The sequence below is a fragment of the Trichosurus vulpecula genome, chromosome 1, assembly GCF_011100635.1.
Source record: "Trichosurus vulpecula isolate mTriVul1 chromosome 1, mTriVul1.pri, whole genome shotgun sequence".
NCBI classification, from domain to species: Eukaryota; Metazoa; Chordata; class Mammalia; order Diprotodontia; family Phalangeridae; genus Trichosurus; species Trichosurus vulpecula.
Genome location: NC_050573.1, coordinates 406843566 through 406987744, shown reverse-complemented (window position 1 = coordinate 406987744; position 144179 = coordinate 406843566). Strand labels below are relative to the sequence as shown.

The 144179-nt window shown below is 38.6% G+C and overlaps 1 protein-coding gene across 1 annotated transcript; it reads left to right on the top strand.

Annotated features, from left to right (window-relative positions):
• Positions 1-33573: 33573 nt before the first annotated feature.
• On the top strand, positions 33574-123849 carry C6 (complement C6). Its single transcript, XM_036759354.1, has 18 exons — positions 33574-34097; positions 45303-45465; positions 49523-49679; positions 54184-54328; positions 67421-67562; positions 77246-77384; positions 86725-86925; positions 88943-89183; positions 90868-90990; positions 93936-94102; positions 97502-97727; positions 99792-99963; positions 100153-100264; positions 103319-103451; positions 105021-105209; positions 110567-110654; positions 114338-114579; positions 123518-123849. The coding sequence occupies exons 2-18, from the start codon at positions 45323-45325 to the stop codon at positions 123697-123699; spliced, it is 2802 nt and encodes a 933-aa protein (XP_036615249.1). The 5' UTR covers positions 33574-34097; positions 45303-45322; the 3' UTR covers positions 123700-123849.
• The last annotated feature ends 20330 nt before the right edge of the window (positions 123850-144179 follow it).

Here is a 144179-nt window from a genome sequence, read left to right as displayed (position 1 = left end):
ATGTGGCAGAGGTAACTAAATGACATAGAAAGTCCCCAACTTATTATTGTACCTCCAGATCATTCTCTTTTTCCAACATGAGCAAGTGACCATCTTAAAACCACTTAGTCAACAGAGGTGCCCCAATCTTGGCCCAACCTGAGACCCCGCCGGCTGACATGCCATTTTTAGCTGATGCATCATTTTTGGCTCGTGAAGCAATATCTATCAACCAATGGGATTCTGTACTTTGTAGAGCCTCTTTAGAATGTTCAGATATCAAATCTGGTATCAAGCTTTATAAAAATAAGGCCCTGAAAGAAGGAGGCATCTCAGATCTGAGGAAGATGTAAGGTCCACTTCATCAGAGGGGACAATGGATCCCTTAATAAAGTTACACTGGCTCAGAGCTCTGCCTCAGTCTCTTATTATAGGTTGGACAATTTTAATCCTTCCCCCCCCCCACACACACACACACATACACACAAACACATTTAATAGTTTTGATCTACTTGACCTATTTGTGCAAATGAACTGTTTCAATGGAGATGAGTCAATTGCAAAATCATCCAGGACGGTGAAAGCCAGGGTTGATTGAATGCTTCCATGAACAACCAGTTTTTGACTGACTCTACTCCCTTCATCATAGGTTTGGAGTTGGAAAGGATCTTTTAGAAGAGGAGGTTGTTTATTTTACAGATCTAGAAGGGGAAGGGGTCTCAGAGGTCAACTAGTCAAACCCCTTCTGTTTATAGTTAAGGAAACTGAGGGCCAGAGAGGTTATATGGAAAGAAAGTAAATGGGAGATCTGGGATTTGAACTTGGCTTGTCTAACTTCCAAATCCAAGGCTCTTTCCAATACACCTCACTGTCTCTCCGGACAGAATTTGCCATTTGAGAGGCACAGATGGGTTATGTTCTCAACCACTAGAGGGAGTTCCATAAATCAAACAAATGACAAATCCACACAATGCCCAACAGTTTGTATGAGGAAATACATCCTTCATACATGCCAGTCTGTCAGAGATAGAACCTGGGGCACACAATTAAGCAGTTATATTGGCCAGGCACTCTGTCATAACAGCTGCATCCTGTTTTGCATTCTCTGAACTTTCTAGATCCCCTGGAGTGCATTTATATTCAAATTATTCCAAAGGGAGACATTTGAGCAAGCACTATTCATCAGATGCCCTTCTCCAAGAAAACTATTCTATAAGAAATACCAAGGAATTTATCTTCCTTACAAAGCAGTGGAAGAGAGAGGACTGTGAAAATTAGTCATACAGAATGTCTATGCCTTCTGACCCAGAGATTCCAGTAACTAAGCATATACCTTAGGGGAGTCAAAGATGGAAAGCCCCCCATAATGCACTGATATATTTATAACAATACTTTGTACTAGCAAAAGACTGAAAACAAAGTAGATGCCAATCGATTTGGGAATGACTAAACTAATTTTGGCATATAAATATAATAGAATATTATAGTGCTATGAGAAATAATGAATATGAAGAAGACAGAGAAACATGAAAAAAACTTATGTGAAATGTTGCATAACATAAACATAACCAGAAAATATACACACAATGATTACAACAAACTAAATGGAAAGAACAAAGGAAAAAATGATAAGTACTTATAATGACCAGTCTTGACTCTAAAGGAGAGATGATAAAATGTACATCCTGCCACTTTTTACAGATGTGGGAGACTATGGGATTGGAAGATGGCTTAGACCAGAGATGGGGAACCTGCAGCCTCGAGGCCACATATGGTCCTCTAGGTCCTCAGGTGTGGCCCTTTGACTGAATCCAAACTTCATACAACAAATCCCCTTATTAAAAAGATTTGTTCCATAAAACTTGCACTCAGTTAAAAGGCTGTACCCAAGGACCTAGAAGGCCACTTATAGCCTTGAGGACACAGGTTCCCCACCCTTGGCACAGACTCAATATTTTGGTAAGTTTTTTTAACTCTTTTTATTCTTTTTAAAAAATTATCAATTACAGGAGATGCTTCTCCAGGTAGGGGTAAAGAGGAATATATTTAGAAATAAAAGTAATATAAAAACAAAAGATATCAATAATACATTTCTTTAAAGTTATAAGTATATTTTTCTTCTTTTGAGAAACCAAACAATTGTGATTTTCTCCCTTTTCCTTTTATGCATTTCTTACCATGCCATGGTATTATGCACGAAAATGGCCGCATAATGATTGAATTTTCTCTGCTCAGAGCCATGAAAGGCAGTCAGACCCAGAGATAGTGAGCCCTTGTGTCAGAGCCAACTAAGTGGCTTGTAGTGTTTTGTTGCATTATGAACTCATTATGATAATAAGAATGGCTCACACTAAATTTCAGACTCACAGGCAGTTGAGGATAATATCACCCACAAATTCTACTGTGACTGAAGCTCCCTCCTTTTGACAATTCACAGAATGTCTGTTTAACATTAAAATTTCATTTGCTTCCATTAAATACATTTTGGCAAGGATTCCTCAATAGGCAGTAATTCCACATCCAGCCTATGTAGATGGGTAAACAGTTGAGTCTTATGAGGGCTTACATATACAAGGGCTATGTTGTTGATATTTCACCAACAGTTTTGTTCTGAGGCAACCCTGAATTCAGTTCAGCTTGTCATGAAAAAAGAAAATCATAAGTTTTCATCAACCAAGTCATAAGGGACAATGAAAGGAAGGAAGAAAGGAAAGAAGGAAGAAAAGAAAGAAGAAAGAAAGAAGATAAAAAAGAAAGGAAGGAAGAGAGAAGGAAAGAGAGAGAGAAAGAAAGGAAGGAAGGAAGAAAGAAAGACAGACAGACAGAAAGAAAGAAAGAAAGAAAGAAAGAAAGAAAGAAAGAAAGAAAGAAAGAAAGAAAGAAAGAAAGAAAGAAAGACAGGAAGGAAGGAAGGAAAGAAGGAAGGAAGTAGGGAGGGAAGGGAGGAAGGAGGGAGGGAAGGAAGGAAGGAGGGAAAGAAGGAAGAAAGACTATATTAAATGCTTACTATGTGCCAGGTACTGTACTATGTATTGGGTATACAAATGCAAAAGTGAAAAAGTCCCAACACTCAGGGAACTTATACTTTATTTGGGGGAGAAGTAGATATAAGGTAATGGGGGCAGGGAGAGAGGGAAAGGAATTTAATTCTGAAGAGTCATGGGGATTGTAAGTACAACCATAGAACAGTCAATGATCACACTCTTTCTAGGAGCAATGGTAGCATTGATCTGATTAATACTCCTAGGTAGAAAGCAGAATAGGGGATGTGTTCATGCAGAATAGCAGAGCAGATGGCAAGAAGCCCAGGTAGACCAAGGTTTCCTGGTGGATAACTAGACAGGATGTGAAGCATAGTATGGGGTTGGCTAATAGAGCAGGGTTGGGGGGGTTTACACTCACTGATCAGGATAAACTGCCTTCTCAGTACTTAATGAGATTCATCAAGCATTTTTTAATTGTTTACTACATGCTAGACAAAGGTCTATGCAGCAAAGACACAAAAACAACAAAGAATTTTCTAACATCAAGGAAATTATATTCTAATGGGGAGATGCAACATATGTACATATAAGGGAGGCAGAAAGTACAATAGAAGAGAATGCTGAACTTGGAGTTGCCAGACCTGAGTTCAGGTCCCAGCTCTCTGTATGACCTTGGGTAAGGCACTTCGCTCACTGAGCCTCAGTCTGTAAGATGAAGTAGTGAGACTAGATGACCACTATTGGTATCTTCCTTCTGTCTATGATCTTATATAAATTCAAAATATATGAAAAATAATTATGAAGTAATTTCATGCAGCAATGAGGGCACTAACAGAATCAGAAAAGCCCTCATCGCCTCTCACCCTGACTACTACAATAGCCTTCTATTTAGGTACCCTGTCTCAAGTTTCTTACTCCTCAAAGCCATCCTCCACATAGTCACCGAAGTGATTTTCCAAAATAACAAGTTATGCCATCCTCCCTTTTTCAATAAACTCCAGTGGCCCCCCATTACCACTAGGATCAATTATCAATTCTTCTCTTTGGCTTTTGAAATCCTTCACAACCTGGTGCCTCTCTCTCTCTGTCTGTGTGTCTCTATCTGTCTCTCTCTCTCTCTCTCTCTCTCTCTCTCTCTCTCTCTCTCTCTCTCTCTCTGTCTCTCTCTCTCTCTCTCTCTCTCTCTCTCTCTCTCTCTCTCCTCTCTCTCTCTCTCTCCCCCTCCCTCCTTTCAGAGGCAGTTGGGATTAAATGACTTGCCCAGGATCACACAACTAGTAGGTATCTGAGGCCAGATTTGAGCTCAGGTGCTCCTGACTTCAGAATCAGTGCTTTATCCACTGTGTCACCTAACTGCTTTCCACCCCACCCCTTTATATTTTATTCCTCTCCTTACTTTTTTATGGTCTAGTCATACTGAGCCATGTGCTTTTCTTCACAGATGAGTCCCCATTTCCCAGTTCCATGCCTTTGTGCTGGCTCTCCCTCACTCCTGGAATGGCCCTTCACCTTTCTCACCTCAACTTCTTAGAATTCCAGATTTCCTTCCAGAATCAGCTTAAGTGCTGCTTTCTACAGGTGGCTGGTGACCTTTCCTGGTCCCCACCATCACTGGTAGGTTCTGGTGCCTTCTCATCCAAGGTTACCTTTTACCTGCTTTGTACATATGTTATTAATGTACAAGTCATCATCCCTGATAGAATGTAAACTTCTTGAGGGCAGGGTCTGTTTCTCTTTTGTCTGCCTTATGCAGAACAGTTGCTTAATACATGCTTGCTGATTGACTCCTTCATTGACTGGCTCATTTCTAGGTGGTTTTGTGATCTTAGCTTTGGAGGGAGTGAGGGCTTCGGAGGCTCATGCAACAATCTGTATGAAATCATACCTAGTAGAGTCAGGTAAACATTGACGAATGATTTAGTGTTGGAGAATCTGTGTCACATTCTGACAGATTGAAACATGTGCATTATGCAGATGAATGAAAAGAAACCCAAGGATTTAGACGGGTCCTAATGGTCATGTCACGTCTAGGACCTTTCCAGCACCAGCATGCAGTCTGCATCTGCTTAGGGGGAGCCTGCTGTACCAGTCCTTACATACAAGCAACATGCTGCTTCTCCTGTATACTCACCATTTTAAAGAACAATCTCCTAACTAAACAAGGCAAAGTATGGGGATTTTCTTTTAAGATCCAGGTGCAAACCCTCTGGAAATATTCAAGTCTACTTGGTATCCCTTCATAGCACAAAAGTCTGGCAATAATAATGAATATATGCAGTATACTGAACTACTCTAATTCATATAGCAACTTTTTGAGTCCCTACTATGTGCTTTAGCATCCTATTCAAAGTGCTCTGAAGAGGTTCTTAAGGAATCATATTCCATGTTCAAGAGAGAGACAGAGACGGAGACGGAGAGAGACAGAGAGAGAGAGACAGAGAGACAGAGAGAGAGACAGAGAGTCCAAGTCCACCAAGAGACACGATCTCCTTGCCAAGCACAAAGACATGGCAGCAGCTGCCAGTTTAGAATGTAAATTTATTCACAAAACCTTACAGATGACTGGAGGATGATAGTAGATGGTGAGATGAGCACTAGTACCTTATAAAACAGAGGTGCGGTGAAGGGAAAAAAGGCATTAAGACACAGTTAAACTAAACCTAAGTATTTAAAGATGAAATCATAAGAAAGGGAGCACAAAATTTTTTAAAGGAATATATCAGTCAACATTTCTATAATAAACTTTTTTTCCCATTGATGACTGTGGAACAACTACAGTTAGATTCCTCAGTTCCTAATTTTCTATGCAAGGAAATGGTAATGATAGTTTAAAAAATAGCTGAAAATAGGTAAGGAACTGAACCAGATCAAGTATATAAATAGGGATCTTTTGATGGAAGGCAGTATACAATTCTCAAAATCTCTGAAAGAGGGAGAAATAGTAAATGATCAGTAAAAATAACAGATGATATCAGTACTGAAAAAAGACAATGGAGAGATAGGATGAATGACCAGCCAATATGCCCAATTTCTTATTTTTATTAAACCTTTATGAATTCTCATGTTTATATACATATTAAACAATTTTTGGTGAAAATACTAGAAGGAAACAGGCAGAATTTCAAAACAACAACAATGGATTATATCTTATAGTCACAGAATTGACAGTAAAGTGCTGATGAGTCAAGAATCTATTGTGTTTATTATAAACATATCCTATAAAGCCATTTGAATCAGTCAAACAATTCAGCCTTAAAGTCTTTACATGCACACATTAAGATCATAGTAGATTCACTGGTAGAGGCAGCCATGGAGACAGCACCACAATGTCACAATAATGAATTGCAAGTTCACAATAATGAAATTTGCAGGCATAAAAGAGAAATGATATTTAATGAATGTAAATGTTACAATATATTGCCAATGAACTTGCACACAAGAAGTGGCATAAAAGATATCATCAGGGAGATGAGCTAGTCATGTAGCAAGGTGATAACTGATATCTCTCTATCATACTTTGTTCAGTGTTTTCTTGAAAATTTTCCATCCTTCATAAAGCCTTAACCTTTTACCCCAAATTCTCAGCAGAGGATCCATTCTACTCCTCTTTTATTCCACACTACAACTCACAACCTTTGCTAATTTCCCCCCATTGTTCCAGTCCCTTAGTGAAAGGTGATCTTTTTCCTTTGACAAAATCAATGGTTTTACTTATGAATTTATCCTTGAATTTATCCCAGACTTTTAGTCTGTTCATCTCCTGTCATCAGTTACCCCCATTTAGCTTTTGATACTGTCAACTGTCCCCTCTTCCTGGATACTCTCTCTGCTCTTGTCTTTAGTGATGCTGTTTTCTCTAGACTCTTCTCTGTTCTTCCTGACCAATATTTCTGTTTCTTTGATGGCTCATCATTCACCTGCTAAGCAGAGGCATCCCTGAGGATTTTCTCCTGGATCCTTTTCTCTTTTTTCTCTACAGTCCCTTGGGAATCTCATCTGGTACAAGGGGTACAAATATTATCTCTAAGCAGATGACTCCCAAATCAATAAACATAGCCCCAATTTCTCCCACAAGTTAGAGTCCCACATTGTTTACTGCCTGATTGACAAGTATACCTGGATGTCCCATCAGCATCTCAAGCTCAGTATTTCCAAAAAAGACCTCATCGTCTTCCACCTGTCTTTTGAATTTTCTGTTTCTAGTGATGGTAGTATCAAAAAACACCATCATCCTTCTAGTCACCCAAGTTCCCAACCTCAGAGTCATCCTTCACTCTCCCTCATCCTCTCCCCACTACCCATATCCAACTAGTCAGTAGGTCTTGAGAATTCTAATTCTTCTACAGCTCTCCTCCTTTCTTGACTCATGTGGTCACAACCCTACATCAGGCCCTCATCACTGCTCGCCTCTACTAGAACAATAGCTGCTTGATTGGTTGTTTAGTTTCCAATCTCTCCCCCTTCAATTTAGCTCCTAAATAATCTTCATAAGACATAGTCTGATCATGTCACTGCCCCACACAAATATCCTTTTATCCTGTTTCTTTGAGATAAAATCCAAAATGGATGACAACAAAAGTATCAACCTGGTATTTTAAGCTCTCCCCATCTGAATTCCATTACCTTTCCATATTTGTTTCCTATTACTCCCCTTTATGCATTCCACTTTCTGGTCAAATTAGCCTAAACATCATTTTCTAAACTAAATCCTGTCTTCCATCCCTGTATGTGGGCTATACCCCATATCTGGAATATGCTTCTTCCTGATAGTGGTCTGTTAGAATCCTTATCTCCCCTCAAGGCTCAGGACAGGTACTACATTATGCATGAACTTTTTCCTGGTCCCCTTGGTTGTTTGTGTTCTTTTTCTTCTCCAATTATCTTGTATTTACTATCTGACTGCATGTTGTATCTCTTCAAAACAAAACAAAACAAAACTCTTTGAGGGCAGACATCATTTTTGTTTGTCTCTGTATCTGCAAGACCAACTACAGTGCCTTATATATAGTAAATGCTTAGTGAATACTGAGTTGAATTGAAACATAAGAGATTGTCTGTTCATGCAGCAAGAGGTAGGAAAAAAAGATGGGCAACCCTTATGCATATTGTCCATGGCATATTAAAAGACCAAAAGGAAGGCCTCCTGCATATTTGAGTGGACCCACTATGGAGGATCTATGGGAAGAAATGACTAAGAGCTGAACAGGATGGAAAGATGTGGGTGTGTTGTAATCTATATTTTGTCCACATCAATGAGCAATGAGGTCATTGATTCATTGTGGTAAATAGTAGAGAAAGAACCCTAAGATCAAAGTTAGGAGGCCTTATCCTAGATCTGCCCCTCACCTGAGCAAGCCACTCAACAGCTCAGACCCTTAGCTTTCTTGTCTGTAAAAGAAGGCTGTATTCAATGAACTATAATGTCTCTTTCAGTTTTAAAATTCTATGAGTCTTCAATTTGTAATTAACATATCAATTATTTATGTGTAAATAGGTCTTAAGTGCTTAAAATAGTTTGTTCTCTTAAATATTCCCTTTGGAATATTTTTACATTATTCATTCACCCTTAAAGGACTCTAAGATTGGAAAGGATCTTAAATAATAATAGCTGACATTTATGTAGCACTCTGTGATCTATGAAGTACTTTACATATCTTGTCTCATTTGGTCTTCACAACCACCCTGTGAGGTAGTTAGTACAAGTATTATTGTTCCCACTTTGCAGATGGGTGAACTGAGGCTCAGGGCTTATAGGTGACTTTGGTAAAATCCCACAATTATTACATAGCAGAGTCAGGCCTCTACCCTGGGTGTTTCAATTTCACCAGGAGTGTATTTTGTACTCTACCAAACTGCCTCCTCCATTCTAATCTCCCCCTTTTGTATATGAAGACAATGACATCAAGGGAAGCAATGTAACCACAAGGTTATTCATATAATTAATGAAGAATCAAGACTTGAACCTAGTTTTCTTGACTCTCTATCTAACAACACGTGTTAACTATTTCAGTGTCTCACTTAAGGATGTTGATGTCTTGGAAATAGTCTAGAGGCCATCTGAATCAAAGAGAAAGGACTTCAGGTTGTATAGTCAAGAACAGTCTCTTGAGAGGATAGAAAGGATGTCACATGATATGCCCTGGAATAGAGCTTTCAAGATTCTACTTTTGCGCTCCTACACAGATTAACAATACTAGCTTAAGTGTATCAAGGGTACTGGTAGTAGTACTTTGGATAACAGATAACCATTTAATTTGTCCCTGTTTACTTGTCTTAGTGGTATAAAAAAGAAAATGACGTTTTTTTAATGTGTGTCTCAAAAATTTTGTAGCTGATGTCAGAAGGGGACTCTGAAAATTCCTTGAGCCATTTTTCTTCCAAGAAGTTTAATTTAATTTTGGGTCATTAAAAAGTTGTTAAGATGGTCTTCTGCAAGCAAATATTTGGACTGCATTCAACAAGCATTTACAAAGCGCCTGCCACGTACTAGGCACTATGCTAGACACTCGAGGACACAAAACCCCAAAACAGTTGCTTGCCTTATTCTATTGAGGCAAATAACATGTACACCTATGACCAGAATCATCCCTAATATAGACTGGAATGGAAACTATTACAGAATGGCTACTCCAAGCATCAGTTTTAGGTTGTATTTGTGAGCTGCTGGCATTCCAGCTGTACTCTACCATTTCACTAATTTTCTCATCCTTGACCTAGTGTGCAAGCAGTTCTAATTCAGTCTAGGGAAAAACCTTTGAATGACTGACTAAATATTTTTCACTTTTCATCTAGATATTTCTCACAATAGTCTCTATTGAATCTCTTGTCACTGGGGACATAACAGGGGCTCAGGTTATGGATGTTTGCAAGAAGAGCTCCTTGTAATAACTTCTTTTCATCTTTATGTTCAGCTGTAAGCTCCTAGGATACAGGGGAACATGTCTTGTTAGACTAACTCTATTAGTCTAGACCCCTCAAAAGTATTCTCATTCAGATTCACGCAAGTAGGTGATATAGTAGATGGTAGCATGATGTCTTCGAGTCAGGTTAGATTTTACTTTGAATCCTGCCTCAGAGTCTTATCAACTCTGTGACCCTGGACAAATCATTTAAATTGTCTGCCTCAGTTTCTTTTCATGGGTAAAATGGGGATAATAATAGTTCCCATCTCACATGGTTGTTGTGATGCTCAAGGGAAGTTTTATAGATAGATGGATAGATGTAGACATAAATACACACATATGTGCATATTCATATCTATCTAGATATATAGATATCTATATCTTTTCATAAACCATAAAGTTGCAAAAATTCTAGCTTTATTATTCACAGACTAATAAACTGGATATGGTTTTAATTAGTTGTTAAGTTGTGCTGGCTGAGTTAACCTGATTCACAGTGTAGCCAGCCAGTGACAAGGGATGCAAGAATACTGGAGAATTTAGGGCATATCTTTGTCCTCCCTCTCTCTTCCAGATTCATTTCCCAAAGGTGATCCACAGCCGTAGGTTCAGAACGCATAGTTTGGGCTACTGGTCCAGAAATGCTAGGGCAATGATGGAAAATCCAGTTCCTCAGATTTCTCCTTTATGAATAACTGGGGGTGGGGGAGTAGGAGGGAGTGAGTAAAAGGGTAGGAACAGGTTTCCCCAGCAGGTGTTGTTGTTCAGGCCTCTGTGTCCGAATACTCATGACCCCATTTGGGGTTTTCCTGGCAAATATACTAGAGTGATTTGCCATATCCTTCTCTAGCTCATTGTACAGATGAAGTAATTGAGGCAAACAGGGTTAAGTGACTTGCCCAGGGTCACACAGCTAGGAAGTGTCTGAGGCTAAACTTAAGCTTAGAAAGATGAGTCTTCCTGACTCCATACCTGGCATTCTATGCACTGTGCCACCTAGTTGCCCAACCCAGTGGTGCAATACTCTTCAATGTTCCAGTGTAGTTATGGCCTTGATCATATTACTTCAGTTATAATCATGATCTAGCCAGCTCCTAACACTGCTGCTGCTATCTTGTTTGGATTTTGCACCTCAGAGAACAATTTGCTTCACATAATGCACTTATATAATGTTATGCTTTGTGAATTGTAATCTCCTTAAGGTCAGGAATCAGGTCTAATCTTAATTTATCATCTGAAATGTTTTGCAACTACAAAGTTGCCCATAAGTTGCTTAATAAGTGTTTGGTGAGTGTATTATTTCATGTATCTAGGTTAAGACTAAAGCAACATAAACATTCAAATAGAAAATTAAGGGGACACATCAAACCATATCTGTACCTGGTGCACAATTGGCTTCCAACAACTCTGTTCTATTTTATATTATAATGTTGAAGTTAAATAAATATGCTGCTCTTTGTTTATATTTTGCTTTGCTTTTGAGACCGTATCTCCCCCTTTCTCCCATCGACCATTCCCAATCTGATCCCATAGTGAGTCACATGGAAACCTTGACCTGTACACTTTCCAACCTGATTCACTTTGCCACTCCTTAAGCAGCCCGGTGGCCCTGTTCCCAGGGGCTCACCATCTTGTTGTAGATTAGTGGCATCTTAGTTCTGTGGAGTATGTGGCTGTTGAAACAGAGTTTTTCTCTGTGCGGAATGAACTGATCTATATGGGTATTCAACCTTTAATCTTATTTTCATTGACCCCATATTCTAACCCACAGAGCTCACTATACCACACATCAGAAAGTACTTCATAAGCACAAAATAAATGTGAGCTATTATTATTCCTACAATAAGTCAATGGACCCATGCTCTTATTGATATGGTTGCAAACTTGAAGGGTTAAGATCACAGAGTAACCATGCTGTGCCATCCTATGCAACTTCCATAGATCTTCCCTAGGCCCAGTCAATGGGCTACTGGCTATATGATCTTAGATCAGGGTTTCCTTACATCGGGGATTCTTACTCAAGATCAAGGATTTTGCTTTTTAAAAGAATATTTTGATATCTATACTTCAGCATAAGGGCATTTGCCAGAGACTCCACCAGATTGCTAAGGGTCCTTGCTACAACAAAGGTGAAGAATCCCTGCCCTAGACCTTTAGATGTCACGTGTTGACTCACAAGCACTCAAGCTATCCATTTGTTATCCCTTTCTCTTGCTATATGACTGGTCTACCACCTTTTCCCATAACGCATTTTTTCTGACTTTTTTTACACCACTTCTATGCATAACTTCTGCCACCTTGTACCAGCCATACATCTTTCCATTCCCCTGGGAGTGACCCATAGCTTTAATTCTTTGGCAATTTCAGTATGTTAGGGTTTGGTAGGCAGACAGATATTGCAGCCTACTCCTGCCTGCCACACTTCTTTCCATTCCTTTTTAGGCAAAGATGAACAGACGTGTTACTTCAATTTTTCAGGGATTTTAATGTTCTGTACTGCATTCATAAACCATCGCTGGAAGGATATTGTTATGAAAAAGATGGACTTTTCTTTTGTGGGACCTTAAACCCATGATCTGATGTTGGAATCACACAGGTTACTGACAAAGCTATAGTTTATTCTCAGCTGTGCTGATGAGTGTTCATTCAACTGCTTTATTTTCTTTTTCTAGCATGTGACTTTGTACAAAGGTATGTTGTGGCACCCAGATTACAGCACCCCCTCGACTTCCAAAAACTCTTAGAATGTCTTGGAGCAATTGCTGAATCCCATCCACACTTACAACAAGGGGGAGGCGGAATGCAGAGTTAACATTTTGCCTTAATAGGTGCTAATTATAGGTACAAATGATCAAAACAGAAATAAGCTATAATAAAATAGCTCATTGGGATAAAGGGATAAGTCAATTTTGCTAGACATATGATGGAATTCTAACCATCCAGGTTCATTTCTGATAGGATCGTGGGTAAGGTCATGAAATTATGACTTAGACTCATACTCATTAGTGTCCATTTCAGGGGAGGAGTCAAAAAGTGTAGTCTGCCCCAGAGAATCTCTTCCACACCAGCATCGTTCATGTTCTATGAAAATCACACAATAAAATCACTCCTTGGGTTCAGTCATTATCTCCAGAAGTTGACTCTTAAAATCTGTACATTACCTAGAAGAGTCCTACCCAAAATCCTCGTCATGGAATGAAAGCTATTCACAGAATCACAGAATCTCAGAGCTCCAGAGGACACAGCTAACTCATGCCTGGCTTAGAATTCTTTTTGCTAAATACATACACACACACACACACACACACACACACACACACAGACACACACACATATAGTATTTGGTGAAAAGAATGCTCAGCCAGGCAAGAGTATGTGTGTGTTTGAAAAAATGTATATATGTGTATATATTGTATATTTATAAATATATATATACACTCATAGAACATATGAGTATATATATATACATAATATTATATATGAATATATGTATATATAATCTAGCCTTTAACATATAATAAAAATGTGAAAATACCATACGGTATATTCTATATGTTTATACATGTGTGTCTACGTATTATCTATATCTATCTACATATATATTATGCACATAATATATATATATACATATATATGTACACACAGAGAGAGAAAAGAGAGTGATTAGAGAAGAGAGAGAATCTACTTGGATAGTTCTAATTGCTGAGAAGTTTTTCCTGAAACAACACCTAAATCTCCCTCTTTGCAACTTCCACCCATGCATGTTCCTAGTTCTGCCATTCAATTCTAATTCCTCCCCCATGTCACAAATTTTAAACAGATTTCATTTCTTGCCCTAAGTCATCGCTCCTTTTCCTTTAACAGATTGTATAGCGTGACATGAAGTCCACTCACCACTGTGGTTACCCTCTTCCGAATATTATACCACTTATACACATCCTTCCTAAATATGGCAACCAGAACTGAATGGGATAATCAGGATGCGGTATGACTAGAGAAGTACGGTATTACACTAACTAGTACAGGGCTACTATCACATCCCTACATCAGGAAAGTATGCTTCGAATAATGTAGACAAAGACTGTGATCAATATTTTTGGCTACCTTATCACACTGTTGACTGGTGTTGACCTTGCCATACATACTCAGCTGGATATAGAAATCTATCTTCTTCAAACGGGAAATAGGATGGAAAGGGGATAAGAGATGGGGAAGGGGAAGGGTGGGAGAGATAAAAGAGAGGGTGGATTAAAAGAGACAATGGTCAGAAGTGAAACAGACTTCTGAAGAGGAGGAAGATATAACAAGTCCATAGTGGTTGTTGAGTTGTTTCACTTGTGTCCAACTCTTCATGACCCCATTGAGGGTTTTCTTGACAAAGATACTGGATTAGTTTGACATTTCCTTCTCTAGCTCATTTTACAGATGAGAAAACTGAGACAAACAGCGTTAAGCAACTTGTCTGAGGGTGACACAGCTCGTAAGTATCTGAGACCAGATTTGAACATAGGAAGATGCGTCTTCCTGACTCCAAGCCTGGCACTCTATCCACTGTGCCACCTAGCTTTCCCTCCTTGGCTCATTCACCTTTTGAAGGATGAAATTAACATTAAGATAAGTCGAGTAATTGTTATTTTCTCTGCATTGGGTAGACAGAGAGCACCAGGAGATGCCCAAGTAAGTGAACTCCCTTATCATTACTCTATCACGGCTCTCTGCAAAGTTTGTGATGTGTTTCCCAAACTCCTCATCTAATTCTTTTTTATATCCAAATGATCCAGGTGTCTCCAATAACAATATCATTTCTCTTTCTGCTTGTGTTGATTTTCATCCAAATGCTCTAGCTCCTCTGGTTCCTAGATTTCATTTTATATTCATATTTTATTATATTTATTTATATTATTTTTATATGTATTCATATTTAGATTTCATACGGCTTCTTAATATACAGTACTAATCCTACCATCCTCTTATCTACACTGTATGAATAAATTCTCCCTCTCCAAGTTGCAGTGACACCAATGAGTTCGAATATCCTTTCTTTCATCAGGATTTCTAGTTTACCCTGCTTGTTCTACATGCTTTGTGCATTCATAATTCAGTTCTGAGGCTTATTGTGGGTTCTTTTCTTGAATTTTATCTCTTATGAATTTATGAATGTCTCAACTGCTATCTTTCTTCATACATTATAACAGCCACCTATTATATTCAATTCAAGTCAACATACATTTTCTAAGTATCTGATATGTAGAAGATACTATGCTAGGAATTATGGACACAACAGCAAGACTGAAAATTTGTCCTTGTCCTCAAAGAGTTTACGTCCTACTAAAGTTCACCAAGGGAAAGCTCTGATAGGTTCTTCAAGCCAGAAAAGCACTTTAAGTATGTACCCATTGATAGTGACTGGAGAAATTCATCTGCAAGTCCAGTCTCAAGACTTCTTAAATGTCTACTGTTATAAAGTGACTGAAGAAAGCATTGACAAAGAAAGCAAACACACAATAGAAATCATATTGACCGAGAGAAGGAGCAATACAGGAAGAAAATAAGCATTTATTAAGTACCTACAATATTTTAGCCATTTTGCTAAGTCCTGTACAAATATTAGTATATATAAATGCATTAACATTAGTTAACTATATGTATCATGGACATTTTTCTCAGATTATCTAGCTAGAAAGCAGGGCCTTAAAATGATAGGACCTAGAAAAGAACCAGAAAATTTTCAGTGGGAGGGGTAGAAGCTTGGAAAGACCTGAAACAGTACACAATACAAAAGGAGGCAGGCCTGGATAGGTCACCAGGTAGGAGGCTCTGGAAGACTAGCAAGTAATATGAGGGCACCAGATTTCTGATGAGGGTAAAGAGAGAAATGATAAGAAATTCAAAGGTGGATTACAAAGAAAAAGTATGGAATTCCAGCCAGCCAGGATGATATAAAATACAGTGCCCTGGGACCACTGTAGTTGCTATCAAAGTCTGAGAGGAATCCTAAATTACTGGCCATTTGTGGTCTGGTGATACCACTAATTGGATGATCATACTAACCAATGTAATACGTATGATGTAACTGCTCTTAGGAATCTAAGATATATACATGTCAGCATAGGGTTGTAGGTTGACCCTACTTGAAAAGATCAGCTTGGAAGATGGTAGAGCAGATGGAGTTCCTGCATATTCAGGTACCTCAAAAAGGCAAGACACATGGAAACAAATCAAAAATAGCAATACCCCACCTACCAGAAATGTTTCTGTGTAGATAGTGCTGGTCACCAGAATGGGAAAATCATAAATATGCATGAAATAAATTAAAGTTATAAATGCTTTCATTATGCACAAGTACTATATCATAATAAAATTCAAAATACAACAGTTACAGGAACTTACTTAATACTACTTTTTGTCAATGACACTCTGAGTGCCAAATTATACAATGCATTTCAAATTGGTACAGGGCAATCACAAGAAAAATCTTATCTTAAATTATACTGCTGATTTATTTTTAGCTTTCTTTTTAAATTTTGAGTTCCAGATTTTCTCTCTCCCTCACACCCTTCCACCACCCACTGAGAAGGGAAACAATATGATGTTAATTATACAATGTGATGTCCTGTAAAACATATTTCCATATTAGCCATATTGTAAAAAAAAGCAAAAAAAGTAAAATGAGAAAATTATACTTCAATTTGTACTCAGTGTTCATCAGTTCTCTCTCTCTCTCTTGAGGTGGATAACATTTTTTCATCATGAGTTCTTTGCAATTATTTTGTGTCATTGTACTGATTAAAATAGCCAATTCTTTCATAGTTGATTATCATTCCAATATTGTTGTTACTGGGCACAACAATCCCCCCTTTCTTCTTATTCACTTTGCATTAGTTTATATAGGTCTTGCCATGGTTTTTTTTTTCTGATACCACCTCTCCCCTTGTCATTTATTATAGTATAACAGTACTCAATCACAATTGTATGCCACAACTTTTTCAGCCATTCTCTAATTGATGAGCATTCCCTCAATTTCAAATTCTTTGCCACCACAAAAAAAGAGCTGATTTAAATATTTTTGTACATGTAGGTCCTTTTCCTTTTCTTTTGATTTCTTTGGTATACAGACCTAGTAAGAGTATTGTTGAGTGATAGGATATACACAGTTTTATAGCCATTTCAGCATAGTTCCAAATTGTTCTCCATAATGGTTGGACCAGTTCGCTAATCTACCAGCAATTCATAAATATACCTGTTTTTCCTCATTTCCTCCAACATTTGTCATTTCTGATAGATGTGATGTGGTACCTCAGAATTTTTTTTCATTTGCCTTTCTCTAATCAATAGTGATTTAGAGCAATTTTTCATATTATCATAGATAGCTTTGATTTCTTCATCTGAAAACTGACCATTCATAAACTTTGACCATTTATCCTTTGGGGAATAGCTCTTATTTTTTATAAATTTGACTCAGTTCCCTACATATTTGAGAAATGAGGCCTTTATCAGGGAAACTTGCTACAAAAATTTTGATAATACTTCATTGTTTATATTATTATTATAGCAAAATGTAGTTTCCCTATTTTTAGTTTTTGCTTTGTCTGAGATCATGATTGCTACCCCTGTTTTATTTTTACTTCAGCTAAAGTATAATGGATTCTGTTCTAGCCCTTTATTTTAACTCTGTGTGTTTTTTTCTGTTTCAAGTATGTCTCTTGTACACAATATATTGCTGGATTCTGGTTTCTAATCCAGTCTGCTACCCACTTCCATTTTATGGATTAACTCATCCTATTCACATTCACAGTTATGATTAGTAAGTGTATTTCCCTCCATCCTATTTTCTTCCACTTATCCTTTTCTCTCTTTATATCTTGTCCCTCCTCAAAAGCCTGTTTTGCTTTTGAACACTTCCTGTCTTAATCTGCCCTCCATTTTAGCATCCCCTACTCCATCTTTTTGTCCCCTTCCCATCCTATTTCCCTTTCGGTAAGATAGATTTCTATACCCAGGTGAGTATGTATTCTTCACTCTTTGAGTCAATTACAATGAGAGTGAGGTTCAAGCATTGCCTATCACCTCACCCATTTCCCTCTCCACTACAAAAGCTTTTTTTTTGCATGCCTCTTTTACATGAGAAAAATTTTCCTCATTCTACCTCTCCCTTTCCTCTTCTGGAAGTGTATCCTCCTTTCTCCCCCTACATTTTCATCCCAACATAATAGACTCATACCTATGCCCTCCATGTAGACTCTTAAATGCCCTCATCTTCCCACATAGGATTGAAAAGAGTTTAAGTTTATTGACTCTGTTATTGTTACCCTTTTATGCTTCTATTGCGACTTGTGTTTGAAAGTCAAATTTTCTATTCATCTCTGGTCTTTTAATCAGGAATGCTTAAAAAGTCCTCTATTTCGTTAAATATCCATTTTCCTCTGGAAGTTCTGCTGGATAACTTACACTTGGTTACAAGCCTGGATACTCTGCCTTCTGGAATATCATATGTTAAGCCCTCTGCTTTTCTATCTGAACTCAATCCAAGAGTGAGAGGGAAGGGGTGGGGGTGGGGCAAATTAAGGGCCAAATGTGGACCACTGTCTATTTTTGTACCATTAGCTAAAAATAGATTTTGCATTTTAAAATATGATAAAACTTTATTTAAAAATGTAAAAACCATTCTTAATTCGAGGGAAAAAATAATTTGCTGGCCAGATTTGGCCCTAGGGATATAGTTTATTAACTCCTACTCTAGTTGGGGTCAGCACATGCCAGACCACATAAAGATTGGAGGACACATGCTATAATTGCTCAGACATTCAACTGGTCCCTAACTATCCTGGTACACACATCAAGTGTTACTTTCCCCACTAACAGAAGTTTTGGTAGAAATTGGTTATTTATACCCTAGACAAAACACTGGCTTCATATTATAAATAATAAATTAGTGTGTCTAATACTAGTAGATCATGAAACCAGACCGTGAAATGGGATCCGGATGTTTTTATTCTAAACTCAATCTTTTATTGGCTAGGTCATTTTGTTTCTTCTCATCTACTGTTAGTTCTGTAGACTTTAGAACAGATACACAGACAATGATCATCAGAGGTAGGATATGAACCTTCTTTAGGCTGCAGAAACAAAGTTTTCATCATTGTTTAAACTGTCTCCTAGACACTTCTTTAGAGACATTATTTAATGCTTTTAGAGACATCATGATCTAATGAAAGTGACATGGTTTAAGGCATGATGACACAGATTAGGGGTACTCAGACCCCCACAATGTCAGGGTACAGGGTGGTGTTGCCTGGAATGAATTCACACACTCAAACTGCCTTCCAGTCTAGTGGCAAAGTTTATTGTGATGCTTTTAGAAGCAGCAGGGAAAGTTCCTTAGGGAACTTGCAACTTAATGAGGGTGATGCTAATTCTTATGTGGAAAGGAACAGGGAAAGGAATATCAAGTGTGCTAATTAGGTGATGAGGTGGGAATAGTGAATGGTTAGTCTTCAAGAGAATACAAGGAAGTTCAGGTGCTGGGCTCCTGGGATGTATGGGAAAACGCAGGGAGTCAACAGAGATACAAGTTAGTTCTATTCCAGGTGTCAGAGAGAGTCCTTGGGCCAGGCACTGATAGCCTTTATCTGCAGAATTGCAAGGTCAGTTCTGTATGTGCCTATAATGAGGGGTGGGGGGCGGCTACTGAGATTAGGCATTCTTCCAGACACAGGATCTTTGTCTTTTGAGTCCAAGTCCTATCTCCCCATCAAAAGAGCATAAGACTTGAAGTCATAAGGCCTGGGTTCAAATCTCAGCTCTTTCTTTCAATATTTCTAAACCTGCTCCCTCAACTAAAATGGAGATATTAATATTTGTCCCACACATTTCACAGGCTTGCTAAGAGGATGATATAAGATAGCTTTTTAACTGTAAAACACAATATAAATGTGAGACATCATTAGTTTCTATGTGATTTCATGATTTCAAATCATGAAATTTCAAATATTTGAAATCATGATTTCTAACACAATCATCATAACTGTGAAAAAATTACAGGTTTTCTGCAATAAAGATCTCATTTCTCAAATATACACCAAAATACTTATAGTAGCACTTTATTTAATAACAAAGAATTAGAAATAAATTACCCACCAAATGAGAAATGGCTAAACAATTGTAGTGTATGAATGTAACAAAATATTACTATGTCATTAAAAAATGAGCATGATGGATACAGAAAAGCATGGAAAGCTCTACATGAACTGATGCAGAGTGACTTAAGCAAAGCCAAGAAAAAGAAACATTCACAATGACTACAATGAAAGGAAAAAGAAAAGCACTATGACTACAACAAAGCAAACCATACACAGAAAATCAAAAGTGAATGTGGCAAAATTAAAAAGAACAAGCATGGCTCAAAAGAAGAAATTTGAGATGATAACGCCTCCCCCAGAGAAGTTGGAAGTCCACCGGTGTGGTATTTCACATATATTTATAGGCTTTTTTGCTGTGTTGATCAGTTAATCTAATTTTTCCTCTTTTTTTTTTCTTTCTGTCTTGGAAAATGATTATTTTTCACTTCAGAGAGCTCTCTTGGATGCTGGAAAGGATACTAGAGGAACTTTAGATGATGTAAAAAAAACTCCAAAAGACAACAAAAAAGTTAGTTTAAAATAAATAAAAGTTGGTTTTGGAGGGCAGATACTAGCAGCTGGAGGAATCAGGAAAGACTCCCTGTAGAACATGGAGCTCAGGCTTATGTAGATCATAAAGTACTTTGCAACCTGTGGAGTTGGAAAGTTTACAAGGCATTGAGACGTTAAGTGACTTGACTAGGGTCCCAAAGCCAATATGTGCCAGAGGCAACTTGAACTCATAATCTACCCATTATGCATATCAGACACATAAGCCAGGGTACCTCTCAAGAAGCTTCCTTAAGGAAGAAAATAAGAAATTTTTTCTCTCAAAAACCCTCAACAAAATTAGTACTCTTCTCCATCATTTCATAAACCTACAATGTCCCATCCAGAAATTCTAGTAGAGATCACTAATTTTTGGCATGAATAACTCTTATTGCCCTGAAAGGGAACAAAGCTAAAAATAAAGTAGTATTTCTTTTCTTCTCCATAGAATAGATGCTTATGGAAAGATTGTAATAGCGGTGATGGGCCACATCATGCCAAACTCTTGAAGAACTTGAAAAGGATCCAGGAATTAAGGTTAAACTTCATCAGGTTAAGTTTCTCTATCTCTGTCTCTCTCTGTCTCTGTCTGTCTGTCTCTCTGTCTGTCTCTTTTTCTTTCTTTCTCTGTCTCTCTCTCTCTCTCCCCATCTCTCTGTCTCTTTCTGTCTGTCTCCCTCTCATTTCTCTCTCTGTTTCTGTCTGTCTGTCTGTCTTTCTCTGTGTGTGTGTGTGTGTGTGTGTGTCCTCCCTGCACAACATGGCCAACAAGTGTTCATCCATCATCTACTAGAAGGCTTCTAAGGAGGGGGAGAGTCACTTAATGAGGTCACTCTTTCCACTTTGGGAGAGCTCCCTTGGTAGGCACCTTCTTGTTCTGTTTTTTTCTACCCTGGTAGAGGCAGAGAAAAGCAAACAGTTCCTCTCCCTGCCTAAGCTTAACTTTACTTTTCCTGCATCCTCTGCAAGCTCTCCAAGAGAGTTTAGTATGAATCATTTTGGAGGTGTGGCCCTTTAGCACTACATACACACATACACACACGTGTATATTTATATATGCACATATGCATATATACATGCATGTATATACACACATACACATATATGTGTGAGCACACATATGTGTGTGCTCTCTTCCCAAACCAGTTATTTCCTCTCTTCCATCTGCTCTGTATATATTTTGTTTGCACCTTAGTTATTTACATATTGTCTCCGCCCATTAGAATATGAACTCCTTGGGGGCAAAGATTAGTTTTTGATTTTCTTTGTACAGCAGCACTTGGCACAGTGTCAGGCAGGTATTAAGCACTTCATAAATACCTGTTGACTGGCTGACTTTGTGTACAGTGAGGAGGGATGAGGGAAGAAAAATAAGGGGTAGATGGATACATCAATTCCTCTCATGGGACCCTGGCAAAAATTTTGTCTGAGAAAAACAGCACCATTATCTTTCTGACTTAAAAAAAAACTGTCCAGTCATAATTAGTAAAAGCCATGGCTTTCAGTTTAAAAGCTCTTTGGACTCCATTTCTTTCAGATTCCTTAAGGGGACATACCATGAGTTAATTAGGCATGCTATTCAGAGAGTGTGGATTGAACCTTAGATAATCATATTTCCATTCATTTCTATTCAATGACTCAAACACTCTAAGGGATGATTGCTATGGGTGACTTGATTTAATTCTGATCTCAGTCTCTGAGCAAAGATATCTTGTTCTCCCACATGTAAAACTTGAGCCTGCCAGTAAGTGAGAGCTCAAAGATAGCAGATGGTGAGACAAAGTGGATTGTTAATGCTATTTAACTGGGACATAAAACACAGATGTGACTAATCCTGATATGAATCACTTTTTATGCTTTACCAAAGGTTGCAACTGAGCGATTTGGGGTGAAGGAAAAATCCTCTCCTTAAGCTAACAAAATACCATTTTTAAAATGGACAGTGATTTCTCATGGTTTGTAATAGCAAGGAGAAAATGTTATCTTCCCAGATGACACCCAGTATTGTTAGTCTTTGGCTACAGCAGCATATTGTATTGATGTCTTCAGGAAGCAGGCTACAGGGTATCCCTAAAGTCTGGACACATAGACAAAAATGCATATTTTGAAATATTTGGAATATTAACAGACCTCAGTCCCTTTGACTTCTTTTTCTGGAGTATGCTAAAGGAGAAGGTGTACTCAATGAAAATCACAGATGCAACACACTTGATTGAATGCATAAATATTGATGGCAGTGTGGAACTATTGCATTGAGTTCACGTGAACCTTGTAAAGCACAACAATCTTTGCATCACAAATGATGGAAATCATATTGAAGATGTTATTTGTTAATATTCCAATTAAATAAAATGTTGTTGAAAATTTCATTCGTTTCATTTCTTGAAAAATATGCATTTTTGCCTATGTGTCCAGACTTTAGGAACACCCTGTACAATGATTCTCAGACCACTGAAAGCTCAGTACTCTCTAAGACAGAGGTTCTTAGCCTGTTTTGCATCATGGACCCCTTTGGCAGTCTGGTGAAAACTACGAACTCCTATGAACCTCTAATGTAGAGATAGATTAAAAGAGGTCAGCCTCTCAAAGAGCTTAGGGAAGATACTGTAAGACATAGGCACTGGAATGGGAAACAGAGAACCTTGATTCTAGTCTCATTTCTGCCCCTAATGAGCTATGGGAATTTATACAAGTCATTTTATTTCCCCAATTTCAGTCTCCTACTCTTCAAAGGAGGGTGAGGGGAAGGGACAAAGATGACCGGGCCAGATGACCTCTATAGTTACTTCCAGTGCTCGTGAATTCTAAGAAATTCCTCTATGGACTCACCTCTTCCACATCATTTTTCAGAAATGTTCACTGGGACCTGGGCCCTTACAGACCCTTGGAAATGATAATATTAACTAACCACCTTCTCTCTAGAGAAGTGTCCGTTGATCCTTACACTTTTTCTTCCATCTCTAATCCAAGTCCTAAGCAAAAAGAAAAATATCTACCTCTAGCTCTATGGCGGCATTTTTTTTTCCTTAAAAAGAGCGTTTGATGTGAAAACCATGTCAAAGGCTTTTTGAGAGATTAAATTATTATATACAGTGGTTCCCCACCTTAGCCACATTTTTTTGGTTAGCCTTCTCAAAAATAGTCTAATAGAATGGTCAGGCAAGATTTGCCCTTATAAAAATCATGTTACAATCATGTTAAACTGCTATCATAGACCCTTGCACTTGCTGGTAGCAAATGATAATCACTTCTCTGTTTCTTCTTGGAGCTACCCTGAATCTCTTCATAGAAAGACAGTCACTTTTGTCAGTATACCCAATACTTAGCACAGTTCCTGGCTCATAGGAGGCCCTTAAAATGCTCATCCATGGACTGATTTAGCTATCCCACTCTTCCTTGAGAGAGTTGACAGGCAACTTCTTCAATAAAACCACCATTTTTGCCCTTGAACTCTTTTCACATAAGACTGTGAGTTTACCACTGATCTATCTAGTTTCTCCAACCTACTGTGTCCCGAAGCCCTTTAGGGAGTGCTATTCTCTCATATCATCAGTCTTCAGTTAGGACTTTGATAATGAATTAATTTTATTTTTCTATATCCTTTTCTCCCTTTTATCCTTGAGTATCTCTTGCCCTGTGATTTTCCAGCCATCTCCTGGCACCTTTATCTAGCTTCTTTTGATGTATTTAAGACTCATGCCATTGGCTTCTAAGTCCCTTAGAATGAGATTCGGGGTTTTGTCTTGCCTCATTTCTAGTTAGGACCTGAATCACCTCATCTTTGAGGCTTCCCTCATCCTTCGCCCTGATTGTTAGGTAACTGTTTACATTCTTTTAAATGTTGCCTTTATCCCTTTTATAGACTCTGACATGGCAAGTAATGACCTTGGAAGTGTTAGTTAATTGAACAGTATCTCTGTGCTGTCTGAGGATGTTGCTATTGAATTCCATATTTAGGTACCTTTTAAATGGCTCTGAGTTATGAAGCAAGTGGTTCTGTTGTTGAAAAAAAATATGAAATAATAGGAGAATATTTTTGAGAAGTGGAGTTTTTGCCATGGATTAGACTGTAACAATAAAATTGTTGTCCCTTTGGTTTTTTCCCTTTCTCCCCTGTTTTCCTCCTACCCCATAAATACATGAATTCTTCATCTACTTAAATGAAAATTTGGAGGACAGTGAATTAATGGTTTATATTTTTCTAGTAATCCATATGCACAATGACAGTCTCACTCTATTATTTTTAAAGCAAGAGATCTTTTTACCTTTATTGCTTTTCAATATGGTTTCTCTTACCTGTTAAAATTCACCAAAAAATTAACTAATAATAACAGCTCACATTTATAGAGTGCTTTAAGATTTGTAAAGTGCTTTAAAGCACATCATCTTATTTGATTCCTGCCATAACCTTGTGAAGTAAGCCATTATTATCCTCATTTTATAGAAGAAGAAGCTGAGGCTGATTCAACTGAAGGGTTGTGCCCAAGGTCATGCAGCTGGTACTGGAGGCAGAATTCAGACTCACTTCTGAATTCCAAGCCCAGTACTATCCACTGAGCCATGTGGCTGCATCATATAACTAACTATCATGTTAACCATGACTCAGTGGATACAAGGATTATCAGATTTCAGATTAGAAGGTGTTTTGTACAGGATCTAGTACAACTTTCAACCAATTCTGCTTCCCAAATAGTAGGAGACAGAGACAAGATTTCAACCCAGATCTTCTGATTCCAAATCCAATGATTTTTTTTACACTGTTAACATGCCCCTATCCTCAAGGATATTATATTATCATAGGGTGGGGGTAGAGATTATGTACACAAGTATAAAATTAAGCTGTTGGAATTGGGTTCTGTTTTGTTTTGGTCCAGAGCTGTGCTTTCATCTGCAGGAATTCCCAACGAGAAAATTCTAACATTTTAGATTAGGACCTGTTCTGCACTTTATTGTCTTACAAGGTTGTCTAGAACATTGAGAAATTTACTAACTTGCCCAGGATCACACAGCTAGTTATATTAGAAGCAGGATTTGAACCAAAATCTTCTTGGCCCTGAAGCCAGCCCTCCATCCACCCTGCCATTCTGTCCTTCATGGTTTAGAGGAAAAAAGTGATTGATGTCAAAGGAGAGAAAGAGTTGAAATCAAAGATGGCACCAAGGTTTTAAGTTCTGAACTAAGATCCCAATTAATGGATAAAGCAATAAGCAATTATATGTGTGTGTATGTATACCCACACACATACACACAAACATACATACACATATTGGTTATATGTATATACAAATAGTATATATGTCTTTGTATATGTATCTAGATCTATTTGTCTATCTATCTATCTATCTATCTATCTATCTACCTCTCAATTAATCTAATAGCAAGAGTGAAAATTGGCCTACATATATCTTTGCTTTTGCAGACATTATTCTTCCCACGTTTCCTAGTTGTTTGATGTAGTCTTTAAGCTGTTGGGACTTGGTTCTTGAAGCAAAATGTGAGTAATGGATCATGTTCTCTCTAATCCTTTTCAGAATGTCATCTCAGTATGGCAATTCCAAAGTCTAGGTTTGCTGTTACTGAATCTTCTTCCTTTCTCTTTCCGTAAATTGTGCTGAGAAGGTGATTGTTGTGTTAGAAACTAAACTCATTTAGAAAAGCAGAAGCCAAAGGTTAATGAATATACATACCTCTTCCACCTCATTGCCTCACCCACCTGGTGTAATTAAGCTCTACAGTAAATCTCCCTCCTTTTTCCACTCTATTGTTAAAAGAACCCATTTGGGTACTAATTTTTAAAAGTATAAACATTTGGAATAAGTTTTGTAGCAAGATTTTTTGCACACATCCCCATTTCCTGAGTTACGCAATTTCATCTAAAATGGAGAAATTTAAAACAACAAAGTCCATGCGAGGGGAAAACACCCAGGATTTTCCCTGTGCATTTGTTATCAGAAGAACTTTCATGGGAATGGGAGCACAAGTGTTTGTATTCTGCTCAGTAATGACCTGTAGCATTTGTATAATGCTTTCCCATTTTCAAAGGACATTCTTATCCACCATCTCACTTCATACTCGTTGCAACCTTAATGGGGAGGTAGAGAAGGTATTAACGTCTCCTTTTTAGAGAGAAAGAAACTCAAGGCGTAGAGTTTGACTCCATTCAGATGAACCAAAAGATCAAAGGGGCATTTAGCCTGAGACCTGATCTCAGAGAGGCTAAGAGGAAGCATTGTGGGTCCAAAAGGCAACATGGTACAACAGAAGGAGCACTGGCTATGGAGCCAGAAAACTTGGGTTCATATGACCTATGTGACCTCGGTTAAGTTACCTAATCTCTCTGTCCTCAGTTTCCACATCTGTGAAGTGAGAGTTGGATTGGAAGATCTCCAACGTCCCTTTGGGCTTTAAATTCTGTGACCTAGAGGTTAGCTCTGTTTCCCTTCCCAACCACCCGTAGAGGCTTTGCCTCATGGGCCTAGCCCTTTAAACATTGCCTAAATCCTATGATTTATCTTGGTAAAGGATGTTTCCTAAATCCACCAAAAAAATCACAAATCTGTCTCCTCCCAACCAAAAAAATATTATATCTGACCATCCAATGCCTCATTTTATTTCCCTAGATTTTCAAAATCTCCTCTTATTTATTCTACCTCCTGTGATATCCTTGGTGGCCAATATGGGAATATAAGCTACTTGTTTGCAAAGGTTAGCTATCAGAGTATCAAATTATAATAACCACAGGAATCAAAACTTTATTTTTTTAAGGCTGCCGGGGTTAGGTTCAGTTCAGTTCCAGCCTGACTGTAAAATTTTCCTTCCCCTTTTGAGACTAAAAATTGTACTCCCGAGACTTGGGTTGAAATTAGGGGGTACCACTCCTTCAGCAGCATCACTGTGCTATTCTCACATTAGAATTCGTCATGTCAGGGGTGCAAGCTGGCTAAATGAAAGAGACTAAGAGATGATTATTAGCTCCACTGGATATGCAGAGGAGCACAGTGTTAAGAAGGCTGTCCTCACAAGTAAGAGACATGAATTCTAGGGCCCTCCCTACTCCCAACAACACTTCCACTACCTCTTGTTTGCTATAGGCCTATAGTTCAGGGCATTTAACTTTTCTAGTTCTCAGTTGTCATGTCTGCAAAACAGATTTTTTTTATTTGCCTAAAGTCAGTGGCCTAGACCAAAGGATGAGTTGAGTTTTCTTCCAAGTCCAGGAAGTGACATGGATAGGACAGAGTGCTTCCCAGTAGAAAAATTTTAAAAAGAGTTTCATTCGTGTTTAGACCAGCAAGGCTGTAAACTCAAGCAGATGTCACTTTGACAAGCTGCAAAAGAGTGACTTTGTAGCACGTCATGTAGAAAGTAAACAAAGCTATAAGACCAAGCTTGTTTTTAAAAGTATTCAAAAAACATGTCAGAGAACTAATATTTCAGTTGGTTGGTGCCCTATGCAGTGAAATTTGGACGCTAAAATCTAGCTTTGTTACTGCTGCGGGGCGATGTCTCTCTTAATTGTTTTCTTTTATATTTACAGTGTACTGGTAATCAGAACTTAATTAGAAAAAAATGGCATCTTTAGCCACTTTTAAAATTTTCTCCCTTTCAATTAGTTTTTATTTCTCCATTTTCTTGTGTTTAATTATAAATCAGAAAGCTCTGGGAGCAGATCTCTCCCTCTTTTGCTAGAAAAGGTACAAAGACGAATTCAGGTTAAATTCAATTGAACATTTCCTGAGAACAGAATGGGTGAGTTATTGAATCTTTGACCAAGGGGACTCTTCTTGGTTAAAGATCTAAAAAAGCCAAACCAAACCCCAAAAAACCCAAAACAAATCACACAATTATTTATCCCTGTTGTCAGTCTCCCACAGAAGGAAGGAGCTTTCCCCGCCATTTCAGTGTCCTTCACTCAGCCTATTCAGCCTGCTGCCTAATACAGAAGCTTTATCTTTCGCCATCTCTGCCAAGTCAGCCCCTTCCTCCCTATCTTCTTTACAACTACAATCTTTGTCTAAACTCTGGTCATCTCTGACCCCTTTCTGATCTCTAACCTTCACACCTTCACTACTGCCCTATTCCAGTCAACTGCCAAAGTCATCATTTCTGTTTTGAACACAACAGCCCCCTATCTAGTTCCTTCCTTGGTCTTCCTTCCTTTCCTGACCAGTTAATCCTTGATAGTGGTTTTCCATGATACAGGATAGAAATGAAGATAATTAGAGCTGGAAGGGATCTCAGAAGGCCCATACATGTTCAAAATATGCAAAATAGATATCCAGCCTCCACTTGAAGACCTCAAGTGAGGAGGAATCCACTACCACTCAAGGCAGTCATAGTCTTTTTTCCACACTTCTTATTCCCCAACCTATAAATCCAGCACATAGAAGAAAAACATACTCAGTGTCCCCTTTATCATATTTCTTGTTGTTCAGTTGTTTCAGTTATGTCTGACTCTTCCTATTTAGGGTTTTCTTGACAAGGATGCTGGAGTGGTTTGCCATTTCCTTCTCCAGCTCATTTTACAGATGAGGAAACTGAGGTAAATAAGATTAAGTGACTTACCCAAGATCACACAACTAGTGAATGTTTGAAGCAGGATTTGAACTCAGATCTTCCTCGCTCAGGCCTGGCATTCTATCTACTGTACCACCTTACAAGGGAGGGAAGAGAGCATTTGTTCAGAAGGAAGAAAGAAGATGCTCTTAAAAAAAAAGCAATGGAGCTATGAATATATAGGGCACATGAGTAGAAGTTTCTAGCTAGAGAGGTGGCACTCAATCTAGCAATTGCAGAGAAATAAGCACCTTCTATATGCCTGACCCTGTGCCAGTGTGTGAAAGTACAGATACAATGTACCTGGAGAACAACGTAAGGTAAAATTGAAAAGAAAATATAGGCTACGGTCAGGCCATGAAAATCTTTGAATGCCAGGCTACTTTGGACTTTGCCCTACAGGCAATAGAACGCCATGAAGAGTTTTCATCAGAGTGGTATTTGGGTGTTTAAGATTACTTGTGCTCCAAAGTACGGGACAGCACAAAGGTATGAGGGGTGGGAGGCAGAGAGCATCGTTAGAAGGCTGTGGGCATAACAGAGGTTTGGGTCACTTATTATAGGTCAACTCTTTCCATCGCCATTTTCCAAAAGAAACAACTTTTGTTGCAAGCACTATTTCCCATTTCAATGAGTAAGAGTCCTCTGGCTTATTCCATTTCAAACTTAATTCCAATTATAGCTTAAATAGAACCAATTTTAACTTCAGGGCCTGAATCACAGTTCTAGCTTCCTTCCAATCCCAAAGGATCCATAAAAGGCCCATTCCTGCCTGATTTCAGGTGACTCATAGCACTCATGCATTTGCTTTAAGAGTCTTCCCTGCAAGAAAAAAGTATTGGGCATAGAAAGGACAATATGAAATAATTGAAAAATAACTCTGAATGTGTCTACACTGCCGTAGCACAAAGTTGGCCAAATATCTGGCAAATTCAAAAAAATAGACAGACAAGTAAATGTCACTATTTCCATAATTATGGGAGGTTTGGGCTTATGTTCTTAGGAAAGCTGCCCAACTCTCCACTTTACCTGCAAAGGATAAGAAATTTGAGCAAAGGATAGTGTTTTTAAAACTTGACCTGAAGAGGATGGGTGATTTTTTTCTGTAATGAAAAACGGTATCTGAACATTCAGCATGTGAATGCATTGTCAGAAGGGCAGCAGTTTCCACAATTCATTTCCATGCTGTTGTGAGGACTTTTTTAAGCAGGAAATATTTTTTGGCTTTGAAGAAGTACATCATCATTAGCAAAGGCCTGAGGACATGTAACAAAATACATATTCTTCTGGAAAATTCCTAATAGGCCCTTCATAGCCTTCTATAGTCTGCCTCAGATTTCTTCCTGCACCCTTCTGTTCCCTTATTTAGGAGTAAAAAAAATTGTAGATTGCTGGTCAGTCAATAATTAAGTGCTTCCTTAGCCTGAGAGGGAATGGGCAGTAGAGGGCACTCCATTTGAGCTGTTGTCCTGAGCTCCTTGAAAAGTTAACCAGCTCTGTACTCCAACGAGATCAAAGAAAGAAGAAAATAGTCTTCAGGTACTATATACCTCTATCTATCTATTTATCTGTCTATGTATGTTTATGTATATGTGTGTGTATGTATATATGTATATATGTGCGTGTGTATATATGTCTATGTATATGTATATATGTGTGTATATTATATACAATCTTCAACCTTCTAGTGTTTAACTTCCCTGCGATTTTAACACTTTCATGTTAGCAGCCTTGCACATTGGCGGCTATGCACAGTAGAGAAAAAAATGAGAGACCTCAAAAATACAAATTTATTTCTATTTCTCCAGAAAGGAGGAAAGCCTTTGTATAAGCATTCATGCATCGACTCCAGGAAGTTCTAAAGTAACCTCTAAGTACGTGATGAGGAAATCGAAAATATGAAAAACTGCTAAGTTTCTGGGTAAATGAAACGGTGGTCACCCCCACCCTCTCTAGCATTCAGCCTCCCCTGCTGTCCATGCTGCCAGCATGCATGGTGAGGAGCAAAGTGGCCAGCCTGCATAGGGCCCTTGGAGAGCTGGGCTGGGTCAAGCCGGGCCACACTGCCCCAGGCATGGGTTCTGAGCTATGACTGGGGCCAGCGACTCACCCCAGGCACGTGCATTTTGATTAGAGATGGCAGGTTGTCTCTTTCCCTTTTTTACCTCAAGGTTTTTCTGACATCTATACCCCTGTCCACTCTGGTGTTGCCTCTCCTCTCTCTTGCATTTTATGGGTTATTTCATGGTTTCTGTGTTAGGAAAAGTGCCTATTATCAGAATTAATGTTTTACTATAAAGAATTGCATGCAGAAAAGTGTATTCTCAGCAATCTCTTACAAAAGATGAAAGGTTCTAGAGCTCTTGGAACCTAATCCCTTATTTTCCCATAGATTCAATGTACCAGCAATGATATTTTTTTCTTACCCACAGTTTTCTAGGAACACACATATGTGGGTATGTATGTATATGTGTATATGTGTGCATCTAGAGCTCTAAGTTCTTTTTGTAGTGCCAAAGAACTGCAAAGGAAAGGATTGTCCATCAATTGGGGAATGGCTGAACAAAGTGTGAAATACATATGTAATGGAATACTATTGGGCCATTAAGAGTGATGAAAGGGAGAGTTTCTTTGAAACTGGGAAGGAAGACTCATCTGTATAAGTGGGTGTAGAATGCAGTGAGTGGAATCAGAAGAACAATTTCTATAATACAACCCTGTAAAAACAAACACATTTTTTTTTCTCTCCCTCCTACCCTCCACCCGCAATTGAAAAAGAAAACTATTATTTAAATGTGGCCAATGAAGGAATTTGTTTCTTTTGACTGTTTGTATTTGTTATAAGGATTTCGTTTTTCTGTTTTTTCTCTGTCATTTGGGAGTAGGGGTGGGAGAAAGAGAAAATCATTTTCACTAAAAAAAAAGTAATTTAAAACAAATAGTTCACAGGCTCTGAGATTGCTTTAGTATTGCTAATAGCTCACATCAGTTAGTGACTTACAATTCATGAGGCATTTTCCTCATTACAAAATGAAATAGATGATATGACTGAAAAGAAGGTTCAGGGAAGCTACTTGGCTTCTCTATCATCACAAAGTCTGCACACATCAAAGCTGGGACATATGAAGCCGTGGGGTGTGTGGGGTGTTCAGGGAGGCCTAGCATACCAGTGTGAGGGCCTGCAGAGCCCTTTTCAGGGCTGTTCATCTTCCTTTAGGGTCCACTTGTAACCTAACTGTCTCTTTACTGGGGCCACACCCCAGTAAAACATGTCTCATCAGATGGACTAAACCAGTTTGAGAGTAACCGACAGGCCTCAAACCCATCAGAACTCTAAGAGCTTGGTCAGACGTAGAAGAAGCCAAGGTCATCCACTGGCCATCGTCAGTCATCTTGACTTTTGTCCTGCCACTTGACTTCAGTGACTCTGGATGAGAGTGAGGCTGACAACTATGCAACTCTGCCTCACTTAAATCCAATTCATAGGTAAGTCAAGACATCACCTGTGACGTCATTGATCCTCTTCAAAAACAAAGGATGAGCAACAACATAATATGCAAAACATATTTCTTCATTAGGCACATTCCTTCCCCTTTAACCCCTCCAAAGAAAAACCCAAGGAAAATAAAGGGGAAAAACATGCTTCAATCTGAATTTTGAGACCATCAGGTCTCTATCTGGAAGTGGATAGCACTTCATGAAGTTTCACTGGCTCTTCCCCATACCTGGAATTCTTGTCCTTTTCATCTCTGCCTCCTGGCTTCCCTGGCTTCCTTCAAATCCCAGCTAAAATTCCACCTTCTACAAGAAACCTTTCCTGAGCCCCCTTAATGCTGGTGCCTTCCCTCCATCAGCTATCTCCAATTTATTCTGTCTATGTCTTGTTTGTGTAAAGTTGTTTTCACATTGTTTCTCACATGAGTCCATGAACTTGAGAGCAGGGACTGTCTTTTATGCCCTCTTGTACCACCAGTTCTTACCACAATGCCTGGTACATGGCAGCTCTTAATAAATAATTATTAACTTACTGTGAGTCCCAGGGCCAACAAGCCACAGCTGCTCCATTTTTTTCTTGAAAGGCTCAGAAGGGAAAGGTCACTAAGGTCTTGGGCACAGTAGGCTCAACAAATAGCCCTCAATTGATTGAAACTACAAAGTCTATCAGATAAATACCCTGTGGAATTGTCTGAGTCCGTTACTGAAAGCCCAACTGTGCCTTGCATAACCATTAAGAGAGGGTACACATGGACAGATGGACGCATGATGAGACAAGAATTTGCAGACATCAGTAGGAACTAAGTTTGCTTTCCTTGGTGCTTCTCTTGAAAATTTTTCTTCCTTTTGACTCCACATCCTCTCATATATTTCTCCTTGTTCTAAAAGTACCCTCCCTTCATTATTTCAAATTTCCATACAAAATATACTTTTACTGGACCATCCTCATAACACTGACAGTGATAGAATTGTTATGAGGATCAGACGAAATGAGGGATGCTAAGAGCTCTATTAATGTCAGTTATCATCATTTGTGACTTCTACAATAACATTGCATTTCATTCAGATCAGGCTCCCAGAAAGATGGAATAATTCAAGCATCAGTTGAGGCGTATCTCTGACCGTGCCATGACCAGTTAGAGTCACTTCTGCATTGGGAGTGGATCATTTTAAAGAGCTGCAGGGAATCAGTTGATGCTTTGACAGCCCTCCTGGTAAGGATTGTACCTCCAGTGATGACATTAGAGGAGATTAGCTAGCAGCCGGTCATGGCTGTTTTGATCATTGCATAAGCCCTGAGCATTAGAGTTTTCTCGGACACAGTGCTCTGCCTAGAGGTGAGTGGCACTGAGGGTTCTTTCACTTTCAATCTTGTGAAATGTTATAAGCCATAAGATCATCAGGAGACCTCTAACCTTTTTGTGGACGAGGACACGTAGCTGCCTGTGGCTGCCACTTTGGACATCTCTATAAAATAAGAAAGAAGGATTGCCTTAAATCAGAAAAAATATCAGGTAAGTTCCTCAGGCTTCAAAGGTGTAGGATGGTTAAAAAAAATGTTACTATATGAAGCATCACATTTAAACTGTGGTGCCAGATTTACCTGGGGTTCCAAACAAAATACACACAAATCGCTTCATCCCAGGTTTCCCCCAAAGCCTGGACCTGAAGTCTTCATCCTTGACCACATTTGCCAGATCCTTATCACAGAGGGAAAAACCGGAGGAAACAAAGTTTCAATTCTACTCACAAAGATTTTACCACAGTGGAGCGGAAAACCAGGTTTGGAGTCAATCAGGTTCAGATTCAGGCTGTTATGTACTCATTGTCTGACCTATGCCAAGTAACAAATTCCTCTGGGCCTCAGTTTCTTCAGCTGTAAAGTGAAGGCTAGGACTAGTTGCCTTCTAAATCCCCTTCCAGCTCTGGGGAGCTAGGGAGACGGAGTGCCAGGACTGGGGTAAATTAAAACCCGAGCTCCAGCCCAACTTAATGGAGCTGCTTTGTGGCCGTGTGAGTAAATATTCAAAATAAATATTGCATGGGTTTCTGTTTCCCCACTATTTTTTAGAGCTGAGGTAGCATGGAAACCTGTCTTCGGGATTTCATAAGACGTTCAAGAGAATTTGGGATGGCAAACTGTTGAGGTTGAGGTCATATGAATTCTGCAAAAATCGGAGTCTTCTAGCCAAGCTTTCTTCTGTACTTAGTTCACCTTCCCTCCCTTGCTGCTCAGACGAAGGTACTCTGGGATCAGCCTGTTGCATCTAAAACACTATTTACGAGTGTACAGAGTGCCCTGTGAAATTTGTGATAAATCAAGTGTTTAGAGCTGTTAGAGAGGAATAAGTGAAGAATTAAATCTTTTTGATGGTTTGCTTAACTATAGCATTAAACACTTTTAGCTAGGGGCGGGGGGGGGGGAAGACCTTGGTTTTAATAAAATCTTTTATTTTCACATAAAACACTTTCCTTCTCTCATAACAACGAAACACTATATAAGGAGATACTTCCCAATTAGTTATTTTATTAGCACCCCATCAAGTCAGAAGTTTTGAAGTTAACATTAATTTGCAGTATCTCACGAATTGTCTAAGAAAAAGAATAACCAGGCTAGAAAGAAGAACACTGTTTAAGGGTTCTGTTTGTGAAATTTTTATATAATAATTGGCCCCAGATACGCCTGGTTTTTTCATAATAGCTCCTTTGTTTTGCAAAAGCTGATGGCGACTGCTGGGGTCATGTGACCTATTTTCCGATTTTGGTTGCTGCAAACAATGTAAAGATTAGTCCCACAAGATGCTTTTTTAAAAATCAGCTTTTTCTTCATGTACATCAGAAGCTCCCTGTCATTTTCCCTACAGCTAAGAGAAGGAAGACAAACCAGAAGGTATCATTTTCTTCCTGCATAGTGTATTCATTTTGGAACGCAGACAAAAAAAAGGGTGAAGGTCCTAATTTTTTAGATATTTTTTGTGCTTGCTCAAATGTAGCATGACCACTGGATGGCAGAAAGATAGAAACTCAGTGCCTGGGTGGCACAGTGGATAGAGAGCTGGATATGTAGTCAGGAAGACCTGAGTTCAAATCCTACCTCAGACACTTACTAGCTATGGGATCCTAGACTAATCAATTAACCTCAGTTTGCCTCAGTTTCTTCATCTGTAAAATGAGGATAAAAATAGTACCTTCCTCCCAGAGTTATTATGAGATCATGACTATAAAGTGCTTAGCACAGTACCTGGCAAATAGTAGGCACTATTTAAATATTACTTAGCATTATGAGTATTCCTAGCTAATATCTATCTGTTTCTGTTTCCTCGTGTGTAAAATAACAGTAACAGCACCTATATGCCAGGACTGTTGTGAGGATCCAATGATTTCACATTTGTGCATTGCTTGGCAAATCTTAAAGATCTATATAAATGCATCTCTTTTTTTTTTAAGATTTTTTATTTGATATTTTTTAGTTTTCAGCATTGATTTCCACAAGATTTTGAGTTACAAATTTTCTCCCCATTTCTACCCTCCCCCACACTCCAAGATGGCATATATTCTGATTGCCCTGCTCCCCAGTCAGCCCTCCCTTCTATCACCCCCTTCCCCTCCCCCCCCATCCCTTTTCTCCTTACTTTCTTGTAGGGCAAGATAGATTTCTATGCCCCATTGCCTGTATATCTTATTTTCCTGTTGCATGCAAAAACAACCTTTTTTTGAGCATCTGCTTTTAAAACTTTGAGTTCCAAATTCTCTCCCCTCTTCCCTCCCCACCCATTCTCCCTAATAAGGCAAGCAATTCAACACAGGCCACATGTGTATCATTATACAAAACATTCCCATAAATAGTCATCTTGTGAGGGACTAACTATATATTTCCCTCCCTCCTATCCTGTCCCCCTTTATTCAATTTTCTCCCTTGACCCTGTCCCTTTTCAAAAGTGTTTGCTTTTGATTACTTCTTCCGCCTATCTGCCCTCCCTTCTATTGTCCCCCTTTTTTATCCCCTTCCCCCTACTTTCATGTGGAGTAGGATACCCAATTGAGTGTGTATGTTATTCCCTCCTCAGGTCAAATCCAATGAGAACAAGATTCACTCATTCCCCCTCACCTGCTTCTCTTTCCTTCCAATGAACTGCTTTTTCTTGCCACTTTTATGTGAGATAATTTACCCCATTCTATCTCTCCCTTTCTCCCTCTCTCAGTATATTTGTCTCTCATTCCTTAATTTTATTTTGTTTTTTTAGATATCATCCCTTCATATTCAACTAACCCTGTGCATATATGTATATATATGTGTGTGTATATATGTATGTATGTATATGTATATGCATGTATGTATGTATATATATATTGTGTGTGTGTGTGTATTCCCTTCAGCTACCCTAATACTGAGGTCTCATGAATTACACACATCATCTTTCCATGTAGGAATGTAAATAAAACAGTTCAACTTTAGTAAGTCCCTTGTGATTTCTCTTTCTTGTTTACCTTTTCATGCTTCTCTTGATTCTTGTGTTTGAAAGTCAAATTTTCTATTCAGCTCTGGTCTTTTCACTGAGAAAGCTTGAAAATTTTATTGAAAATCCATATTTTGCCTTGGAGCATGATACTCAGTTTTGCTGTGTAGGTGATTCTTGGTTTTAATCCTAGCTCCATTGACCTCCAGAATATCGTATTCCAAGCCCTTCGATCTCTTAATGTTGAAGCTGCTAAATCTTGTGTTATCCTGATTGTGTTTCCACAGTACTGAAATTGTTTCTTTCTGGCTGCTTGCAATATTTCCTCCTTGATCTGGGAGCTCTGGAATTTGGCAACAACATTCCTAGGAGTTTTCTTTTTGGGATCTTTTTCAGGAGGCAATCAGTGGATTCTTTCAATTTCCATTTTACCCTCTGGCTCTAGAATATCAGGGCAGTTCTCCTTGATAATTTCTTGAAAGATGATATCTAGGCTCTTTTTTTGATCATGGCTTTCAGGTAGTCCAATAATTTTTAAATTGTCTCTCCTGGATCTATTCTCCAGGTCAGTGGTTTTTCCAATGAGATATTTCACATTGTCTTCCATTTTTTCATTCCTTTGGTTCTGTTCTATAATATCTTGATTTCTCATAAAGTCACTAGCTTCTACTTGCTCCAATCTAATTTTTAAGGTAGTATTTTCTTCAGTGGTCTTTTGGACCTCCTTTTCCATTTGGCTAATTCTGCCTTTCAAGGCATTCTTCTCATTGACTTTTTGGAGCTCTTTTGCCATTTGAGTTAGTCTATTTTTTAAGGTGTTATTTTCTTCAGCATTTTTGGGGTCTCCTTTAGCAAGTCATTGACTTGTTTTTCATGATTTTCTCACATCACTCTCATTTCTCTTCCCAATTTTTCCTCTACTTCTCTTACTTGCTTTTCCAAATTCTTTTTGAGCTCTTCCACGGCCTGAGACCATTCATATTTTTCTTGGAAGCTTTTGATGTAGGCTCTTTGACTTTGTTGACTTCTTCTAGCTGTATGTTTTAGTCTTCTTTGTCCCCAAAAAAAGATTCCAAAATCTGATTCTGAATCTGGGTCCTTTTTTGCTGCCTGTTCATGTTCCCAGCCAACTACTTGACCCTTGAGCTTTTTGTAAAGGTATGACTGCTTGTAGAGTAGAGAGTACTTTGTCCCAAGCTTTAAGGGCCTTGTGCTGCTGTTTTCAGAACTACCTCTACACAGCCAGACCTGCCACACCAGCACTCATCCTCCCCCAAGAACTGCCAACCCGGACTGTGACTCAGACCCAAGCAGGCTCTGTACTCCTGCTCTGATCCACAGGTTAATTCCTCGCACCAGGTGGGCCTGGGGCCAGAGGCAATTGCAGCTGGAAGCAGCCCCAGAGCTGTCCCCAGGGCTGGGGCCGGACTGCACACTCCTTAAACTCCATTCTAGCAATTCTACCCAATAGCCTTCTCTGCTGTCTTTGGCATTTGTGGGTTGAGAAGTCTGGTAACTGCCGCAGCTCACTGAATCAGGGTGCCATGCCTGTTCCGCCCGGCTCCTGGTCTGGTTGGTCCTGGCATGGCCCACACAAGGCTCTGTTCCACTCTGCTCCCAGTTCCGTGAGATAGACCCTTCCCAGCGACCATCCAGGCTGTCCTGGGCTGGAGCCCTGCTTCCCTCTGCTATTCCGTGGGTTCTGTAGTTCTAGAATTTGTTCAGAGCCATTTTTATAGGTGTTTGGAGGGACCTAGGGGAGAGCTCATGCAAGTCCCTGCTTTCCAGCCACCATCTTGGCTCCACCTAAATGCTATTAGGTAGAGCACTGGATCTGGAGTTGGGAAGACTTGAGTTCCAATCCTGCCCTAGATATTTACCGACTATGTGACTGTGGGCAAGGCACTTCCCCTCCGTCTGCTTCTTTTTCCTCCTCTCTAAAGTGGAGAAAATAATAGCACCTCCCTCCCAGGGTTGTTGTAAGGATAAAATGAGATATTTGTAAAGCACTATATGCTCACACACATATGTGGGGTGTCTGTGTGTGTGTATGCGCGCGCGCTTGTTCAGTTGTGTCCAACTTGTTATGGCCCCATTTGGGGTTTTCTTGGCAAAGATACTGGAGTGATTTGCCATTTCCTTCTCCAGCTCATTTTACAGATGAGGAAACTGAGGCAAACAGGGCTAAGTGACTCCCCCAGGGTCACATAAGTAGTAAGTATCTGAGGCCAGATTTGAACTCAGGTCTTCCTAACTCCGGGCCAGACACTCTATGCACTGCACTATCTAGATGCTCAACTATATAAATGCTAGCTACTTTCACCATCATCATCATCATCATCATCATTAGTATGAATTCAATTTAAGGCATTTGCTGATTGATTGACTGATTAATAATTAGCCTTAATAAAATGTGGGCATTAGTCACAGAAGACTCAATAGCCAATCAGAAAGTGCCTGTCAGGCTTGACAAGCTATTCTGACCTCATTCTTTATTGGGCTGCATCTGGTCACCTTTGCCTTTATGATCTGTTCCTCTGTGCTTGGGGATTGTATGGAGCCTTGGTAGGGAAATGTTATTATTTCTGATAGCCTAATATTTCTTGATAGTCACATTTCCTTAGCAACTTGCTGCCTAGTCTAGGAGATGGGAGTAGGAAGAAAAGAAATTGGAGGTCTCGCTCCATTTCACACTACTTGTTACTGGGAGTTGCCTTTTTTCTACGTGAGGCTAGACATGCCTCATTCATTGTAAACTTGAAAGTGGATTCCATGTATTGGCCTTTTTCTAACACAGAGGGTTTGGATTATTCAAGCATATAATTAAGAGGCATTGTTCAAGTGACATAACTATTAGGTTTATTAATAGATTCGGTTGCATTTTGGAGATGTTTATGTATTGCCTTTAGGAATGCTCTTATTTCTGGGTTAACAAGTAGCAATGTACCCTCTGATTTTTAAAGAGAGAGAAACTTTCCTCCCTTTGTATTAGGTTCTTTATTTCAATCAAACATTTATTAAAATTTTAATTTAATTATATGTGTATTTAATTAAATATTATCAAACGTTTAATAATGAAACAGCTAGGAGGTATAGTGGATTGAATGCTAGACTTGGATTCAAATTCTGCCCTGGATACTTACTAGCTGTGTGGCCCTGGCCAAGTTACTTAACTTCTATCTGCCTCAGTTTCCTCATCTATAAAAGGAGATAATTATAGCACCTACCTCATAGGGTTGCACCATGATCAAATGATATGATAAGTAGAATGCTTTGCAAACCTTAAAGAGACACACAAACACACACACACACACACACATGCATTGTAGCTAATAAATGTCTCTTTAGCGTAAGGTACTTCTGCTAAGGACACAAAGTTCAAAAAGTGACAGTCTCTGTTCTAAGGGAGCTTACAGTTTAATAAAGGAGATAAACTATATACAAAAATAAGCATGATGCTAGGCAGAGTGTGATAACTGCAAAGAGGCCTAAACAAAGTATTATAAAAAATCTGAATTATAAATCACTTTTACCTCGGAGGATCAGGGAAGGCTTTATGGAAAAGGTAACCCTTGAATTAGATCTCATTGGCATCTAGTGGATAGGGGGCTGGGCCTAGAGCCAGGAAGGCTCATCTTTATGAGTTCAAATCCCACCTCTGACATTTACTAGCTGTGTGATCCTGGCCAAGTCACTTAACTCTGTTTACCTCAGTTTGTCATCTATCAAATGAGCTGGAGAAGGAAATGGCAAACTATTCTAGTATCTTTGCAAGAAAGCCCCAAATAGGGTCATGAAGAGTCAGATATGACTGAATGACAACTGAATTAAACCTTGAAAAGAGAAGAATTCTATCAGATGAAGTTTTGGAGGAATAGATTTCAAGTATGAGGGGTAGGACAGAAGCAAGAAATGACAGATTGTTAGCATTGAAGGGGAAGTGACTAGTATAGTTTGGCCATCTCCCCCTGACAGCCATCTTTTTGCCCTGGAGAAACTTCTACTTGGGGCCCTCATCTCCCTATTAGTGAGGGTCCCTCCTGGACCACTATTTCTGGAAGGCCCTGGCCACCATGCTTCACTTTACTCACTATTCTCCTCCTATCCCCTTGCCAGCTGCCTTGCCAACCCACATTATCTTGTATCCTCTTTCCCCATTGGTTCTAGACACATAAACTATGATCAAATGGACTCTACCATTGTTCTTGGATGGGCTGTGTCAGTCTATTCCCTCTTGGAACCTTATCACCATCCTTGTAAATTTCTAGACCAAATGCCACTCCCTGGCCATCTCTTCCCTTACCATATTATCACCCTCCTTAAAATGTAAGCAATTTGAGGTCAGAAACTTTCTTTGCTTTTACCTTTTTTATCTAAGGCATTTAGTACAGGGCTTGACACATATTAAAAGCTGGATAAATGCTCTCCCCACCCCCAAAATGAAGTCAGGAAGACTCATCTTCCTGAGTTCAAATCTGGCCTCAGACGCTTACTAACTGTGTGACCCTGGGAAAGTCACTTAATGCTGTTTGCCTCAGTTCCTCATCTATAAAATGAGCTGGAGAAGGAAATGCCAAAGCACTCCAGTATCTTTGCCAAGAAAACCCCAAATGGGGTCACAAAGAGTAGGACACTCCTGAAATGACTGAACAACAACAAATATCCTTTTGTCATTCATTCATATGCAGTTCAAGAGAGGAGATAGGATGAAATTAGGCTATTCAGGTAAGTTGGAGCTAGATTATGGAAGACCCTGGATGTTAGGCCAAGGAGTTTTTATTTTATCCTTAAGGCAATGGGGAGCCACTGGGTTTTTGAAGCAGTGGACACTAAATGTCACCTGAAGACTGACTTCAACCAGAGTGAATGAAACACAAACAAATCACATTACAGTTATATATGAAGTCAGTTAAGAGAGGTAGCATGTGGACAGGCAGCCTTGGAGCCAAAAAGACCAGAGTTCAAGTCCCACCTCTGATACATGTTGGCTGTGTGACCCTGGGAAAATAACTTACCCTTTTAGTGTTCTAGGCAACAATCAAGAAAATGGTGAGTTGCATTCTTCATCTAGAAGTTATCCATACCAATAAAATTACAGGTTTAATTTCTGTATCTATGAAATCAACCTATAAGAATCTATGAAATACTTACTATATACCAGGCACAGGGCCAACCACTGAAGATACAAAGAGAAGAAATTACAACCTACTATCTAAGAGATAACATTTAATAGATGTTACCTCTTTTTGCATCCAATAAACTAGCAACAGCAAACTGACCGTGTTACAGAAAAAATACACTTATATATTACTTCACGATTTACAAAGGACTTTGTATACATTATCTCACTTGAGCCTCACAATGCCCCTGGGAGATAGTTACTACAGACTTCATTATCCCTATTCTGAAAATGAAGAAACTGAGACTGAGAGAGATAAGAGTAGGTGGTATATATTACAGGCAGAATTTGAACCCAGGTCTTCCTCCCCGGCATTCTATCCATAGGGCCATGCTTTCTCTACAAACTATCACTCATTCTCTATCATAGGTTCCCAAAGAAGGGGATACCACCCCCTTTGTGGGGAAGCTAGAGCAATGTGGAAGCGGTAGTAACCTCAGGTGCAATTGGGGGTCATTGAATAAAAATAAAGGAGGAGTGGAAGCATAAAGAAAGAAGAGAATTTTGAAAAACCATTTGTATATGTTTCATCTGTTGTGTAACAGAGTTAAAGACATAGTGATTATATTATTTTCCAAATAAAGCACAAAATGCAAGTTTTAACCTATTAGTGGTCAAGTCTGCCAACAGGTCTTAACAAGCAAGTGTTGACAGGTGAGTGAGTTGCACATTGTCAGGAAGTCTAAAATGCCTTGGCAGGAATATGTGCGTGTAATGACTTCTTTACAATACCATACTATATGTGTCATCAAAATTTCAATGCAGAAAACCCCCCCACAAATTTACAATAAATTATTAAATTTAAGATGCTTCAATGACAACCACACTGGCATACCCAGGATGGCTGCTAGTACAGATTCTTTTATCTGCTTTAGTAGGAAAGACAACTGTTTCAGAGGTCAACAATCTTCTTCAATTTACATATACCAACAGAGAAATAAAGACCAACAGACAGGGCTCTACTGCCTGAATCAAAGCAATATTGCCTTGTACTTCACATTCAGCACTGGATCGAGAGAGCCTTTACCTCTGAGCAATTGGGGACCTCTGAACATATGGCCACTCAGAATCTCGACCAGGGAATCACAAGATCCTTCTTGTAAGCGAGCCCCCAAAGCAAAAGCTCACTTCTCAGAATATGTACTCTTTCAACTAATAGGCTCAGAGCCAGAACTCTTCTGACTCAGTGACTAATTAGAAATTAACAAAAGATGTGTAAGCCTTCCTACAAGCAAGCAAGCTTCCCTTAGTGGGCTCCACATGAGGCCTGTTGATAGACGGGTTAGATCTTATTCCCCATTAACCTTATAGATGCATCATTTTAAAAAATATATATAATTCATATTTTTTTGAAATGACATGAATTTAAAAAAAACACTAAAGGGTTAAAGAAAGTAGATTTCCAGGGGTGGGAGGTACAGGGTATTTTTTTGGAAAAGGAGGCAGTAGGTCAAATAAGTGTGGGAACCTCTGCTCTATATCCATCTTTTGCTAGAAAATCTATTTTGCAGAGGAAATGGAAATAACTTAGCCAATTGGCATCAATATTCAGCAGCTGATAAGGCAAAATCCAATTCTATGACACATGATGATGAGCTTTAAGTTTTAGATTAATTGTGATATCTTATAAGAGCAACAGGAATTATCTCAAGGACGTCCTTGTCTCCCGACACACTGGACCAGGGCAAATGATGCAGAGGCTCATGTTGTTTCAATCATACCTGTGATGATCACAAGATCATCAGGTATCATCTGGTCTAACCCTTCATTTTACTGATGGGTAAATTGAGTAATTGTTTCATATAGAAAAGAGAATTGAGTACTCCTATATTCTCAACCCCTTCTTTACAATATGGAGTAATGTGAATTAATCTTCAGTTGCCTGTTAATATTGGTATAATGAAAAATGTGTTGAATTTGTTGTGAGACTTGAATTCCAGCTCTATTACTTACGAGTTATATCACGTGGGTCATTTCTATGGGCTTCAGTTTACTCATGTTTAAAATGAGGGCATTGGATTAGCTCTCTAAGGGTCCTCTTGGCTCTAGATTCTGTGATCCCTCCTCTGCCAAATAGAATAAGTCACTTCTCATTGTTCTTAGGCCCTAGGCTGAGTGGTAAGAGATGTGTTCCAGAGGGTGGTAACCTTTGCTTCTCCTTCCCTAATTTACACAAAATGTGGATTCAGCAACCCACACAGTTGTACTTGGGGTCATCCAACCTCAAGTATTTGCAAAAGAACCAAAAAAAAAAGAAAGAAAAAAGGCATAAAAGTTTTGCAAGCCTTGTAGTTTATCCCATGAAGTTCAGAGGATCAGTAACTTTTGCCACCCCTGACGATACCTATTGAGATGAATGGTTCAAAGCAAAAGTCCTAGAACTAGTTGACACAGTATATGTAGGCCTTCTATGGGAATTTTCTGTTCTGAGAGCTTCAAAAATATAGTAGTGCTGGTGTGGGTAATATCTTCCCTGGAGGAGATCTATTAGCAGACTCCTGGGATCACGTTTAGTTCTGTGACTGAGAATGAATGAATGAAAATGGATTTATTGAATACTTAGTATGTGCAAAGCACTGTGCTAAGTGGGAATACAATTCGAAAAGTAAGACAGTCCCATTCTCAAGTAGGTCATATTTTAATGGGGCAGACAACATATGTTGAAAGTGTTAACTACAAGTAAGATGGAAATGTAGCTACACAGTACAGTGGTTAGAACGCTGGGCCTGGAGACTGGAAGACCTCAGTTCAAATCTGGTAACAGACACTTGGTAGCTGCATGACCCTGGAGGAGTCACTTAACCTTGTTTGCCTCAGTTTTCTCTTCTATAAAATGAAGATAATAATCTCACCGACCTCCCAGGGTTGTTATGAAGATCAAATGAGGCAATAATTGTAAAGTGCTTAGCCCAGTGTCTGGCACATAGTAAGTGCTCTAGAAATGTTATCATTATTATTATTTAACGTCTCTGTGCTTCAAAATCTTCAACTGTAAAAGGTTTTTATAGTTCCTGGCAAATAGTAGTTACTTAATAAATGCTAACTGACTGACTACTTAACTGTATCGTGTTATCCAATGTCAGGAGGTGAACGCTCCTGGAGTATGGACCAGAACATCTTATTATACTCTATCCTGCTGAGTGCCCTGATTGGTGGGAGTCAGGCCTGTTACTGTGAACGGTACCCATGGACTCCATGGTCCAGCTGTTCACGTTCCTGCAATTACGGAACCCAGAGGAGAGAGAGGTGGGTGTGACAATTTGACTACTTCTTCTTCCTTTGGGAGTCCATGAAAACTGAAGCCAGTAATCAGAAATTCCATTAACTGACGAGGAAAGTGGGAAGGATGAGGCACCCACAAAATGAATACTCACCATAAAAGTTCATTCGTTGATTCGATTCAACGCAATTCAACATTCATTAAATACCTATTCTGTGAAAGGCACTGGACTAGGCCCTAGGGGTGATTAACTTTACCATTTTGTTATCCCTAAAAAGCAGTTCCTCAAGCAAATTATCTTCTTCTTCTTCTTCTTCTCCTCCTCCTCATTCTCATTCTTGTTCTGCTTCTTCTGCTTCTGCTTCTCCTAGTTCTCATTCTTGTTCTCATTCTTGTTCTGCTCCTTCTTCTTCTTCTTCTTCCTCTCCTCTTCCTCCTCCTGGTTCTCATTCTCATTCTCATTCTTGTTCTTCTTGTTGTTCTTCTTCTGCTTCTTCTTCCCCTCCTCCTCCCTCTCCTCTTCCCTCTCCTCCTCCCTCTCCTCCTCCCTCTCCTTCTCCTTCTTCTTCTTCTTCTTCTTCTTCTTCTTCTTCTTCTTCTTCTTCTTCTTCTTCTTCTTCTTCTTCTTCTTCTTCTTCTTCTTCTTCTTCTTCTTCTTCTTCTTCTTCTTCTTCTTCCGTTTCTTCTCATTCTCCTTGTTCTCATTCTCGTTCTTCTTCTTGTCCTCCTCCTCCTCCCTCTCCTTCTTCTTCTTCTTCTCCTCCTTCTCCTCCTCCTCATTATTATTATTATTAATTATTATCAGATGGGAGTTTTAAGATTATCTAATCCAATCATTTCATTTTACAGATGAAGAAAGTAAGGCCAATAGAGATTAAGTTATTTTCCCCGGGTCACATGGCAAACTATTGAGAGGCAAAAACTAAGACACAGCTCTCCTAATTATCTTGGGTCAGTGGTCTTTGGTTTGCTAGCCTTGAAGTGCCCAGAACTTTATTACTTAACAGCTCTGACAGTTCTGAATATTTTAACCTATTTTCTATTTAAATCATTTACTAGTAATAACTTGAGAATTTTGTAGCAGTAAGATCCTAAATTGTGTGCTAATGGTCTGAAATGGTGAAAGCCTCATTGTCTGAGTCCTCAGTTACTTGGGGAGGGGGGAGAGTATTTCCAGATCACACTGTGATGCAGACAAACAGACGATGGTTCACCAACTTACATGGTCCTGCTTGGAAGTAGTTCTCCAAATCAGTGTAGAAGAGTGGTCTCAAGCTTGAGAAGAAAAGAAATGAGCTCTTAGTCACCAGAAAGAGATTTAATCTTTCTGACCCCCAGTTTACTCCTCCCATCTACACGATAGAAATACTAGCCTACCCACCTTATAGGGCTGTGCTGAGAATCAAGGAATTATAATATCTTCCATATCTGTTTCTACACAGTATCTATATGAGAACTCTCCTCCCTCCTATTCCTCAAGTGAATTCCCACCTATTCCTTCAACCCCTAACGTGCACTTTTCCCCATTTGATCCCCTTATTCAATCAATTCTTTGCTTGTTTGTTCAATTGTTTCAGTCATGTTCCACTCTTCATGACCCCATTTGGAGTTTTCTTGGCAAAGATACTAGTTTGCCATTTCCTTCTCCAGCTCATTTTACATTTTTAGGAAACTAAGGCAAACAGTCACATGACTTGCCCAGGGTCACATAGCTAATAAGTGTCTGAGGCTGTATTTGAACTCAGGAAGAGGAGTCTTCCTGCTTCCAAGTGCAGTGTTCTACCCACTGTATTACCTAGATGCCCTCAATAGATTCTAGTAGTTTCCTATTACCTGCAAGATTAAATATAAACTTCTCTGCTTGACATTCACACACGTTCACAGTCTGACCTCTTTTTACTTTTCCAGTCATCTAACACGTTACTGCCGTCCATGCTCTCTATCATTTAGCCACAATGGTCTATTTGCTGTTCTTCATGATTGATTTTCCAGCTCCCATCTGCACACCTTTGCATGAGCTGTCCCCTGTGACTGGAATGCTTGACCTCCTCAACTCCCCTCCTCCTAGAATTCATGATTTCCTTCACATCTCAGGCCAAGTGCAACTCTCCACAGAAATGCCCCTCCAAGGTCACCTTGCACTGCCAGGGGGCAGTGATAAGGCACTCAGCCGGGAGTCAGGAAGACTTGAATTCATATCCAGCCTCAGAGACTTACTAACTATATGACCTTGGGCAAGTGACTTAATGTTGCTTTGCCTCAGTTTCCTCAACTGTAAAATGGAGATAGAAATAGCACCCACCTCCCAGGGTTGTTATGAGGATCAAATGAAGCAATGTTTGTAAAGCACTTAGCCATAGTAAGTACTATAGAAAGGCTAACTATTATTTTTAAATGTTTCTTATATACATACATATATACACATATATGTATATATATATATATATATATATATATATATATACCTAGATGTACGTATTGTCTACTTTATTAGAATATAAATTAATTGAGAAAAGACATTATTCTGGTTTTGTTGTATCTCTAGATTTTGACATAGTTCCAGGCCTTTAGTAGGCATTTAACAAATCCTTGTTGCTTGTTTGCCTGATACTCCACATTGTCTGTACCTCTCTTATTTTTAATATTAACTGATATTTGTGAATTATTGCTATATTTATCTTATTCTCTTAGATGGTAATCTCCATGAGGACAGAAACCATGAATTATCTAGACTTTGTCTCTTTCTCAGTAACCAAAATAGAGCTCTGCACACTAAATGTGCTCAATAAACATTTTTAATCCTGTGAAGTTGATGGTTCAGGCACTATTGTCCTTGCTTTTTCAACGAGATATTGAAAATTCAGAAAAATTAAATGGCCTTTCCATGACTGCATAATTAGTAAGTGGCAGAGTCAAGAGCCAAATGAATTTGTTTCCCTAGCACCTGTAGATGAGAGAATTTTGGAAAATGACAATATCTGAACCAATGGAAGGTATAAGGATTATTTTCAGGCAGATTAGTGCTTTTACCTCTATTTCCTATGTAAGGAAACTGAGACTTAGTTCCAGGAAGACCCCTATCCCCCTGCCTAAGGTCTCGCAGTAATTCCTCAGGAAACTGGAATTCATAAACTTCTGTCCACTAACATTCAAATGTCACTCTCTTGACATGTGGTACCCATAGGTCTTTTACAACCTGAGAAGACATCATAACTTTCCATTCCATTTGTTCTACCATTTTCCTCAACTCCTCTATAGAAATGCCATTGTTTAAATAGATGGCCATGGGACCCATTCTGTCTTATTCCGCCCTCCCACCTCCCTCCTCCATTTTCCTAACACCAATGTGACCTGATTGCCATCTCCTCCAAGAGATTGTTGTTGGTTGTTGTTGTTCATCCTTCATTCTTGAAGAGGACCAATGATTTCAGGAGGGTGATGTCTTGACTTGCAAATGAACTAGATTTGAGTGAGGCAGAGCTGTGCAAAGTCGTTAGCCTCATTCTCTCTTCCAGACACATCAGAATCCAGCAGCAAGACACAGATCAGGACAACTGGTGATGGTCCGAGATGCCTTGGGAGACCTTGGCCTTTTTAAGCTAGGACTTTTCCAAGCTTCAGTTCGTTTGAGGCAACTCCCATTCAGTAGTTAAAGGCTAGGTGAGAATGAAGGCAAAAGATGGGCCAGTTTGCCTTCACAAAAGAATCAATATGGAAGGGGAAGATGCTCAGAATTTCTGGCCAGAACAGAAGTAATTGCTAATTACACTCACTCTGAGCCACCAAAATCCAAGCAATGAGCAAGTGAGGCTTAAGCTGGGACCAGTTATTGGCCAAGCAGTAGGATCCACAGTAATTTGGGTTTAAAGGCATAGTCAAGTAGCTCCATTTGAATCCCAATGGACTTTATTAAAGCCTGGTTTTTCAGAGCTACATTTCAAGAAATCATAAATGAAAACTGCATGAGACAAAAGAATTAATTGTTAATTTTTTTCATTTCACTTACGATTTCCAAGAGTGGTGCCCCAGTGAATGGAATCAGCCTAAGTACAGTTCTTATTGTTGTTGTGTTCCTGGTTACAGACAAATAGTACAAGACAAATATTATGAAGAAAACTACTGTGATAGGCTGTGTTCAAAACAAGAATCCAGGGCATGCAACCAGCAAACCTGTCCCATCAATTGCCTCCTGAGTGACTTTGGACCATGGTCTGAATGTGACCCTTGTGTTAAAAAACAGGTATGTAAAAATGATATAGCAAAGGTGATCTTCCCTTGCAGGGAAGCTGAGTCATGGAGAATTAATTTATTAAGACAACAAATGAGTTAAAAAGGAGCACAAGATAATAAACTTTGAGCTGGACATGATCTTAGAGACCACTGAGTCTAACCCTTTAATGTTACAGATGAAGAAACTGAGGCCCAGAGAAGTTAGAGGAATTGCTAACATAAAGATTCAGATAGTTAAAATAAGAGATGTAGGAAAATCTTTTACCCTTTTTTGAACTAAAAAAAAAAAAACAAAGATAGCTGTCATCTTTTCAGATGAGGCAACAGAAAACATAGATAAAAGAGATAAACAGGGAAATTATAATATGCTTAAAGGTACCATAGATAATGAATCAAGCAGTTCTTAGGGAACAGTATTATCTCTAGATATCAACAAAATGAAGAATGAGCAGAATAATGAACTAAGCATTCAACAATGAAAAAAACTAGAAAAGCAACAAATCAAAAACCCAAATAGCAAATGAGATATTATGAAAATTAATGAAAAATTGAAAGTAAAATACCCATATTGAATTGATAAATAAAACTATGAACTTTTTTTACTAATAAAATAAATAGTGAGTCTGATTAAAAAAGAGAAAATAAAACCAAATTTTATTTACATTTTAAAAGAATTCACAGCAATTGAAAATTTAAAAAAGGAAATTATCAAAAATTACTTTGGTCAATTATATGCTGACAAGACTGAAAATTTAGAGGAAATGGTTAAATATTTGCAAAAATATTAACAGAGGAAAAAATATGTTATTTAAAAATTTAAGTTAATGTAAAAAAAAACAAATTAAACAAACCACAAATGAACTGCCAAAGGGGGAAGAAACCCAGGACCAGATCAATTTACAAGGAAATTCTATCAAACATTCAAACAACAATTAACTCCAATAGTATGTAGTGTTTACAGAAATCAAAAAGAAGGAATCATTCCAAACTCCTTCTATAATACAAATATGTTCTTGATGCTTAAATCACAGGAGACAAAGCAGAGAAAGAAAACCATAGATTAATGAACAGCAACACAAAAAATATTTAAATGAAATATTAGTAAAGAAGCTACAATAACATATTAAAAAGATTTTAGACTATAACCAGGTTACATTTATAAAAGTAATACAGTATTGGTGCAATATAAGAAAAATTATAAGCATAGTACAACATATTAATAACAAAAATTATAACCATATCATTATATCAATAGATGCTGAAAAAGTTTTTAACAAAATCCTTTATATATGTTAAAACCAACAACAACATTAGATAGCACAGTAATAAATGGATCTTTCCTTAATAAGGTCATTATTAGTATCTACTTAAAACTCAGACTCAATATTTTATTTAATAAAGAAAGACTAGGAACCTTTTCAATAAGACCAGAGATATGGCAAAGATATCTATTATCACCAGCTTTATTTGATGTAGTTCAGGAAATTATTTAATCTCTCAGTCTCCCCATTACCCTCCACCCCAATCTAGGATTACAAGTTGATGAGAGGGGGGAATGGGAGAGATGGGGGGGGCAGAGAGAGAGAGAGAGAGAGAGAGAGAGAGAGAGAGAGAATTTATTGAGTGTTTACTATGTATCAGACACTGTGATAAATACTGGGGATACAAATATAAGAGATGACCTCTGCCCCCCAAGAGCTTACATTCTAATTGGAAAAGACCACAAACATATAAAGAGGTGCTAAAAAGGAACTTGGGGGAGGGAAGGAAAAAATCCGCACAAAAGCTAATGAAGAAATTGCAACGTGTTTCACAGAGTCCTGGGTCCTGAAAGACAGAGCAAAATGTTTACCTATCAGAGTAGGAGTAGCCAGTGATAAAGGTCAAGTTTCTGGTCTGAAAGTAGGTAGGAGTCAAAGGAGACGATTTGGTGGAAGAATTCCCTACACAGATGAAATCACAAATACAGCTCCAAAAGAGAAGCAGAAAAGAATGGGGGACTCTGGCTACTAATAACAAAAATTATAACCACATGATTATATCAATAGATCTGAAAAAGTTTTCAATATGGGAGGGGAAGATCATAGTAAGCACTGTAACAGCAAACACCTTAGCACACCCAGGATGGCTTGCTAGCACAGGTTCTTTGATCTGCTTTTAAAGGAAAGCAACTTTAAAGGGGTCAACAATCACTAGTTCAGGGAAGAAGTCAGCCCCCTGAACATCAGAGAAAATACAAGCAGAGAAATTAGCATAAAAATCAACAAACAGGGCTCTGACTGCCTGAATCAGAGTAATATTGCAATGCACTTTCCGTACACCACTGGATCAAGAGAACCTTTACATCTGAGCAGTCAGGGGTCTAAACATATGACTACTCAGAGTTTCGACCAGGGAATCACAAGGTCCTTCTCATAAGTGAACCCCCAAAACAAAATCTCACTTCAGAGTATACATACACTTCTCAGAGCCAGAAAGCATCACAACCCTCATGACTCAGTGCCTAATCAACTTAATACCAAAAGGTGTGAAAGCCTTCCTGCAAGCAAGCCTCTCCTAAGCAAGCCTCCCTCCCCCAAAGGCCTCTGTGACTCAGGAGGTATCATAGCTGTGAGCTAGGCCAGAGCTCAAAGCAGGTCACATAGGCCTATTAATAGACAGGGAAGATCTTCCTATTGCTTTGACATTATGCTGCCCAAACCAAATAAGACCTGAGTCCCCTGGATAACTACTGAGATTGCCTTTACTTCATGTCTGTTATGATTTCATGCTTCCACGGAGACAGTATCCATGGAAAGACGATGAAGGGGAGGAGAAGAACCCTGAATGTGAAGTCAGAAAACCTGAGTATTTTCCTTATAACCACCCTATGAAGTAGATAGAGAAACCATTATTAACCTCTTTTTACACATAATATCAGTGAAGCACAAAGTGTATAAGTGACTGTTAGTAAAAGGTAAAATTAATTTGAATCAAGGTCTCCTGATGTCGAGACTAATGTTCTTTCCATCAAACCACAGTGTCCTTCCTTATTAGCTATTTTAAACCTCCAATCTCCTTATTATTGGAGATGGAGCTAGGATATGGATAAAGCATTGGACCTAGAGTCAGGTAGACCTAAGTTCAAATCTAGCTTCAGACATTTACTAGCTGTATGACCCTGGACAAGTCACTTAATCTCTGTCTGCTTCAGTCCCCTCATCTGTAGATTGGGGATGATAATAATAGCACCTAATAGGTTGCTGTGAGGATCAGATGACATAATAATTATAAAGCACTTAGCACAGTGACTGGCACATAGTAGGTGCTATATAAATGCTAGCTATTGTTATTACTATTAAACATATTCTGATCACACTTCTGGCCTCAGGCTTTTCTAGGAGACGAGAGGAGCAAAACAAAGGAAGTAGCCAGTGTATGACAGGGGCTGAAATTGAGCTGAGATGGAAATAAGAAAACTGATGACCAGTTCTCCTTCCAGACTAGAATGTTACTCAGTTTGTTTGCATTTCAAAATTTTAAAATTTGCTGACCAGGAAGCTTATTTGAGCTAGGTCATTGGCCTTCATGGACCCTGACCAAATTGGGTATTATAGTAAGCACACCCAAGAATTGTGTAGTTGCTTCTTCACTTTTTTAAAAATTACTTTCCAGGTAGGCACTATGGCATGGAGAAAGTACTTATATAATTTTCTCCTCTGCCTTTCTTCCACAAAACCATGAAGTCTTTTTCACATTTATAACCTCATGGTATTAACAAAATAGGGAAAAGCTAGTGTTATCTTGCATAATACACTTACATAGTTAAATATGTCAATAAATATTTATGACTTGTTCTAATGTATAAATTACTGGAAGAGCTGGAAGGAATCTTAGGGATAGAATTCTTTCATTTTGCAGATGAGTAAACTGAGGCACCAGAGTGTTTGATGACCTGCCCCAGGTAACACAGCCAGCTAGTGGCAGAGACTGGAATCCCTATTTGCTAGGCAAGAAGGGACCTGAAGGTTCACTTAGTCCAACTCCCTCATTTTGTAAATGAGGACACTGAGTGACAGAAAGGGCAAGTGACTTATCTATAGTCATACAGCTAGTAGGTAGCAGAGCTGGGACAGGAACCCAGGTTTTCTGACTTCACGTCCAGGGTTCTTCTCCTCCCCTTCATCACCTTTCTGTGGATACTGTCTCCATGGAAGCCATGAAATCATAACAGACATGAAGTAAAGGCAATCTCAGTAGTTATCCAGGTGACTCAGGTCTCCCAGCTCTTATTTCACTACACTCTTTCCTCATTTTCATTTTAACTGATGGAGAAACTAAGTCACACTTAGAAAATGGTTTTCTTAAAGTCCTGCAAAGTCACTGACCTGACCAGGATTAAGAACCCAAGTCTATGGACTAATAAATACAAGAATTCTTTGGAATCACACTGCCCCAGTGAACAAGTAACACAGTATTTTGGGGTTTGGGCAGCAATAGTCAGAGTTCCCCATTCTTCTCTGCTTCCCTTTCAGTTTCGAGTGAGATCCCTGTTGCGTCCCTCTCAGTTTGGGGGGCAGCCGTGTACGGAGCAGCTGGTGGCATCCCAAAGATGTTATCCAACAAAACTGTGCAACATAGAAGACATTGATTGCAAGAACAAATTCAAGTGTGACAGTGGTAATGTACTTTTCTCTCCTGGGTATCATCTCTAGCTTGGAGAAATAGACCTCATAAAAATCATTCCAGTTTACTTCCTGTAAATGTTATCAGTCAGCAGTCTTGGCCACATTTGAAAAAATTTAAAAACAACAACAAAAAATATCCCCAGAGCAGTATTCTACTGATTATCAAGGTGTCCGTGTGTTAAATGGAAGCTCAGGTTATCATCATTTTGCTCAAGCTTCCTGATTCTTTTACTAATCATGTTTCAAGGCCAAATCACTTCTTCTGATATTGCCCAATGAGGCAGACCAAGAGAAAAGAGTAGGAGGAAGACAAGATCAGCATAAAAGAAGGGCTCCTATTTATAGGCTTACATCTGGGTAATCAGAAATTAGGAGATAGACGGGAGAAAAATCATCAGATTAATGAAGTTATTTGAAAAGTTTGTTGTAAGGTTTTAAAAAAATTTCAGGCAGATGGGGATTCTAAATATGAGGTGTTCTAGAAAGCAATGTGACTGATTTTCTTGCATGGATTATGAACTGATCATGCAGGCCATGAGAAAATAAACAACATAGAAATGACTTGTGCAATGGACATGTCATTGGAATAAATACATGACTTCCCAAGGTGACTATTTTGAGGAAGAAAATTTATTTGATGCATAAATTCTGTTTTTTTGGTGGGGAAAGTGGGTCTGAAACTGTGATTTCACTGGTTTAGAAAATACTTAATGTAGAAACTTCCTCTGCAGATGCAGATGGCTACTTTTTCTGTAATTTATAATTCTACAAAGTTCCCTGAGAACCTGAGAGGTTAATTAACTTGCCCATGACACACATCTAGTATCAGTCAGTGGCATGGTAGATACCATGCTGGGCCTGGAATTAGGAAGATCTGAGTTCAAATCTGAGGTCAGACACACACTTAATAAGTGTGCGATCCTGGGCAAATCATTTACTATCTCCTTCCTTCCTCAGAAGCCTCCACACCAAATTCTGGTATGTTCTTTTGAAAAGAGTTTCACTATTTGAGTTATAGGCCATACCTATTATTCAATCTCACATATCTCTTTCTCTAGGGGATAATTCTAAAATAGTAATCAATTTAAAGTATCCCTTTAGTAATTTTAAGTCTATGTTGGAATTCAGGCTGGTAAAATTCATTTCCTCTCTGGATGACAAGGGAAACCATTAAAGAGTAAAAATTAAACTGTGACTATCCTCTTACGGAATTTTTTTTTGGTTTAGAATAGAACTGTGGCTTTGACATCAGTTAGAATAAACATCCTAGGTCCCTTACCCACCATCTTGGCCTCTCCATTCCTTGCTTTAAGATGAGCTTTGCCAGCCTTTGCAGGCAGCCAGCCAAGAATCTTATTTTATTCTGTAATCATAAAATTAAGAGGGGGGGCGGAGCCAAGATGGCCACGTGAAAGCAGGTTCTTACCAGAGCTCTCTGACAAGTTCTGTCAGATACCTCTAAAAAAGTGAATCTGAGCAGATTTGAGAGAGTTAGAAGCTTCTAGCAGTCTGAGTGGGGCAAACTTCCCAACCAGGAGAGTCTAAAAGGTCGACGGGATGGATCTGTAGGCTGAGAGAGCACTCAGTAGTGCGGAGCTGCACCAGACAGTACCAAAGCGGAAGCAGCTGTGGAAATCAGTCAGCGATCCAGGCTGGGAGAAAGCAGGGCACCCTAAACTGGCAGAGGTCCCCAGGCCTCTCAACACAGGACAGGAGTCTGTTGAAGTGATGAGATGCAGCAGTGCAATGCCTCCAGCAGTGAGACATCAACTCCCGAGGCTTGCAGTCCAAAAGGTTTGAAAAGTGCCTTCTTGAACTTCTGGGAGACATAATGGCCAGGTAAATGGCTCTAATCCTTCCTTCCCTGACCCAGAGAATTCCTCAGGAAAACTGCTGGAATAGCGGAGACAGAAGTGGGGCTTCAGTGGCCAAGCAGTGGGAGTTCCTGAGTCCCAGAGGGGCAGAGCCAGCAGGGGTCAACACCAGGAGCCCAGATATGCCTTTGCACAGCCAGGGGAAGTGGCAGACACCAGCACTGACAACAAACAGCTGAGACCATTGCTGAAGAGCAATTGTGCTGGAGAGCAACCCCAGGGGAAAAAGAGACTTCAGGCAGCCGGACCCCTCCCCCACACCTCAGGAAACTGAAGGCTATAATACACAAAGGCAGTAACTAGACTCACAATTCCCAGAACAAGAAACCTGGGACAGAGATCCCCGAGCCCCAAAAGCAGAAATCCACTGTAAATCCAGGAAAAAGCTAACCAACTAACAAAAAAACCGAAGACCATTGATTCTTTTTGTGGAGACAGGGATGATCAAAATACCAATTCGGAAGAGGATAGCATTGACACTATACCCACATCTGATAACTCAAAAGGGAATGTGAACTGGTCTCAAGCCCAAAAAGCATTATTGGAAGAGCCAAATGAGGATTTTAAAAACCAAATTAGAGAGGTAAAAGAAAAAATGGAAAAAAAAAAAACCACTGACAAAATCAAGTCTTTAAAAAATAAGATCGGTGAAATGGCTACGGAGATTCAGAATCTAAATAGAGAAAATGGCACCCTGAAAGGTAAAATCAACCAATTGGAAAAGGATATTCAAAAGCAAAATGAAGACAGCACCTCATTAAAAATTAGAATTGAGCAAGTGGAAGCTAATGACTCTATGAGGCATCAAGAAGTAATAAAACAAAATGTAAAGAATGGAAAAATAGAAGAAAATGTGAAATATTTGATTGGAAAAAAACTGACCTGGAAAATACATCCAGGAGAGAGAATTTAAGAATTATTGGTCTACTAGAAATCCACGATGAAAAAAAGAGCCTTGACAGTATCTTCAAAGAAATTATCAAAGATAACTGCCCAGAGGTCCTAGAACCAGAGGGTAAAATAATCATTGAAAGAATCCACCAATCACCCCCTGAAAGAGATCCCAAATTGAAAACTCCAAGAAATATTATAGCCAAATTTCAGAATTACAAAGTCAAGGAGAAAATACTGCAGGCAGCCAAAAAGAAACAATTCAAATATCGTGGAACTATATTCAGGATCACACAGAATCTTTCAGCTTCTACATTAAATGACAGGAGAAATTGGAATATGATATTACAAAGGGCAAAAGAGCTGGGACTACAACCAAGAATCAAGTACCAGGCAAAATTGAGCATACTTCTTCAGGCAAGGAGATGGACATTCAATTAAATAAGGGAATTTCAGACCTTCCTGATGAAAAGGCCAGAACTCAATGGAAAATTTGATCTTCAAATACAAAGCTGAAGGGAGACATAAAAAGGTAAACAGGGAGGAAAAAACCCCACGAACCTTATTAATAAATAAGGGCAAATTATTTACATCTTTATGTAGGATTATATCATCTTATGTATGTTTTATATATACATATATATGTCAATCTTGAGAATAGTACAGTTATTATGACAATTGAAAGGGATACACATAGACTGTGGATGTCTGTATAAAATAACTGATATAAGGATAAAAAATATAATTAAGAGATGTAAAGGGAGGGTTCTGGGAGAAGAGGTAAGGAGGTAGTAGAAAAGGGTAAATTACATCAAATAAAGAGGCACAAAAACACATTATAGTAGAGGGAAAGAAGGGAGGGAGAAGAGCAGTATTTGAGCTTTACTCTCATCACATCTGGTTCAAGAAGGGAATAACATACCCTGATAAGTATAGAAATCTAACTTGTCCTACAGGCAGTAGGAGGGGAAAGAGGGGGAAAAAAGTGAAGGGGGGAAAGGGGAGGGGGTGGTCAGAAGGGAGGGAAGAAGTAGCAAGTGGAAAATGATAAGATAAGGGAGGGGAATCAAGATGGAGGGTAAACTGATGAAGGCAGCAGTCAAAAGAAAAACTTTGTTGAGGAGTAAAAGGGGAAAGGGAGAAATAAAAGCATAAATGGGGGGAAATAGGATGGAGAAAAAGACACAGATAGTAATCATAACCGTGAATGTGAATGGGATGAACCCTCCCATAAAATGGAAGCAGATAGCAGAATGGATTAAAAACCATAATCCTACAATATGCTGTTTACAAGAAACACATTTGAAACAGGGGGATACACACAGGATAAAGGTAAAAGGCTGGAGTAAAATATATTGTATTTCAGCTAAAGTAAAAAAAAGCAGGGGTAGCAATCCTAATCTCAGACAAAGCAAAAGTAAAAATAGATCTAATTAAAAGAGATAAGGAAGGACACTACATCCTGCTAAAAGGCACCATAAACAATGAAGCAACATCATTGTTTAACATATATGCACCAAGTGGTATGGCACGCAAATTCTTAGAGGAGAGGTTAAAGGAGTTACAGGAAGAAATAGATAGCAAAACCATAATAATGGGAGACCTCAACCTCCCCCTCTCTGAACTTGATAAATCTAACCTCAAAATAAACAAGAAAGAAGTTAAAGAAGTGAACAGAATTTTAGAAAAGACAGATATGATAGAACTCTGGAGAAAACTGAATGGGGATAAAAAGGAATATACTTTTTCTCAGTGGTACATGGCACATGCTCAAAAATTGACCAAGTACTAGGGCATAAAAACCTCACAACCCAGTGCAGGAAGGTAGAAGTAGTCAAAGCATACTTTTCAGATCACGATGCAATGAAAATTATTTGTAATAAAGAACCATGGAAAAAATAAGCTAAAAATTAATTGGAAACTAAATAATCTAATTCTAAAGAATGAGTGGGCCAAAGAACAAATCATAGAAACAATTAATAACTTCATTCAAGAGAATGACAATAATGAGACAACATACCAAAACTTATGGGATGCAGCAAAAGCAGTTCTTAGGGGAAGTTTTATTTCTCTAAATGCTTACATAAATAAAATAGAGAAAAAGGAGATCAATGAATTGGGCACACAATTGAAAAAGCTAGAAAAAGAACAAATTGAAAATCCCCAATTAAATGCCAAATTAGAAATATTGATAATCGCAGCAGAGATTAATAAAATTGAAATCAAAAAAAGTATTGACTTAATAAATAAAACAAAGAGCTGGTTTTATGAAAAAACCAATAAAATTGATAAACCTTTGGTCAATTTGATTTAAAAAAAAGAAAGAAGAAAATCAAATTACCAGTATCAAAAATGAAAAGGGTGAATTCACCTCTAATGAAGAGGAAATCATCAAAACAATAATTAGAAATTATTTTGCCCAATTGTATGCACATAAATTTGATAACCTTAGGGATATGGATGAATATCTACAAAACTATAAATTGCCCTGGTTAACATAAGAGGAAGTAAAATTCCTAAATAACCCTATCTCAGAAAAAAAAATTGAGCAAGCCATCATTGACCTCCTAGGAAAAAATCTCCAGGGCCAGATGGTTTTACATGTGAATTTTATCAAACACTTAAAGAACAATTAATTCCTATACTTTATAGACTATTTGGGAAAATAGGTGGAGAAGGAGTCCTACCAAATTCTTTTTATGACACAAATATGGTACTAATACACAAACCAGGAAGAGTCAAAACAGAGAAAGAAAATTATACAACAATTTCCCTAATGAATATTGGTGCAAAAATTTTAAATAAAATATTAGCAAAAAGATTGCAGCAACTTATCAGGAGGATAATACACTACAAACAGGTAGGATTTATTCCAGGAAAGCAAGGCTGGTTCAATATTAGGAAAACTATCAGCATAATTGATCATATCAACATCAAAACTAGCAAAAACCATATGATCATCTCAATAGATGCAGAAAAAGCCTTTGACAAAATACAGCAACCATTCCTATTAAAAATACTAGAAAGCGTAGGAATAAATGGAGCCTTCCTTAAAATTATAAATAGCATCTACCTAAAACCATCAACAAGCATTATTCATAATGGGTATAAGCTAGATGCATTCCCAAAAAGATCAGGGGTGAAACAAGGATGTCCATTATCACCCCTGCTATTCAATTTGGTCCTAGACATGTTAGCTGTAGCAATAAGAGATGAAAAAGAAATTGAAGGAATTAGGATAGGCAGAGAGGAAACTAAATTATCACTTTTGCATATGATATGATGATTTACTTAGAGAATTCTAGATAATCAAGTAAAAAACTACTTGAAATAATAAACAACTTTAGCAAAGTCGCAGGATACAAAATAAACTTGCATAAATCTTCAGCATTCCTATACAGTACTAACAAAGCCCAACATCAAGAGATAGAAAGAGAAATTCCATTCAAAGTTACTGTAGACACTATAAAATGTTTGGGAGTCTATCTGCCAAGACAAACCCAGTGCCTACATGAACATAATTATGAAACGCTTTTCATGCGAATAAAGTCAGACCTAAATAAATGGAAAAATATCAGTTGCTCATGGTTAGGCTGAGCTAATATAATAAAAATGACAATTTTACCTAAATTAATTTATCTATTCAGTGTCATACCGATCAAACCACCAAAAATTATTTTACAGAGCTGGATAAAATAATAACAAAATTCATCGGGAAGAACAAGAGGTCTAGAATATCTAGGGAATTAATGAAAAGAAATGCTAGGGAAGGTGGCCTAGACATACCAGATATTAAACTGTACCATAAAGCAGCAGTCCTCAAAACTACCTGGTACTGGCTAAGAAACAGAATTGTGGATCAGTGGAATAAGATAGGTACACAAGATGGAGAAGTCAATGATTATAGCAATCTACTCTTTGATAAACCCAAAGAGGCCAGCTTCTGGGCTAAGAATTCACTATTTCATAAAAACTGCTGGAAAAATTGGAAAATGGTAGAGCAGAAACTGGGCACAGACCAATATCTTACACCATATACCAAAATAAAGTCAAAATGGGTTCATAATTTAGGAATAAAGGCTGACACTATAAGCAATTTGGGAGAGCAAGGAATAGTTTGCCTATCAGATTTATGGAACAGGAAAGAATTCATGACATAACAAGAGATAGAGAGCATTACAAAATGCAAAATGGATAATTTTGATTATGTTAAATTGAAATGTTTTTGTATAAAAAACCCAATGCAACAAAGATTAGGAGGGAAGCAGAAAATTGGGAGAAAATCTTTACAACCAGTGTCTCTGATAAAGACCTCATCTCTAAAATATACAGGGTACTGAACCAAATTTAGAGGAATACAAGTCACTCCACAATTGAGAAATGGTTAAAGGATATGAATAGGCAGTTTTCAGAGGAAGAAATTAAAGATAGCTATAGGCATATGAAAAAATGCTCAAAATCACTACTGATTAGAGAAATGCAAATCAAAACAACTCTTAGGTACCACATCTCTCCTGTCAGATTGGCTAAAATGACAAAACAGGAAAACTATAAATGCTGGAGAGAATGTGGGAAAATTGGAATTTTGTTACATTGCTGGTGGAGTTGTGAACTGATCCAGCCATTCTGGAGAGCACATTGGAACTATGCCCAAAGGGCTATGAGAATGTGCATATCCTTTGACCCAGCAATACCACTTCCCAAAGAGATCACACAAGTGAGAAAAGGACCCATATGTACACAAATATTTATAGCAGCTCTTTTTGTAGCAGCAAAGAATTGGAAATCAACGGGATGCCCATCAATTGGGGAATGGCTGAACAAGTTGTGGTATATGAAGGTAATGGAATACTATTGTACTATAAGAAATAGGGAAGATATGGACTTCATAATAACCTGGAAAAACCTACATGATATAATGCTGAGCGAGCAGAGCAGAACCAGGAAAACATTATACACAACCACAGATATATGGATTCTGTGATGACTAACCCTGATAGACTTCACTCTTCTCAGCAATACAAGGTGCAAAGACAACTCCAAAGGACTCATGATGGAGAGAGCTGTCTACATCCAGAGAAAGAACTGTGGATTCTGAATGCAGATTGAGACACACTTTATCCTTACCTTTTTTTTTTCTTTTTTGTTTTTGTTTTTGTTTTTTTTTGGTTTTGTGTCTTCTTTCTCATGATTCATTCCATTGGTCATAATTCTTCTTTACGACTTCACTGTTGTATAAATAAGTTCAATGTGAAGTTATGTGTGGAAGATATATTGGATTCCATGCTGTCTTGGCGAGGGAGGAGGGGAAGGGGGGGAAGAAAATCTGGAACTCAAAATTATGTGGCACTGAGCGCTGTAAACTAAAAACAAAAAAACTCAAGAAAATCATAAAATTAAGGTCTTGGATCTGAAATTTGATATTTAGTGATATCTATAACTATATCAATATTTAAATAGATATCTATGTATCTATAGAGAGATATTTGGAGACATATATATATACAGATGTGTATTTATGTGTGCATGTATTTATCTAAATAAAGAGAGTAGAATATACATTCTATTCTGCCTTTGTCCAAAGAAATTTTTTCACAAGATAAGGAAAGGCTAGTATTATCTTACATAATGCTTTATTTTTTTAGTGGACTCAATAAGTATTTATTATTAGTTCTGATATAAAATCAAAGGATTACACATATATATGTACACACACACACATATATGTACACATACGTATAGATGTGTACATATGTGTGCACACCTGTGCATGTGTACACACACACACACACACACACACACACACACATTCAGTGTCTGTATAGGTAAAGTCAAATTGTATGTGACCAAAAGTTTTGGCTGTTGTGCTACACTTTAGACCATCATAACATACTTAGAAAAATCTATGCTCTTAATCAGAATCTTATGCCAAACCATAGTACAGAGCTGTAACTGGGTCAGAGAAATTAGGGGTTTGTCCCAGGGCACTGAAATTTAGAGGTAGAAATAATTGACTAGTCAAAAAGAACAATTACTTAAAATAGGAAGCTTCTAGATGTCCTCCCTCCCAAAATGCTGGATGACAGTACCTTGCATGATTTCCTCATCGGGCCATCTCTGTCCTTCAATAGTTTCCCCATCAGTGGCCTCATGGTATCCCAGGGTCTCTATCCATGGAGTCTAGTTACCCATGATCCAACACTATAGAACATAGATTTAGAACTAGAAGGGATGGCTTTGGAGGAGAAAATGAGGCTGGTGACCTTGCACAGCCCTCCCTCACCCAAATCAAAGTCAACTGCAAGTCATGTCATCATCTCCCTGATGTCATGGTCCTCTTCAAAAATGAAGGACAAGCCCAAGAGCTAGAAGGGGCTTTAAAGGTCATTGGGTCTGACCTCTTCATTTTACAGATGGGGAAACTAAGGTCCATAAAGGTTAAATGACTTTCCCAGGGTCCAAGGCTAGTAAGTACCTAAAGCAGGATTTAAACTCATATCTTCCTTAACACCAAGCCTACCTATCTGCCTCCAGATCTCTCCTCTCCAGCTCCTATGCCCTTGCTCAGTTGGTTTTTGTCTTAAAAAGTTGATTTGAGGTCACTCCTCTTGTTGACTGCCCCAGCATGTATTTTCCCAGCTCTGGCACCAGAACTGCCTGAGGCTCTGACATAACCCAGTCCCAGCTGGACCACCATTGACATTTACGACTAAGGCACTCTGGTTAAAAGAAAGACTAAAAATAGATCCAATTTAAGTGAGGAAGAGTTTGGGGCCGTGTATAAGCACAGAGCAGGGGTGAGGAACCTTCAGTCTCAAAATCACATGCTTTGTTCTCTGAAGTTTGGATTCAGTCAAAGGGCCTCACTTAGGGGCCTAAAGGGCCACATATTGCCTCGAGGCCGCAGATTCCCCATCCCTTGCATAGAGTAAACGTGTAAGATACATTCACTTCATTCTAGAAAGGTGAAGAAAGAAAGAAATGTGCCTAAAGTCTATGAAATCCACGAAAGGGGAGGAACGATAGCAAGGATATAGAATAAGAAACGGATTACTTAATCTTGGAATAATAGAAACAGAAACCAGTTTTTGAAGCTTAAAAAGGAGATTGTTTTAGGAAATAACAAGGAAGTTTGAGGCAACCTGGCCTACAGAGCTATCCAGGAGTCAGCAAGGCCTGGGTTCAAGTCCCTCCCCGGGGGCAAACTGACCCTCTGACCCTTGGCTAGTCATTTAACCCCTTAGCCTCTCTAGGCAACTCAGTAGTACTGTCAGTTATAGAGCAAATGACATTCAGCATGGTGGCTATTGGGAGTTTCCTCACCAAGAGTTCCTTATGTCAATGAAATCACAGACATAATTTTTTAAAAAGTGAAAGAAGTATTTCTTGACCCAGCAAATAATAAATAAATCAAATATATCATCATTAGAAGCAGCTAGGTGGTATGACACATAAAAGCCCTGAGTTCAAGTCTCACCTCAGACACTTAGTTGCGTTACTCTGTCTGCCTCAGTTCTCTCAACTGTAAAATGAGGATAAAAATAATACTTACCTCCCAGGGTTGTTGTGAGGACCAAATGGGACATATTGGGACGTGCTTAATAAATTCTTTCCCCTACATCATCTCAAGAGATTATTTAGACCAACAATATAAGCATGTTCACAAAAGTGTTTAACACATCTTCATCGACAAGTCTATAATGAGACGGTATGAGAAAGGTGGAGGGGTTACAGCTGTATCACCCAGTTTCTTGATGTGGATTTTTAAAAGGGACATCTGTAAGATAGGGATAACAATAGCACCTACCTCCCAGGGATGTTGCGGGGACCGAATAGAACAATCATTGCAAAGTACTGAGCGCAGTTCCTGGCACAAAGTATGCTCCGTATAAATGGTAATTATTAGCTATTAGGAAATATTATCTTCATTTTGTAATTGAATAAAGTAAAGTCTAGATAATAGAGGAGGCTCTCCCATTGTCACAGAGTTAGGAAGTGCTAGAGCTGGCATGATAACCCAAGTGTCAGGATGCTAAAGCCAGTGAGGTTAGTGCTAAACCGTGATTCGTCTATATTTTGATAGACTCACAACCATATTCTTTTTTCTTTCTAAAAGAGTCAGTGTCAGGGTTCTATACCAAATAGTCATGAACCATAAGTTAAAACTGTTTTAAAAACAAGCCTTTCAATCTTTTAGGTATTTAACTTCTACATCAAAAATATTTTTTTTCATTTTTTCCCCCTATGGTTTAAGTGTGTAGGCGGGGAGAATGCTCTTATGTGTATACATATACATATACATATACATATACATATACATATACATATACATATACATATACATATACATATACATATACATATACACACATGTATATATGTGTATATATGTATACATGTGTATGTGTGTGTATGTATATATACATATATATCTGCTCTTAATTGTAGCTATCTTGGGTGGGGGAAGGGAGAAAAAGAACAAAGTAAAGAGTACACAGCAGAGAACAAAAGAAAACTTACAAGGAAGCAAAGAAAAGATCAGAACACAATGCATAGTATTTATTATATAGGTTTGTTTGAAATGGAAATTTATTACTGTATATTTTGAATTCTCTATTACATTCTGCTGTGCACATAGCAATGCTTTTTCTTTTCTTATTTTGCATTAAAGTTTTAACATTTAAGTTTAAGATGCTTCTTTTTTCTTTTCTTATTGTCTGTTTTAGTATTTAAGTTTAAAATAAATTATTTTTTAAAAAAAGAAAAAGAATATGCTCTTGACCTCAGATTTCCTAGCTATAGGGAACTCCTTATGTTGAAATTCCCTTAACTTCTCCAGACTAGCATCTCATTTATAATTTACAGCTTTATAGATGAAACCATTACTAGAGCAGAATGGCTGAGGCCTTGAACCAGGCACCAATATCTGAGGGGGAAGGGAAAGAGAGCTGCCCTCTTTCCCCTAGAATTACAGCTACAGGTAGAATATCTCTCTCCCGGCAGCCTTCCTCTCCACTTTCAATCCCAGCAGAGTGACAAACCAAACTCTCTGGAAGAACACTTCCATCTATCCTCATGTGAATTTGTCTCAAGTGTTGGGGCCCTATACAGTCTGCTTAGAGAATCGCCTGGGACACTGAGAAATTAAGTAACTTGACCATGGTCACATTTGTATTTGTCAGAAACAAAATTTAAACCCACATCTTCCAGAACCCAAGGCCAGGCCCCTATCCACTACACCACGCTGATTGTTCATATGCATTGCATTCTAAAATACCAGGAATTTTGTTGTTTTGAAACAAAGCAAAAAAAAATTTTCCGTGTATCTTGGAATCTGTATATAAATCAGCAAAATCTCTTATAACCTCTATATGTATAGTCTTGTAAAATGAAAATTAATCTTCAAGTAATAGTAATACCTTATAAGAGTTTAAGTTATCCAAGAAAGCCTTACTACATTCCCTTTACTGAGGTTGGGGATGAACATTAGAAAGTTTTAGAACAAGAATTGAAATGTGCTTTCTGGAAAATTCTCAATTAACAAAGACCATTTTATCAGAATTTTCCAATCATTACAGTTAATGAAGTTATTATTATATGTCTCTTGTAAAAAGATCATTTCCATTATTTGAATGATTAGTCAGTTCTACGAATGAAGCCAAATATTTTTAATTTTCTTCTGTGACATATAAATTCCCAGGACTTCATGGCCTTGTTTTTGTGGCCAACATACGACTGATTATTATTAATGGTATTCAGTTCCAAGAAGCGACAATCCCTGCTCACCTTGCCTGGTATTCAGTAGTTTAGGTATCTTTTCAATAATTTAAATGTCTACCTATAATTGTCTCTACCAATAGTCTCTCGGGGCTACTTGTCTAGTAGTCATAAATAAGAGTTTAATCTCCCATTGTCCTATGAAAAGCAATAAGAATAATTCAATGGGCTTGATTCTGTCATGCGGGAATATAATACAGTATACTGTATGTGCTTCTCCTCTCTAAGAAGGTAACATTTGGTCTATTGTTCAATACAATGAGAAGATTCTAAGATTTGTTTCCCTTTCCAATAAAGTAAAATAAATATTTGGATTGGTACTTCAGTTGTTTATTGGCCCCTTAGGAAAAAGAAGAAAAATCAGTTTATTTTTTATTGCCCCATTTCTAGAAATTCTTATATCTATTTATCAAACTAGTAGAACATTCCCTATAATTTGCTTTGAAACTGGGGGCATTTGTAGCCCAAATTTATATAACAGACCTTTTAAAAATTATTAAGGTATTTTGTTATGTGATATTTTTTTCTTTTCCTCAAAACAGGCCGATGTATTGCCAGGAACTTGTTATGCAATGGAGAAAATGACTGTGGAGATAACTCGGATGAAAAGGATTGCGACAGACAGAAAAGAGTGTGTAACAGGGTGTATCATCCTATCCCAAGTGTGCAGTTAATGGGAAATGGGTACGTAACTTAATAATGTTACCATTTTTGTAGAGAGGGAATCACGGAAGTGTGGAGTTAGAAGTGGAAATGGGGCAAATATTTGTTGAAACACCCCGCCCCCACCCTTAACTCCCACCAACTCCCTTCACACTGTCATTTGGCACCCCCGACCACACTACTTTGGTGGTTATAGAATGTTAGAGATGTTAGCGCTGGATAGTCCCTCGGTCCAACGCCCTCGTTTCTAGATGAGCATATAAGCACCATCTGTAGTGACTGGGCCCTCAGCCCAGTCTCAGTGAGAAGGAGTCTGGAGGCAAGGAAATCCTGAGATAGTACATAGGCCTCAGTGATGTCATTGCAGGATTTGCTATTGTGAAGGATAACAGCAGCCATGCAACAGATTCTAAGTATATTCAGCAATTCCAGCATTGTCAAAAAAAAAAAATCAGAAACAGAATCTTAGGATCTTAAGGTAGGAAGAGACCTTACAAATTATTGAACCCAACTATCTCCATTTACAGATGAAGAAACTAAGACCTACAGAGGCGAGGGAGTAGCAATGTTTTGACTTAGTCCAAATTATGTGATAGCCAACTTTGAGTACTTGAAGAAGAGGGATTAGAAGGGCTCCATTTAGCCCCAAAGAGCAGAACTAGGAGAAATGCATAGTAATTACAGAAGTAAACTTATGCTGAATATAATTTCAGGGTTGTGCTGCAGCCAGCTCATGAGGACTTGTAGGGCCATTGTTAAACATTTGCTGTAAGCGTTTGTACCTTGGAAATGTGTTGGTTAGTTGATAATCTAAATTTAAGAAAGAGATGGAAAAAAATGGTTAATAATGTAAATTAAATTTAAAAGTATGTCTAGGGTTTGGAGAGCCCATCGTAAAACATTTATCAGCATACCCCTGGATATAAGAGAAAACTTTTTAATGGCCTTAGCTTTCCAAAAGTGGAAGGGACTATCTTGAGCAATAGTGGGTTTGTCATTATTTAAGTTCTGCGAGCAGACCAAATTTACAAAGAGAGAAAGCATCTGAGACAGGATTCGACCCCAGGTCTTCTGACTCTAGAACCTGTATTCTTTCCACTATACTCTCTTGTCTCTCTGCTTTAGAGTTTTCGAAATGTTACAATTATACGTGTGTGTGTGTGTGTGTGTGTGTGTGTACATACATACATATGTGTGTGAATTTATATAAATGCAGTATATAATATATATAATTATTTCACATGATCTTCACAGCAATTTTACAAGGTTGCAGATGTATATTAACATCTCCATTTTACAAGTGAGGAAATTGAGCCTTAAATAAGCTTAGCCCTTACCCACAGAAGCACAGCTTATAAATGGCAGAGCTTGAAGTGGAACCCAATTCTTTAGGCTTTTAATCCAGGGCTCTTTCTACTATACTATGTGTCTTGTTAGTTCACCCCTATCTGCACTCACCAGAGTAATGAATGAAATAAGTGTGTATCAAGAGCTTGCTAGGCACTGTGTTAAGTGCTTTACAATTATTATTTGATTTGGTCCTCATAACAACTCTGGTTGGTAGGTGCTATTGTGATCCCCGTTTTAAATTTGAGGAAACTGAGTCAGACAAAGGTTAAGTGACTTGTCCAGGGTCACACAGGTAGTAAATGTCTGAGCCTGGATTTGAACTCAGGTCCTCTTGACTCAAAGTCTAGGTCTCCATCCACTGCATCCCTAGCTGCATCTCAAAATTCAAGAAAGGAATCAGAACATCTATACACAAATACCCAAAGTTTAGGCAGCAAACATGAGGAACTCAAAGTACTAATCTGTAAGGAAGCAAATTTGGCCTCAGGGACACTTCTAAGACTTTATAGGTTGTAACCCATGACTGAACTATGAGTTGTGGATAGGTATACCTTATTGAAAAGAAAAAGGATAGATGGAGGTTGTGGGGCGTTGTATTATGGCATTGTATTATTATGATAATAGTTGACATTTGTACACCACTTTAAAGTTTGAAAATTGTTTTACATTCATTATCTCACTTGATCTTTTCAGTTATCCTGTGAAGTGGGTGCTATAATTTTCCCCATTATACAGATAAGGAAATGGGCTGAAAGAGGTTAAAAGATGTGTCCAAAATCATACAGATAATCAGTGTCTGAAGCGAGATTTTAACTCAGCTATTCCTGACTGTAATTTCAGCTTTATATCCATTATTCTGCCTGGCAGAATCTAATGTATATTCATGGAAAAAAATATAGGAACAAGAGAAGGAAAGCATAATGGAAAGTATTTACATTAAGATCAATAAAGCGAAACAGCAGCTATTTTGTCACGAGAGCATATCACAGATCATCTCTATAGAAAGAATAAATAGATGAAGAGTTTGGGGGAATAGGTCAGAAGTGAGGTATAGAGACACAAAATAATAGTGATGGAGGACCTCAGTTTATATAGACATCTTACTAGAGCTCTTTTTCTGCCAAAAGCAGAACTTCCAGTAACTTCTTGATTTGCTTTAGTAATAATTTCATCATTCAAAAGGTGGAGGAACTAATAAAGGGACATTATTTTGGGATCTGATTCCTCTTTACAGGGAAGAATTGGTTGCTGGGGTGAAATGATGGGAACTATTGGGGGGGGGGCAACCAACTCCCTCCTAGAGTTTGTGATAGAGAAAGATGTGAAATCCGTGTGTTGTTTGACATCTACCAGAGATTTTTAGGAAATTTGATTTTAAAAATTTTAGAGGAAAAATAGGTTACATCTCACTGACTAAATCTACAGAGGAAATCAGCCCAGACAGGACAGCAGATGACCAAGAATGAAAATCTGAAGTCAGAAAGGGAAACAATTTTAATGAGAAGGGAAAGAAAATACGAAATTTGTCTAAATAGTTTAATGTGGATGCATAGGGAACTCTCCAGCCAATTAATTTTTTTAAAAGAAGTTCATAAAAGATGGAAGAAAAGTCACAATACTATAAAAAAGAGTATCAAGAATATTAAAGCTCATTCTGAGCTGAGGAGGTTAAAGGATGATAAAGACAACAAAAAGGGATTTGTTTAAATTCTGTTGGAAGAAAAAGGAAGCTCAAAGAAGGAATAGGAGCTTTGCTTAGAGTGAATGGGATGCTGATCGACAACAGAGAAACAGCCAAAGTACTCCAATTATGATTTCACTTCTTTTCTCTATCAAGGAGAATGACCTTTGTACTAGAAATGACAGAACAAAAATGACTAATGGATGGGAATTCATACCCAAGATAAGTAAAGACATATTAAGAGAGCACCTGGATGCCCTTGATAAATTCAAATCACTTACTTCTGATGAATTACGTTCTTGGGAACTGGCAAACATGATTGTTGAATTACTGTGAGTGATATATGAAGGATCGTGGAAAACGAGAGAAGTATTACAAGATTGAAGAAGGGTAAATATTGTCCTGATTTTCCAAAAACGGGAAAAGAATAAAGTCTAGATCCTACAGGCCAGTAGAGTTTAATTAATCCTAGAACATATCATTAAGGAGAAAATTGGCTAATATCTAGAAAGGAAAGATGTAATTACAGAGTCAGCATTATTTCATCAAGAAAAGGTCATGCTAGACTAACCTTACTTCCTTTTTTGACAGGGCTATTAATGGATAGAGGAGGAAAACCATAACCATGGCTATGGTTTACCTAGTTTTTTAGCAAAGGGTTTGATAAAATATTTCATGCTATTCTTTTGGAAAAGATAGAGAGACATGTATTAGATGATAATACAATTAGATGAATTCAGAACTGTTTGGATGGTTAAACTCTAAGATGTTATTAAAAGTTCAATGTCAATGTGGAAAGTCTCCAGTGAAGCACCCAGGGATCCATGCTTGGCCCTGTGTGGTTTACCATTTTTTATTAATAGCTTGGATAAAGGCATAGAGGGCATGCTTGCCAAACTTTCAGATGACACAAAGCTGGGAGGGATGGCTAATATACTGGATCCAAAAAGGTCTTTATCAGGACATGGCATTTAGCTGAATTTGATAAGATGAAATTCAATAGAGATAAATGCAAAGTCTATACTTGTGCACAAAATCAACTTCACAAAGATAACATGGGGGAGGGATGATTAGAAGGCACTTAATCTGAAAAAAAAGATATGGGGTCTGTAACAGGCTACAAGCTCGATATCACAGTGTGATGTAGCAGCAGGAAAAAAAACAAATAGTATCTTGGCAAGCACTAAAAGACACATGGCTTCCAGGTATGGGCTACTAATAGTCCCATGATGCTCTCTGAGCTTGCCAGACCTCATCAGGAGTATTGTGTTCTGTTCTGGATACCACGGTTTAAGGACACTGATAAACTTGAAAATTTCAGAGCAAGGCATCCAGGATGTTGGGGCAGCTAGGTGGTACAGTGAGTAGAGCACCGGCCCTAGAGTCAGGAAGACCTGAGTTCAAATCTGGCCTCAGACACTTGACACCCTTACTAGCTGTGTGACCTTGGGCAAGTCACTTAACCCCAATTGCCCTGCCTTCCCCCCTCCAAAAAAAATACAAAAAAAAGACATCCAGGATGTCAAAAGGCCTTGAGATCCGTGTCATATAAGAACTGATTGAAGCAACTGGGGATGTTTTGTCTGGAGAAGAGGAGATTTAGTCTGGAAGATATGATAGCTTGTATTACATATTTGAAGCACTGTCAGGTGGAAGAGTATTATATTTAGGTCCCCAGAGGGCAGGAACATAGATATAGGTTGAAAGAGAAAAGTTTACGCTCAGTTTCAAGAAAAACCACATCTTGATTAGAGCTGTCTAAAATTGGTCTAAAGAACAGGAAATTTCCCCCTCCTTGGAGGTCTTGAAGCAGAATCTGGATCACCATTTGTCAGGTGTATTACAGGGGGAATTCCTTTCATGGATGGGTTTGCCTAGAGAGCTAATGAGAGCCCTTCTAACTTTCAAATTCTGTGACTCTGGGAAAATGACTGGTATGTAACAAGGGAGGTGTAGGGGAAGGAGCACTGCCTCTGGAGACATAGGACTCAAGTTCAAATCCTGCCTCTGGATACTGATTACCCATATGACTTGGGGAAGGCATTTCAGCAACCAGGACCGCAGTTTTTTCATTTTTAAAAAGAGGGGCTGGGTGGGTCAGATGTCCTCTGAGGTCCTTTCCAACTGTAAGCTTTACAGAGGTTTTCATTTTCCCTTCATAGCAATCATGTGAAGCAGCTACAGGGTGCTGCATTTCAAACAAATAAACTCAACCAGCAATTATTTATTAAGTGCCTACTAAATGTTAGTCACTCGGTACACAAACAAACAAAATTAAAAAGTGAAAAAGCCCCTACTTTCACTGGAGCCACTGTTGGGCAGTTGTCTTATGGACCATTGAACACACAAAAGGTAAAATCATCTCCCCCATCCCCTCCACCCCCTCAGTGTGTGAAGGGAAAAGAACACAGCTGAGGACAGCTCTTTAAGAGCCCCAGTTTTCAGGCTACCTTGTGGGACTCTCATTATTATACTAAAAGGTTGTGTAGGACATAAATAAAATATTACTAAAAATATGCCCAAGAACACTGGGGATAAACAGTGACTGGACCACAGTCTGAGGGCTTTGTGCTTTTCTGCAGTCACATGCAGCCCTTGAAGCCAACGAGAATGCAAAAATAGCCAACATTAAGAACTGTATCAGGGCTGCAATGCAAAGTAGTACTATATTCTGTGAGAGACCCAAAATAGCTCCATTGAGAAACAGATGAATATTAACATCTGTCAACTCTTCAACAAAATCAACAGCATGTGTCAAGGACACACTGGCTGGTGGATTCTGGTCAAAACAGTCACCCACAGTTACAATCCATTTGTGGGTGGTAGATTGACAAGCATCTATCCCAATGGAAAAGATGAGAGGCAGCATGAAACGTGAATAGAATATCAGATTTGGAGTCAAGAAGACCTGAGTTCATTTTTCACATTTGGTGCTTACTAAGTGCAGGATCTTGAGTGAGCAGCTGGTGGATCCTATTGGCCATTGTTGGATTGAGTCAAGAAGTCCTGAGTTCAAATTCAGCCTCAGATACTTCTTAGATGAGTGACCCTGGGCAATTTAGGTAACAGCTGTCTGACTCAGTTTCCCCAATTTTAAAATAGGGATAATAACAGAACCTACTTCATAAGTTTGTTGTGAAGATCAAATAAGTTGTATATCAAGTGCTTTGTAAACCTTAAAGCATTATATAAACGCTATAGCTATTATTACCTTTATTTTTATTAAAATGGGGATAATAACAGTACCTACTCCCCAGGATTGTAGTGAGAATCAAATCAGATAATATTTGTAAAGCACTTTGCAAACATTAAATTTCTATATAAATGCTATCATTATTATTACTTAATTTTTCTGGGCCTCAGTTTCCCCTCTGTAAAATGGAAATAGTAACACCTCACAGAGTTATAGTGAGGCTCAGCTGAGATAATGTATATTAAGCTATTTTGAATCCTTAAAGCCTATACAAATATGTATATGTTAACCAAAATAAGCAAATAAATAAAAAGAGTTATGGATTTGGGAGGGACTTCAAAAGCCCTTTAGTCCAACTCCTTCATTTTACAGATGAGGAAAATTGGAGCCTAGGGATGTCAAGTGACTTGCCCAAGGTCACTAGGATGTTGTGAGTCACAGGTGAGTCCCCTGCCTCCAGAGCCAGAGCTTTTTCCTCTATACTCCACTACCTTAAATGAGGAAGGATGAAAGATGACAAATGCTTTGGAAACATGAGTTATTATGATAGCTTTTCATTTCTTTTCCCTCAAGTCTTCCTTTCCCTCAGCTAAATACACCCAACTCCTTTAATTTCTTCTCCTGTCACATTGTCTTCAGCCCACCTGCTGCTCTGGACATGCTCAGAGGTTCAGCATCCTTCCTGCACACTCCCTTAAACTTTTTATATTTTTAATTTTTGGAATAAAACAAACATTTCCATAACATAGTATAATAAAAAAGATGATTGCACGTGAAACTGCAAATCTACTATGCACGACTCACTATTCCTTTCAAATATACAACAAAATTATCATGTAAATTTCTTTTTTTCTTCCCTCTCCACCCCCTCCCTAGAGATTATTAAACCCAAATAGGTATATATAGGTGTAAAACTATTCTATACATTCTTCTATTTATCAGTTCTTTGTCTGGATGCCAATAATGTCTTTTGTCATATATCTTTAATAGTTAATCTGGGTATTTATAATAGACAAAATGACTGATTTGCTCAAAGTCGTTATTAAAACAATATTGCTGTTACTGTATTCAATGCTCTCTTGGTTCTGTTCATTCACTCTTCATTATTCCATTCAAGTCTTTCCATGTTTTTCTAAGATCACTGAGCTCATCCTTTCTTATAGCACAGTCATATTCCATCACAATCATATACCACAACTTGTTCAGCCATTACCCAATTCATGGTCATCCTTAGACTTTATGGGCTGTGGAGAAATCAGTCACTCATTCTCCACAGCACTTCCTTTGGTATCACTGAGAGGTACATAGTACCCTGTTCAGACCACAGCTCCAGAAACGTGTTCAGCTCAGAGCACCAACACAGCAGGGACACTGAGTCCAGAGGAGGGCCACGAGAATGGTGAATAGACTGAAAAATCATGGTTCATTAAAATGAATGGAGGAACCAGGCTTGTTTAATTGAGAGAAGGGAAGAGTCAGGGAGGATCTGAAGGTAGAGTTATGGTTCCACTACACAAAGGTTGTTGCCCTTGGAGTCAAAAGACTGGGAGGAAACCCATGTCTGTTACTGTGTTTGTCTAATGACAGACAAGCAGTGTTTGTCATCTCTGCAAGATCTTGGGCAAGTCAATTAGCCAGTGCTTCATGTGTCAAATATGGTATGATAATTGTGATTATTTTAAAATATATTGTTTATTGTTGTAGTTATAAGTGAAAGGACTCCAATATGGAGTCACTTGAGCAAAGTTGCCCTAATGTCCATAAACAAACATATAAGCAAGAACAGCCTGTATTTTTCCATCATCTCAACTAATGCTGACTCTGTGTCAACCATGATTGTAGAGCCTGAGGTTGTAGTGACCATAATGGCAACAGGCTCAGCGAGGTGACACAATGGATACAGCACTGTTTGTAATTAGGAAGACTCGTCTTCCTGAGTTCAAATATGGACTCAGACACTAGCTGCGTGACTCTGGGCAAGTCATTTAACCCAGTTTGCCTCAGTTTCTTTATCTGTAAAATGATTTAGAGAAGGAAATGGCAAACTACTCCAATATCTCTGCCAAGAAAACCCCAATGGGTTCATGAAGAATCAGACATGAATGAGCAACAACAATAGAAGACATAACTTAAGATTAGGAAGGTTAATTGATTTCCCTGGAAGTCACATAGTTTACAAATTAGGACTCAAAATTGCATGTCCATATTCCAAGGTCAGGGCTCTTTGAGAAGGAGTAGATGTAGGTAGTACAGTAAGTAAAACTGGGGAACCTGGATTCAACAAGATCTGAGTTTTAATGTGGTCTTAAACACTTCTGAACTGTTTAACACTGGGCAAGACATTTAACCTCTGTCTGCCTCGGTATCCTCATCTGAAAAAATGAGAATAATTATAATTATTATACTATATATAATTACAACACCTATTTCCCAGTATTATAATACCTTGCAAAGATAAAATGAGATAATATTTGTAAAGCTTTTTAAAGGCCATGTAAGTGCTATACATCATTACTTATCATCATCATCATCGCCATCATTATGATGATGATGATGCCTCTAGAGGTCATCATGAGGAGAATTAGGAGGTAATTATAAGGACTCTGTTTTCAGCTCCATAAAAGGAAGGATTTCCTAATAATAAAAGATTTTTAAAAGTGAAAGGATTACCTGGACGGAAAGCAAGTTCCCCATCACTGAGGATGTTCACATAGAGGCTAGATAATCACTTGTTTGAGATGTTGGAGAAGGGGGTCATGCTCTAGATGGGGACTGCATTACATAAGACAGCATGGCATGAGAGAAAAACAAAAGATTTTCCATGTGAATTCTCAGGACCTGTACTGGAATCCCTGGGAGTTCCACTGTTTACTTGCATGACTTGAAATAAATCACTTTTCTATCAGGACCTCTATTTCCTCATCTACAAAATGAAAAGATTAGAGCACTGGTTTTGCCATAAGAGGACCTGGGTCAAATCCTACTTCTACCACTTAATACCTATGTGATCCCAAGTAAGTCACTTCATCTATTTGTGCCTCAGTTTCCTCACATGTAAAATTGGTAGATTGGACTAGCTGGTCTATATGGAGGTCCTTTCCAGTCCTAAGTATATTATCTAAGATACTAAGACATGATAATCTTTGTTATCTCTTCTTGTTCTCTGATACTAGGCTGGAGTATGTTGGGTTTTTTTTCTTATAAGCTAACTTTGAAGGCTATGTGTGTTATACAAATAATGAAATCTTGCTAAATTTTAAATTTATGTTTTGGAACAAGGAGGTAAGTAGATTGATAAGAAGCCAAGTATGACGCAGAAGGGGTATACCGTGACTTCCAGCCTCCTCACCCCCGGGGCAGAGTAAAGAACCTTTCTCTCAAGCATTCTTCAAGTGTCAGAAAACATCCAGGGGAGAAGGAGAATAAGGTCTTGATATTGCTTCACAGCTGTTGAGTTCCTGGAAATTGCTTTGTCTCTAGGTTTCACCTTCTGGCAGGAGAGCCTAGAGGAGAAGTCCTTAATAACGCTTTCACCGGAGGAAAATGTACGACTGTCAAAAGCAGCAGAACCAGTAACCCTTACCGTGTTCCAGCCAATATAGAAAGTGTCAACTTTGAGGTACAACCACACTGAGGTCACTCATGTCACAGGCATCCTCAATGCCAAACTCTTAAGAGTCCAGTGCACTTTGCAGTGCAGTCCAGAAGTGGTATTTGGTGTCAGAGTCAGGAAGCCGTAAGGTTGAGAGCATTGAGGATATTCTCTGAATTAGGCAGTGGGCACCACCATCACACAGGGAAATGGTTCAATTAACTCAGGCTTCCCAAGACATTTTCATACCTGCTACAGGGCTGATTCTCCAGGGATATTAACTCAGCAATGAAAACAAGTCCATTGCAACAAGCCATTTGTTCAAAGCTTAAGAGAAATCAAGCAATCTAATGAAAACAAGGCAGCAAACTTCTCCTTCCTATTTTTTTTTGTTGGGTGGTTTTTTATAAGAATCTGTTCTTGTAGTAAAAATAAGGGGTTTGTTGCTGACAATGTTGGTTTTTCCAACTTGGTGATCCAGCACAATGAGCTCCCAATGTTTTCTGACCATGTGTCCCATTAGTAAAAAAAAAGTTTTTAGCAGGAATAGGTATATATTTACTTATTTATGTTATATGCATGTACTACTATACTAATAATGTTATACATCATAAAACACAGAAACAGATATTTCAAAAGGATGAGATAAAGACAAATAGTATTTGATCCTGTAAGTAATAGAGAGCCCCTGGAGTCTATCAAGTAGGGGTTTGAGTTAGGCAGATCTGAGCATTAGCAAAAGTCCTTTTGGTAGACTTCATTTTCTTCATATGGAAAATGATAGAGTTGGACTCAACAGCCTCTGAGGTGCCTTCCAACTCTAAAACTATGACACTTAGAGAGAAAGAAAGGTCTATGTACAAACCAATGTTAACACATTTTGCCATTAATATAGTTAGTCAACTACTCCAGCTCATGCAGATTCAGTAGATGTGGAGGAGCCAAAGCTCACTGGGATCTATGGCATGCAAGTCTTGGTCACCTCTTTTTGAATAGTATTACCACTGTGGGATGTCAAGAAAATTCAAATCAGTTCAATAAATATTATTAAGCACCTACTGTATATAGGACATGGAATTAAGCACCAGATGAAGTACAAAGTTTAAATAAGAAAAGGTCCATACCCTATAGAGCTTTAAGTACGTTAGAGTGATAGGTCAATACCCAAATAACTGCAATGTAAAAAAATAAAAGATGAATGCCTAAGAGATGTGCAAACAAAGTGTGTTGGGAAATTCCAGGAGGCAAACTGTTACTAAATGGAAACAGTAGAGAAGTTTCCATGAAAGATATGAAACTTAGCAACTAAAGGAAAAGGAATGCAATAGACAGAGCATGCATAGATTTCAGTAAAGCCTTTGACAAAGTCCTTCATGATATCCTTGTCAACAAAATGAAGAGAAGCAGATTAAGTCATAGGGCAGTTAGGCTGATGCAGAATAGAATGGCTAGACCCAAAAAGCTGTGGGTGGATTGATACCAAAGTTCTAGTGGAGTGCCCTTGGGGTCCATCTTTGTCCTATGCTCCTGAACATTTTTTTATCGATAGTTTGGATGCAGGCATCAATGATGTGTTATTAAATTTGCAGATGATATGATGCTAAGACCAATAGCAACATGTTGAAAGACAGAGCCATGCTTCCAAGACTAAGCAAAATCTAAGCTGAAATTTAATAGAGATAAATATAAGGCAAGCTTTTGGATTCCAAAATCAGCTTCACAAATACAAAATGGGAGGGGGAAGAATAACTAGGTCACATGTAAAGAGACTTGTAGTTTTCAGTAGCCTACACATGTAGCATGAGTCAACGGTGTGACAAGGCACCCAATTTTAGGTTCTATTAATAGAGATATAATGGAATGAATAGATGTGTAAGGAAATGAGGGAAATTCAAATATACGTCCTCATACTCCGAATCTAGCATCCTAGGCAGTGAGGTGGAACAGTGCATAGGGCTCTGGGCCTGGACTCGGGAAAACCTGAGTTCACATCTAACCTCAGACACTAGGTGTGTGACCCTGGGCAAGTCACTTAACCTCTGTTTGCCTCAGTTTCTTCAAATATAAAATGGGGATAATAGAAGCAGCTATTTCATAGGATTGTTTTAAGGATCAAAGGAGATCATATTTGTAAAGTGCTTAGCACAGTGTCTGGCACGTAGCAGGCACTATTTTGCTATTGTTCAGTCCTTTCAGTCTTGTCCAACTCTTCATGACCCCATTTGAGGTTTAAAAGATACTGGACTGGTTTGCCATTTCCTTCTCCAGCTCATTTTACAGATAAACTGAGGCAAACAGGTTTAAGTGCCCAGAGTCACCAAGCTGGTAAATGTCTAAGGCCAGATTTGAACTCATGAAGATTAATCTTTCTGACTCCAGGTCTGGTACTTTATCCGCTGCACCACATAGCTTCCCCCTCATAGGTGCTATATAAATTCTTATTCCCTACCTTTCCCCTTCCCCTCTTCCCTTCCATACTGCTTTCCCTTCAGAAGAAGGTCATGTGGTTTAGTGGAAAGACGACACCTCTGATACTTACTAGTTGTGTGACCATGAGCAAATCACTTAACTTTTAAGTCTTAGTTTTTTCATCTGTAAAATGGCCAAAGGATCATCTCATTGGAAGCAGCAATGGGATTCAGCAACCCCTTGGGTATCTCAGCAGCCTCTTTTGAGGACTGCACTACTCACCTCCTAGTTTGAGGAAGGGGCTAGAAAAGGTACCCTAAAAATTGTCTGCTTCACCCAAGCCTGGCCTGATTACCACGGCAGGTGGGGATCCCATCCTGCAGTCAAAACACACACAAAAAGTATGAAAACTTTTGCAAAGATGATTCCATTCATCATCAATAAGTGGAAGGTGTGCACATTTGTGGACAACATGAAATCCAGTAAACCTGAAAAATGAACCATTCTTGTTTCAAGAAAACTCGACAGATATTGCATCCAAATAGCAGCTTTGAGTGAAACAAGGCTAGCAAATGAAGACCAGCTTACTGAAGTCGGAATTGGATACATGTTTTTCTGGAATGGCTGCAGTGAAGGGGAGCATTGCGAACCTGGTATAGGTTTTACAATCAATACTAATCTAGTCAACGAACTTGTAAGCCTACCAAAAGGAGTGAATGACAGGCCCATGACAATGCAATTGCCACTTGCAGGAAAGCACCATGCTGCTATCATCACTACTTATGCTCCCACAATGAGGAACCCTGATGAGGTCACAGAAAAATTTTAGGAAGAGCTAGAGACTCTGAACATCACTGTGATGAAAGAGGATAATCTTATGATTCTGGGTGACTTTAATGCAAGAGTAGGTACAGACTATCAAGCATGACGGAGAATACTTGGGAGTAATGGAGTCAGAAACAGCAACAGCAAGGGTCACTTACTACTGAAGTAGAAATGCAGTTATGTATCTCATGACCTTCTCATCACCAACACTGTTTTCCATTTACCTAAACACAATAAAATGTTATGGATGCACTCTCATAGTAAACATTGGCATTTAGTAGACTATATCATTGTAAGGAGAAGAGACAAACAAGATGCAAGAGTAACAAAGGCAGTGTGTGGCACAGAGTGCTGGACTGATCATAGACTTATCTTCTCCAACCTAAATATTTGCATTCAACAAAAGTAAAAGCCCCAAGGCAAGACTACTACCAGAAGACTTAATATCAACAGGTTAGAGTGCTTCTCCGAGCAGGAAGTTTGTTGCTAACTTGGAGGGAAGGCTGATTGGCAACATGTGGCAACACATGATTTGCAACAGTGGAACAGAAAAGGAGTAGGCAGTTTTTATAGATTTGGTTTATAGCACTAAATTTACTCATCTGGACCAGAATACTCACAAACATCAAGACTGGTTTGATTAAAATGTTGGGGAAATTCAGAATCTGCTAAACAAAAATGAGAACCCCACAGGGTTTACCAGCAGGATAGTTCATTTGTCTCTAAGAAGGCAGTATTTGACTCCATCAAAAGAAAAGTACAAGTGAAGCTAAGAGAGATGCAGCATTCTTGGCTCAGTAAGAAGGCAGATGAAATGTGGTTTTATGCTGAAAGTAATAATCTAAAGCATTTTTATGATGCCCTGAAGGCTATTTATGAGTCAAAGACCTATGGTGCATCTCAACTGCTCAGTGCCAATGGAGCCACGTTGATTAGTGATAAAGATGTGATCCTGGAGAGAGGGAATGAACACTTCCATAATGTTCTCAACAGACTGTCATCAATCAGTGCTAAAGCAACTGACCATATACCTTAGGCTGAACTCAATCCCTCTCTAGCCAAATTTCCATATGAAGAACAGGTTCTGAATGCCATTAGGCTTCTCCCCTATGGCAAAGCACTTGGTACTGATTCTATTCCAGCTGAGATTTACAAGGTAGGCAGTCCATTGCTCATATCAAAGCTGGTTGAAATTTTTCGGGTTATGTGGCAAGAGAAGGTTATTCCCCAGGAGTTCAAGGATACCTCCACTGTCTATCGCTGAAAGGTAAAGGAAATAGATTGTCCTGTGACAACCACAGAAGGAGACTCTCTTTCAGACATTGCTGGCAAGATTCTTACCAGAGTCCTCCTTAACAGGCTGATCCTTCACCTGGAAGATGGTCGTCTACCTGAAAGCCAGTGTGGCTTCAGAAAGGGTCTGGGAATGGTCAATATGGTGTTTGCTTCCTGACAACTCCAGGAGAAATGCCAGGAGCAGAACAGAGGTCTGTACATAACATTTGTGGATCTAACCAAGGCCTTAGATATTGTCAATTGAGAGAGCTTATGGAAAATTATGTCAAAATTTGGTCGCCCCAGGGGCAGCTAGTGGAGAGAGCACTGGCAAGACCTGAGTTCAAATTTGGCCTCAGACATTTGACCCTTATTAGCCGTGTGGCCCTGGGCAAGTCACTTAACTCTGATTTCCTCACACACACACAAAAAGTGAGAAGTTCATCAGTATTGTACATAAATTTCATGATGGCGTGCTTGCTTGGGTTTGGGCTGTTGGATGATGCTCTTGAATTTTCCCAGTCACCAATGGAGTGGAGCAAGGCTGTGTGCTTGCTCCCATGCTTTTTGGCATGATGTTTTCAGCAATATTGTCAGATACCTTCAATGAGGATGAGCACAGCATCAAGGTCAGCTACAACATTGATGATAAATTATTTAACTTGCCAAGACTGCAAGTCAAGACAAAGTGGAGAGTTGATGCAAGATTTTTTTTGTTCTCAATGCAGCCTCTGAAGCTGAGATGCAACAAAGTATGGATCAATTCTTAGCTGCTTGTGCTAATTGTGACTTGACAATTAACCCCAAGAAAACACAGGTTCTCCCCAGCCAGCAACAGACCAGCCTTACATGGGACCACTGATTACAGAAAAGGGAGAAGTTTTGAATATTGTTGATAAGCCCACTTACCTTGACAGTATACTTTCCAGGGACATACACATAGATGATTAAGGTTGATGCACACATTGTCTGAGCTAGCTCAGTGTTTGGGAGGCTCCAAAGGAAAGTGTGGGAGAGAAGAGTTAGACTACCTACCAAACTGAAGGTCTACACAGCTGTTATGCTGACCTCATTGTTGTATGCCTGTGAAACCTGAACAACATGCCAACACCATGCCAGGAAATGTAATCACTTCCAATTGAATTGTCCTAGGAAGATTCTGAAGATCACCAGACAAGATAAGGTACCTGACACTGGAAGGACACTGAGGTCCTTTCTCAAGCTAAACTACCAAGCACTTCACTGAAAAGAATGCAACTGTGATGGGCTGGCTACATTATTTGAATGCCAAAGGTACATTTGCCTAGAAGACTATTTTATAGAGAACTCACACGATGCAAGCACTCTCAGGAGGTCAGAAGAAGCAATACAAGGACACTCTCAGGGTCTCTCTGAAGAACTTTGGAATAAATTGTGTGACATGGGAGACACTGCAAAGAACTGCCCAGCATGGCATGCCCACATCAAAGAAGGCACTGTGCTCTATGAGCAAAGGAGAATTGCAGTAACTCAAAAGAAATGTGAGATGTTCAAATTTAGAGAAATCTCCACTCCAAGTGTTCATATGAACTATTTGTGCCCATCCTGCAGGAGAGCCTTCCAAGCTCATATTGGTCTAATCAGCCACAGTCAGAAACACTGTACCTTGACTCCAACATAGTGATGTCATTTTGGTCCCCTTTGAGAACAAAAGACAACAGCCAACCAACCCTCCACAATCTCCTCACTTCTTTGGTGTTTTTATTTCTTGTTAAGCCTTCCCATTCTGTCCTACTATGTCCAAACACTATTCTTCTCTAAAAGGAAGAGAAGCCAATAGGAGTTGAATTCTTCTGCCTTGTTATTATCATATATTGGCATTGTTTATCTCCCAGGAACAGAGGTTTCATCTCTTCTTTGATCTTTTTTCTCTCAACATAACTTTTAAAGAAGCCTTTTGTTGTCATTCCTCATAACCTGTTTCAACTCATTCTGGACTTTAGCACTCCTGACAATTTTCCTATGAGATCATGCTACTCTTTTGCATTTATTCTTCATTACTTGACTTTGCTTCCATATTTTATACTTCTCTTTCTTTTTCCGATATGCACTGGTTGATGAGTTCTTGTCTTGGCCACATCAATTTCTTTAGGTAACTCTTTCCATATCATTGGAATCACTTTTCTTAGTGTCTTCAGAATTTTGGTTTTGAACCATCCTTTCTTAGGCTAACTTTTCTTGTAGAGTTTTAAGCCATGGGAATCTACCTATTCATCCTGCAACTGCATTCAAATCTTTTCTTTCAAATCTATGATCAATGTTATTTTTTCCTCCTCTATTACAAGTTCCAAGACAGAGTAGTCACTTCTCCTCAAGTTTCCCATCATTTCTGCATCAGTTACCCATTCTTCCTCATTTATCAGAATCAGAATCTCTTGTCAGAATCTATCTTAGATCTGACTCATGGTTATTTCCCCCAACTTTTGACATACAAAATTATCATTATGGTAAATCAAGAATTTGTTAACTGCTCTGCTTTTGGCAAAGAGAGAGGTTCAAAAAAATATGGAAAATGGACATTTCCTAGACTCTTCATCTAAATCAAGATGGCATGATGTTCCCACCTAAATGCTTTCCATTGTATTTTCTTGTTCTGGTTCCTGTATTTCTCCATGAAAGGATATTAATATACAATGTGATTACACCACCTCTTTCAATTTTTCTGTTCCTCTTGAATAAAGCATGTTTTTTCAGTCATATTCCAGTCATGTATCCCAGCTTGTCAAGTATCAGTGACACTTATGAGGTCAAATGTTATTTCCTTGTGTTAGGATCTACGTACAGTTCACTCTTTTCATTATCCATACATTCTGCTTCTATATAATTAGACATCTGAGCTCAAAAGTTTTCTCACATAAGATCTTCTGTGAATTCTTCCATGGATATTATATTTGCTACTGTCTGCTGTATCTGCCTTGAAAGATCTATGCAGTTTTCTCTATCCTTTTCCAACTTAACATTCTCTCAATCAAATTTGCAAGACTCCAAGAAGATATATCTATAGCTATGCCTATCTGTATCTCTATCTATCTATATTTGTATCTGTAACTATATCTTTATTTGCATATATAAGTATGTAATCTATATCTATAATGAGAGGTACATCATCTGTGTCTCTGTCTCTGTCTTCTATATCTTTATCATCTCTACCTCTAACCTCTATATCTAGAACATCTAAATCTATGGTTATATTATCTATATCTATATCTATATCATCTGTATATCTATACCTATCATCTAGCTCTCTGTATAAATTTTATTGGGCCTCCTTAGGTATACTCCATCCCTGGTCAAGAGTCTGTCATTCACATTTCAAGTCATAGTTCAGAAATTCTAACCTCATTCTTTAACAGCATCTTCCTGACCACCAAAAACTCACCTTTCATCTTTCACCTGAATCTCCTACTTGAATCAGTAGCAGCAACAAAAATCCCACCAGTGACTCTAAATGCTTCCATTTCTTACTCAAAACTTCATATTCTTTAGCAATATGTTCTATGTGCCTTCTGCAGATACCATCTGTCATCATATAAAGGAAATGGGAAATGATTATTAGGATTGACAAATCTCAGGAAATAGTCACAGTCATAAACCCCAGGAAGGAAAGCAAACCTCTCTGTTGTTGATATCATATTGACAAATAGTTGCCCTGGCAGTCCTCAGCATGGAGTCACCAACCACCACCACTTCTTTCTGCTTTTTTTGCCTGTGGCGGACAGACCTCTCTCCTGATGGCAGCAGTGGACTCACATCATCATTCCTTGGAGCAAAAGAAGTTGCTTCTCCTGAGGGGGTCCTGCTTTTCCCTCTAGGGAAAAAGCATCATCATTATAACTTAGGCTCAAATGTTTTTATTCCTCCCTTTTTTGGTTTTCTAACTTTCCTTCTGGATATCATGCTCTTCCACCCTTCATCCTCCTGATATTCCCTACTGTGGCACACTGTGAAGAACACTGACTCTAGAGTCAGAGGTCAGAGGTTCAAACCTTCTATAAACCTTGGGCAAGTCATTTAAACTTCTTGTGCCTCAGATTCCCCATCTGTAAAATGGGAGGGAGGTCAGACTATGTAATCTCTGAGATCTTTTCCAGCTTTACATCTATAAATTAATTCAATTCATATTTATTAAGCACCTACTTGTGCTGTGTTAAGCCCTGGGGATATATATAAGAAAAAGAAAGACAGTTCCTGCCTGGGAAAGTTACCTGGAGACTTCTGAAAGTTCAGGGTCCTCTATAAAGGAAGGCTTTGGGAGGAGTTTAGTGCTCCATCATTCAGTCCTTCAAAAGGAGGGTAGAGGCCAATGAAGATCTGAGACGGTGTTGAATATCAAAAATTGAGCATCATGATGAGATTTCAGGTGATCAGTTTCTCCTGAGTGGGGCATGATGGTGGAAAATAGAGAGTTACCTGCTATGATCTATTGCCTCTGGGATCCAGGCATGGGAGAGAATTGATGTGATTTGAAGTGAGATACCTATCTCTATGAGACCCCAGCAGGAATGCAAGAGGTCACCAGAAGTACAGCATTCAAAGTAGTAGCATCTGCTTCTCTCATCTTGCAGCACCAGCCCCAGGAGAATGTAGCTTCAGTGTCTGGGCCACCAGGGAGGAAGTTGCTATTTTTTGTTGTTGTTGTTGGGTATACAAGCAAGGCTTCTGTTGGTCTGTGATACTCACAGCATGGTTGTAGGCTATACTCTACTATACAAGACAGGTTTAAGGTAGGAGAGAAAAAGACTTAGAGATCAAAGTGCAGTCCACATTCAGACCAAAATGATGTATTATTTATGGATAACATGTGAGACTTTTTCTTCAGGTGAACAATGAAGAAGATGATTTGCAAACTGATTTCTACAGTAGTTTAATTTCTCTGAGAAATTCTTATGCTCAAAGTGGTTTAGCTCATCTCCAAGGGCAGAGTCGTTCAGGGATTCCAATGTTATGGTCAACATCAAGAAGTGAAAGAATCACTCAACAATCCTCCTTCAAACAAGCTATTGAAGCTTCCCACAAAAAGGTAGGAGAAAATGGCCCATGGCCTTTTTCATTTTTCCTTTGCTAAATAGTTTTAATTTTAGAATGACATTCAAGGCTCTATAACCCAATCAAACTAAATCACTTCCATTATCCATTTTTGCTGTACCTTCTGCCCTCTGCCCTCTGCCCTCTCCCCCTGCCTTTGCTCCCAATTTCCTCACATGCCTGAAAGAGTTTCACCCAAACCTCACTATTTTTGTCTCTTGAAATCTCTCTCTTTTTTCAAGGTCCAACTTAGATGTTATCTCCTAAAAGTCTTCCCTGACCCTCCCCCTCCTTAAACTTCTCATAGCTTATTATTTGGATCTTTTCTCTGTATTTATCACATTCCTCCTTCTTTCAAAAATTTGGTTAGGTCTGTAGCACCCCCTTGGAGATATGGGATGGAGGGACTCTGCCTGAATCCCATCCATACTCTAGAGAAGATGTGATACTCTGCTTCCTGTTGTCCACGATGACTCAAAACTCAGATAGTCATCCTTACGCCTGAGGCCAGCAAAAGGAAGACTTGAGGGGACCGGGATTGCCCTTTTAATGTTTCTGTGTAATTCTGGCTCAGCAGCCAATTAAGAGTCATCATGACCAACGGCCATCAGTCAGAGGATATCTGTGCCTGCTCTGAAACGAATGCAATCCCACTATAGGCCTTATCCCTCATTAGATTGTTTGTTCTTTGAGGGCAAGGCCTATGTCATGTACATCTTTGAATTGGCATTTTGCACATTGCAGGTGCTAAATCGATGTTTACTAAATTGAACAGAATGGAGGATGATGAAATTTTGAGCAAGTCATTTAACATCTCTGAGCCTCAATTTCCTCAACTCTAAAAGGAGAGAGTTGGACCAAGTAACCTCTGAGGTCCCTTCCAACCTTAGATCTATGGTCTACTTATTTTTTGATGAGTGGAAAAATATTTCGTAACAAATAAATGGAAAATAACAGGAGCAATTTGGAAGATTAACATAAACTGATTAACTGTTGAAGCAAAAATACAACTTCCTAGTGCCAAGTTAACATGGCACAAAGAGAGATGAGATGAAAAGATGTAAAGAGCCAGTTTAACTTACAGTTAAACTTACTAAACTAGCTAGCTTATTTTGTCTGCAAATGGAAGAAGAGAGTGTGGTTTTAAAAGCATTCCCAAATCATTTAGAATCAGAGAATTTAAGAAATTCTAATGCAACCCATTCCTTATACAGATGAAGAAACAGAGGGTCAGGGAAGCCAAGTGTTTTGCCTAGGGTTGTACTTTGGATGCAGATATCTTGATTTCCAGGGCTCTGTCTACTGTACCAGTGATGTAATCTTTGGGAGGCAGCACTACATTAGCAAGTCATTGCAAATAGCAAATACCCTGGGGAAACATGAATTCAGCCTTTGGAATCAGAGGATCTCAGTCTAAATCCAGGTTCTGTCATTTTCTGCCTGTGTAATCTCAACCAAGTCATGGGCAGGACCTTCCAAGGCTCAAAGCTCTAGAAAGTTTCAGTAGCAAATGTGACAGAGACACATGTGAGACTAACCTTGCTGGGCTTCAGTTTTCTCATCTGTAAAATGAGGAGATTAGATGGTCTCAAGCATCACTCTCAGTTCTAAATGGAGGGTCTTATGTGTGAAGGGTAAAAAGGAAATAAGGATTTCATTTCCAGCCTCACCATGATTTGCTGGAGCATCTTGGCTGTTCAATGCTTTTGAGCTTTGCTTTTTTCTTGCATAAATCTAAAAGAAGAGGAATATTTGCCATGGATCCCTACCAAGTCCCATAACCAACATCATTGACATAATCTCATCTATGAAATACCCTGAGCACCATGGAAGAAATTGTTTTCAATTTTGTATGCACAATAAGTGCTACGTAAAACAAAGTTTGCTCCAAGACCTTCAATGTAGACAGTCAACATGACTGGGGGAATGAAGAAGAACATGGCCCCTGGAGGCCCTATAAGTGACTGCCTCCAGTTTCCATTAATCCCAGTGCTTGTCTGCTTTTTCTTCAGGATTCCAGTTTTATTAGGGTCCATAAAGTAATTTCTGTCCTCAACTTTACAATGAAACCCGCAGAACTGCAACTTTCAGACGTCTTTTTGAAGGCACTTAACCATCTGCCTCTCCAGTACAATTATGCCTCATACAGTCGCCTCTTTGATGACTTTGGAACTCATTATTTCACTTCTGGTTCCTTGGGAGGTACCTATGACCTCCTCTATCAATACAACCGGGAAGAACTGAAGAACTCAGGTAAGGTCCTTTTTACCCCGCCATCACTGTAACATACAAGTGAACGGATCTAGAATCATAGGATTTAGGTCTGGGAAGGATCTCAGGAATTATCTGGCCTAATCCCCTACTTTCATGACTGAGAAAACTGAGGCCTAGAAAAGGAACGAATTTACAAATATCCATGCTTATCTCATATTCATAATCAGGTTTGAATGGTAGGAAATAGCAACTTAAAATGCTTGGATTTCAATAAATACCATTTTCTACTTAAAATAGAAGGGGCAATGAGGTCTCCTGGTCTCTCCTATGCAAACATGGGAAAGATCTGTAATGTAGGAAACTCTTTCTTTGGGCCTTCCTTCCACCAATGTAGCTCACAGCCCTCCATGACTTGGTAGGTAAGTCACCTAGAGAAGTGGCTGGGACACATTTGAGTGTGACTTACTCAAAGTCAAAACTCTAGTGTCAAAAGCAAGATTTAAGCCTAGGTCTTCCTGACTCCAAGATCAGCACAGTATTTCTCTATACTAGCCTCACCTAAAGCTCATAATGACTTTTAATTAGCCAAATTAAATTCCATAATAATTTAAACATATGGAGGTGGATATGACTTCAGGTTCATGGGTTCATGTGTCCTCTTTTTGGGGTTTTGTAGCATCCCTGAGTGAATCTTCTAATCACAGAATCATAGATGTTAGTTATGAGATACAGACCATCTAGTACAACCCTTTATTTTATAGATGAGAAAACTTTTGGCCATAAAAGTCATGTGACTTGCCACGGTCACATGGTGAGTTGGTAGCAGAGTTAAGACTGTAAGCCATGTTTCCTGACTCTCAGATCAGTGCTATTTTCTCATTCTTTTGATCAGGGCTTTTCATCCTTATTTTTTCACATCAAGGAGCCCTTTGGCAGTCTGGTAAAATCTATGAGAACCCTTTCTAAGAATAAAGCCTTTATATACATAAAATACATAGTATTACAAAAGAAATCAATTATATTGAAATATCATTATCAAAACATTTTTTTAAAAGTCATGGAGCCTAGATTCAGAGCCTCTGCTTTAGATGTATGTCATTATCCTGGAGAGCATACTTAATTTATACTCATAGGACCTGAGTTCAAATCCAACTTTGCTATTTACTAGATATATGACCTTGGGAAAATCACATCTTTGGGTCTAGTTACCTCACCTATTAAATGCAGGGTTTGAACAAGATAATCGCTAAGGTTCCTTCCAGCTCTAAATTTATAATCTTATAATGCTATAATTTCAGCTAAATGATAATTAGCCAAAACCTCTGTTTTAGAAGGATTTTAATGTACTCATGTTTAAAAGAAATAAGTAAACAAGTCAAATCAGTAACTGCATCTTCTTTTGTTTAGCGCCCTATTGTTACAACTGCAGACACCAAAGTCAGTGCAGAGCAAAGCATAAGATTATGTCAGTAACAATGGGATAGATATAGTACAAAGGTCTGGGCCTTTGACATGCCCCTCTACAGGAATAACGTATTCCCAAGGTATTTCTGGATCGTATTCAGCCTGGCAGAAGTTTCAATCACCTCTGAAAGTACCAGGTGGGCATGAACGCAGTCAGCCTAGTTCTTGTCTCACCACTGGTGGGGACTAGAAAAGGAAGGGAGTCTCTCCGTTCCTAGAGGGATTATTCTCAGGGTTTGCTCTGTGTCCTACTTCCCAGGCTTAACAGAAGAAGAATCCCAACACTGTGTCCGCATTGAGACTATTAAGAGGAGGCTGTTCATCAAGAAGAAGAAAGTAGATAACAGGTGCACCACAAACAAGATGTTAGAACGCTATGAAGGTAATGGCAGACTCTCTTGGTAAGAAAGATCCAATGGCATATAGAGTCATTTCCTGTAAGCTTTCTCTCTTCTAGGCTAAACATACCCAGTTCCTTCAGCCCATCCTTAAATCACATAATCTTGAGGACCTCAGCGTCCTGTTTGTCTTCCTCTGAACACTTTCCAATTTATTAACATGGCTTCCTGAAATGTGGCATTCAGAACTCATCACCCTTACTCTATATGTGGTCTGACCCATTCACATTGGTACCACAGGACTATCACTGCCCTTTCCCTAGATACTATGATTGTCTCAGTGTAGCCTAAGGTAGCCCTGGTTGTTTTGCTGCCATATCCTGCTGTTGATTCATACTCAACTTGAAGTCCACTAAAAATTCCAGATTATTTTGTTTCCAGATGACCAGGTGTCTGGCCATGCTTTATGCCTCCCTTATCAGGCATCTGTAAAATTGTTTTGTTTTGTTTTGTTTTTAAATTCAAAGGATAAGATTTTACATTTCTCTGTATTAAGTCCCAACTTGTTCATTTCAGCCTTCAGTTCTAGCCTGTTGGTATCTTACATATAACTGGGCCTATTTACATCATTCTACTCCTTCATCACAGGGTTTGGTTTCATTGCTATATGCTGGTTTAAGTCTGGAGAGCAAGAACTATGGCTGAGACTTACTCAGGACCACTAAAGGCCAGATTAAATCTCCTAGTCATGAACCACATTAGCTATTCTTTCTTTACCAAGTAATTATTAACTGTCTTCTGGTGTTAAAAAATTTAATTCTCAAAGGTTAAATGTTATTGAGGCAACATTAGAAATGATCTTTCAAGGCTGGTGTCAAAGTCTTAAGCCTTAAAGCAGGACAGATCATAGTTAGCCAAGACCTAGAGACTAACTGGCGTAGATCAGGTGATTGGGGTCTGTTTCCAGTACAGCAATACCCTAAAATGTAGGCAGGCAGGTGGGTAGTTGACATTAAGTATAGAACTAGGTAATGCATGGATGTATAGATAGAGAGGCAGAGCACAGCAGAAGAGGTTTACGCCATTAGGTCAGAGTCAAGCCCATTGTAGGCAGGAAGTTGTAATCAGCAAGGTCTGGTACTAGAGGTTATCAAGTAGAGACTTAAAGACCCCTTATCAAAGATGCAGAAGAGAGCATTCCTAATCACATATAGATCGGACTAGATAACCACTGAGGTCCCTTTTCCATTTCAGATTCTGTGATTATGTGCACAAGCAGCTGTTTCATCAGATAGAACATGGAATCAAGCTATCCTTCAATAAATAGACCTCTAGGCAGATAGATAATCAGTTTCAGAGAATTCTATCAATAGATAATTGGGCAAGGGGACAGAATTTCCACCACAGGGCACAGGGCACTGGAAGAATTTGGACAGAATGTAGAAAGGCACAACCCTTGGATACTAATCAACCAATCAATGAACCATATTTGTTAAATCCTTACTACATGCCAGGCATTGTGCTAAGCACTGATGATGCAGTTAATAACAAAGAGGCAGTGCCTGCCCTTAGTGATCTTACAAATCTAACAGGGGAGACAACTCACAAATGGAGGCAGAAAAGCGTGTGTGGTGGGAGATAGTGGGGGGAAATGGACACTGGCATCTACCTGGCACAGAGGTATCTTATTCCATGGAGCTGAAACAAGGCAGGGCAACAGATGCCAAGTAGAATGATCTGAGAGTCCAGTTTCTGCCCTCCATAAAGGAAGGCATTGGCAGGCATTTGGCACTCTAGCCTCCAGCCTTCCAAACCAATGGGGAGAGAAAGCTGAGAGAAATGGAGTCAATCAAGACTTTAGTTATCAGCATGGTGGTGAGTTTGGAAAGGATGAGCTTATCCCAGGAGGGGCATCTTGTTCCATGGAGCTGAAACCAGGGCAGTAGATGCAGTGTGGGGTGGGAAAATGAACCACTACCTCATCTCAAGCAGGTTATGATCAAACAGGGGAGGCCAAAAGTACATACGTAAGTTCATACAGAATAAATATAAGAAACGTAAGTGCAAAGTAGTTTTAAAAAGGTAGTGTGGGAGGGAAGGAACAAGCAGATCACTAAGATAGGATCTGAATTATTGGGAAAATGGAGCTTTGGGTGAGTTATACACACAGAAAATAGAGTAAGAGATGAAATGCTGGAATACTGGCACAGGCTTTGCTAGGCAGACTTGATAGAAAGTCATCAAATCTATGGCTCTCGTAAGCTTTATTTCCCATGCCTAGAGGACAGGTTGGATCCCATAACCAAGATTAAGCTAAGTTAGCCAGAGGAAGTGAGTGGTTCCCAGCCATTGGTTCTGCAGCAATCCAAGGGTAGGAGTCAAGTCTCTCATTAGAGGGAATGTCACATGAACATAGGACCATAGATTTAGAACTGGAAGAGACCTTTGAGGTCTTTATAGCCTAACCTGCTTCCCCTGCTCCTCATTTTACACATGACTTGACCAGGGTCACACAAGTGACAATGGCACAGTCAGGATTTGAACCCAACTCTTTTGACTTTAAATCCAACTTCCTTTTCTTCTAAGTAAATCTTATTTAGATTGGCACCTTTGATTCAGTTAGTTATCCTTTTAGTTGAATGGTTTCTTGACCCTTTCTTTTAAGCTTAAGAATATTTTATTTTCTGTCTTACTCTATACTTTGATGCTCTAACATTGTTATTACTTACATTATATGAATCGTATTATTCCCTGGGATAGAGGCCAAGGAAGAGGTTAGGTATCACAGAGTAAGCTCTCTTTGAAAATAAAGTACACTTCACCTTTCATCTGCAGTACAGTGAGGATAAATTCAGCATATTTAAGTGATGACCCATAGCCATGAATGATCTCTATCAGTCTCCCCAAGATACAAATAAGTAGATTTTATTTTTAAAGTGCAAAGCTGCAATAAATTTGAAGGGACAATCTCACTGAAACCTCTCCACAGGCTCATTTTTGCAGGGAGCTGAAAAATCCCTATCTCTGGTTCGAGGAGGAAGGAGTGAATATGCTGCAGCTTTGGCATGGGAGAAAAAAGGAGCCTCTCCAGAAGAGGCTGTATTTACTGAATGGCTGCAGTCCGTGAAGGAAAACCCTGCTGTCGTTGACTTTGAGGTAAAACTTAAAGGATGATTAATGGTTAGCCGTGGCAGTCATTCTCAAGCAAACAAAATCCAACTTCTTACAGTCCATTTCCCCTTCTTTTCGCCTTTCCCCAGTCAGTAAAGGGAGTATATTCCTCCCTTTAGTGCAGTTATGGAATATGCCTTTTCCCCTCAGACATGAACTTAAAATGATATCGCTTTTGTTATCCAAACAAGTATTTTGGATAACACTATTGAGAATTCAGGGCATGCCTCAAACATATTTGAATATCCAGCAGAGAAAACCTGTTGCATAAGAAAACTCAAACTTGTTCAAATACTACTTGTTATCATCCTAGGCATACCGTAATATCTAATTTTTACACTTTTCTTACAAGTCTTTTTAGTTGATTATTATAATATTTTATAATTATTATATTATGTTATTAATATTTTATTATATAATATTATTAGATTATTCCTTTGTATTCATGGCTGACTGAATGGGAGAAAAAAGTCTCCCGAGCCATTCGTTTCCAGCTTTTACTGCTCTTGGTGTCATTGATTAGAATGGATCATGGAGTGGAGCTGGAAAGGACTTCACAGGCCATTTAATCCAACCTACTTACTTTATTGATGTGGCCCAGGGAAGATGAGTGGTTAGCCATTTCCTTCTCTGGTGGAATAATGCAAACAGATATTAAATAATTTGCCCAGGATCACATAGTTAGTGAGTCTCTCAGGATGGATTTGAACTCAGGTCTTCCTGACTCTAGGCTCAGCACTCAATCCACTGAGTCACCCAGCTGCCTTTAAGGCAAACAGAGGCTAAGTGACTTGCCCAGAGTCATACAGCTAGTAAGTGTCTGAGGCCAGGTCTTCCTGACTCCGGGCCCAGCGCTCTATCCACTGAGCCGTCTGACTGCCTCTAACAGTAGATATAGTAAGTGTCATGGGTGAGTTTTGGAACTGGGTCCTCACAATCCAGAACCTGTACCATTCTGCCTCTGCTGCTCCAATCTATGTGGGCATTTATGCACTTAGCACAGTGCCTGACACATAGCAAGTGTTTAAAAAACGCTTATTGGCTTTTGGCAACTTGACTACTATAATTGCGCGAAAGGAGGTCATCTCTTCTATGGCTGATAGAGGGCTTCACGTCCACTGAAATGCCCATAAATTATATGACTATTTAAAGATGAAAGCAGGGTTTAAAATGGCTAGCTAACAAGAGTCATTATTAAATTTTCAGCAAACTTGACAAGTCAAAGCTTGATTTATTATTTTGTTGATGGTCTAGACTTAGAAAAGTGATGGAGAAAATGATAATAATGCAGATTAAAGTTAAAAGTATGTCCTGCGTGTATTGTTTTTGTTAAGTATTACCAGTTGTCGATCATTTACCAGCATGTCCCTGGCTGGAAGGGACCTTGGAAGCCACCTAGTTCAACCCCTCTATTTTACAGACGAGGAACCAAGACACAGAGAAGTTGAGTGACTTGCCTAAGGTCACACAGCTAGTAGGTGTCTGAGTCAGGATTTGAACCTAGGTTTTCCTGATTTCAACCCCAGTACTCTATCCATTATGCCAAGCCACCTCTCTAAAGATCATTTAAACTCCTTTCCAATATGGTTACCTTGAAAACAGAGCCACTTCCATAAATGGGACCCAAAAAAGGATGTAATGTTGTCTTTGGGTAGGGAATAGGTAATTCAGCTCCCATGGAAGTTAGGTCTTATCTGCACGAAGTATTAAGAAAGGTCATTTATGCTCTATGGAGAATAGAGACCAGAAAGCGTAGTTTTACACACTACAGAAAATAACTACTCCAGGGCTCAAGCCTGTCACACCAAAAGTGAGGCTGCTTCCTAGTAGTTCTTTTTCTTTATCATTGTTAATTCTGCTGTTCATCCTACTACTTTGTTTATTTCTTCATCTTTTGCTATTCCATCTCTCCTTATGGCTGCACCAGAAACCTAAACATCAAGGTCAGAAAACCGTCTTTCAGATTCACTCCCATCCCCTGCCAGAGTCTCTGCTCAGATGAGGCCTTGTAAGATTTTAGCAGAGGTACCCAGCCTCATTAACTGCCTGACTCAAAGTTAGTCAGCTTGTATTTATTAGGTGCCTACTACATGCCAGGCACTGTCATCCACACTGTCCTTTGTATAGGTACCTCTGATAGCTGACCATGACATTGAGTCAGATTAGAGACTATCACTTCCCAATGGAACAATTCTTAAGAGGGTGGAAGGCACATATGATGCACATCTTAGAGAAGGCTAAAACAGTGAGGAGGGGAGAGGGAGAAAGAGACAAACAGACAGAGAGGGAGACAGAAAGAGAGAGACACAGAGAGAGACAGAGAGAGAGGAGAGACAGAGACACAGAGACAGAGACAGAGAGACAGAGAGAGAGAGGAGAGACAGAGACAGAGAGAGGGGAAACTCCATTTTCTCAAAAAGATGGGCAGATAAATCCTCCACTTTCCCCAACAAACACTTGGAGGACTTCCCTCCAGAATGACAAGACCTGAATGACAGCCTATGTCATTCCTTTTAACTGAGAGATTTCTTCAACTTTTCTCTTTCATTCCAACAGACTTCTATGCAGATAGAACATCTAGCCCAAAGTGATTAGGCTCTTACTGCTAAAGTGATTCTCCTAAAGTGTCCTCAGTCAGTCAGTCGATGGACATTTATTAGGTGGCCACTCTATGACAAGCACTGGGCTAATTCTGGGGATACAAAGAAATGATAGTCCTTGTCCTCAAGGAGTTTGCAATACAATTAGGGAACAAAACACACATAAAGAAGCTGAAAAATAAAAAGGGAAGGCACCCCTGGAGATAGAGAAGGCTGAAGGAATGCAACTGAGTGGGAAATGAAGAGCAGGGCTATCACCCCATTACTCAATAAACTACATTGGCTCCCTATGACATTCAGAATCAAATATAAAGTCAATTCTTTGTCGTTTAAAGCCCTCCACAACTTGGCTTCTTCCTTCCTTTCCAATCTCCTTATGTTTTATTCCCCTCCATGCACTCCATAATCCATCCATACTATCCAGTCTTTGTTCTTCCTCACTGGAAGTCTCCCATGCCTACAATATATTCCTTCCTTTCCTCCACCTCTTGGAGGCCCTGACTTCCTTGAAGAGTCAACTCAAACAGGCCTTTCCCAATCCTCTTAGCTATCAGAGCTATTCCCACCGGGATCATCTTCCATTTACTGTCTGGTTTTTCTACGTATATATTTATGTGATTATGTTGTTTTCCCATTAAAATGTCACCTTCTTAAAAGAAGGGACTTTTTTAAACCTTTCTTTGTGTCCCAAGTGCATAACGTACAGTGTCTGGTACACAGCAAGTAGCTAATAAATGCTTATTGTTTGATTGGATGACTACTCTTCTTTGTGATGTTCTTGCAGCTGGCATCTATCTTGGACTTGGTGAAAAACATTCCCTGTGCAGTAACAAAACGAAAAAATCTCAAGAAAGCTCTTCTTGAATATGCTGAAAAATTTGACCCTTGCAAATGTGCCCCATGCCCTAACAACGGCCGACCCACACTCTCAGGAACTGAGTGCCTCTGTGTGTGTCAGAGTGGTACCTATGGTGAGAACTGTGAGAAACGAGCCTCAGACTACACATCCAGTGAGTATCGGTGCATTCTTGTGAAATAGCCATGTTCTTTCTAAAATGCTTTTTAAGACAGTAAATGAAAACAAGTCCGTCCTGGGTAAAATCCTTTTAGAGAACATCTTTGAAAGTATCATAAATACTAGAAAGACTTTGAACTTCCAGGAAAGGAGTGGGGAGAGGGAAGGGTACAAGATTTTTATTAAGTGCCTACTATGTGCCAGGCACTATGCTAAGCACTAAACAAAAATTATCTTATTTGATTCCCATAACAACTCTGGGAAGTAGATGCCATTATCTTCATTTTATAGTACAGAAAACTGAAGCAGACAGGCAGACAAAGTTTATGTGACTTGCCCAGGGTCACATAGTAAGTTGTGCTTGGCTGCCTAAGTAATAGGAAAAGGAAACTGACCTTGTAAAGGAGAATGGATTCACACTGAACTATGGTTTTTAGGCCAGTGACAGATAAAAGTTTTTCTGGTCTTCTCTTGTAATACCATGGATTTACAACTCTTGGGGTCTTTTATTTATTCATCCACTCATCCATTCACTCTATTCATTTTTTTAATATTCAACAAACATTTGTTAAGCTCCTACTGTATGCAAATCACTGTGCTTTAGCATTGGGGGACATATAACGTTTAGATAAAACACTTTAGCTTTTTGTTTTGCTTTCAGTCTGTTTTTGTCACAAGATTGAGTCCATTTATTGCTTTTTGTATACTGAAGCAGCCAATGCAAACTCCTTTTTGTAGACTCCTTTGCTTAATAGAAGAAACATTTATATTAAGAATAGTTAATCATAACCCTTTTTCCTTGCATGTTTAAAGTTGAACTTTTGTTAAAGTATAACTGTGTGTAACTTCATATTTGCTGCTAATAGTTCAACAGTATTCTCTCCCCCACCTCCTGCCAGTTTGTAACTTTTCCAAGAAGTTTTTCAGGATTTATCAACTCCTCACCCTCCCTCTTGAGTAATTCTTGAAATAATTATTAGCACCTGGACAGGGCAGACTTCCCACCCTAAGATAATGGCTGCCTCCCAAGGTCATTAAATCTGTACCATTTTAGGCTAATTTTGAGAAACTCTACAGTCTCCCATCTCAGTAACTGCTACCTGCATCTAGGGCTGCTAAAGGCGTTAAATGTGTACCAAGTGAGAGCTATCCAAAAGACTAATTATGAATTCAGAAAGTTGTTCCACAAGTTCAGTTACATACATGTTGGTGAATTAGCTCCACAAAAAAAATCTTTACGCTCAGTTGGAAAGTGAGATTTTTACAATCAGGATTTTTTCTCTCTATAAGCAATTACTCAGTGACATATCACACTCTGTTGAACATCTGCTTCCAGTCTTCTAATTGTGCCTGCTATGGTACAAGGGCTCTGTAATATTGATTGACATTCTCAAGCAGTAAGAGTAAAGACCATACCCATAGACATCAGAGGTAATGGTTCTCCTGTGGCCACTTGCTGGAAAGTTAAAGGTCAATCACTCTTTGCTCTTCTGTCAAACAAACTGGAACCAAGATCTAACTAGTACCCACTTACTACAGGTTCTAGCAAAGCAATCTTTATTCCCATTTATGAACATTTTATCAGTGGTTTCTAATTATATATAAAAAATCACCACATATGTTATTCCTTTACCATTTTTCAGTGGCATGGCTAGTCTAGTGTCTTTCCTCTAGAGAGAGTGAAATGAGTCCTTCTCCATCAGTAGTTTTAGTTATATTACATTAGACAGTAAACTCTTTAAGAGCAGGCATTGTCTCTTACCTTTCTCTGTATCCCCAATGCCTAGCACTTCAACAAACACGTCACTCAGTGTTTAACAAATGCAATTGACTATTGACTGACTGATTGACTGGCATGGGTGCCACCTGTAATATCTGAAAAGCAGTAGCCATCCGTGTTGTCTCCCCATCTTACTCCCTAGTGAAGTTTCTTATTCAATACCTAATTATGCTGTTATTCCTGCCCCTTATTTGCTAATGAACCACAATTATGGACTCTTCATCCAGAGATCTTGGGAAGAGTTAGTCAAGTCCCTGGTTATGTCTATTCCTATCCCAGATGCAGTTGATGGTGCCTGGAGTTGCTGGTCCCCATGGAGTCCTTGTGATGCATCTTACAAAAGAAGAAGGACCCGTGAATGTAACAACCCTGCACCCCAGAATGGAGGGAAGCCCTGTGTAGGAGAACGTGAGCAAGAGGAGGACTGTTCTTTTTCAATATTTGAAAACAGGTGAAGAATGGGAAGGAACTAGGGATTTTTCCTTCCCTAATGTGATCAGTGAAGGTACTCTTAAGCATTTTGATAAGATATGATCAGTATCTGACATTTTGAAAGACAGTCCTGGTGAGGCACTGGTTTTTTTCTCTAATTTTATTTAAAACACAACACATGAACATACATGCCTTTTTGTTTCTCCAGGGGAGATCTCTGCATAAATGATGATGAGGCCCTAAAAGAGGTAGATATTGAGGAAGTTGATCCTGAGTCTGGATGTGTTAAACCTATTCCTCCTGAAAATGGATTCCTTAGGGTGAGCTACCCCAGCATGTTCTAAGTTAATGTTAGGGCCTTAGGCACAGAGGAAAATGAATGAACTTGAAGCTTGGGACCACTTCTGAGAATAGGTGTGTGTCTGCATTCCTAAGTCCCTGTAGATTTAAAAAGAGTATGCAAAAACCATGAAACCCTATGCTCCCATCCAATGCCTGAATTTTCAGATGATGTCCATCCTTACCTCTCTATTTCCACCTGAGTAAATCAGGAACAAAAGAAACAGACTGCATCCATCCCCATTCCTTTATTCTCATCTATACCCCTTCCCCATACGCTACCCCAACTTCACTGGAAGGTTAATTGGCCTTCCCTTTCCCTTTGATCATGAAATGTGCTTAATGGTATGTGATGTGATGAAGGGCTGAATTCAAATCCGTGGACTTGGATAATTTGGCAGTGCTGTAGTTAAGTCTTCCTTGCCCACTTCCAGGTCTAGGAATATTATCTAAGGCCAAAAGGATGTCCTGTAGTATGACTAGTCAAAGAAGACATTGGGTCTGTAATTGTTAGCAGCTACCTCACTCCAAGGGAAAGAACAGTTATTAAAATGTCTACATTTTTATTAATTATACAATTTTGAATTGATTTGCTCAACATACCTATGTAGTGTAAACTCAATAGAATGCCATCCTCAGGGTAGGACTCTACCCTGAATGGTGAAATTGTTAGAAAGAACCCTGACCACCAGATCTAGTAGACATATTTCTCTAGGTAGGGTAGAGTCAAGGGTATGCTGCAGTCAGCTCAATCTTGCTCACAAAACTCAATTTTAAAGTTTTAAGTTTTCAGAAATCAACAAATACAACAAATTAGTGTTTGAATTATTGTCTTGTTGATTAAACTTAAGAAAGTGATGGATAACACATTAATGATGCTGATTAAATTTAAATATTTATCACACTAGGGGTAGCTAGGTGGCACAGTGAGTAGGGCACCAGCCCTGGAGTCAGGAGGACCTGAGTTCAAATCCGACCTCGGGCACTTGACACACTTACTAGCTGTGTGACCCTGGGCAAATCACTTAACCCCAATTGCCCTGCCTTCCCCCTCCAAAAAAGAATTTGTCATTTCCCTCTTCATCACCTCCCAGCCCATTGTTAAACATCTACCAGCACATTATTGAATAGAATAATGAGTTACAAGTGATTATAGAAGATTGGATGCAAAAGAAGAAGACTGTTCCTTTTCAATATTTAAAAATGGGGGAAGGATGGGGAGGAACTAGGGCTTTCTCCTCTCTGACCTGGGGGATGGAGGTACTATTCAGTATCTTGTTTATGTATGATGAATACTTGACATTCTGCAATATGCTTGTTTTTTTGTAGAACTTCTCCATCACATTTTGTTTCACCCCATGTGTCTAGAACCATTGCAGAAGTTTCTTGATGGGCTAGGGACAAGGGGAAAGGAGTGTTGGTCTTTGTCACTAATATTCACTCTAGAAAAATATATATTAATGAGTAAGTTACTCCACAGTCCAATATGGACACATAAAGATTTTTCCTTTTGCCCTAGATTTTTCCAAAATTAGGCAAAATGATTTTAACCATACAATTAAAAGGAAATGGAAATGTATTAATGTATTGGTCTGATGGTTACTTTATAAAGTGAGCTCTAAAATGCTACCTATTTTTATACTCAAAAGCATACTCAACCTTTGTTCTTTTGCATCTCTATAATTTATTTTAAAACCAGAGTGCATCTACTAGGCTCTCTTTATAGAGCAAATGACCTTTGCAATAAATGGTGTTCTGCAAAAGTAATAAATAGTGACCTACTCTAAAGAACTCTTCCTGGTACCTTTGAGATAGGGTCCATCAAAGGGGGACACTATGCTGAATTCCAGTCATGTTGTACCATGGTAAGACCCTTGCCTAGAGACTAATATATGTCAAGCCCTCCATGTGGAGACAAGGACAGGGATGTCAGATTTGGTTTCCTTTTGCAACTGATTTGACAGAGTATAGTTTAAAAGTTGATTACTAAATTTATTAGATTTTTAAGATCCTTAAGGGCAGGAAACTTGTCTTATTTCATATTTGACTACTGAACAGCCAACATAATTCATTAAAATCTATTGGGCATTTAACAAATAAATGTGTGTTGAGTTCAGTTGAAATCCAGGCCCGTAGGATCTGCCTCAGAGAGTGAAGTGGTGAACAGAAAATGTCATAAAATACCTACTACAAATGTTAACCATTTGGATTCCATAGATAGTTGGGATGTTGGGCTCATTCTACTTTCAGTTACTTAGCATTCCTACCCCAGCTGTCATACTCCTAAGTTCTTATTAAGGAGTATATACCATCTAGTCATTGATTCAGTCCCTAATTACTTGACCACACCCCTGCAGGAGTTTGCTTTTTACTAGAAAGATGCAACAACACATGGAAGGGGCAGGGAATGGTGGTCAAGGAAGAAAGCTTTGATCTAGGCAGTCAAAGGGATGGCAAGTGGAAACAAAGAGCAGTTGATTGTCACTCCCTTCATTATTTTTTCCTGAAAGAGAGGTAAAAAATTGAAGGGAAGGAGAGCATGGTACAAGCAGGGTTACAGAGGCAAATGGCAAGATGACATTTTTGACTAGGTCTTGGTATACTTGTGGATGTCTGGATGGGATGAAGAATAGTTAAGGGCTATGGGACTATCTAGGTATAGGGGACAGGAGTGAGGATTAAATCACTCATTCTCCAATCCGGGCAACTCTAGCCCCCATCTGACTGAAAGTGAGTGGAATAACTCCTCCCAAGGTGGCGTGGTAAAGTCTCTGGAGGTCTGGATCAGAATGGTCAGTGTTTCTTGTAGGGAAAAACAGGTAATGGCAGAGTAGGTGGGAAGGTACCCTCTCTGGTGAAGCCTTGGTTTTTCTGGCTGAAAGAATATCATCTCTAGTTCCATCAATAGGCCAAATTCCAATCAATCTAGAGGCTCTCAAGGAGATGGGAATGGTTGAGGCTCATTATTGGCAGCAGTGTTATGACAGTATCACAAAACCTCTGAGTTGGATCCCTGGGATTTATTTGGTTTGTAGAAGGAGAAGAGGCTGTATTCTGTTGGAGAAGAAGTCGAAGTTGCCTGCACGATGGGCTTCAATCTTGTTGGGTACCCATACCTCAGGTGTTTACCTGACCAGACCTGGAGACAAGAAGATGTGGAATGCCAAAGTAAGGATATGTGGATAAATTTCAGAATAACCTATAATCTCCAGGCTTGAAGGGGACCAAGAAAGCCTCTAGTCGTTCCACATCATTTTAGAGAGATGAATCCACCCCAGACTAGAGTAACAAAATGAATTTTAAACAAATAGAAAGTTAGCAAAAAGAGACTGTGATTCAGTATTAGGTAGATTAATGAATCCTATTGTTTTGATTAGCTAAAACAAGTTAATGAACTTTTGTTTCCATTAGTAGGTCATTTTTTAAATAAAATTTTGTAACTTTAGTTTTTTGTCACTTACCTTTCCCAATGTATCTCAGCCCTCACCCCTCCCAAAGAACCATTCTTTATAACAAAGAATAAAAGAGGCAAAAACTAAAATTAGTAAAACTTACCAGCATTTAAGATAGCCATTTTTAAAATGACCCTAATTAATTTTAATAAATTGTGATACATAAAATTTTTGGTGTCCCTAGAAGTAAACTTTTTTTCAAAGCATTTATTATAAAATTAATCTCTTTTCTGAGGGACTTAATGGTAATTACCTCTCTGATTCACATATCAGTGTAAAAAAACAACAGAAACAAAAATAAACTTTTTTGTCTTCTCCCATTGAAAGATACATTATCTAAAAATCCCTACCAACTCTCCACAAGTCCAAGGCTACTCCTGATGTGTCTCCTCACAAGCTATTTGTTTTCCTTCTTAGTCCTAATGCTTTTTGGTCATTTTGGCTGCTTGGTAGCCATTCTAGCAATTAGTCCGCATAGGCAAGGAGAGAAAATGAAACTGAACAAGTGAATGTGTAACTCGTTAGCAGCTATTGTCTATTAGGGAAGAAGATGGAAATTAGTAGCTTTCATTACACTTGAAAATTATTGATACATTTCTCCCATGGCTGCTATTATCCATCTGCATAGATAATTGAGAGGTGCGCTCTTAGAATATAGTAAATCTAAGTCACATCCCTTCCCATGAATGCCACCATCCCCACTGAGCACTGACTTTGGAGTTGGGAGATCTGGATTCTAATCCAGCTTCTGATATTCAATCCCTCTATGATTTTGGACAAGTCCCTTTATCTCTCCCTTCTCGGGCCTTAGTTTTCTCATCTGTAAAATTGCAATATTAATGCTTGCCTCACAAGGTTATCGTGAGGAATGAATGAGATAATGTCAACAACAAAAAGTCATATGTAGCTCAGAGGATCAGACCTGTAAAGGACTGTGACTGTAATCTAGTCTCACCCCATAGTTTTACAGGTTAGGAAATCAAAGCCCAAAGGGGTTGAAAAATTTGCCCAAGATCACACAGGCAATAAGCCATAAATCCAGAATTTGAACACAGGTCCTCTGACTCTAAACCCTGTGCCCTTACTTACCTCTCTTCCTTTGTAGACTATGTGGTATGTACTATACAAATGAAAGCCATTAAATCCTAAGTCATCCATTAAGATGCAGTGTATCTAAGCTGATAGGAAATGCATCCTAGTTCCCTTAAGTCACACAAAATCTGTTTATAATGATTAATAGATGATTTTTCATATGACATGTTCATATCATTGTTTCTTTCCACAGGGGTAGGGTGCCTAAAGCCATTCGTACAGGAAGGCTTTTCAATCATACCATATAAAAGTGTATATGGCATTGGAGACACCATCAAACTCACCTGTCCCCATGGCTTCGTCATTACTGGGCCACCAAATTACACATGCGGGAAAAAGTCCTGGGAGCCAGATATTCCAAGTTCACTCACTTGCAAACGAGGTTAGTACCCTAGTTGTGAGCCAAATCAATGACTTTGCATTGACAGTGTGTGTTTTCCTTTAATGTGCTTCTGTGAAACATGCATGATTGGGGCATACTGCAGAATGGCAATGCATATTTCAGCCTGTGTTAACAATGATGTGAGCTGGGTGTGTGTATATGTATATTTTTATCTATATATGTTGAGTATGTATTAATGTGTGTGTACATAAAGTATATATATATATATATGTGTGTGTGTGTGTATATATATGAAGTATGAATATTTTATGTGTGTATATATATATACATACACAAGCATATATATGCGTGCATAAATTATGTATGGAGCAGCTAGATAGCTTAGTGGATAGAAGCTGGGCCTAGGGTCAAGAAGATCTGAGTTCAAATCTGGACTCACATACTTACTAGCTTTGTGGCCCTGGGCAAGTCACTTAATCTATTTGCCTAATCCACTGGAGAAGAAAATGATAAACCACTCCTGTATCTTTGACAAGAAAATCAAATGGACAGAATGGCTCACAGGTTGCTAAGAGTCAGACACAACTGGATGTCTAAACAACAACAATAAAAGCTGAGAAAGGAGAAGTCACTGGTTGGGTAGGTGGTATCAGATCTTAATTATAGAGGATGTCTCTGGTTTTCCCTTGGATCATAGGATTTAGCTAGAAGGTATCCTAGAAAGCATAGGATCATAGAGCTGAAAAAGGTTACCTATTCAAACTCCCATTTCCTAGATAGCAAAACTGAAGCCTACAAGTGTTAATCAGCTTGCCCAAGGTCCTACAAGGAGCAAGTAGCAGAGAGATTCCAATCCAGGCCTTTTCAACTTCAAAACCTATGCTCTGCCTACTGTACCACTTGGCTTAATTGCATTTCATATTGGATGGCAGCCAGGAACACCAGTGCCCTCAGTTTAACTTCTAAATCGACTTAAAATTTGTTCTATATCTATTGAATTATTAAATAGATAAATTCTCTGTTTAAAAGGATGGTTCTGAAGTCATAAACACTTGACCCTCTACCCAACATTAATGATTATTTTCTTCTTTGGTGTGGTCTGAAGCTTCTAACATGCTTTGCTATGTTAGAACTCCCTATATCATTATTCTCTTTTTATTTGACTGTGTTTTGTTTTGCCTTCCTTCCCTTCCATGATCTATAGCAATATATTCTGGCTTCTAGAGAGGAAGGGCCATGTACATTTTCATCTATCCTGTGCCTGGAACAGCATTACAAGCAAAACTCTTAATTCCTACCATTCCATGCTGAGAGACCAATTCTACTTGTGAATACTGAAGTAATTTGCCATTGTGTACTGGAGTTTCAATCACGAGAGCCAGGTTTGGACATGAAGGAAACTTCAGATATAACATATATTATCTTAGCCCATTGTCGGTGCCAGAAATGGGCATAGAATTTACCTTGCCATCCTATCGTCATTACCATCATTTCTAGGACTTAAATCCATCCATGGAGGATGGATAACCTCCATCTCTGTGATATACGGCCCATCTACCCAGTTCCCAGTGACTTCACCTACCCCCACTGATAGACGTCACACATAGAAGAGCAATGCATCTAAGTAAAAGAAACCAGAACATTATCCGTGTATAATAGCAGGTGCCTCATTTCGAAGCAATGGCCAGCAACATCTCAGCCTAGAAGAGAAAAGCAGGGGACAGAGCCAGGACAGCAGAGTAAAGGCAACAATCCAACTGAACACTCCCAGCATTCCCCTCCAACCAACTTTAAAATAATTCCACAAATAAAATTTTGGACAAAAGAGCAGGGTAAGAGATTTTTCTAGGCTAAGACAACTTAAGAGATTAGCAGGAGAGGTCTATGACACCCGGGTAAGGACCATTCTGGAGCGAAGCAGCAGCACCAGTGGTGGGTATTGGAAATGACTTCAACAATAACAGCAGCAGCTTTGGGAGCTCTCAGCCCAGAGGGGATAAAAGGGAGGGGTCAGACAACTGGTGAGAAAGAGATTACGGGGACCCTTTGTTGGCACTTGGTGCAGGGTGCTGATTAGCAACCCTATTGCCCATGAGCAGCTTTAGGTCAGAGTCCCAGGGCAGAGAGCAATACTTCTGATCAGACATAAGGGACCAAGAGACCTGGTCATAGTTCCACGAGTAGCACTAGCACTTGCAGCTGTAGAGGAATAGGGGATCTTCCTCTTCCTGTATACAAAGTAGAACGCAGACCAGGAGAATTGTGACCACACCTCTCCCAGGATCACAGTGCCTTGGGAGCACTGAAAACTTGCAGACCCCCCAGAACTAGCTCTGAAAACAGCAACATGAATAAGCTTGAAGCTTGGGACAATGCTTCCTCATCCCAACGTGAGCAGAGCTCAACTTTAACGGAAAGGTCAAAGTCAAAAAATAAGCAAACAACAACAAAAAGAATTTAACCATAAAAACTACTATAGTGGCAGGGAAGACAAGACATAACTCAAAAGAAGATGAAAACGTAAAAATGCTTATTTGACCCAACCCCAAAAAGGATTCCTAGAAGAGTTAAAGAAAGATATAAAAGCAGTAAAGGAAAAATTTGGAAAAGAGAGTGATAAAAGAAAAATTAGGAAAAGAGAATTAACAGCTTGGTAAAAAAAAAGCACAAAAACGAAGAAAATTAAATCTTAAAAAACAGAATTGGCCTAATGGTAAAAGAGATATAAAAATTCAGTGAAGAAAAGAATTCCTTAAAAAGCAAAGTAGGCCAAATGAAAAAGAAGGAACAAATACTCACTGAAGAAAATAATTCCTTAAAAATTAGAATCAACCAAGCAGAAACTAATCATACCATGAGACATCCAGAAATAATAAAACAAAGTCAAAAGAATAGAACAAAATGTGAAATATCTCATTGGAAAAACAACTGACCTGGAAAATAGATCCAGGAGAGATAATTTAAGAATTATTGGGCTACTGAAAGCAATGATTAAAAAACTGTCTAGACATATTTCAAGAAATTATCAAGGAAAACTGCCCTGATATCCCAGAAACAGAGGGAAAATTTTAAGTTGAAAGACTTCAATAATCACCTCTTGAAAGAGATCCTAAAATGAAAACTCCCAGGAAGATTCTAGCCAAATTTCAGAGCTCCCAGGTCAAGGAGAAAATATTGCAAGCAGCCAGAAAGAAATAATTCAAATATGGAGCCACAGTTAGCATCATATAAAATTTAGCAGCATCCACATTAAAGAAGCAGAGAACTTGGGATATGATATTTCAGAAAGCAAAGGAGCTAGGATTACAACCAAGAATAACCTACCTAGTAAAAATTAATATAATCCTTCAGGATGGAAATGGATATTTAATAAAATAGAGGACATTCAAGCATTCCTAAAGAAAAAATCAGAGATGAATAGAAAATTTGACATTCAAACACAAGACTCAAGAGAACAAAAAAATAAACATGAAAGAGAAATCATAAGGACTCAGTAAGGTTAAACTATTTGCATTCCTATATGGGAAAAGGATACATGCAACAACTAAGAACTTTATTATTGTTGCTAGGGCACTTAGGAGTCTACATAGACAGAAAGCATGAATGTGAGTCAATTGTGTTGGGATGAACTAAAAAAAAATGACATGATGATAAAGAGGGAAGTACTTGGAGGAGAGGTAGAATTGGAAAGTTTCATCACATATAAGAAGTGCATAAGGAAGAGCTTTTATAATTGAGAGGATAATGAGGTGGCAGGCAATGCTTGAATCTCGCTCTCATTGGAATTGATTCAAAGAGGGAAGAATATATATACACACTCAATTGCGTATAGAAATCTTTCTTACCCAATAGGGAAATAGGAGAAGAAAGACTATAAGAGATGGTGTGTGGTGGGGATGATAAAAGGGAGAGCAGATTGAGAAATGCACTGGTCAAAAGTAAAAAGGGCGTTTGAGGAGGGACAGGATAAAAAGAGAGAAAGAAAGATAAATAGAAGAAAATAAGATGGATGAAAATATGTAGTGATCATAACTATAAATGTGAATAAGATGAACTCATCCATAAAACAGAAGCAGATAGCAAAATAGATTAGAAACCAGAATCTAATACACTTGAAAAGGAAAGACACACAGAGAGGTTAAAAAATGAGCTGGAGCAGAATCTGTCATACTTCAGCTAAAGTTAAAAAAAAAGGCATGGATAGCGAACATGATCTCAGACAAAGCAAAAGCAAAAATAGACCTAATTAGAAGAGATAGTCAGGAAAACTGTATTTTGCTAAAAGGTACCATAGACAATGAAGTAACATAAAAAAATTGTAACAAGTTTCTCTGCTAAAGGCCTCATTTCTCGAATATGTAGAGAACTGAGTCAAATTTATCAAAATAAGAGCCATTTCCCAATTGGTAAGTGGTCAAAAGATAAGAATAGGCAGTTCTCAGAAGAAGAAATCTAAGCTATCTATAGTCATTTGAAAAAATATTCTAAGTCACTTTTGATTGGAGAAATGCAAATTAAAATAACTCTGAGGTACCACCTCATACCAATCAGAGATGACACATGCTGGAGGGCATGAGGGAAAACATGTACATTTATGAACTGTTGGCGAAGTTGTGAACCAGTCTAATCATTCTGTAAAACAATTTTGAGCTATGCCCAAAGGGCTATAAAACTATACATACTCTTTAACTCAGCAATACCACTACTCTGTGTGTACCCCAAAGAGACCAAAGGAAAAGGACCCATGTGTACAAAAATATTTGGAACAGCTCTTTTTTGTGGTGGCAAATAATTTGAAATTGAGGGGATGCTCATCAATTGGGGAATGGCTAAAAAGCTGTGACATTTGATTGTGACAGAATACTATTGTGCTACAAGAAATTATTGGGGAGGGAGGTGGTTTCAGAAGAAAATATGGTGAGACCTATATTAAGTGATGCAAGAAGTGAGAACCAGGAGAGCACTGTGTAGAGTAACAGAAATGCTGTAATGATAATCAACTATGAAAGACTTGGCGCAATACAATGACCCAAGACAATTTCAAAGGACTGACTACAAAAAGATGCCATTCACCTCCAGAAAGAGAACTGATGAACTCTGAGAGCAAACTGAAGTATAATTTTCTCATTTTCATCATCTTTTTGCAGTATGGCTAATATGGAAATGTTTTGCATGAGTTCACATATATAATAACATCATTTTGTTTGTCTTCTCAATGGGTGAAGGAAGCATAGAGGGGTGGAAAAGAATTTGGAACTCAAAATTTAAAAAGAAAAGAATGTTAAAAATAAACAAATAATAAACATTTTTTAAAAATTAAGGGAGAAGCAGCGCTTCGAAGTTGATTGATTACTGCATAGATCAGAGTCTTCATGTCTTTCATTTGTTTGTTCCAGATGTTCTGACCCACATGAGCGATTGTGGACCAGGACGTAAGTTGGTAGAATCCCAATGTGTCTGCATGTCTCCAGAAGAGGACTGTAGGTAAGATGCTATGCAGACTGTGTTTTGAAATTTGACAAGACCATTCAATGCTATATGGATGGTCATTTGTAAATTTGAAGTCACAAGTTAAAGGATTAAATTACCTTAGACCTCTTTCCAAAGCTGAAGGACTCTGACAATATATTTGTTTTTAGAGCTTAGAAGAACTCATTAGTCTAAATTCCTTCCTCCCTTGGGTTATTTTAATTATACTTCCTTATTTTGCGTAAGTCCTTTTATTGTCAGCCACAGTCTTAATCAGCACATTCAACAACCTACAACTTGAATACTATGACATCAGAGTTAGCATGGTTCAGCAGAAAGAAACTAGACTTAGAGTCAGAAGAGAACTGGGTTCAAATCCCACCTCTGATACTTCCTAGCTGTGTGATCATGGGCAAGTCATTGGGATCAGAAGATCGTAGTGTTAGAGAGTTGGAATGTACCTTAGAGGTCATCAATACCTGTGCCCTTATTTTACAGGTAAAGAAATTGAGGTCTTAGAGAGTTTAATTGACTTAACCAATGAGATATAGCTAGTGTTTAAGGTAGCATTTGAAGCCAGATCTTTGTGACTACAAGTCTATGGCTATATCCACTAGACCATGATGACTGTATATCATTTACTCTTTCTGAGTCTCTGTGTCCTGATCTGTATGTGGCACCTATGTGCCCCACAAAATATCATCAAGTTCAAGGTACATTGTAGATATGAGGCAGTATGCATTCAATATCATGGATTGTGAGTCACTACCAATGTATTTCTTCTTACCAGACAATCAGAGGACATATTATCCCCAAGCAAAAGACATTTAAGAGCATAGAAAGATAGATGACCAGAAAGATTATAGATACACACAGGAATACATTTTCCCATGGGTTGTCATGCTACCAGTTGGGGAGATGACATTTGTGAACACAAAAGAAACATGTGTAACAGAGGTAATCAAGTAACCAGGGCCACTCATACTGGTGGGGCTTTTGATTTCTCCTGCAAAGTTTCTAATGCCTTCTGGTGATATCCTCTAGGGAGCTGCTTTTTCTGCTGAACTGGGGTCCTCTGATAACATATTTTCTCATGCTATTCATTAATGGCATCTCCACTGAGTTTTCTCTTTATTGTTCTCTACTGGCATTTCTAATGAGCTGCTCTCTGCTACTTTTTACTGGTCTTCAGTTGCTGTGCCCCACCCTCTCTAGGAGAATGGTTCTTTTATTATTATTATTATTATTTTTAGTTTACAACATTCAGTTCCATAAGCTTTTGAGTTCCAAATTTTCTTTCCCTCTCTCCCCTCCCCCCTTTTCAAGACAGCATGAAATCTGATATAGGCTCTACATATACATTCACGTTAAACATATTTTCCCATTAGCCATGTTGCAAAGAAGAATTAGAACCAATGGAATAAACCACAAGAAAGAAGAAACAAACCAAAGCAAAACGAAAAAGAGAAAGAGCAAATAGTATGCTTCGATCTGCTTTCAGACTTCATAATTCTTTCCCTGGATATGGATAGCATTTTCCATCATGAACCTTTTGGAGCTGACTTAGAACCTTTCATTGCTGAGAAGTGCCGAGGCTATCAAAGTTAGTCATTGCCCAACGTGGCTGTAACTGTGTACAGTGTTCTAGGAGAATGGTTCTATAAATTTTTGTACATCAGGCCTCTACAACTTGTGGCCTGCAAAAAAACATTGAGGAAAACATCCTTTGTATGTAGAGGAAATCCTTTTAGCATGCCATAAGCAGCCCAAGGGCTATGAGTGGCCCACCAGCCACAGGTTGTACAGGCCTGTTGTACATCATAGTCCCAGGCAATGTTTAGCACTTTTGAACTTTCAGATTCTATCTAGCTGGATTCATTTAGCTAGCTAGGGATCCATTTAGCTATCTAGGGAAGTGTTTAGCTATTTAGGTGTATCTTTTGGTATCCTTTTCTCCTGCTACCTTTGAGGTTCTCTCATTCTAAACTCTTATCAAAGGAATGATATGAAATTCCTTTTAACTCCTTTCATACATCCTGGTTCCAAGACTGAGCCTTCTTCAAATCATTTCAGGGACTCCACTTAGCAAAACTGTAAAGAAGATTAATGGAGATAGCATAAGGGAATTCCTTTCAATATCATCAAGCCTCTAATTGCTATAAAAATTAAATCAGGACCAAGAATTAAAAGAGCTATATTGGCCTACTGGAGCCAGTGACTGTGAGCTATTTCCCATCGGTTACCCAATTCGCTGTACTCTCTACATGGACACTGATGATAATAGAATTTACCTTATAGGGTTGTTGTAAGGATTAAATGAAATAAATTGTACATCATGCTTGTTCATATTCGTTAATCACTCATATAATGGGGAATGGCTCTTGTTCTTATCTACTTGTATCAGGTGTTTGGATATCAAAACTTTATCAGAGATATTCACTGCTAAAATTGTTTTCCCAATCAACAACTTCTTTTCTTATTCCAGCTACACTGATTTTGTTCATGTAAGCTTAAAAAAAATTTTATAACTTAAATTTTATCACTTCTCTCTCTCCTTTCTTAAGTTTTCCCAGACATATTTGCACAAGGTACATCCTTCCATTTCTTTCTAATTTTTTGATGATGTGATCTTCTCTATTTAGATTGCATATCCATTTGGAACTTAAAGTGGTGTGTGTGATCTAAGTTTATTTTCTGCAAAACTATCTTCCAATTTTCTCAGAAGTTCTTATGCAAGAAGAAAATCTTACCTCAATAGTTTGTGATATTGGGTTATTATCAAACACTAGGCTACTGTTTTATTGTTTTGGGGTCTTGCTTATCTAGTCTCTTCCATTGGTCAACTTTTCTATTTTTTAGCCAATACCAAAAAGTTTTGATGATTACTGTTTTACAATATAGTTTGAGACTTGATCATGTTAAGCTCCATTTTTTCCTATTTTTTTAATCTATTTCCCTTTAAATTCTTGACCTTTTGTTCTTTCAAATGATTGGCATTATTTTGCCCAATTCTATGTATTAAAGCTTTGTTGGTTGCATTGATATTTTGATAAATCCAAATTTATATACGATCATTATTTTTATTATATTAATGTGACCCAATTATGAGCAATGAATGCCTAATTACTTAAGAGAAAAAGTCTCTAAGATCCAATTAGAAAATCCATAGAGTCACACAAGAAAATAATCAAATGTTAAATGAATGGTATAGGACAAAAAGTGCTTTAGAAGTTCATATGAAGAAGTAATCATCTTAGACTAGACTGGTCAGTGGAGGCTTCATGGAGGAAATTGGATGTGATTCAGTATCATCTCTGTAAGATATGTATATTGTGGTCCAGAATGGATAGGATATGTATAGGCAGAGAGAGAAGATCACACTCAATAAAACTGGGAAGCAAATTGAAGTCAAATTATAGATGGCATGTTGTGAATGATAGGCTAAGGAATTCAGACTTTATTGTCTAGGCTACAGGGAGCTACTGATAGCTGGTAAGCATGGGAATGTCATGGTGAAAATACTGTTTTAGAAAGATTAATATGGCAGCAGTTTGTACGATAGATTGGAATAGGGAAGATGCCGGCTGCAGAGGGACCAATTAGAAGTTGATATCATCATTCAGCTGTGTGCCCTCCTTGTCTATCTTTGTCCCCTTCTTTTCTTCAGATAAACATGTTATTTTTTTCTCCCTTTGCAGTCATTACTCAGAAGATCTCTGTGTATTCAATTCAGACTCCAACCATTACTTTACCAAACCCAGCTGCAATTTTTTGGCAGAGAAATGTGCAAATACCCAGAAACTACATTTCTTATCTGTTGGATCCTGCCAGGATGGACTTCAGTTGGAACAGGCCATTGAAAGGATAAAGCTTTCATTCAATAGCACAAAGAAGGAAACCTGTGGCTATGACACATGCTATGATTGGGAAAACTGTTCAGGTGAGATTGCATTGATCAAGTGCTTTTATTACCTATATTTTGGTACTCTCAGTGCTAATATTTACCTATGTATTCTGTACTATTATTATTTTCACCCATCTGTTCTACTTAAAAAAGAACCTCATAGTGAGATAAGTCTGTGCTTGAATGAATTCATACTGTGAAAACATCCACTTTGTTTCATAGAATGCACAGAGGTGGGTTATAGGTTACAGCAGATCCAAATATGTAGATAGGTTTTCCCCATGTGGAATGTTTTCTTTTAAAAAATTAATATATATTTTTATTTGTTTCATTAACTATTTCCCAATTACATGTAAAAAAATTAACATTCTTTTTTTAAAAATTTTGAGTTCCAAATTCTGTCTCTCTCACCTCTTGAGAAGGCAGGCAATATAGATTATACACGTGAAGTCATGCAAAATATATTCACATGCGATATTTTCGAATGAATCACTGAAACCTACTCAAAAAATGTTTTAAAACTTTACAATGGTGAACAAAGTTAGATTCCATGTCTTGAGTCACCTCTCATTTCTTCCTGTTGCCTTTTGTGGCCTATTTTTCTCCTCCAAACAGATATTTTTCGGCTTAGCCTGATGCTACAAAAGGGAACAGGCAAGTGCCAAAGTCTAAATCATGCCTGACATAGCTAGAGCAGACCATCTAGCTCCAACTCCCTTAATCAGTCCTGTGATTGAACTGAAGGCCAAAGGGTAGACACAGATGGACATCATCAATGGGCCAAATCTTTATGGCAGCAAATCAGGAAGTCAACACCTGGTGTGGTTACCCATGAGCCACATTTAATCCATGGCTAAACAGTGGTTAGGACAGTGAGACAAATTTGAGCATTACCCACCCACCCAGAATAAAGCCATCTGTTGGTTGAAAATGGAATCTCAATGTATGTGTCAAGTCCTGTCTAGACAATGTTATTTTTAATAGAATCCATCCTAGGAACAATTATTGGGGGAAAGAAATTACTAGGACAATGAAAACATTTTAAAAACTAGGACATATGGAAAATCTTTCTAATAATTAGAGCCTTCCAGAAATGAAAGCAGTTGCCCCAGGAGGTAGAGAGGTCCCTGGTGCAAATGCATGACTATCTATGAGGATAATGTAGAGGGAATTCCTGCATTCGACAAGGGTTGGAATGGATAATCTCTGAGTTCTCTTCCAACACTACAATTCTTTTATTTTGAATATTATTCAACATTATTTTGCATTTTAAATGCAGCTGTTTTTCTTCAAGGATGCTAAATGATCTTGGAATGTTATCTTGAAAAGTACACATGGAGAGAAAATGTTGCTAGATAGCATGAGCTGTTCCAAATGCTCTCTGAGTAGGCTGCGAGGTTAGAGGCAGGTCAGGCATTTGAGGCTATGTTCAATGAGTTATCTTCCATTCCAACTCATCTCATTTATCATTGAGCAAAAGTCTTTGTGGAGTTCTCTGATTACAGAGGATTTTCTTTTGCTTTCTTTACCATGAATTATTTTTTTCAGTTCTGTCTAAATGAAAAATCTCCCCCACTATAAAATTCTATCAAAATGTTTGTGTTTGTTATTATTTCTTCTGTGATACCTGTACTGAAATCTCCACAGATTTCAAGAGTTGACATATTTTCGAAGAAGGACTCCAAAGTTCATATATCTATGCAATGTTTACCCAAATTAACAGAATGCTCTGGGGCTATTAAAGTGGGCCAGAGGACTTTCCCAAGAACTTTAGTCTGAGCATTTTGAAATGCTCTGATCCTTAATACAAATATAAAATAGAAAGTATTTCCACCCTGAAAATTCTGTCTGTTGGTGCCAATCTTGTTTAATTGGTTTGTGTCACAGACCACGCTTCTTGGTAATGCCTGGTAAAGAACAGCACTGATATAGATGCTTTCCCATGAATATAGTCCCTGGCTTAAAAATAAAAGACAAAGAAAAAAAAACAGACCCCCTTCTTTTCTCAGAGGCTTTTCTTTTGGCCACAACAAGCTAAATGATCTTAATTATGAGTTAAATTGAATCTTTTCTTGATTAACTTGGAGTCTTGATTACATCGCATGCTTTGCTGCACTCTTGCCTCAATCACAAAAATGAAATCAGAAAAATCACAAAATTTACTTTTAAGAAGTTGTCATAATGGTTCCCTCCCACCCCTCATCCACCATGGAATCATTTTGATAAAGATAAAACATTGTTCCTACACTACATGAATGCATAGCCAATTGAATAAGGAGCATTTATTAGTTCAACATTCATTCAATAAGACGTAGATCACTCTGTTCAGTAATATGAAGGAAACAGAAATGAACAAAGATCTAACCCTCATCCTCACGGAGATTACACTCTAGTTAGAAAGATATGTCTACAATTGTATAAGAAAAGGTAGACGTGCCAAAAGGAAGTAAAAAGTACAGATCTGGGCCAATCATTTCTGGCCGGGAGATGTGAGAAAAGGGTCTTTGCGCAAGGCCATGGGGGATAGCTGGGACAGAGAGGCACCAGAAGGTGAGCATGTTCTAGTTACCCAGTATGAATGAAGCACAGCCATGCCCAGATGTTATCATCATAGCCCTTGGTGAAAGGGACTCCTGTGAGGGAATAGCATTCTCCCCTTCCCTCCCCCATCTGCTAGCCTCACAGATGAGCCTTCCACTGCTCCTATCCTACCGAGCGCCTCTCTGGACAGGTGGGAAAATGACAGAAAAGGAACAATGTGGACTAATTGAGACAGGAAATTGTATTCAATTGCCATGGAGAGAATTGAGATAATTATTAAGAACTACTGTATCCTCTGCTGATACAGCTTGGGAAAGGTATGGACCACAAAGTGCACTGTGACAATAACACATAGAATTAGAGGCCTAGAGCTTTGGATCTGGCAGGTCTAGAACTATTGCCATCATGACAGGGCTGAACACCAACATGGAAGACTTACAGAGGCACATGGGCTTTGGCCCCTTGCTAAAGGGCAAAATCACAGAATCAGAACATTTGAAAGTTAGGAAGGGCCACAATGGTTGTCTGTTGAAGCCTGGCTCAGTTACCAATCCACTTTTACACTGTCCCCTTTCCCCTAGGGTTTGACTAAGAGCCTCAAACTGAGCATGTCTTTTAGAAAGGGGCCAGAACGCCAGTACCTAACTAGACCCAGCCCCTTGCCCCTCCAACTTATGTTTCATTTCACCTCCAGACATGTCTTCCAAATAGAGGCTACTGTTATGTCACTCTTTAGCTCTTAGTCCTTCAATGGTTCCCTATTACCTATAGGAGAAAGACAGAGATTTGTGGACTATTAGAACTGGAAGTGACCTTACAGATGACTTAACACTACCACCTCATTTCACAGATGAGGAGCCAGATGTCTCTGAGAAGTGAAGTGATTTGTCCAAGGTCTTGTAGGTGTAACTCCTCAAAGCCCTCTCAAATCTACCCAACCTAAGAAGGACATAGTGTTCTGAATGTGGTGGTTTCCAGTCCCACTCGCTTTTTTTGTCAGCATGGAGTTATTTAACTCCAGATTATTCAACATATACTTTTTCCATGTAATAAACTAGATTTCCTAAATTCTGAATACAAAATCTATTAATTAATCAACAAATATTTATGAGCACTGATTTTGTACAAGGGACTTAGTTTAATGCTTGGGCACAGGGCAGGTGAAAGTATAACAAGGATTAAGATAAATTCTCTTTCTTCAAGTAGCTAACAATGTAGTTGGGGAAATCTACAATGCACACACTTAAAAGTTAACTAACAATATAAAATAATAAAGTGCCAAATGCTTGGCACAGACAGTAAATGAGAGAAGTTCAGGGAAAGGAGAGATCTCCCTGTACTATGGAGCAGTTGAAGAAGACTACCTGAAGGGGAGGAATTGAGCTGGGTCTCGAAGGATGGATGGGATTTGAAGAGACAGGAAGGGGGAAGATGTCCTTTGAAAGTAGGGAACAGAGTGAGAAGTACATAAACAAGTGTGGGAAGTCAGGACTATTCATGGCATGCTGCCTGGAAGACAGAGGATAGCCTCAGTGACTGTTTATATAGATGAATAGAGGAAAATTAAGTTGAAAGGGTAGTTTGGGTCTAATTATTAGATAGTCCTGAATATTAAGCTGGAGAGACAGAGACAGAGAGAGAGAGGGAGACAGAGAGGGACAGAGAGAGACATACTGTTTCAACAATCCGGCTAGCAGCTGCTGTGAGGGTGTAAAACCAACAACAACCAGCTCACAGAATGCTGCAAGACCAGGTCCTTTTGATCTGCTTTATTAATGAAAGAAATGTCAAAGGGTTAACAAACTTACTTTAATCCAGCATACAAACATCATTTACTTAGTTCAGGAGAAAAAACCAGCACCCTGAATTACAGACCATATACAATTCGTAGTTATCAACATCTGAGTGTTCAGCTGGGGAGCTCATTACAATGGCTGGCCCAGAGTCACATGCCACTCCTGCTGTGGTGCAGAGCTCCGAGAGAGAACACTAACCTCTGCACTTATATATCCTGTTCACGGCCCTGAGGGCCCCAACCTCACCCAGGTTGGGTGTGGAAAAGTTCCCCACCCCCAATATCACATCCGATACAAATCAATCAATGACTCCCAATTGTCTCAGTGCTGAGAAATACAAAAACATCCCACTTTATCTGCCCCATTCAAACAAAGGCCAGAATCATTAAAGGTCAACAGCAAAAAGTCCCACCTTAATTACTATTACACATACAGAAACAGAGACACACAGAGAGACAGAGATACACAGAGAGACAGAGACCTACAGAGACAAAGACACAGAGAGACAGAGACAGAAAGAGAGAGATACAGACTCAGAGAGAGATGATGATGATGATGATGATGGTAATGGAGAGATGATAGATAAAGAGATAGTGATAGCTGGATGGAGAGAAAGAGAGACAGAGATGGGTAGAGAGACAGAGACAGAGACAGACAGACAGAGAGAGACAGACAGAGAGAGAGAGAGAGAGAGAGAGAGAGAGAGAGAGAGAGATATTAAGCATTCACTACGTGCCAGGCACTGTACTGTTAGCATTGAAGATACAAATATGAGGAGGAAGAAAAAAAAGCCAATCCCAAAGCTCAAAGATCTTGTAATTAAGTGGAAGAAAACAACATATAAAATGGAGCTAAAAGGGGAGGGAGTGGGTAGGAAATAGAGCAAGGCCACTGGTAAGGAGACAGAAAAATCCAGAAGAAGGAAGTGAGAGCCAAGAGTAAAGAAGGCATAGCCTGGGAACCTCGTGAAGTGATGATCCAAGCCAGGGACTCACTAATCAGAAGAGAATTAAAGTAAATGAAACTGAGCTTCCAACAATTACTCTTCATGGGGACAGGGTGGGGGTATATTTTTAGAACAGACCTGTGATTGGTATTGATATTGGAAACTTCCAAATAAGGAACTCCCTTCTACCGATGTCCATTGGCTTCTGTTATTCCATTTATAATCGTAGGTTGCTTTATCTATAAAGTATTTATCCATAAAACAAAATCACTTCAAAGTATTTCATAAGCAAAGTACTTACATGAATTATGAGCCCTACATCATAATAAGCTTCCTGAGGGCAGTACCCATCCCTTCTGCCTTGTTTGTTTTCACTAACTATGCTGGGCACATCTCTCGAACTTAAAAAAATACAAACCTGTTTCCTTGGCTTGACTAATTATATCAAATGACCATCTGGCTAATTATACTTTGTGAAAATTGCTTGACTGTCCTAGTGCCCTTTTTTTAGAAGCCCCTTTCTCTAATTTTCTCTTTACTCCCTACCTCCCAACAAAGTGGGATTCTGTATTAAATAAGTGGAAATAAAAACAGCTCCCTCTGGAAGGAGTACGTTAACTCTGTCAGTTTCAACCTGACATCCCTTCACAACGCCTGCCATTTACATTTCATAATTTCCAAGGAAATGAGTGTTGTGTCCATGTTTAATCACTTTGTCCCACAGTCTTTTGTGTTCTCACAAAGTCTCTAAGAGAACAGAGTGTCAACATCGTTGTATGACTTTGCTATCTATTCCCTAATCATTGCAAAAGCAATGAGTTTTCTTGTAAATTTGTAAAATGTTTCTTGGCTGCCACAATATGTGGAGCCAGTCTGCCAGGAAAGATGTGGCCAGACACCACCCTCCCCACGGAGAAGGAAGGAGACAAAAGTCCAGATGTGTTAGACTAGAAACACCCCAGGTGGCAGCCTTGGTCTCTGTGTTTATTCTGTAAATTAATGGAAGAATTTTCTTTTCAATTATACATCTAAGGTTAAAATCGCTCTAATTGAGACAGCTAAGTGGAGTAGTAGATTTAGTACTGTGCCTGGATTCAGGAAGACCTAAGTTCAAATCTGGCCTCAGATACTTGTTAGCTTTGTGACCCTGGAGGAATTACTCAACCTTTGTTTGCCTCAGTTTCCTCATCAATAAAGTGGGGATAATAATAGTACTTACCTGGCAGGGTTGTTGGGAGGATCACATGAGACACTAATTGTAAAACATTTAGCATAGTTCCTGGTACATAAGATTATGTAAATGTTATTATTACTATCATTAACTATTAATTCCTAGGATTCAAACTCGGACCATCTAGTTCAACCCATCTATTTTAAAGATGAGGAAAACAAGGCCTATAAAGGTGAAATGACTTACTCAAGATCACACAGCTAATAAATAAATAGCAGAACTGAGAAATTTCTGATTAAATCGAGTGCCCTCACCACCTACCTTGTGTAACCAAATGCTGTTTATCAAGATATTAAATGGGAAACCAAGTCCTCCTCTTGTCCAAAATGGTCCACATGCCTTTTCTGATCATTCTTTGTGATTGTTCTCAGCTAACTCTGGAAGAAAGACCAAGCTTATTTCTGAGGTCTAAGCTTATGTTGTAATAATAACAGTGACAGTAACATAATATTAATATTAACATAACAGTAACAAGAGTAACCATAATTAAACATTTTGCGGTGCTACAAGGTTTGTAATGTGGTTTACATATATTTTAAGCTATTAAAGCTGAAATCTTTTAGTTATTAAAACTTAAAGTTACTCTAAGATTTTGGGGACACCTTGTAATGTCCCATTTGATCCTCACAACAACTCTGTAAAGTAGTTAATATCTCTATTTTGCAGATGAGAAAACTGAGTCTGAGAGAGGAGCAAATCAACATAGTGCAATGAGGGAGGAGGAAGCAGGGATACTTTATCTTTCCTTTCTTGACAACAGTAATGCCATTTTAGAGGCAGCTGGGTGATGTAAAAGTGTTGGACTGGTTCCAAAATCAGGGACTGCTGAGTTCAGATCATGCCTCAAATTCTTCCCAGTTGTGTCACCTTTGGCAAGTCACTAAAGCTCTCTCAGCCTCAGGTTTAATAGCACCAACCTACACACAAGGCTGTGGAGTTGATGAGATAATATGTAAAAAAGTATTTTGTGAACTTCAAAGTATAACGTAAGTGCTAGCTATTATTCATTTTGACTAGGCTGCTTTTTCAAGGCAAATAGCAAGGAAAGTCTAATTCTTATGGTTTTTTTTCTTCCTTTACCCCAGTTCTTGTACAAAGTCAGACAAAAGACAAAGTCCACTCTTTGGTGGTCATTCCCAGACCAACAACAAATCAGCAGATTAGGAAAGCTCCGCCCCTTCCCTGAAATGCAACAAAGTGCTCATGAGGCCAGTGACTGACGAGGCAGCATGACTATGAGTTTTCTGCCGCTAAAATGACATTATTCATGTCAAGGAAGGGAAGACACAGTGACACCCTCCCACCCCACCCTTACACTGCCATATTTTATTAATTTGTAACAAGTGTTACTTTCTCAGCCCGGTTCTGAGAAATGGGAATAATTTGTAAGATGTATTTTACATCTGCAAAATGAAAATAATAATACTGTCTACCTCAGAAAGTGTTGTGGAGATCAAATAAGGTAATGCTATGAAAAGCACTTGGTGAAATTTGAAATATCACATGTTAACTATTGCTGCTATTATTATTATTATTGCAATATAAGTTAAGGTTTCAAAAACAGGGAGGGGGAAATCTTCCATCTCTCCTCTAGAGTGAACTGAAAATCACACAGAATGCTAAAGAAAAAAACAGGTTGATGATTTCACTGAGATGTATTTACTCTAAGAAACTGTGGGAAATGAGCCATATTCCAATGGCTACTCGCCCCATAGAGATTCCTTTCTCTATGTTCTAAATAGTGTTCCTCCATACCTTGGCTTAGAACTCGAGACAGAATAAGGCCCTTTTTCTTATACTTGGATTACAGAGCATTCAGGGAAGACCATCACCTCTGGTGTGAGGGCTTTCTGAGCCCTTTTCAGGCCTGCTCATCTACCTTTGGTGACCACCTCATTCACCCAACTCTCACTTAGATATAGATAAATAAAATTTTTTCAATATAAATGGTTTCTTTCATAATCCTATGTATTTTATTTTATGCACTTGACATCCATAGGGTTCACCAGACTGACAGAGGGGTCTGTGATACAAAAAGGGTTAAGAATCCCTGACTGAGACTATCATTATTATACATTGTCATGCTTTTCTAAGGTAGTTATTGTGTATTTACAGTTATCTGTATGTGAGAGTATAAGGAGTTGAGCAGGATTTGAGATTAACTAGTAGCTGGAGGTCATCTGGGGAACCCTTATCTAAATTAATCACCGATAGTTCAACCAACTAAATTACTCCTAGTTGACTATAACAATCATGAGGGCAAGAATTGTGTCTTATCTAAACGTTGCATCTCTCTAGTTACTCTAGTTTGGAATGATAAGTGAACATAGTAGTTATTTTATAGTATTTGTTTAGCTGAATTGAATCATAGTCATACTGAGGACCTAGGTAATCTGGAAAAGAATTAAATGAAAACAGTTTTGTAAGGTCTGTGGCAAATAATATCCTCTCCTTTTTCAGCCTCCACGTATACGTGTGTCTGTCTAATGCCTTACCAGTGTCCCAAGAACGGAAAACAAGACTACTGCATCAGAATAGGCTCTTCAAAGACTGAGAAAACAATGAACAGCTGTGTACTAGGAGCACTGATCTGTGCCCAAAAGAAGGTGGAAATAGTGCATCATGGGCAATGTATTGTCTGATGGCCTGAGGCAAAAAAACAGCATACAAGAATATAGACAAGAATACCTACAAGACCTGTTTGGAGCTCATTGGGTGGATGGATCTAAAATTCACTCCCCCAAAATGTTATTTTGTACTTTTTACACAAATAAAAGCAGATGAAAGCAGAACTAAATGATTGGGAAAATGCTAATTGCTGATGGGTAGACTGAAACAATATAATAAAAATGACAATGCTACCTAAATTAATTTATTCAGTGCCATATCAAACAAACTACTAAAAAATTATACAGCTAGAAAAAAATAATTTAAAAAATTCATTTTGAGGAACAAAAAATCAAGAATATTAAGAGAATCAGTGAAAAAAAATGAGAAGGAAATGGTCCTAGCAGTACCAGATCTTAAACTGTGCTACAAAATTGTAATTGTCAAAATGTTTTGGCTATGAGTAAGAAATAAAGAGGTTGATCGGTGAAATAGATTATGAGCACAATCTTAGAAGCAAACAAACACAGTAATATAGTTGTTTGATAAACCCAAAGGGTAAAAACTCATTATCTGACAAAAATTGTTGGGAAAACTGGAAAATAGTCTGGCAGAAACTAGGTATTGACCAACATCTTACACCATATACCAAGATAAGCTCCAAATGAATACAAGATTTAGACATAAAGGATAACATTGTAAATAAATTAGAGGAACATGGAAGAAATTACCTTAGATCTATGTACAAGAAAAGAGTTCATGATTAAGGAAGACTCAAAGAGTTTCCAAAGAGTAAAAATGGACAATTCTGATTACATAATTTATAAAAACAAATTGTGTAAACAAAACCGGTGGTGATAAAATTAGAAGAGAAGCAAGAAATTGGGGGGAAAGTCTTTCCAGCAAATTTCTCTGATAAAGCTTTCATTTTTAAGATCTGTAGTTAACTGATTCAAATTTATAAAATTAAGAGCCATTCCACAACTGATAAATGGTCAAGGGATGTAAACAGGCCATTTTTAGAGGAAGAAATCAAAGTTATCAATAGCCACATGGGAAAAAATGCTCTACATCACTAATAATTAGAGAAATATAAATTAAAATAACTCTGAGGTATAATCTCACACTGATTAGACTGGCCAGAATGACCCCCCCAAAAAAGAAAAGAAAATGATAAATGCTGGAAGGGATGTGGGCAAACATACTTTAATGTACTATTGTTGGAACTATGAACTGGTCCAACCATTCTAAGTAATTTTGAACTATGCCCAAAAAACTATTAAAATGTGCATACCCTTTGACCTAGTGATATTGCCACTAGATATCTACCCCAAAGAAAGAAGGAAATGATTCATGTGTACAAAAAGATAGCAGCTCTTTTTGTGGTAAAAAAAGAATTAGAAACTGAAGGGGTACCCACAAATTAGAGAATGGATGAACAAGTTATGGAATATGAACATGAAGGAATACTATTGTGTGTAAGAAATGATCAAGAGGATGGTTTCAGAAAAATCTAGGAAAACTTGCATTAAGTGATGCAAAGTGAAGTAAGTAGAACCAGGAAAACTATTAGTACAATAACAATATTATAAAGATAATCAACTTTATTTTTAATTTATGGAATAAAACAAGCATTTCCATAACACAGCACAACAAAAAAAGATGATTGCACATGAAACTGCAAATCTACCATGAACAACTTTGAAAGACTTAGGAGCTTTGATCAATACAGTGACCAACCACAATTCCAAAGTACTCATCATAAAACGTTATCCACTGATATACTCAGATTGAGAAATATTTTCTTTTCTTCTTTCTTTCTTTTTTTTGACATGATTAATGCAGGAATTTTTGAATAATTAAACATATTTATAATTGGCTTTATCTTTCTTGCCTTCTCAATGAGTGGGGAGAAGAAGGGAGAGAATTTGAAACTGAAAAAATAAAATACTTTTTAAATTGAAGTCCATAATAATAAAATAGAACAAAATACTGAGTTGTATCTTTGAAGAAAAAAAATTAATACTGTATTCTGTTTTAGGCCAGTGGTATAAAACTCAAATAGAAATGGAGGCCACTAAATAGCACATAAAAAATCCTGCAGGGTCATATTGACTTAAAAAAACATATTGACAATCTATATTCTATTGCATTTTTATTTATTTTGTTAAATGTTTCTGAATTACATTTTAACATGGTTCAGCCAGCACTTAAGAGTATCGCAAAACTCCTATGACCTTTGGGGCTGCATGTTTGACACCTCTATTTTAGGCACAATCTGCCAGAGATAATTCATACTAATTTATCATGATTTTAAATCCAAAGATTTCTAACTTAGAGAGAGAATTGACCAAATTGACAGACCCCCATGCCCTTAGACATTTCACCCTAAGACAATTTGAGGTAACATTTACAGGAACCTCAAATTAGGAGGTCACAGTATGTTTAAAATGGGGGGGTTGTGAATTATACAGAACAATAGTCATTTGATCTTCTACTAAAATTAATCACTTCCTTCCTTGACCACTCCCCTCAAGGACAAGGATCAGTCAATTAGAATAGGCTCAATAGTTCAATTCTTGAATGGAACAGAGCAGTCTGCCAGGCCCTAATCTTAACTAGACCAAAGTTTGGTTTCCATCCTTTAATCCATCTTGGAAAACCTTATCCTTTGTTCCTGACCTTTTACATATTTGCCTAAAGGGAAAAGCCTGGTAAGGACTTATTTGGGAGAAAATAATTTTAACATTTCCAGTTGAACTAAAACATGAGTTTTAATATGCCTCCACATTATATAAGAAAGTTTTATAATGCTATCTCCCCTCATCCTCTCATTCTCTCTCAATCTCTCTCTGTCTCTCTCTCTCTGTGTCTCTCTGTGTCACTCTGTGTCTCTCTGTCTCTTCCCCCCTTCCCTCTTGCTAGACTGAGTCCCCTTGTTCATTTGATAAAATGATCACCCTGCACTAAAACGATAAGACATTCTAGATCTGATGATTCAATAACAACCATAATATTTGGGCTTTTCTTAGTTAGACATAGAATGGGGACAACTATGATATAATTCTCTTTGATAAACCATAGCAATCCTGACTCACCCAGTATCCATTCTCAGATTCAACCCCTAGCCCAGTGTCTTAAAAAAAAGGAATAGTGGGGCAGCTAGGTGGTACAGTGAATACAGTGCTAGGTCTGGAGTCAGAAAGACCTAAGTTCAAATCTGGCCTCAGACACTTGTTGTGTGACTCTCAGCAAATCCTTAAAGTTCAGTCTGCCTTAGTTTCCTCATCTGTAAAATAGGGACCATAATAGCACCTACTTCCCAGAGTTGTAAGGATCAAATGAAATAACAGTTATAAAGTGCATAACACAATGCCTGGCATATACTAAGTGCTATATACAGGGTGTTCCTAAAGTCTGGACGCACGGGCAAAAATGCATATTTTCAAGAAATGAAATGAATGAAATTTTCAACAACATTTTATTTAGTTGGAGTATTAACAAATAACATCTTCAATATGATTTCCATCATTTGTGATGCAAAGGTTGATGCACTTTGCAAGATTCATGTGAACTCGATGCAATAACTCCACATTGCCATCAATTTTAGCACATTCACTCTTTATGCGTTCAATCAAGTGTGTTGATCTGTGATTTTCATTGAGTACACCTTCTCCTTTAGCATACCCCAGAAAAAGAAGTTGCTGAATAACACAGAGTCTTCAGTGAAATGGTTGATGAGATGTTAATGAGATTTCCTATGTGTCCAGACTTTAGGGACACCCTGTAAATGATAGTTATTGGTATTATTAGAAATTCTCTGATTGAAATGATCTCAGGAAAAAGTTTATGTTGGGCTCTTAGTTCCACTGTCCCTAGGTTAGAACACTGCTTTCTTTAGAGTCTTTATGTTGAAAGATAACCGAATTCTGATCAATGAGATGACTTAACACACATTTTTGTTAAGTACAATTATATGCCAGGTACTGAGGATTCAAAGACAGAAATGAAATACTTTCTGTTCTCAAGGAGCTTACATCCTATTGGAGGAAAAATATGTGCATACAAGTAAATATTAGATTAATTTAGGGGAAGGGTACTAGTTACCAGAGAATTAGAAAAGGCTTCACATAGACCATGGGTTTGAGCTGGCTCTTGACAAGGAATTGGAATTCTAAGGGGGGAGTGGGTTGAAGAGTAAATGCATTCCAGGCATGAAGTAGATGAGACAGGAAATAGAGAAGTGCTGTATGCAAAAAACAGGTAGAAGGCAATTTGACTAGCCCCTAGTGAAACCTCACACTGAGTCATGCAAAATGAGGTAAGAATGGTAGCCTTGGGACAATCTTCATGGGCTGATGGTGAGACATGTTCTTTCTTTCATTGGTGAGGTTGTGAACTATAGGGGCAGAATGTGGCATGTTGTCCCACATGGTCAATGTAGTGATCTATTTTGCTTAACTATATTTCTTTGTTCTACTGTGGGTGAACTGCATCAGAAATGATCATTGAAAAGCAATGATCATTGAAAGCAATGTTAAAAAAAAGTTTTATTTAAAAAATAGAAGGGCTCCCTTCTCTTTTGAGGTTTATTATGGAGTTATTAAGCAAAACATTGATTTTCATAGTGAGGAAACATGAGAGCTCAAAGTAATTCACATTAAATCTTCCTAGGAATGTGACTCTATTTTCCCCCCTGGGAATGAGAGCTTTTCAGAATCTTCCCTAGTTATTTTTGTCCAACTCTTGTCCAACTCTTTGTGACCCTGTTTGGAGTTTTCTTGTCAAAAAGACTGAGTATGATTCTAAAAATCCTCCATATTGGCCAGACTCTTAAAGAATCTGAACATTTTCATGGAGGCAAGAAGGATGTTTTATACAGAAGCCCGTGGGAACAGATAAGGGATCTAGATGGAATTAAGGCAGTGGTGGTCTAGGGTGGTGCCAGGTGCAGACAATGAAAGGGCAGTTAATTAATTGGGAAGGACAGATTGCCCCAGGTGAATACTGGGGACCTGTGCCATGTGGGAAAGTCTAGGGGCTTTTTCTTTGGGAGGTACAGATCCCAAAGACATGGTCTTTTCCTTTTGGGGGTTCAGATCCTAGCCCCATCATTCCCTCTCAAACAAATGGGACCCAAATTGTTTTGGGGTAAGGGCAAAAGTCTCAGCTTCTGAAACTGCTTCCTGCTGATAAAGGGCATAGAGCTGTCCCTGCCTCAAGGGGGTCCCAAAGAGGAGGTTGACTGGAACCAAGCACAGCTGCATCCAGGGGATGATGGCCTACAGGTAACATTGCCTGTTACCTAGTGTTTGCTACCAACTGTAGGTGAATGGCCTATAGTCTGGAAGACACAAATCTGACAAGCAAGGCTGTAGGACCCAAATATAGGGAGAAGTAAAAGTGCAAGAGCCCCATTAAAATCATTTACATTTGACCTGCAGGATTATCTGATCTTGTTACTTTCCCTAAAGTTTAATTAACATTTTGTAGGTAGAAATTTTCCACCCCTGGGTTCAATAGTTACACAAATGAATTTGCCAGAGACTGACTTTTACTCCAATTATAACAAAAGACTTGGGAGGATAGTAAAGTAATGATTAGGCCAAATAAGTTACCTTCCTCTGAGGACATTGATTGCACTGAAATTCTCTTCCCCAAACCAAACCGAAGATGTTTCTGATTTAATTTCATTTCTTCGGTGTATTCCCTTCAGGTCAACCATCCAGGTCAAAACTGCAAGTTCTCACACACTTGCACTGTGTTTATATCTTTTACTGACTATTTGCTCTGATTATAGAAATCTGCTATAAAAAGATAAAGCAGAGACAAGATTTATACCAAATATGACAGGATTTTCACCTCATAGCCAGAATCAGGAATAGCCAGGTGGGTAACATTCTTTTTTCAAGGAACACAATGAGAAAACTGAGCCAGTAACATCCCATCTTAGACTGAGGCTAAAATTGTCCTCTCACCTTTTCCCAGATGAAGACCTCTCACCTGTATCACATTCTCTCTGAGTAGCTTGTGGCATGTCTCTCAAATGGTGTATTATAGACTATTGATTATGGACAGATTATTATGATCCATCAGAAAATTCAAAACAAAATCAGTTACAGTCCCAGGAGCTTTTACCTCAAACAGCACATTTCACTCATGACAGCTGAGGATTTACATCTCAAATTTCAAATTTGTGCGGGTGTAAAATCCAATCATTAGAGAGCATTTCTATATCTTGCAAATTCTCAGGAAGCCAAGTTCATTGTTTAGAAACTCCACAACCCAAACAAGCTTTTCAGCAAGTTTACACATTAAAACAATAACCAGTAATCTTACAATTTTCATAAGTGATAGCAAAATTGTTTTATCCATAAACAAATTATGAAAAGTTGCTTGACATAACTGATACAAAAGTTTACCAATCTGAAACTTGAAACAAACCATTACCTATTAGGTGACTTCAATTTTGTTGAAGGCATTTCCAAATTACTTTACACAGAGCTCGAGGTTAGGCAGTTTTCCTGGTCAGGGAACCATAATGTTGAGGTTTAGAGGTACTGGAGCCCCAAATAACAACACATGGGTCTTGCCTAAATGAATTTGACCCAAGCCTTCTTTCAGACAAAGACAAGGTTTATTAGAACAGGGATTGGGTGAGCATGATTCTAAAAATCCACCATATTGGCCAAACTCTTAAGGAATCTGAGCCTACAGTTAGTTTTGAACACTGGCAATAGAGGAATCATTACAAAGAAGCTTGAGATTGGAAGTGTCAGATCTGTCTCCAATGACTGGTGTAGAGATTAAATTAATCTTAGATAAGGTGAGGACAGCTGCTTGGTTGCAGTATCTTCTGAGACACACTGGAAACTTGGGAATTGAGCAATTTCATCTGTAGCTTAAGTGTGTGCTGAGCTGGAAGCTGGATACTTTCTCTACCTGGATGAACCAACTTGAATTGTCCAGGGACTATGGAAAATGGAGCTATGTTCCTCTATGGCTTCATACGCACAAAGAGTTGAGTTCTGTCCTAAATGTCCCATGTCAGCTCATGTTGTTGTTGTTGTTCAATCATTTCAGTCAAGTTCAACTCTTTATGACCCCATTTTGGAGCTTTCTTGTCAAAGATACTGGAGTGGTTTGCCATTTCCTTCTCCACCTCATGTTACAGATGAAGAACTGAGGCCAATAAGGGAAAGTGACTTGCCCTGGAAAATACAGTAAGTGTCTAAGGCCAGATTCAAACTCACGAAGAGGAGTCTTCCTAATTCCAAGCTCTGTGCTCTAGCTACTGCACCAACTAGCTGCCCTAATCTTAGGATCATGGACTGAGCACTAGAGGGGACTCCAGAGGCCATCTAGTCTAACTCCCTCATGTTATAGCTGAGGAAAATGTTGCTGGGTGGCAGATGGTACCAGAGGGAGAAAATAGCAGACCTAAGATTTTAACCCAGAACCCATGACTCCAAATCTAACATTCTTCCCCCTACACCAGGTTGCAGATGTAAACAGCTATGGCTCCAAATATTGAAAAGTGTATAATCTATGGTGATGGAGGAGGACCAGAGAATAGGAAAATAAGGAGATTAGACCAGCTAGATGGGAGCTACTGTGTAAGGCTTTTTTGCCAACTTAGACAAAGCTAAGTAGCAGCCCCTTAAGTGGCAGGAATATGACCATGGCAAATATCACCTAGCAGCCCATAACTTGAAGAGATAGCTCTAGCCACACAGAAAGCTTGAACTGAGAGTGAGGATGAGGTAACATCACAGCTATAGGTTTGTGTCCAGACACAAGCTGCTGAGACCTAAAATAATGCCATTAGTCATGCTTGTGTGCATCTCCCAGTCGTAGCCACTCTATTTCAATAACCCAATCTAATGATAATAATAACAATCTAATGAAATAATCACTGTCACAGGTACTTCCTTAAACCATCTGTGATAATGGTGTTGCTTGTATGTCTCTAGCCAAAGTTATGAAACACTGTCATGTGAAATATATTGATCTCTCTTAGATAAAATTTCATTACTCCTCTGAGCTAGACTAACTCTGAGTTCTGAATTGGGAGATACATTTTCACATGTGGTTCTAACCTTACCAGGGTTACAAGGAGTATGTCAAAATGCATTGGATATATATACTTTTTGAAGATCAGGATCAACTTCCTTCTAGTGTATATTTCCTGCCCAGGTATTATACAACCTTTCAATTAGACAAATCTTGGTGGGTTTGACTGATGAAAAGATTTGATTTTCCCTTTCTTCGATTCTCCTGTCAATTTGCTTCAGTTACATGATTTGTCAATGACTATTTTTAAGTAAGTGGAAATGATACTCCATTGACAACACTAGGAACAGACTGGAAATTCTCACATCTTTAGAAATGTTTGTATATGCCTCACAAGAGAGCAAAGTAAAATAAATCCACTTGCATATATATAAACATAGACAGACTATGGAAATGAGTAGATTATTTAAGATTGGAAGAAGAGAGTGATTACATTTACCATTTAAACTCATTCCAAATTGCATGTTTTTAAATTCAGTGAAAGTAGTTAAGGGAAAATTTAAAATATTTTTTAAAATAACTTTACATATAGTGCTTGCTAAAGCTAACAATGAGTTATGTAAATAAATGCATATGCAAAAAACATTTCTCTGAAGGGTTTCTAGGGTACTTAAGTAATTTAGTATAATAAAGGGGGAAATTCATTATTAAGAAAAGAACATTCAAAGTTAAGTGGATCTTCTTACTATTTCTTGATTACCAAATCAGTTGCAAGGAATTTTAAAGCAACTGCCTGTCAAAATTGCATTCTGAAAAGCTCCAGATACTTGGTCCTGATGGAGAAGCACACAAATCTATGGTGGGGCCCCCAGGAGACTTGAAATGTGATTGAGACATGAATTGTGTCATTAGAAAGTGAACCTTTATGAAACTGTCATTCTGACAACCCAAGGGCCTAAAGAGCCAGGTCTTAGGGCCACTGAAGCAACATGTATATTCGAAGATACAACTGCAAATCAAGAAAAGGAAAGACTGTTCCCAGAGGAATTGTTCATCTAGCAAAGTATGAGCAATCCTCTTTGTCATCATTGTACTTTAGGAGCCTGGAATTGAAGCTGGTGATATATCACTTGATGCTTTTCTGAGCATAGTACTATGGCCACACCCACTTCTCCATCAAGGGTCATAAGGTATAGAGCTAAAGGGGCTTTTAGAGCTCATTTAATCCAACTTCCTAATTTTACGAATGAAAGAACATGCTCAGAGTGGTTAAATTGATTTGCTCAAGATCAGACAGATAGGGAGTGATAGATGAGGGATTTAAACTGAGGTCTTTTGACTCCAAAGCCAACACTCTGTTTATGTTGCCATGAGACCCACCCCCCCATCGTGCCCCGCTGCTCCTCCTTCATCTCCTTCATCAATCAATATTGAGGACCTACGGTAGACCCAGTGCCCTTCACAGTGCCATGAGAGACAGAATGAATGAGCAAATGAATGAATGAAAAGATACTCAAGGAATGTTTGTGTGCAGAGGACTGTGCTAAGGCACATGAGAGAAATGATTATTAATAACCAATATCTTGGGAGAGATTCAGAGTTCTCCACTTCTTCCAAAGTCCTGATTTTAAGAGTTCAGTCTCTTAAAGGACATTGCTGATAATGAGACTGGACTAACTTTTTTGTTCAAGACCCCACCCTGGTAGAAGCTATGGTGTTCTGCTCTGGCTTGGGTAGGACATACATTCTTCGAATAGCTAGCCCAAAGCTGTGGGTGGTCTGGTATAGAGATAGTTTCTCTATCCAAGGGTGACATGATGTCAGTCTCAGGCCTTCATTTTAAAATACCCCACCTTCTATTATGTTGTCTAATCAGAATTGATTGCCACCCCTCAGGAACACTTGCTCTTTGAAGGGTATGTGAACTATGAGCCCACCCCCATGATAGTCTTTGGTCTAAGAGAAAGGGCCAAATGACCATCTTTTTATCGATAATGTGTTGGCCTTATTAATAAAATGATTAAATTAACCAGAAACCATGTCTCTTGAACTTTTTTAATCATTACAATTTAAGATAGAATTGTGGCACCAAACCATAGATAGGAATATAAGACTAGTAACAATGCCTTATATTTAAATAGCTCTTTACACTTCCAAATTCTATACACATTTTCTTACTTGATCTTCACAGCAAGTAGTAGACAGAGAAAGTAATAAATAAAGACATTAAGGATCAGAAAGGTTGATTGACTTGAACAAAGTCAAGAGATAGTAAATTGTAGAAGTGGGACTCAGATCTAGGTCTTTTGAGTTCAACTTCAGCAGGATTTTCCTCTCTCCTCACTGGAGCTAATTTGGGCAATCCATACATTAATCCCATAGTTTAATATGAACCTGGAAAAGAAAGTTCAGTAAGAGAGAAGATATACCCATTTTTTCCTTCTTAGCCGACTTTTCATTGGTAGCATGAAGAATGATGGTAAGAACCAATCCAAGGGGATGTATCACTTAGCCTGAAATACTGAGATTATGTTTTTAAACACAGACACCTCTTCTTTTGGTTGGCCGGAAACCAAGGGACATAGTAGTCCCCAGGGCAGGCCAAGAACAGATGTAGTGATTTGAAAGGTGCTAGACACAAAGGAAGCTGGATAGAGATTCTAGTCACAGTTAAGCTCTGAAAGTGAGAGGCAGAAATTGGAGAAGATGCGACCATCTGGAGTAATCAACTGTTAGGTATAAGCAGATTGGAATGAATAAAGCACTTCAGTTCCTTTGGAAGGCTGGGAGCCAGTGAACCATGGAGTACTTTTAGATACTTTATCTTGGTGTGTGTGATGGCTGAGAACAGGCTTGTTTCTGGGTGCTTACTGTCCAATTATTCAAAAACTTAGGACTATATATCAGCATCAGCATCATCACCTTCGTCATCACTGTTATCATCTCTACGAATACAAAGTCTCCTATTTGGCATTTAAATTCCTCCACAATCTGACTTCTATCTATCTTTCCAGACTTGTGTTGTATTGTTCTCCTTCATGTACTCTGTAGTCCAGCCAAACAGGCCTCCTTGCTGTTCCTCTCTCACACAAAACACTCCACTTCCCATCTCTGCAGCCTTTGAAAGAATCCCTTTTTTACTTCAAAGCCCCACCTTCTGTGTAAAGCCTTTTCTGATACCCTCGCCCAAATCTATCTCCCTCTCCCAATCCCCTATTTCATTCATTAGTATATATGTATATTGTTTCTTTCAATAGAATGTGAACTCTCTCTATTAACTCATTCCCATAGGGTTGTTCACCAGATGATGACATTTTTGGTCACAGTAACTCATGAAAACTTCTACTAAGAAAACATGAAGGGATTGTGATCCCATTTCAGGGAAGGGAGTGTCCACATCAATGATATCCTAGATCACAGATAGCAAGGAGGGAGGGAGGGAGGAAGAGAGAGAGAGAGAGAGAGAGAGAGAGAGAGAGAGAGAGAGAGAAAGGGATTTTTCAGTATCCAAATCCAACAAGCCTCTTGATAAATTTCTCATTAATATCTACCAATTATCACTGCCTGAATCCCTCAAGTTTTGCTTTTTGAGTTATTTTCTCTTTTCCTTAGCCCTAATCCTCCCACATCAATAATGCTGAGGCTCCTGCAAAGCATATGTCAATCAACTTCCCCACTAATCCACTCACAGTCATTGTGACTTCTCAGACCAAACCACTTCTCCCTGGCCACCACTCCCCTGTATATGTTGTCTTCTCCTATTAGATAGAAGCTCCTTGGGGACACAGCATGTCTCAGTTTTGTCTTTGGATCACCACCACTTAGCACAGTGCTTGGCATCTAGTGAGATGTTTTTTATTCATTCATTTTTTCCATTGTTTTTTATTCATTCATTCACATCTGTAATCTTGCCAATTCTTTTCATCAGTTCTTAAATCAATCTCTTCCTTACCATTTCCCCAGCAGCTTGCATTGCTGTCGCAGTTTCCTAGCTAGTCTCCCTGGCTCCAGAGCATCTTTCTTTCCCCAAACTCCAGTCCAAACATTTCCCTTTAAAATATTGCTCAAACCTCATTTTCATTTCATGTCTCCTCTACTAAGGGACCTACAGCAGTTTCCTAAGATTCATCAAAGCTAAAAGCAGATTGGAGCTCAAGACTTTTCATCTATTAACCTATCTCATTTTTATGAATTCCCCAAACCATGTTCCATACTTTCCAAACCTAACATAAAATTCATATTTCCTCTGTGAATTCCATGATTGTTTCTACTTGATTCTGTTCACATCTCTTGTCACCTTTCCTTCAGCTTTTAGGCTTATGTATTAGTTTATTCTAATTAGTAGATTACCTGTAAAATGTATTTTATTTGTATCATAGGGTTGTAGTTTTACTCTACAACCTGATTGCTATTTCCTGTGAAGTATTGCTTCTGGGAAGTAAAGAAACATGGCCATAAAGCATATCTTACTCTTGATAATCACCTACCTAAGCCTGAAATCCAAGCAATTCTGTGTGGTCTTCCAATTGCCATGAAGGAGGTATGGCCAACCCTTCTTTCTCTAATTCAACTGAGATAATGGCAGCTTTTAAAAAAAACACTTTACTGTTAGATTAAGGAAAAAGTAATGTATGCAATATGAAGCCTAACACAGTAAAGCTAAGGAGGAATGTTTCTGCCTAATCCTCTTTAAGGTGAGTGAACAAAGTCCTTCCTCTCTATCATTTTCCTGCCCCTTTGTCCTTCAAACCTGGCAAGGTGGCATAGCAATTCCTAGAAAGGCAAGACCACTCTATTCATGAGAACTAGAACTTCAAGAAAGGGCTGCCTTGGGTACTGGGTATATTTAGGCAGCAATCACTGATATAGGTACTCTGGCTACCATAGCAAACAGGGTCACAAAGAGTAGGATGGGACTAAAACAACTGAACGACAACAAAAGTATCCACCACTGAATCCACATCATGGTGCTCTGAATACCCAGTGTCACAGAATCCAAGAGTTGGAAGACAGTCCCTAGTCCAACCCCCATATTTCACAGCAGAGGTACCAGATAATGTACAATACACCTTATTACCAGACTATTTGAACCAGCTGCCAGGAGAAGTCCCAAGTCCTAAAAAGGACCATAAGGAAACACAGAAGAAATTGCCCCTCTCCTTTTGAAACATCATATTGTAATTACAGTTATGATGAGGTACTTTTTAAATTTTTGAACTCAGGGGAAGATAGACTAAGGTGTCTTCCTAAGTTAGGTGACAATTAAAGGTGAATGGTATACTTACAAATTGTCCACAAATGAATTCTAGTTAAAATATTTTTAAATGAATAAGAAAGCAATGAGTTTCCCTAAGTTTCTTAGGCTCCACTGCCTTAACTCCTCTATGATATACAAGTAAACTAAAGCTAAATGAGTAAGTACTGGCTTTTTGGCTTTGTTATTGTCATTTTTCAGGTGTGTCTACCTCTTTGTGATCCTACTGGGGATTTTCTTGGCAAAGATATTTTACATTTTATAGGTGTGGAAACTGAAGCAAATAGGGTTGAGTAACTTGCCCAGGGTCACACCGCTAGTTGTCTGAGGCCAGATTTGAACTCAGGGAGATGAGTCTTCCTGACTCCAGGCTCAACACTCTATCCACTGAGCCACCTACCTGCCTCTGGGTGCTGGGGTAGAAGAAGGCAGTCATTCCTTACGAGTGGAAAGCATATAGTTATCTGAGGACAAAATTGAAGTCAGAGTTCAGAATATAAGACCAAACTAGAGAACACAATGTTTAGGATCTGAGCAGATGAGCCAAAGTGGGTATTCTGATGTCCAAGGTATCCGATAAGACAAAGGAATTAATATAATCAGAGTATGTGGCTGATGACCAATGGTCCAGATATCCAATATGAGCAGGAGGCAATAATCATAAGCATGATCCGAAGGTCCAGATAAAAGTTAGAGGCTAGGGTTTGACCAGGTATGAAGAAATAGTCTAAACTAAGAATACCGTCTCAGGACCTGGGGCAGGTAGATTCCTTTACACTACAGTAGGGTATCGTGGAAGAAGCACTGGAGTCAGAGTCAGAATACTTGAATTCAGATTCCGACTTTAATGCTTACTGGTGACCAAGAACAAGTCATTTAACACCTCTGAGTCTCAGTGTCCTCATCTATAAAACGGGTATGATGATACTTGTAGTATCTACCTCACGGGACTATTCAAAGTAAAGTATATTACAAATCTTAAAGCATCACAGACATATAATTGTTATTACAATAGCACAATCTGGATATGACTGGTGATCCCAAGACAGGGGCTATCTGCTTTCTGCTCTGGTTTAGAGCATCCTTATTGGTGCGGTCCAGTACTTTCTTCCTATCTGAGCTCTCATGGAATAGTGCTGTGTACCTCTTATGCATTTTTTATATTCTAATTCATATTATAACCATTTGTGTGCAAGTTTTAATTCTCCCACAAAACTATAAAACCTTGTGAGGGGTTATTTTTTAAAATTCCTATCTCCTTCCATGATTAGCATACTGCCTAGAATATTTAAGAGGCTTCCAGAATGTTTGTTGAAAGGATAGATTAATGAACAGATGAATGAATGGTTGTATTCTTCCCCAGATCAAGGCAACGTTCTAAAGTTGTTGGCAACAGTAACATAGACATCGTTTGTTGTTGTCGTTCATCCTTCCTTCTTGAAGAGGAACAACAACATTAGGAAGGTGATGTCTTGACTTGCAAGTGAATTCATTTTAAGTGAGACTGGGCTAGGCAAAGTCATCAGCCTCACTCTCTCCTCCAGAGTCATCTGAGTCCAGTGGCAAGACATAGATCAGGATGACTGGAGATGACTCCAGATGCAGTGGAAGACCTTTGCCTTTTTAAGCTAAGATCCTTCCAAGGTCTCAGTTTGTCTAAGGCCACACTCATTCAGTGATTTAAGGTTAGGTAAGAATTGAGACAAAAGATGGCCTAGTTTTCCTATTCAAAAGAATAAGACTGGAAAAGGAAGACCCTCAGGTTTTCTGGCCAGAACAGAAACAATTGCTATTTACACTCTGAGCCATCAAAACTCAAATAATGAGTAAGTGAGGCTTGGGCTGGGGCCTATTATTGGCCAATCGGTGAAAGTCAGAGGGATTTGGGTTCAAAAGTATAGTCAAGTAGTTCCATTTGAATCGCCATGGGGGATAAGAGCACCTCTTTTATTGAGGGGTGTCTTTACCCTTCTTTCAGGCTCTGGTTCATTAGGATGAGCCTGATTAAAGGCTCACATCTTAAGCAGGACTTGGACATGTTGCCTAAGTTCCCAGTCCAGCTCTCCCATTCTGCCAGATAGTACAGATGCCCTCTCAACAATCTTGGAGTTGAGGGCACATCTGACACAATATTCTTTTTGCCTGAGGTCTTGTTTAAGCATCTTATTTACATCTCTCTGCTCATTCATTTGTGCATGGTAAGCTGTGATAAATGGATAGACCAATAGAAATCCTGTGTCATTTCTTCCTACTACGCCTCTGTGGCACTTGTAATAGATCCATTAGGTCCTGTGACCAGATCTGGCAGAGTTGAGCCATGAGATCAATATCATGGCTGATGTTGAGAAAGTCTTCTGTGGCAGGAGTAGTCTTATCAAAGATTATCAAATCTTAGACTTAGGATTGAAAGGTAAATCAAAGGCCATTAAAGCCCAGGGAAGTGAAGTGATTTGCCCACAGTCACACACATAGTAAGTAAGCATCAGTGGCAGTATACAAACCCAGGACCTCTGGTCCCAGAGCCAATATTCTTTGCCCTGTATCATGCCAGTCATCAAGCCTTCTCTCCTATGTTGCAGATGGCATCTGCCTTGCTGGTTTTGCTGGCTGTTGTAATGCATGATGATGACATTGAACAAGTATAAAAAATCCAGACCTACTGGATCAAATGTAGTAAGAGACACTTTCTGGTGTGAAGATTGTGAGCTCTGGAAGTCTGCTGCTAATCAATTAATCAATAACTGTGGCTGTAGAATGCTGGTAATTGCAAATTGCAAAAGTAAACTAAAATTGATCTTGTGTTAATGAATCAATCAGGGCTTGTAACAGCAATTTTATATTAATGGATTGATCAGTAATTGTAATAGCTAGTGAAAATTTTATTTTATGTTATTGAATCAAGCAGGGATAAGATTGGAATGCAGAATTACGGATGAATGGTTGAAAGATTTTCAGGGTCAGAAAGTCTGAATGAAAAGAGATGAGAGACTGAAGCAAACATAACTGGAAAAAAGAAAATTGCTATCAAGGCTACCTACTGAGGCCATATATATCCACGTACTTACAGTTGAATACTGGGCTGATAGCACACAGGAAACCAAAAATGAAAGAACCTACAGGGATGTGGGAAATCTCTCAGCTAGTAAGAGAAAACATTGGTACCGCAGAAGAACAAACTGCTCATGCAGATGTCTATACAAACCCTGTTGGCCTTGCTATTAAAAACGAAAATCAAAAGCAAGGTAAATGAAGGCAATGCAAGTGCTGGACCTAAGGGTCAGGAAAATGTCTGTTCATATTCCAGCTCTATTGCTAACTATGGGACCTTAGCCAAGTTTCTAGATCTTGCTTTACTTTTCTATAAGATGAGAGTGTTGGACTAAGTGATTTATAAGTGCCTTTCCAGCTCTATGAATCTATAATTAGGAAGCCTTTGAAATTGCAATCCCTTTGCTTCTATATCATGGCACCTGGCCTGTCCTTCCTCAAGCATGCTCATCCTGGCATGTAGTAGGCACGTAATAAAGTTTTCTTGAATTAATAAATCAATAAACATTTCACAAATAGAAATTCTGTATGCATCCATGGATAGATGTACATTTGTTTGCATCTGGGAGCGTGTGTGTGCTCAAATACAGGTGAATATGAAGCTTTGGGATTAATAAATGTTTTAAAACACAAATTCCATGCCTTTTGGTAATTTGTACTAGCCGCTCCCTTGTTGGATTTCATATCCTTATTACAACAGCCCATATAGATATAAACCAGTTACCAACCTTCATGAAGAAGATGCCACTGTGGCTAAAAGGCATTCTTAATGTCTGGGCACCCTTAATCCTAAATACTGCAGTACGTTTTGCTGACATATGTATGTAGGAGCTTCTGAAGTCCTGATACTAGAAAAGGACCTCCTTTATGGATTGGTTAGAAGTGTTCACCGCAGCTACAAATTATCATGTGGAATTGAGATGCCTGGATGAAAGAGTAAAAGTCTCCTTGAACTAGTCTAAGGAGACCTGAGTCACCAAGTTGTGACAGATAGCATTGCTTGAGATTCTGTCTATAAACCTTGAAAGATTATGGGTAGGAAGATGGGTGCTACAGGACTAGAGAAGAGCAGATGTCCCAATTTTAGAAAACAAGAAGAGTGGAATTTGAATCTATAAGATGGCAAACTTTGACTCCTAGCAAATTTCTAGCACAAACAATTCAAAATTTTTGTGAACATTTTGAAAGAGAAGTAGCGATCACTAAAAGGTAGCATGGTGTCTTGAAGAATAGATTCCAAAATAATTTCAATTGCTTTTTTAAAAATAGTTTTATTAGACACACATCAGTGGAATTCTATATTGCATACCTAGATTTCAGGAAAACATTTCACAGTATCTCATGCTATCCATGTGGACAAGATGCAGATATATGGCATGGATCACGTAGTTCAATGTCAACTTGGAGAAGGTTGTCTAATGGATTGATTCAGGGATCTGCCCTTAGCCCTCTGGTGTTCAACATTTTTGTCATTGACTTAGATGAAGGCTTAGCTAATACGTTATCAAATTTATAGATGAAATTGTTGTAATGAATAGGTTGTGTCTCTCGCTCTCTCTTGGCCATGCAGGCTACGTGTCTTTCAGGGTCCAGGGAACTTTGAGAGCAGTTTTTTCTCTACTGCCACAGGCTTAAATTGGTAAAAGTGGTATTCCCCCAGTTTGTTAGGGGATCAGTAACTAGCACTACCAGTTGCATTTAGCCACTTAATATCAGAATAGCTTTTACAAAGGAATATTTGATTCACAGATAAGGAAAGAACAAACATACAAATGTTTTCCTCCACCACCACCCCTAGCACCTTAGCATCCTCTCTACTACTTCAGTCTTGGGAGAGTAGGATCAAAATTTAATTCAGTTCCTCCATTGCAATGGTCCCATAAAGTTGATGTCCAAATACAGCATAACTGCCAGATGAGCCTGGCTCAGCCACCATTGGACTGCAGTCCAGAAGGCCTGAATCACAAAGATTGCTCCTTGCTCCTCGGGGCATCCATGCTGTGCTGGCTGCAAACCCTGACTCTGGAAGAATGGGATGCAGAAGAGCCTTCCAAAATGTCCAAACTCACAAGGTCACGCATTTTACTTGCTTCGCTGGTTACCAATCTACCCCAAGAGCAGCTAGGCCAAGAGATAGTAACTAAAGTTGACCTTTTTTAATATCTCCACAGGCAATTGAAGAGTCTTCTCTTCAACATTGGTTAGCCAACCAGTTTCAGAATGTCTGCACATGCTCCACAATTTATCCAAGGTCTTCTTCTTATAGGTCATCACTATTCTATAGGAAACAGCTCCCTATTATCCTACACATGGAGAGATGATAACAAAGACACTCTGTGTATGAGCCAGCCCTCCATCACAACATAACTAATGCAGTGGTTGACAACAAAAGGATCCAAAACCATCTTGGTGAGAATAAGTCTAATAAAATGGAAATTAAGATATAACTATGGAAAGTCTTGCACTTAGGTTCAGAAAATTGACTTGACAAGTACAAGATAGGAGAAGCAGAGCTAGACAACAGTACATCTGAAAAGGGTCATGAGGTTTCAGTGGACTGCTAAGTTTAACATGAATAGGCAGTACAAAATGGTGGCATTCTAAGCTTCCTTAGTGTCCAGAATATGGAAGGTGAAAATCATGTTATACTCTCCCCTAATCAGACTACATTTGGGAAGGTTACACATCAGAAGTTCTGGACTGGGAATTAATTAAGATGCATATAGTGATCAATTCTGGACACTATGTTTTAGGAGGGACATTGACAAATTGGAGTGTGTTCAGAGGAGGGCAACTAGGATGATGAAGGGACTCACAATTACACTATTCAAGGATTGATCAAAGGAACTGAACATATTTAGCTTGAAGAAAAGATTTATGGGGATGAGGAGGGGCATGATAGATGTCTTCAAGAATCTGAAGGGCTGTCATTTGGAAGAGGGATTGCACTTTTTTTCTGCTTGACTATAGTGGACAGAATTTGGAGTAGGTGGACAGAAGATGGAGACACAATGTAAATAATAATATAATAAAAAATAAATATAAATATAAATTTACATTAATATAAAAATAATAAATAATTGGCTCAGTATAAATTAAAAGTTTCTAACAACTAGAGTTTTTTCCAAAGTGGAAAGGGATTCCTCAGGAGTCCATTTATAACATCTTTGCTAAGTAGTAATCACCCCCACTAGAGAATTTCAAATGAAGGCTAGGTAACCATTTATCAAGGATGTTCAGGTATAGGTTAGACTGAATTACCTCAAAAATCCTTGCTAGGGCTGACGTTTGGTGATTATGGGACTTTTGATACTGGGCCAGGTGTTACAGATATGAAGATTAAAAGAGCCAAAGACCATGCCCTCAAGTGGGTTCCATTATATTGGGGCTAAGTAAAATATGCAAATACCAAACAAAGTGCTATGAGAAATTTAAATAGAAGGTCCTCTCAATCTGGAGAAATTCTGGGTCCTAGAGGAGAATTTTGAATCTCATTTCCAAAAAGTGGTTATCAAGACTCCGCTTAAAGATCTCCGCTGACTGGCAACTCACTGTTCCTCTGAGGCAGTCCATCCAATTTTCAGACAGTTCCAATTGTTAGGAAGTTTGTTTGTTTTTCATTTTTACATTGTGTATAAGGAACAAGTAACGTATTCTAGCTGGATCAAAGACTGAGTAGAGGGGAGTAAAGTATAAGAAGACTGGAAAGACAAGAAGAAGCCAGGTTGTGAAGAGTATACAATGTCAAATAGAGATGAATCCCTCTTTGGAGATATTTTTGGAAAATCTCGATTTCTTTGGCTGGGGTACCTTTTTGTTTTTGTTCAGTCATTTCAGTCGGCCTGACTCTTCATGACACCATTTGTGGTTTTCTTGACAAAGATACTGGAGGGGTTTGCCATTTCCTTCTCCAGATCATTTTACAGATGAGGAAACTGAGGCAAACAGGGTGAACTGACTTGCCCAAGATCACACAGCTAGTAAGTGTCTGAGGCTGGATTTGAACTCAGAGAGGTGAGTCTTTCTGACTGCAGGCCAGACACTCCATCCATCACACCACCTAGCTGCCCCAATATAGGTAACTAGGTGTTACCTATACCTTAGATATAAAGTCCTTAGAGTAGTCTTAAGAGTCAGTGTGCTAAGAGGGTCTCAGAGTTGCCATGCCTCATGGAAAACTGAGCTTATATCTATTGGTCA

What these genes read in the sequence shown, in the direction of transcription:
- C6 (XM_036759354.1), top strand. Translation starts at nt 45,323, where the DNA reads ATGGACCAGAACATCTTATTATACTCTATCCTGCTGAGTGCCCTGATT. An exon ending in ACCCTTGTGTTAAAAAACAG is followed by an intron (nt 49,680 to 54,183) that starts GTATGTAAAAAT and finishes CTTCCCTTTCAG; the next exon opens with TTTCGAGTGAGATCCCTGTT. An exon ending in CTGCTGTCGTTGACTTTGAG is followed by an intron (nt 94,103 to 97,501) that starts GTAAAACTTAAA and finishes ATGTTCTTGCAG; the next exon opens with CTGGCATCTATCTTGGACTT.